General features: G+C 46.2%; 2 protein-coding genes across 2 annotated transcripts; one reads left to right on the top strand and one right to left on the bottom strand.

The window, feature by feature from the left end:
* The first annotated feature begins 41539 nt into the window (after nucleotides 1-41539).
* On the top strand, nucleotides 41540-89905 carry adgrd2 (adhesion G protein-coupled receptor D2). The gene is made up of 25 exons (XM_083912248.1): nucleotides 41540-41644; nucleotides 41739-41796; nucleotides 42912-43151; nucleotides 43234-43863; nucleotides 47497-47619; nucleotides 49108-49202; nucleotides 51260-51550; nucleotides 56729-56840; nucleotides 62774-62908; nucleotides 63244-63352; nucleotides 64432-64537; nucleotides 64625-64680; nucleotides 64886-65012; nucleotides 65145-65248; nucleotides 65486-65588; nucleotides 66907-67060; nucleotides 71085-71218; nucleotides 75179-75294; nucleotides 79649-79769; nucleotides 85032-85073; nucleotides 85186-85239; nucleotides 85419-85566; nucleotides 86549-86607; nucleotides 86697-86727; nucleotides 89768-89905. The coding sequence occupies exons 1-25, from the start codon at nucleotides 41600-41602 to the stop codon at nucleotides 89773-89775; spliced, it is 3201 nt and encodes a 1066-aa protein (XP_083768374.1). The 5' UTR covers nucleotides 41540-41599; the 3' UTR covers nucleotides 89776-89905.
* A 12815-nt stretch (nucleotides 89906-102720) lies between these two features.
* nr5a1a (nuclear receptor subfamily 5, group A, member 1a) lies at nucleotides 102721-139644 on the bottom strand (the record flags this gene model as incomplete). Its single annotated transcript, XM_083913139.1, has 7 exons — nucleotides 102721-102974; nucleotides 106894-107041; nucleotides 110887-111006; nucleotides 129730-130373; nucleotides 132723-132864; nucleotides 133805-133923; nucleotides 139623-139644. 7 exons carry the CDS (start codon nucleotides 139642-139644, stop codon nucleotides 102721-102723), a joined length of 1449 nt encoding a protein of 482 aa, XP_083769265.1.
* Nucleotides 139645-144179: the final 4535 nt, after the last annotated feature.

The raw sequence follows: 144179 nt of genomic DNA, 5'->3' as shown, positions 1-144179 counted from the left end.
CCAACAAGCGGCAACAAACTAACTGTAAACTACCTCCACTAGGTATGGGAATTAATGAGATTGTATTGGCACCAATGCTGATTTGAATTGTGCTAATTGGTCCAATTCTTCATCGGTTCCCTTATTGGTTCCTGATCAACTTTCTGTGTGGGGGAAATAAAAGGTTCACAGGTTTAACCCTCCTGTTCTCCTTGGGGTCAATTTGACCCAATTCAGTGTCTCACATCTCTAAAAACACGGTTGACATCTGTTTGTTTTGCTTCATATTTAAAGAATTTTCATAATTTTATGAGGAAAAGTGGGAAAAACCTAAAAGTGACATGATATTATTTTGTTGAATCGACCCCGAACACGCCCCCGTCCTCGATATTGGACATTTGCTTTCACTCCAAATATTATAAATAACAAAAAATAGTCCTTACAAATGATTTACTTACTTTAAAACACACAAACAAAAATCCTTTGATCCAGTTTCAGGTGCATCTGAACAATCATTCATTTAGTTTTCTGTTTATTTCCAAAGTCACGTTGTTGTTATTCTGGATGTGTAAGAAGGTGTTTGGTGCTTTGTGTTTAATTTAAAATGATATTTAGGTCGTCAACAAACACCCTCAGAGTACAAAAGGACATAAAGACTTAAGTAACAACTTTGATTAGGATCATTTTCAAGATGTTTAAATTCTTAGGGTCAAATTGACCTCAAGGATAAAAAGGGTTAGTCAAATTTGTGGGCAACAGGAGGGTTAAAGTTTTTTATTATCCCAGTCTGGAGACAGTGAAGCTGACGTGAGAGAGTATTTACACAGGTTTCTTTTTTATTCATGGTTAAAGCTTTGTCAAAGAAAAACCTGCTACGCCTGTTTAAAATGTTATTATATGTTATTATAAAATGTTAATATGACGCCTTCTTGTTTAAAGGTTCTGCTAGAATTTTTAGTGCAACTTAAAGGGCCTGGGCCGCGGGGGGAGAGGGAGGGACAGAATTATTGGTATGAAATGAGGACGTCTCGTTTAGATAATTCATCATTTCCGTTCTGAGGTCATTTTCTGTGCTCCGTTACCTGTTCTTAACTGAAACCAGTTTGATTCGCATCCTTGCACGGCACCAAACGGCACACCAACAAGGTCAGCGACTGGCCGGTGACCATGACAGGAGTTGGTGGGGACTGAATCAGAAGTAACAGTAAGTGAATACTAGACTGTACGCATCTGACCAGCCTGGTCCTGGTCCTGGTCCTGGTCCTGTCCCAGCCTGGTCAGATGCGTACATGAACTGATGAAGCCTCTTGGATGAGAGGTGAAACGTCTTCCTAGACAAAGAACCAAGTCCAGTTGCTTTTGACTGAAGTTGCTTTGAGGATAACGACGACCTGGACACATCAGAACATTCACAGGCTGATCCTGATGCTGATTTGTTACCTGTTCTTAACTGAGACCAGTTTGTGATTCACATCCCTGCACGGCACCAAACGGCACACCAACAAGGTAAAGCGACTGGCCGGTGACCATGACAGGAGTTGGTGGGTACTGAATCAGAAGTAACAGTAAGTGAATACTAGACTGTACGCATCTGACCAGCCTGGTCCTGGTCCTGGTCCTGGTCCAGTCCCAGCCTGGTCAGATGCGTACATGAACTGATGAAGCCTCTTGGATTAGAGGTGAAACGTCTTCCTAGACAAAGAACCAAGTCCAGTTGCTTTTGACTGAAGTGTCTTTGAGGATAACGACGACCTGGACACATGAGAACATTCACAGGCTCAATCCTAGACTGACATTCATCAGTGTTTAGCTGCAAATCAGTGCTAATTTTGCTCCAAATCTGCAAATGTTTGCTAAAAAAATGACTCTTACTGTGTTTTTCAGCTTGTTCCACTGCCCCCAAGTGGTCACAAATCAATGGATGTGGTTCTAAGAGGTACTATAAGTGTTAAAATCATGTAAAACAAGGTAAACTACACTGGATATAAGGACATCAACAGTGCACGAGATTGCTCCAGTCCGTTAGCATCTGCTCAAAATTAGGACCATTCTCTATTTTGTGCATTAAATGGTTTGTTCAGATGGGTTTGAGTCCTCATCGTCACGGCCTCATGTCTGTGGAATAGCATGGGCTCCCTCTGTTGGCCACCGACCCGCCTGTGCTGCACTGGTGATAGTGGACGGGGGGGCCAGTGTCATTGGAGATGAATGGGGATCCTGAAGTGTTCGGGCCACCGTTCTCGCTCTGTTCCAAAAACGACAAAAAAACACAAAACCCATCGTCGAAGATGAAGAAATGCACTTGATTTAACCTCCGCTGAGAACCAGCGGCTCCTGTTCTGAGGCCGTGTGCTTCCTTATATTGAGCTACTCGCTGCTGCTGCTGCTGTTTAAACCCTCGTCTTCCTGCTTTTCTTTGCCTTTTTCACCACACACACTTCGCTCTCCAGCTTTCAGTTCGTGTGTGTGCATGTGTGTGTATGTGTGTGTGTGTGTATATGTCTCTCTCCGTCTCTGAATACACTGGCGCTTGTGTCTCGGAGAGTTCACCGACTCTAAAGAATCGATGAAGGGAGGAGATTCAGAGCCAATTATTTTCAGCTTAATGGTCCCCAGGGTGCAGGGGTGAGCAACAACAAAACGCCTTCAAGAGACATCAATTCTGGACAAGCCAGCTCTTCCATCTCCGCGCTGCCACAGTGGGCATCAACTCCCAGCTCTCTGGAGGAGAATGAAGCGCACACTGCAACACTCAGACACACATGAAGTCATGAACACACACACACACACATACACACACATACAGTTACAGCAGCTGGAAAGTGTAGACTGTGGTGGAGCGTCACTACACCACAGTGACAGAGGATGCTTCATATAACTATCAGCAGTGATCCAGGAAAGCTGCTTGATGGGAAACAGATGCTGGAAAAAACATCTCCTCAAAGACTAGAAAAGGAAAATTAATACAGTTAGGGCGCCCTCCCACTGTGCCTCCGTCCCGTCGGCCCGTGCTTTAGGGTCCTTGTCCCCCCCTCCAGGCCCGTTTGTACTCACACTACCTGGGCCTCGGAGAATGCTTCTTGCTGCCTATACGTCATCACGCCGTAACACGTCACACGCATTGATGACGTCATGGCGATGCGTGGCTTTGTTTCCAGATCTTTCCGTAGACCTCGGAGTTTTTGTGCGTCTTGTCGACTGTTTTTGAATCTTTTCATCGACCAAATCTGCAGTAAACACTCCACCTCCCCATCACACCAACGTGAACCTTTCGCCGCCATTGTTTTAAATGTCCGCGCATGGTCCCTCCTTCTTTTTTCTATGTCCCAACAGGCGCACAGGAAACCATACCAAACATCTTCTATGAATAAACAGGTTATCATGTGCATATGGTAGGTGATAAGTAAATTATATAACAGACATTAAACCAAGTTTCACTTTAAACCTCCTTTAGCATCTGTCCATACATGTCTTTATATGTATGTACAGCAAAGAGAGACAATTGTTAAGAGTGCCCCTGTCTAAAGGTTTGAATCCACGTAGACCGTACGGCCTCAGACAGGGGCGCTCTTCATGAGGTAAAGGTTTGAATCCATGTAGACCGTACGGCCCTCAGACAGGGGCGCTCTCCATGAGGTAAAGGTTTGAATCCATGTAGACCGTACGGCCTCAGACAGGGGCGCTCTTCATGAGGTAAAGGTTTGAATCCCTGTAGACCGTACGGCCTCAGACAGGGGCGCTCTTCATGAGGTAAAGGTTTGAATCCACGTAGACCGTACGGCCTCAGACAGGGGCGCTCTTCATGAGGTAAAGGTTTGAATCCATGTAGACCGTACGGCCTCAGACGGGGGCGCTCTTCATGAGGTAAAGGTTTGTGTCGTTGCTGTTGGAGCAGCAGAGCATCTTCCCGACTTCCTCGGCATCGTTGTCAAAAGTAAAGCTGCATAAAAAGTACAGGTAACAGTAGGAAAGGTTCACTTCTGATGACAGCTCCCATTCAATCGTGCACATACTGGAGGGAGACGCCACCGCAGTAATGGAGGCTTGTTCACTTCCAACACTATTGTGCGTTTGAGTCGTACTGGTTGAGAGGAACTGAATTTAATGATAATTGTCAGTATTGGGTTTGCCCTGTAAAGCCCTTATCAGACTCTCCCTGGATACACCCTCCTCATCTGCGGGGGGGGGGGGGGGTATCTTTATTGTTTGAATGTCATAAAACGCAGATGTGTCTTCTGATAATTATCCTAAAAGAGTGCCGAGGTGAAGTACCTGCTGGGCTCGGAACCATCTCCTTCCCCAGGTTGCCGAGCAGCGGGATGCCAGGTTGTATAAAGCAATCCCGCTGGGTGTCTCAGAGGCGGCGTTCAATGAGGCGCCGCCGGCGACACTTTTCCCCAGCAGCTTAGCGCTCATCAACTATTTAGATATGCACTTAACGCTTCTGGGGGGAAGCTAACGTCTATCAACCGGCCGACGTGCACAGAGGAAACACTTGTCGACAGGATGGTGAGGAGATAAGGACGTCTTCTCAGGACTCTACGTGGTCAAAATCAAGCCGGATAGGAACTCATGTGGCGGTGGCGGCCAAGTTTCTTTTGCAGGAAGAGTGGAGAGGAGATGGGGGATTGTTTTGGTCCCATGGATGCCCTCCCCCCTCTCCCCTATTCTGCCTGTAAGTCAGTCCCCAGGCACACGAGGTTTCTTCCTCTTCTATTGCACAGTATCCTTTGCACTGCAGACACATCCCTCTCTGTCTGTCTCTCTCTCTCACCCAGGCTTTGAGACCCCCCCACCCTGATCTCCAACACCCTTAACACCCCCTCACCCCCACCAACACACCTCCCCCACCAACGCACCTCCTCAGCCCTTCCATCTCCATCGCATCCCCAGACTCCCACAAGCAACTCCATGAGGGGTCGCATGATGAATGAGCAGACAGCCAGCAGGACCTCGGTGTGTGTATGTAGGGGGAGTACGCACGCACATGCACACGCACGCACACATGCATCTGTGTGTGTGTGTGTGTGTGTGTGTGTTGGTCAGAGAGTGATGACCACAACTGCCAGAGTGATCACAGTGGGATTCATTACAGCGACAGACAGGGCCGCCTCTAAAACACTGACTGTGGTTGTGTGTGTGTTTGTGTGTGTGTGTGTGTGTGTGTGTGTGTGTGCATGTCTTGACAGGCCCTCCACTAAAATGGCGTCTAAGGATTACACACTGACTGGGATGGAATAAACAGCGCTGTGTGTGTGTGTGTGTGTGTGTGCAGGTTTGATAAATTATTTACATCATTGAGAAAGCAGCGTCGACACTGTTTACGCCCGCACCTGCTCTTCTCAGTGCTTAAAAGATGATTTATGTGTTATGGTCGCATCGGATTTCAGCATCTATTGGTCCGGTGTCTTTTGGGACATAAAGTGGTGGTTACAAAGTGCCGCGGGCTCGTTTGGGAGGCAGCGCAGGGAGAGCAGAGCAGCATCATATAACTGGACCGGGCAAACTCCTGTCCAGAGAGCTGTTACAGCAGTTTGTTTGCTCTTACACTCAAATGAGTTATGGACACACTAAGGGAGGGAAAGGCTGGCAATGCTCGCCATGAATCTTGCGGTATAAGAAGCTATCATCGGGATAGGTTTGACACTCCTGGAAGTAAAAGCCCCCTCTAATGCGCAACTTAGGAAAAGAGAAAAATCAGGCGACTCTGCGCGCAGCATCTGAAAACTTCTAAGGAGCGCACAGGGAGCGGAGAGAAACCACGCGTGTGCACACGTCTGCGGGGTTATTTTAAAGCAGTCCGTGCTGGTTTATTAGGAAGCGTGCAGATAAAAAGACGGTATTTATGGGTCACCTGCTCTCAGCGTTTGTTATGTAGGGTTGGCCTTTAGCTGAGTATTGGCAGGGTGCTGTAAAACACACACATAGAGTGCTTCTAATCACGATTTAGGTCACTGAACCACATAACTACGGCATGCGTCTTGCACACTTTCATACATGTAGTGAATCTATGAGCGGGATTGATAATCAATCTTTTCTATGAGGATTCTGCATTTTGCAACAGTATGACTACTAAGGGCGCACTCACACTGTCCTTCCGCACTGCACCCCGGACTTTAGGGTACTTGTCCCCCCTCCCTCTCCCCCCCGCGCCCCAGGCCCGTTTGTACTCACACTACCTGGGCCTCGCGCAAATGCTTCTCTTTCTTCAAATGCGTCCATCCGTACTGAGCTCACTTTAGTGTTTTTACCTTTACACGCAAACACAACGCTGGAGCAGATCAGAGCTCCTTTTCTAGCTTCCCTACCCATTTCTGTGGCGCTAAACCCGCAAAAAACCCATTGGTTCCTACTGACCAATGGACATCATGCCCCCCCCCCCCCCCCCAATTTATGAAAAGGACAAATAAACATGAAAGGTAAACACAGCAAATTATCCCATGTGCAGTACGTTTTGACTGATAAGGTGAGCCTGTACGAAGTTGTGATTTATGGTGGCATGGTATGAGTTGCGTAAAGAAAATCACTTTTGTGTAGTGCGACCACCAACCCCCCACCCCCCAATCGGATCAGCACCACTGCATTCATCAGCCTTTGATACACACACAATACATAATTATACATCCATTGTTGTTTGGGTGTCTGCACAAGGGATTTGTTGACTATACGAAAAATACAGAATATCAGACTTGGCCTCTTAACATGTGATCTTAAAAACATGGGATACACCATTTAAATGGCTGGGTCCTTTGGTTTGTGGGACTACTGCTCGTTTAGTTGCAGAAAGTACCAAAATCCCAGGATTCGCCTCCTGTTTGCCTCCTTTCCTCACGTATTTACATTCGTGACAATGATACAAAGGCCAGTTTTGCTCCTGACGACGCAGGAAAAGCAGAATATGCCTTCTCTGTCTATTTTCTCACAAGTTCATACACAATTTTTGCGTTACGTGCTTAAATACTTTGACCCACATCAGTGCTTATCCTGCCACAACGCTTGCATTTACATTAATTTCCTTCCAAAGTTGCACAGGCCTTGCTCTACTATACAGGCAGAGTGTGAGATGCAACTTGTCTGGTGCGTCTTAGCTTCAGATTGCATCATTTTCCGCGTAATATCTCCCAACATGTCCCAGATATCAGTCTCCCGCTGCAGACAGGGGTGTCACAGCCCGATTTACATACAGCCCCAACAACACAGACACCCGGGCGTACCGCAACGCCACACACCAGCTCAATATTTCATAGCCGTATGAAATATGCCTGAATGTGTGCACGGCATCTGCCATCTTTGGGGCTTTGCGGCCCCCAGGAGGCCTGTTTGATCTGTAATTGGGAAGTGTGCTGAATTAATCAGCAGTTTATCCGCTTTTTAATTGAAATAACAGTTTCAAAAAAAAAAAACAGTGATAACACAGGGAACAGCACCACTGATCCTTCCCATATTGTCTTTTGCCAATGTTCAATTTTCATCTGTGTGCTCACTAATGGCCTGCTGAGATTCAGGGGAAAGCACAACGGTGACAGGAAGAAGGAAGAGCGAGTAAATAGAGGAATAAATTCACGGTGCAGACGAAACACTGTCGAGATGCTCTACGGAGAATTCATCTGATGTTGTAATAAATGTCAATGTTCTATTGTTTCCTGGGGATTATTTATGGTAATCCGTAATGTCTATTCTGCACTTTTGGTTAGTGATGCCTGAAGCAGTAAACGCCAGTCAGCATTGTCAACCACTGTAGGCGCCCTTAAGCATCTGTGGGCACGGTTCAAGAGCTAAAGTAGGGCCCAATTTTAGGTACTACATATTTGAAGTTAACAGGTTTAACAGAGGTCAAGGGTCAAAGCGTCTGAAATGGGTTTCCTCAGGAGGGGGGCTGAGTCTCCCTTAGAGAGAGGGGGAGAAGTTCAGCATCCGTGAGGAACTCGGAGTAGAGCCGCTGCTCCTTTGCGTTGAAAGGAGCCAGTTGAGGTGGTTCAGGATCATCTGGTAAGGATGAACCCTGGGCGCCTCCCTAGGGAGGTGTTCCAGGCACGTCCAGCTGGGAGGAGGCCTCGGGGAAGACTCAGGACCAGGCGGAGAGATTAGATCTCCACACTGGCCTGGGAACGCATCAGGATCCCCCAGTTAGAGCTGGTTAATGTGGTCCGGGAAAGGGAAGTTTGGGGTCCCCTGCTAAAGCTTCTGCCCACAAGACCCAGAATATCCATTTTTTATGAAGGCATCTAATGGTGATGAAGATTCATTCATTCGTTCATCGTCAGCCTCTTGTCCCTGTCGGGGTCGCGGGGGCTGGAGCCGATCCCAGCTGACATTGGGTGTGAGGCGGGGTCCACCCTGGACAGGACGCCAGTCTATCACAGGACACATAGAGACAAACAGAGACACACAACCATTCACACCTACGGGTGATTTAGAGTCATCAATGAACCGAACACCTGCACGTCTTTGGACTGTGGGAGGAAACCGGAGAACCCGGAGAAAACCCACGCAGACACGGGGACAACATGCAGACCTCACACAGAAGGGCCCCAGCCGGGATTCAAACCTGGAACCCTCTCGCTGTGAGGCGACAGTGCTAACTAGTGACTAACTTCAATGGGGATAAGCCTGTGAATTTCTCATGTGTCCAGGGCGTCGTTATCCTCAAAGCAATTTCAGTCCAAACACGTCACACGCATTGATGACGTCATGGCGATGCGTGGCTTTGTTTCCAGATCTTTCCGTAGACCTCTGAGTTTTTGTGCGTCTTGTCGACTGTTTTTGAATCTTTTCATCGACCAAATCTGCAGTAAACACTCCACCTCCGCATCACACCAACGTGAACCTTTCTCCGCCATTGTTTTAAATGTCCGCGCATGGTCCCTCCTTCTTTTTTCTATGTCCCAACAGGCGCACAGGAAATGACCTCAGAACCGCCGTAGGCCTCGTGCTCATACACGTGTGCATGCTCGTGCTCGTACACGTGCAAACGTGCTTTACAAAAGCCCACCTCTCCCAAACGGGCCGTGGACGGCAAGCGTGCCGCTCCTAGGCGCGGTACGGTTGCACTCACACTGGTCAAAGGAACCAGACTTTACCCGTTAAACGCGTTTTGGTGCGGAAGGACAGTGTGAGTGCGCCCTAAAGATGTCTGCATGGGTTCGGCTAAAAGATAATGTTGGTTTCATCAATACTACTAGGTACTAAAAAGAGACTAATATACAATTTTCTTTGACTAAAACCAATAAAGACTAAAAGTAAAACAGCCAAAAACAACACTAGTTTATATAAGTGGTTGGTAAACTTAATCCCTGACTGTATGACGTACGTTACTCCAATATGTTTTCACTATTGCATTGCTGCATATTATCATTGCACACATGCAGTCAGGGCAGGACGTTGTCCTGATGCTGCACAGCCTCAGAAGTCTATTTAGAGAAAACAGAAAATATCTATACGCTGTCAACTCAACACAGAAAGGATGCCTCTCTGTTTCCTATGATGTTGCAATATTTATAGTGATTGCACTGACTGTTCAACAAAAGCATGGAGGTGTCTCTCACCGCAGCACAGTAGCCATAGCAGAGGTGATATAATAAATTGTTGCAGTGAAGATCAATGTCTGTGGGAAGAGGCGAGGGAGGAAGGGAGGGAGGGAGGGAAGGGTCTCATTGTTCCTGCTCTCCTTGTTTCCACTCTTTAAAGGCAGATCCCAGGCTGCCCGTATGACGAATGGCGACCATTCTGGAGTGGCCGTTTGGTACTTGGCATCACGGTAGACTGGGAGCCTTGAGCCGTCAGGTCCTAGATGGCGGCTGTCCCCGGCACTCTGCAGACGGGGCCCCTAGGGGCTTCCGCTCTACCTGGATTGGAAGGAGGTACCATAAATCAACCCGTCTGGGGGGCTTTGCTACGCCTCGCCATCCATCTCGGCTTCACCCTGATGGGGAAGACGGGGCAAGAGGGGTCGGGAAGCAGAGGGTAGAAAGGGTTCACGTACCTGGGGAGAGGAAGGAGGAGCTGCAGGGAGTCAGGGCAGGGGTCTCTACCAGCCCGATGATCCAGTAACCCAGGGGCCAGGAAACACGGTGAAGAGAGGAACCACCAGAGAGGCCACACCACGAGTTCAGCCACTGCAGGACGATATTACACCGCTGCACCCGGCGTCATATGGTCATAGTTTGGTGAATCAGCCCCATCATCATCATCAATGTCACTGTAAGCAGCATGTTATTTGCTGAGATCTGAAAACACGTCAATGGTGCTGCTGTTAATTAATCGTTATCCGCTAAAAAGTCAAATTCATCTTTAACCTTGTGCTCACTGTAACCCGGCGCACTGCAGGTAGTCCAGAGGTCGTTCATAACAGGGATCTAGATGGGTTGTTGTAAGGATTCATATCTCAGTATTTAATAAATGTATTCATTGTAAATTACCGTATTTTCCGCACTATAAGGCGCAAAGAACAGACGCTACAGTGGAGGCTGGGGTTACATTCTGCATCCATTAGATGGAGCTGCGCTAAAGGGAACGTCAACATAACAGTCAGGGGAGGTCGTCTTGTTGCTTCCTCCACTTCGGCACCATTGATTGGTTCATGTTCAACTCTCTGGCTGCTGTTCTATTCCCGTGTTCTGCTGCGTGACTAATGGCCTTGAGTGTAAACTCTGCGTCGTAAGCGTGTCTCTTAACAGGAGCCATTTTGGGCTCTTTACACAAACACACACATGGAAATGAAACGGCACGCTTCACGCAGTCGTATATCTCAACATGCAGCGCGCGTTACTTCTTCTACGGGGGAAAATAGAGTCGGCGGCTGCTCACCGTAGTTGTGAGACCTGTTGTTGCTCAATATCGGTCCATATATAAGGAGCACCGGATTATAAGGCGCACTGTCGGCTTTTGAGACATTGGAAGGTTTTTAGGTGCAACTTATAGTGCGGAAAATACGGTACCTACGGTATTTTTTTCTCGGTATAAGGGGCACCACCGTCTCTTTACACAGTCGATCGTTGTTAAATCCGACGGACGATTTGACAAACTGCAAGGGTCAAAGACAGACGCAAGAAGGTCCCTTTGATTCTACATCTCAAACTGAAGATCGCTCGCTCTGATAACACAGTGACCACAAACTTTGCAATTAGAATGAAGTAAACACAGACAACCACTTGGGTTTTGTCATTTTAATTGGCTAACTACGGATTATTTATATGTTCATCATATGACATGAGTAATATGCAACATGAAACTAACAAATGTCAGGCCCGGGCAGGAATGAGGACTGTGATGCGGAGGTTCACAGATCAAAACTAAAATGTATTTTTTCAGTCAGGAACGTGTGGCACAGAACCAAAAAGCCACATACAATAAAAGGACAGCAGACAACGGTGTGGACGGCCTTATGTGATTGCCTGATTGGCCGACTACGTTTATGCAGATTTCAGTGGGTGAATGTGTGCTGTTTATGGAAGGACAGTGTTATCCATGGAGTCCATCAGAGGGTGGAGCCTGTGCTAATAGATCCAGGGTTACAAGGTTATAGGGGAGCTCGTGACCGGAGGGTCGCCAGTTCAATCCTCGGGACCGGTAGTATAAATCTGGGTGGAGAAGTGAAGAAGCAGCACTTGCCCTTCCCTCAATACCACCACAGCGTTGAGTGTGATCAGTGTGAGCCTGAAAAAGAGTGCATTGTATATGACAATGGAGCGTGAGTTTTGCTGGAGCATCGGCCGTCGCTCTACCGCACCGTTGTGACGAAAAGAGAACTGAGCCGGAAGGCAAAGCTCTGGATCTACTGGTCAATCGTGGTTCCTATCCTCACCTGTGGTCATGAAAGCTGGGTCAGGACCCAAAGAACCAGGTCCAGGTCCAAGCATCTGAAATGTGTTTCCTCAAGAGGGGGGCTGGAGTCTCCCTTAGAGAGAGGGGGAGAAGTTCAGCATCCGTGAGGAACTCGGAGTAGAGCCGCTGCTCCTTTGCGTTGAAAGGAGCCAGTTGAGGTGGTTCAGGATCATCTGGTAAGGATGAACCCTGGGCGCCTCCCTAGGGAGGTGTTCCAGGCACGTCCAGCTGGGAGGAGGCCTCGGGGAAGACCCAGGACCAGGTGGAGAGATTAGATCTCCACACTGGCCTGGGAACGCCTCAGGATCCCCCAGTTAGAGCTGGTTAATGTGGCCCGGGAAAGGGAAGTTTGGGGTCACCTGCTAAAGCTGCTGCCCCCGCGACCCGACCCCGGATAAGAGGCTGAAGATGAGATGAGATGAGATATCCTTTTTACGTTAGCATGCATCCAGATATGTTGCTACTTAACTTAGCATAGTTAGAAATGTTATGGTATGTGTTACCACTGTCGCCCCCCTATGCTGCTTTTCACTGAGGTCTGAGAGGGTGGGAGTCAGAGCATGAGCACATTTCAAAGGGTAACAAGCTGAGACTGATTTTGATTGTATGAGTGAGAGTTGGTGTGTGACCATTCATGTGTATGTATCAATGCATGTGTGTGTGTGTGTGTGTGTGTGTGTGTGCCTGTGGCAGTAGCAGGGGTCGAGCAGAGAAGGCTTCACTTCATATCTTCAAACAGCAGCGCGGTTCTGTGCAGCAGGATCCTGCAGACGGTGGCAGTGCCGGGGGGCTGCAAGGGTGGCTGAGAGGAGTCACACTGCTTCAAAAAAACAAGACACAACTGCAGGGCAGAGCATCTGATCCAAGCACGCCTCTCTACCCTCTAACTACCGCGAGGAGGAGGAGGAGGGTGGGGTGACTTCTCTGTTCGCCGCTGCTTAACTCTCTCTCTCCGCAAACAAGAGAGAAGAACTGAAGAAGCTACCATTAGAGCCCGTCGTGCAGCTTAAACACCCTGCTCCATCTCCCTCCGTCTCTCCTCTTGGGAGTGAAGATCCAGAAAAGCTGCCAAAAGCTAAAAAGATACATTTTCTTTAAGAAAAAGTGTTCACACAGCATGAATAAGTTCACATGAACTGTAGTTTTGTCGAGTTCGAATCTTTCAAGAGTTGAATGAAAGCGTGAAGACACAACTAAACATGAGACAAGCTTTACACACTGGAGGTCGAGATTAGAGAACTAATTATAAATACTTGATTTAATCTGATTTTTTTTACTGATCAGAATTTACTGGAATATCCTCTGCGTCTACACCTCTGCTGTACTTCTCATCATTCATTCATTCATCTTCAGCCTCTTGTCCCTGTCAGGGTCGCAGGAGCTGGAGCCGATCCCCGCTGACATCGGGCGTGAGGCGGGGTCCACCCTGGACAGGACGCCAGTCTATCACAGGACACATAGAGACAAACAGAGACAGACAACCATTCACACCTACGGGTGATTTAGAGTCATCAATGAACCGAACACCTGCACGTCTTTGGACTGTGGGAGGAAACCGGAGAACCCGGAGAAAACCCACGCAGACACGGGGAGAACATGCAAACTCCACACAGAAGGGCCCCAGCCGGGATTCCAACCAGGAACCCTCTCGCTGTGAGGCGACAGTGCTAACCACCACACCAGGATTCAAACATGAACAGGAAGTGAAGAGGCCACAGCTTTGAATTACTTCAGCACATCTGCGCCCACAGGACATCACTAGTTTCTCACTCTGCTCTGCTTTGATCTGCGTCCGTTCTTCTTCAGTCTCTTCCACAGTTCACTAACTGGAGTGGGTTTCTTAGGGCGCCCTCCTTCTGTGTGCCCGTCCCGTGCCCCGTGCTTTAGGGTCCTTGTCCCCCCCTCCAGGCCCGTTTTTACTCACACTACCTGGGCCTCGGCGAATGCTTCTTGCTGCCTATACGTCATCACGCCGTAACACGTCACACGCATTGATGACGTCATGGCGATGCGTGGCTTTGTTTCCAGATCTTTCCGTAGACCTCGGAGTTTTTGTGCATCTTGTCCGACTGTTTTTGGCCTCGTGCTCGTACATTTGCAAATGGGCCGTGGACGGCAAGTTGGCCGCACCTAGGCGCGGTGCGGTTGCACTCACACTGGTCAAAGGAACTAGGCTTTACCCTTAAAACCTGTTTGGGCACGGTACGGAAGGACAGTGTGAGTGCGCCCTTAGACATTACGTTGTTGCCAAGGATTTTCCAGAGATTCTCTACGAGGTTATGACGACACGACGCAATCAAGAGGCAATAAAACTATGTGATAAGGTTTAGGAAATGAAATAACACTGTTAGGTCTAGGAAAAGATTCTGGTTTGGGTGACATGACTGAAGAACACATGTCACAAAGTGTTGCTAGGCGGTATTGTTTCTGCATGTTATTTTTTTTGGATAGTTTTGGGGGGGTGACACGGTTGTCTGGTGGTCAGCACTGTTGCCTCACAGCTAAAGGGTTCCTGGTTTGAATCCCGGCTGGGGCCCTTCTGTGTGGAGTTTGCATGTTCTCCCCATGTCTGCGTGGGTTTTCTCCGGGTTCTCCGGTTTCCTCCCACAGTCCAAAGACGTGCAGGTGTTAGGTTCATTGATGACTCTAAATCACCCGTAGGTGTGAATGGTTGTCTGTCTCTGTTCGTCTCTATGTGTCCTGTGATAGACTGGCGTCCTGTCCAGGGTGGACCCCGCCTCACGCCCGATGTCAGCTGGGATCGGCTCCAGCCCCCCGCGACCCCGACAGGGACAAGAGGAAGAAGATGAATGAGTGCGTGAACTGAGGAAGCCTCTTGGATGAGAGGTGGAACGTAACTAAGTCCAGTTGCTTTTGACTGAAATTGCGTTGGGGATACACTCTAAGTGAGAGATGGTGTTTTGAGGGTTAACTATGAAGTAGCCACAGTAGCAGTCGTGCTAATAGTCGCAGATAGTTCCACTGGCAAAGGGGTCACACTGCTTCAAAGAGAGACTGATGGGCGTAGCATCTGATTCAAGCATGCACCTCCGCCCTCCGACAAATGCAGCGAGGAGGAGAGGGTGACTTCTCTGACAAACTCCCTTCAGTGCAAACAAGAGAAGAAAACGTGCAAAAGTTACCATTACAGCCTGTCACACATTCCCACAGCTTAAGCACCCTGCTCCATCTCTCCTCCAGGAGCGGAGAGCCAAAAAATGTGCCAAAAGCTACAGAATAAATAATAGAAATGGAGAAGGGAGGGAGGGGTGGGGGGCGGGGCTCGCTTCAAATGAATGCTAATTCTAATAACATCACCACCACCACCACCACCACCACCACCGCTGCACCCCACCGCCAACAACTTTGTTCATATATTGATGCGTTCTGCAATCAACTTCAATGGCACGAGCCATCTTGTGGGAAGAGAGGACGATCAAGCCGGGGAATGGTGGAAGAAGGAGAGAGCAAAAAAGTCAGATAAAGAGGGGGAAAGTGAAACGGGGGTCCCAGATAATTTCTTCACTCGATCCCAACCCCTGCTTTCATTAGCCACCCCATTAATTAGCCTCCTTGAGCTCATTTGCAAGTCAATGGCTGTGGCTGTAGGACCGGCGGCTTTGAGCAGCAGCGCCCCTGTGATCTCTGGGTCCTCCAGCCCCTCCACCCCTCACACACTGGATGCAAGCCTTCCTGACAATTAGTACAAAAGAGATTCATGCTCCGTATAGCCGATACATTATTCATATTTTCTCCTCACTTAAATAAATCATAATGTTCTTGAGGGTTTTACTTAAACAACATGCTTTCTCTGCCTCTCTCCCAGCTAAAGCCCACTCTCTTCGCTCGCAGCCAAAGGAAGTTGGTTTGCACTGACCTTGCCCCATATTTGGGTCACTTCCTCTCCAGTGAGAGACAAGCTGATCACCGTGGATCTGAGAGAGAGAACAGCTTGTTCAGTAGTCTGTTATGTCTAAGGGCGCACTCACACTGTTCTGCACCGGGCCAAAACAGGTTGATCGGGTAAAGCCCAGTGCTTTTGACCAGTGTGAGTGCAACCGCATCTAGGAGCGGTACGCTTGCCGTCCACGGCCCGTTTGGGAGAGGTGGGCTTTTATAATGCATGTTTGCACATGTACGAGCACGAGCGTGCGCACGTGTACGAGCATGTGTACGAGCACGTGTACGAGCACGAGGCCTACGGCGGTTCTGAGGTCATTTCCTGTGCGCCTGTTGGGACATAGAAAAAAGAAGGAGGGACCATGCGCGGACATTTCAAACAATGGCGGTGAAAGGTTCACGTTGGTGTGATGCGGAGGTGGAGTGTTTACTGCAGATTTGGTCGATGAAGAGATTCAAAAACAGTCGACAAGACGCACAAAAACTCAGAGGTCTACGGAAAGATCTGGAAACAAAGCCACGCATCGCCATGACGTCATCAATGCGTGTGACGTGTTACGGCGTGATGACGTATAGGCAGCAAGAAGCATTCTCCGAGGCCCAGGTAGAGTGAGTACAAACGGGCCTGGAGGGGGGGACAAGGACCCTAAAGCACGGGGCACGGGACGGAGGCACAGTGGGAGGGCGCCCTAAAAGGACAGATCTGACCCCCTGCTTTCAACTTCTAAGAAGTCCACAGTTTCCGATGTATCGAAACAGCATCCCGCTTTTATTATGCACGCTCAGATTTGATGGTTCTGAATAAGCCTCACAGACTCTCGGGTTGAAAGTCTTCCCGAGTTCTGACTGCTCCCGAAGAAAGCGAGCCGAGGCTTCGTCTGGAGAATCGCAGACCTCAATGCCTCTCACATCCTCTGCACTGATCTGTTAGCAGTGTTGTGCTGGACTAGAGCAGTCTGGGCAAAGCCGAGCAGCTGTCTCAATGATTTAGCAGCCCTTTGTACTATTATTCATCTGATTGGAGGGAGTCAGTGTCCAGCTGAGGGCCTGCATCTTTTATGACCACTTGCAGTCCATTCAGACAAAGGTGCCTCTGTGGAATACCGTCAGGACCCACAGCACATGTATATTGATGCATATGGCTGCATATTGATTTTGAACATCTTTATTTCATTGTGAAAACGAAGGAGACTCGATGTGCTAAGATATGAATTCCTCGGGTTACCCTTTAAATTGTCTTTCTTGCTTTTCCCTTCTTGTTGACGTTGATATCGTCGGACAGGTGCTGTCACACTTCCTGCCGCACTCGTCACGTCACTCAATCCATCAATGCCCGTTCGACAGCCGTCGCTCTTGGCTGTAAACTCCACCGCTCATTTGGAAAGTTACACAGTGCGCTTCAAGGTACGTAATCCTCCACTTCCTCCCTTTAGAAGTTCCTCAGCTTCACTTTGGCTGTTGTATATTGGAGTGTTTTACTCCGGCATCGTGGGGTCCGGGAGATCTGAGGCCTCACGTAGACACAGCTAGCCTGTCACTAGAGACTGGATGGGAACAGGTAGAGCAATTAGCCGGCGGAGAATGTGTTTATCTGTCAGCCCAAAGACAGGATGCGATGGCTTTGAAGACAGGGAGGAAGGGGCTGGGTAGGGGGGGTATCGCAATGCCCCTTTTAACTGTGTACAGGCTATTAGACTATTTCACAGAACTCATTTTCAGATACAAAAAGGGGAATGCCGGTGCTTCCATGCCCCCCCACCTCACCCAATTAGGAGAAGAATCCCCCTTTTTCAGCATTTATTACACCTATTCAGTATTCTGGATGCTGCTATCAGTTCTCCATAACTAGGCTGCACAAAGAGCAAACGCTCCATTTGGTGTGATTTGTTGCCCCGCTTGACCACTTCCTTGTCTCGGCCGGGCTGGCTAAGCGCCGTGGAATGGGGCATCCCTGCTGTTTTATCAAGTCTGCTGAATCCGTAATGAAATAAGTGAGGGTGACAGTGACGGCGGAGGGAGGGGAAGTGGAGGTAAGAGCAACAGACCGCCTTATTTGAATCATTTAAGCAAGATGCAATTACGGCTGCGCCCAGCGCGGAGGAAACAGCCCATTTTAAAGGCAACACAAATCAATGAGCGCGGCGATGGTGATGTGTTTGACAGAAGTGCCTGTTAGTGGTGTACGGCTGCTCTGGAGGATCATTACACACCCTGTAGACAATACATTATCACCAAAAGAGAGGAATGAAAACAGAGCAGTGGGTGGTAAGGAGGGGCCAATGGGCCATCTGTATTATGGCGTTGGACGGCCATTCAGAGACAGAGAATGGCACTTGCTCTTCACAAGTACTCTTCTATGCTTTTAGCTTATGCTGCTTCTTTACAAAATATTTCTTCAAGGTTCTCAATGTATGATTCTTAGATTTCACCACCGCTGAATTATCCCGATATCCAAGATCATGCAAGAATAGTGCTCACATGTCCCGTCAGGCTCCAAGTTATGTTTGTGCTTCAGCTAGAAGTCTACCAACCAATCAGTGTGACGACCACTCATTCAACAACGACTGCTACTAAAGAGGTTAGCTAAGGGCGCACTCACACTGTCCATCCGTACCGTGCCCAAGCACGCTTCACAGGTAAAGTCTAGTTCGTTTGACCAGTGTGAGTGCAACCGTACCGCGTCTAGGAGCGGTACGGTGGCCGTCCACGGTCCGTTTGGGAGAGGTGGGCTTTAGTAAAGCACGTTTGCACATGTACGAGCACAAGCGTGCGCACGTGTACGAGCACGACGCCTACGGCGGTTCTGAGGTCATTTCCTGTGCGCCTGTTGGGACGTAGAAAAAAGAAGGAGGGACCATGCGCGGACATTTCAAACAATGGCGGTGAAAGGTTCACGTTGGTGTGATGCGGAGGTGGAGTGTTTACTGCAGATTTGGTCGATGAAAAGATTCAAAAACAGTCGACAAGACGCACAAAAACTCCGAGGTCTACGGAAAGATCTGGAAACAAAGCCACGCATCGCCATGACGTCATCAATGCGTGTGACGTGTTACGGCGTGATGGCGTATAGGCAGCAAGAAGCATTCTCCGAGGCCCAGGTAGTGTGAGTACAAACGGGCCTGGAGGGGGGGGACAAGGACCCTAAAGCACGGGGCACGGGACGGAGGAACAGTGGGAGGGCGCCCTTTGAGGCTGTTTTCAACATCCGATCCAATCGATCCGATCACACGTTGACGGCTCTCGGTCTGTGTTCCCACCAAGCAGCCGCCTGTGCCTATCCGCATGCGTCTTCAGTGACCACTCTGTATGTAAATCAACACTTACATAGTTCTGTTTTTGTTTAACGTTATGTTGTGTTTGAATTTCAGTTGTTACTCCTATCTCACTGATGTCACGGCAAAAGAACAGGAACATCTGTAGCACTGGGCGTGTTTCCATCAGGGTCAAATGTGAAAGTTTCAGGCCGCGCCCTCTCAAATGTCCGTTCACTCGTCGTGTTTCCATTACAAAAAAGGCCCCAGAGGGATTTAGGAGACTCTGGAGGTGACGTATCAGTCTGAACGGGTTTGGATCGCTGATGATCAGCTGATCAGAGACACAGCTGTGCTGCTCTTCCTCAAAGTGATGAATGCAGATAAATGCAGTTTGATTTAAGGCGGCCCGTATGATTCACAACGTCGACTTATGTTCAAGTAACATGAAAGAAAACACTCCACCTCTAAAATGCTGTGGTGTGTGTGTGTGTGTGTGTGTGTGTGTGTGTCCAATCAGCAACCGGGCTTCTCTCAGGGGAGAGAAACGTACCTGCTCTCCCACAGGGCCAGCAAGCGGCCGCTCGAGCGACTCACATGCAAATTAGGAGCTACATAGATAGACCCGCCTCATTCTGGGGAATCGACCATAATGGAAATGAACTTACTATATCGTACATATTTATGAATTGGGGAACATTTTATTAACCCTAAAATAAGGTTATTATCCACCGGAGGGCCCTGGGGCGGCCTTTGAAAGGCAACCGCAGAAACGCTCCAGAGAGCTGGGTAAGGAAGAGACGACCACATCACCAACAGACCGGTGATAACGTCCAGAACACACGAGGCACTCGGTGGTTTCTGTGACATGAGAAATAATGTTTAAAAATACAAAAACAGCCAAAATACACAGAGCTACAGGTTCAGATGTCGTGGACCCAGTGAATGAGGACGTACTTCCTCTCAGGCAGGCGGCTCTGGTGAGTAGGAGCTCCTGAGTATGAGTCACATACCCAGTCTCACTACTTCCTGAATGTGGACACACGCGGCCGGAACCACCTCCCAATGTGCTTTTTGACATCCCACCCCAGGTCCTCAATCCTGAGAGTGTTTTCACCTGTAGTTAGAGCTGTCCACTTGAGTTCGGATCACTGCGACCACATGCTGCTAAACGGAAACACGGTTTTAGGGCGCCCTCCCACTGTGCCTCCGTCCCGTGCCCCGTGCTTTAGGGTCATTGTCCCCCCCTCCAGGCCCATGTGTACTCACACTACCTGGGCCTCGGAGAATGCTTCTTGCTGCCTATACGTCATCACGCCGTAACACGTCACACGCATTGATGACGTCATGGCGATGCGTGGCTTTGTTTCCAGATCTTTCCGTAGACCTCAGAGTTTTTGTGCGTCTTGTCGACTGTTTTTGAATCTTTTCATCGACCAAATCTGCAGTAAACACTCCACCTCCGCATCACACCAACGTGAACCTTTCACCGCCATTGTTTTAAATGTCCGCGCATGGTCCCTCCTTCTATTTTCTATGTCCCAACAGGCGCACAGGAAATGACCTCAGAACCGCCGTAGGCCTCGTGCTCGTACACGTGCGCACGCTCGTGCTCGTACACGTGCAAACGTGCTTTACTAAAGCCCACCTCTCCCAAACGGTCCGTGGACGGCAAGCGTGCCCCTCCTAGATGCGGTACGGTTGCACTCACACTGGTCAAAGGAACCAGACTTTAGCCGTGAAACGTGCTTGGACACGGTACAGATGGACAGTGTGAGTGCGCCCTAAGGTTGAGTCCACATGACCTCAGCTCATAACGGCTTGTTATGTGACGCCGCGAGGTCGGAGGTGGGGTGATGACGCCATCGTTTAACAAAGTCTGAGGTTTCATCGTCCAGACCACAACGCCATGGGGGGTGTTTTCAAATCTTCACTCTGGGACCTGGTTTCTAAAGATCTTGTTTTTAGGCTTCGATAACGCCGGCTGCTGTGGATGGAGGACTGAACCAGACTGAACCAACTGAAGCTGAGCGGTTACAGGAAAACGTGTCATCGTGTGGACGCGCCATAAGAATTTTGAACATAAAGCCGACATTACAGACCAGGGGCTCGGAGTTTGAATGTGGGTGTTTGTGGGCGGGGACGGTCTAATGAAAGACGCTGTCAAGTTACAGTATGGGAAATGTAGGGCGCAGTGTTTCAGCCTGTGTGGAAGTGACTTGAACTACTCACACAGGCATATTGTATACGTATGGGAGTATCCCACCATGATGAGTGTTGAGTATTCTACACGTGATTCTGTGGCGAAATTAATGTTAAAGTTTAGTATTAATTGGTTGAATTCACACGGTTAAGTCCTTATATGTAACGAGATGAAAGGAGGAGAGGGGAAACAAAACAAGGTTGCTACTAGTGTCTGTTTGGTGGGATTTTCCAGTTAGTTAATCTGTACATTAGACCGGCTCCAGCAGCATCCAAGCCCAGTGTTGGATATCACTTTGAGCCTGGCACCTCTGGGACCTGTCAGGCACAAGCACTCTCTCTCTCTCTCTCTCTCTCTCTCTCTCTCTCACTCTGCCTGAGGACGAGGCCATCTGGTGTGTGTTGGTGGAGCCAGGCATTGCTGACTGGAGTTTGTGTGGACCAGACCAGTCTGCATACTGGAACACAACTCATTTTGTACGTTGCCTTGTTTTGGCCGCGGAGCCTCGTTGATCCCCCCTCGGCAGAACATTTTACATTTGGAGCACTCCTCATTCACGCTTGTACGGACGAGCCCCGCGGTGGCCGAGGAGGGGCATCATGAATAAAATTATCATATCAAAATATCAGCGGTGAAATAATCTGTTTCTCTGCGTGTGTGTGTGTGTGTGTATGTCTCTCTCTCTCTCGCGCGGAGGGGGAGGGCGGTGGTGGTAGACGCTGGGGATTGAGAAGCAACTCTGAGAACTTGTCAGAGGAAATTAGAGGCGGTTTCTGGACCGTGGACTCGCTGGCTGGAAAACAGGAAATCAGAGGAGAGACCCTGAGACTTCTATCCAGTCATGTGTAAAAGAAGAGAGTCTCTTTTTTCCCATCAGCCCCGGCTCCAGTGATCTCCAGTCCAGCTACCAAGACAGTAAAGCTGGAAACTGTCAAGTCAACACCGCTGTTACCTGCCTGTGGCATGGCCTCCTGAAGGTAGAGCGCACATTTTATGCATGCATGGATGCAGGTTAACCCCTCTATTCTCTCTATTTCCAGTGCAAGCCTTCTCTATACCCCCCCACCCCCCACCACCACCACCAACACCCCTATGACTCTCTATGGAGGACCGTCGCAGGCCATTGGAGCTCCATGCAGGTCCACCCCTCATCTATCAGTGACACTACTGGCTGACAGAGCACTTATTCATGCTCACTCATGAATATTCAATTTACTCTTTCTTCAAGGGTACAAAAGACATATCTATACACAGGAGAGAGGAGCGGCATCCCTCTCTCTCCGTCCGCTCTCTCCTCATATCTCTCTCTTCTCCCTCCTCCTCTTCCTCCCTCTTTATACGCGTACAAACCTAAACATCCACGGCAATATGCAGGCCTTAATTTCATGCGCATGTTTCATTAGAGGTGTCGACCGGGAGACCATTTTTTTCCCCGACACTTTGAGCAAGCCGACACAATCCTGCACCGTTTGCGCGAAAAAGAAAAATCCCATTTGTCCTTTGTCAGCACAAACACTTTAATTTGAGGCTTTCACTCCTGAGTAAGCAGCAGATCCCCTCAGAAGCCCGGAGAGACACAGGAAACGCATGTGGGTCCTTCAATCTCTCCCTCATCAGCAGAGGCACACTTCACTCCGGATGGCCTCCATGTTCTTTATCAGTCAGCGGGGGCATGCATAAGTCAAAGGGAGAGGGGAGGTGCAGGTGTGTCAGCACATATATCCGACACGACCGGCGGTCACACACCGTTGTTGTGAAGTCTTAAAGTGCTGCCTTATGCGGAAGAGTTCACTGGATGTTTTAGTGCGGGCACAGACGTGAGCACAACATGGCGTTCACACTGCGGGTAGAGCTTAAAACAGGTAGAGAGTGAGTTTTACTTTCTATAGACGCGGATGTTTCTTTGTGAAAAATCAGATGCTTAAAGTTTTACTCCACCGCAAAACCATCCCAGGGTCTTTTGCAGCACTTATATACATCGAATGAACCATTGAGACAGTTTAAGTGTAACAACTATTAACGGAGAAAGACAGTAAATCGCTAACAGTCGGACGTGGCTAACAGTGATTAGCTCGGGGCAGTACGGTGAAGGCATTCAAAGGTCTTTTTTAACCACTAATGCTGCTGAAAATAACAGCAAACCTCTGCAGCAGCATGAGAAGAGTCCCTACACACACAACAAAGCAGCAACAGCGCCCTGTCAGAATTAAGTGTAAATCTATGTGACTGGCGGCTGGTCTAAAAGGCTGGAGGGCTTTTAATTTGAAGGGCCAGATACAGGAAGTCGTCACACACACTCACTGTCAGTGTTTTTACTGTTTGAATGCCTTCACCGTGCTGCCCCGAGCTAATCACTGTTAGCCACGTCCGGCTGTTAGCCACTCCCCTGGATTTCTCCGTAAATAGTTGTTACAATAAAAAAACTGTCTCTGTGGCTTATTTGAAATATATAATTGCCAAAAAAGACCATGGGAGGATTTTACGCCGGAAATACACTTTAACCAGTTAAAGCTGTAATTAAAACAGCAGACCCTTAAATGCTGAAACTCCAGATGTGCTGCGTGTGGCGGAAGTGTTCAGTGAGTGTGACAACACGAATGCCTTAGTGACCGTATGAAAGTGTTCACAGTTAGCCCCATTTATGGGATTACTGTCATAGAGAGCGCACGATTTCCTGCAGAGGGAGATCAGGGTTGGACCACTTTTGTCTTTAGACATGGCTGCATGACTCGTCATTAAACCCAGGTCCTTTAAAACACACTGAAAACTTACATTTCTCTGGATTCTCTGGAAGTTCATGCATGTATACTCTTTTTTACTCTGTTCCCAATCAGTGACGGCTTGATATGGAGTCAATCCCAGCCAGCAATGAGTTAGGGCGCACTCCGCACCGTGCCCCGTGCTTTAGGGTCCTTGTCCCCCCCTCCAGGCCCGTTTGTACTCACACTACCTGGGCCTCGGCGAATGCTTCTTGCTGCCTATACGTCATCACGCCGTAACACGTCACACGCATTGATGACGTCATGGCGATGCGTGGCTTTGTTTCCAGATCTTTCCGTAGACCTCGGAGTTTTTGTGCGTCTTGTCGACTGTTTTTGAATCTTTTCATCGACCAAATCTGCAGTAAACACTCCACCTCCGCATCACACCAACGTGAACCTTTCACCGCCATTGTTTTAAATGTCCGCGCATGGTCCCTCCTTCTTTTTTCTACGTCCCAACAGGCGCACAGGAAATGACCTCAGAACCGCCGTAGGCGTCGTGCTCGTACACGTGCGCACGCTCGTGCTGGCCGCAGTTATGTGCGGAGAGGTTGCACTCACACTGGTCAAACGCACTAGGCTCGACCCGTAAAACCTGTTTTGGCCCGGTGCAGAAGGACAGTGTGAGTGCGCCCTTAGATCTCCACCATGGCAGCCAGGTGAAAGCATCTTTTGGTTTACGGTTCCCTCACACTCATCAGTAATGACAGGTGATGTGTGTGTGATGCTGAAGCGGCTGATGACGAGCAGAGACTCTGACTCTACCTTGTGTTGGGGACGATCACTGTGTGCAGATCTCTCGGTGTGCTGAGGACTTAATTAGCTGTTTGTGGGTTTGGCTGCTGCGGCTCGCATTGTGGATTGCAGCGACGAGGCCGGGGCGATGAGCGGGCTAAGTGCAAACCTCTGTTCTCATAATTGCACATCTGTTTCCCGTTGCTTGCTCCTGTAATTGCCTCCACCTCAGTCGTCTCCGTGGAGACCTTCTGCAGGTGACTGCAGGTAAAACGGGAGCAGGAAATCTGTCTGCTCCCCCATCAGTAGAGATATGCAGGGACAACTGGGACGGATGTTCTGACAGCACTCACGCACACACACACACACACACACACATACACACACACACACACACACACACACACACACACACACACACACACACACTATGATACATACACAGTCACGTCCTACACCAGAGCATCATCTAGTGGTTGAAGAGAGAATCGCAGGTGAAAATTATACAGATGAAATGAAATGAAGACAAGTACAGTAAACTCTTTCTATGGAGCACATGCACGTACACACACACACATGCACGTACGCACACACACACACACACACACACACACACACACGCACACATGCATGTACACACACACACACACACGTCTTTAAAGCATTGAGAAATTAGGAATAAAATCTGAGATCAGGGTTCAAAGTAAAGAAATAATGGAGCCACGAGACCAAATGAATGTGAACACGTGCACCCGAGTGAAACAAATGTTATACGAAAAAGTTCAAGATTCAGAATCAGAATCAGAAAAGCTTTAATGTCCCGCAGACGGGGAAAGTCGTTTGTCACAGCAGCAACAGAATATGACAAAATAAGGTAAAAAATGGCAAAAATAAGCAATAAAGTTAAATTTAAAAAGGGAAGAAATAGAAATAGACACATATACATGTTCACATGATATAGTGCAGGTGTTCTTGTTTTGTAACAATATAATAGTACGAAAGTACGAAATGCTGCTACACTCCACCTTGCCATACTGTCAGTTAGTTCTGTACGACCTACGCTTAACCACGACGTCTGTTGCACTCGGTCACACTTAGTTCATTGCTTGATTTATCTGACGTTAGCTTTATTTTGATGTGATTTATGTTTTTATGCTTATTGTTACTCTGATCCTTTTCCGCCTTTGTATCGAAACTGTTGCACAATAATTTCCCTCGGGATAAATAAAGCTTCTTGAATCTTGAATCTTGAATATGGAGTTAATAAATATGAGTAAATATGACCAAACAGTGCAAAAACAGAAGTGACCTTAGTACAGGCGTGCTGCACAGTGCAGGGTACAGGATGAGGTCAACAGTCTATGTGGAGCAGTGCTGATTGTAAAGTCTGACAGCAGCATTTAAGAAGCTTTATTTATTCCCAGGGAAATGATTATTGTGCAACAGTTTTAATACAAAGATGGGAAAAGATCAGAGTAACAATAAGCATAAAAACATCAATCACATATAAATAAAGCATAAAACATCAAATAAACAAACAGTAACTAAATGTGACTGAGTGCAACAGACATTGTGGTTAAACGCAGGTTTATACAATAAACAACAATACACAGCGTGCAGTTTAGGAGCGGCACGCTTGCCGTCCGAGCACGAGCCGTGACGTCATCAATGCGTGTGACGTGTTACGGCGTGATGACGTATAGGCAGCAAGATGCATGCGCCGAGGCCCAGGTAGTGTGAGTACAAACGGGCCTGGAGGGGTGGGACAAGGACCCTAAAGCACGGGACGGGACCACCGTAGGCCTCATGCTCGTGCTCGTACACGTGCGCACGCTCGTGCTCGTACATGTGCAAACGTGCTTTACAAAAGTCCACCTCTCCCAAACGAGCCGTGTCCTAATTTGATAATTACTAAACCACCAGTATGTGAGTTGAGTGCAGTACCTTTGTCCCACCACCTGGTGGCGCATCAGGCCCGTGCTCAGTGTCCATTGAATCACCGTTGAACGTGACCTCGGTCAGAGCCGAGCTGCTGACCACAGCACCGCCGGGAAACGAGCCGCCGACCCGGGGGAAAGTCGTGTGAGTGTGCGTGAGAGAGAGAGAGAGAGGGAGGAGCCGGTGTCACTCCGGTAAGAACCATGCTACATGCTAAGCGGCTAGGCCTCGGGGTTAGCTGTTGCTGTTAGCATGATGTGAGAACACTCCTGTCATTGAAGTGTGTTCATGAAAGCTCTCAGAGTCCCGACATGTTCCCTAATGGTTCAAACCCGCCGTGGTTCCCGCTGCGTCACTGCGAACTCTAATAAAGCAACTGTAGAAGAAGCTAATGCTAACCGCTGCTAGCGCCGCTAAGCTAACGTTACGGGAATGCTAACGGTGTAGCCGGTTAAGCTAGCTCGCCGCTGCTGCAGCTTATTACAGAGGAAGAGGTGAATATGATATTTGTGTTAAAATAAGACTTTTATGATTAAAACAAGTGATTTTTGATTAAAGTTAATGTGTTTTACTGAACTGAAGGTGTTTAAATGTTCATGTTGGTTAAAAAGAGGAATTTAATAAAGTTATTTAATGCTTAAAAGAGTTAAAAAGAGGAATTTAATAAAGTTATTTTACGGTTAAAAGAGTTAAAAAGAGATTAAATATGTTTAAAAGATGAATAATGATGTTTAAAAGGTAAATAATGATGTTTAAAAGATTAATAATGATGTTAAAAAGGTAAATAATGATGTTAAAAAGGTAAATATTGATGTTAAAAAGGTAAATATTGATGTTTAAAAGATAAATAATGATGTTTAAAAGATAAAAAGTGCTTTATTAAAATAATTATGTGCATTTATGTTCAGATATAAGTTGATGGTTAAAATACTGTACTGTAAACATAAACGGACTCATTTAAAATGCTTTGAATGCTGTTTATCCTGCATCCTGGTGTAAATATGGAAGATATAGAGTGAAAGTTAAAGATGTCATGGTGTGAATAGAGAGTAATGGTCATTTGTTCTGCTCTCTGTGTGGAACCTGGTTTTTCCTTTTGCCGGATCAGGATTTAACGGATCAGGATCGGTGGCGAGCCGGAAAGGACGAGGGACTCGAATGAGCGGAGCACGGTCGTGCCAACCGTGGGATCCACTCCGAGGACCTTCAGACTTCATCTCACTTCACTGTGACACAGATAAGAACATCACACAAACATCGACCCGGGTCCAAACCCAAACTGAACTCTGACCTTCTACAAGGAAGGAGGAACACTTTCTATTCAACTGTTTTATTTTATTAAGAGCTCTACTTTTTTATTCTGTATCATTCTTCTCCATAAGCTGCAAAATATTACCTAGCTGTGGCAATAAACTGTCAACTGTTTGAATAACTGTTACCTGGGGCCTAATTACTCAGGGCGCACTCCCACTGTGTCTCCGTCCCGTGCCCAAACACGTGTCACGGCTAAAGTCTGGTTCCTTTGACCAGTGAGAGTGCAACCGTACCACGTCTAGGAGCGGCACGCTTGCCGTCCACGGCCCGTTTGGGAGAGGTGGGCTTTTGTAAAGCACGTTTGCACGTGTACGTGTACGAGCTTGCGCACGTGTACGAGCACGAGGCCTACGGCGGTTCTGAGGTCATTTCCTGTGCGCCTGTTGGGACGTAGAAAAAAGGAGGGACCATGCGCGGACATTTCAAACAATGGCGGCGAAAGGTTCACGTTGGTGTGATGCGGAGGTGGAGTGTTTACTGCAGATTTGGTCGATGAAAAGATTCAAAAACAGTCGACAAGACGCACAAAAACTCCGAGGTCTACGGCAAGATCTGGAAACAAAGCCACGCATCGCCATGACATCATCAATGCGTGTGACGTGTTACGGCGTGATGATGTATAGGCAGCAAGAAGCATTCTCCGAGGCCCAGGTAGTGTGAGTACAAACGGGCCTGGAGGGGGGGACAAGGACCCTAAAGCATGGGGCACGGGGCGGACGCACACTTTCCGTCTGTACCGTGCCCCGTGCTTAAGGGTAATTGCCCCCCCCCCCCCCCCCCCCAAATCTGCACTCCACCTCCGCATCACACCAACGTGAACCTTTCGCCGCCATTGTTTTAAATGTCCGCGCATGGTCCCTTCTTCTTTTTTCTATGTCCCAACAGGCGCACAGGAAATGACATCAGAACCACCTCAGAATCGTGCATGTGCAGACACGCTAATACTACCACCTCTCCCAAACGGTCCGTGGACGGCAAGCGTGTCGCAGCTTGGTCCGGTACGGTTGCACTCACACTGGTCAAAGGAACCAGACATTAGCTGTGAAACGTGCTCGGACACGAGACGGAGGAACAGTGGGAGTGCGCCCATCGTGTGTTCTTCTGATCAGGCGAAAGCGCTGCATGTACCGTCGGTAACAACGACTGCAAAATCCCCATCACATTAATTCACTGTCGTCCCAAAGGGCCAATAGGTTCATGGTTTACGTTCTCCCTCGTTCCCTTTACAGCCGCTTCTTTTCATGTCCAGGTTTCTTCCTTCTTGGGATTTTCAGCCCTTTCCTTTGAGTATTCACTATAAAAAGGACTCGTATGAAACACACAGACACATAAAAGTCATCCCCTACAAACAGAAAGGTCACAAAAACAGAGGAAGATGAGTGAATCTGTTAGAGCTCCTCGTGTCCCACATTTTACCCATAAACACTGAAATCTGGGATACCTTTATATGTTAATGCAGAAGTGGATGGGTTTCTATTTACAGGAGATGACTGATTGCTCTGTTGGAGGTGGGTGGTTGTATAGATACACCTACTAAGCTGTTAAAGCTAAGTTAAATATGCTAAAATGTGCTTTTACAAGATTAGATAATTGTCCCTGTCTGAGAAAGACTGAGTGCGAGCTCGTCAGTTGTCTGATTTATAACAAAGTGTCTTGAATGGACAGATCGTCGTACACTTTGCTGAGAATATTTTAGCTCCTGTAACATGATGTTGCATAAATGTGAGCTTTGATCTCATGACTTCACACCTGTCAACAGACGTGTAATGCAAATGAGCAACTTTGATCAACCCCCCCCCCCGTGGGAACTTTCATAAAACAGAAGCAAAATGATTTTCGTTGCAAGCTCCAGCGATACAAACATTAACAACAACAATAATATACATACAATATACTTTATATTTTGAACAACAGAAATATAAAACAATATATGTATAAAATATCAAATTTACAATAGTAATACATATACAAAAGTACTGTAATGTGCAAATTACCGTAAAAATGTGGTTGAGTGTGAAAAAAAACATACAATCATTCAAAACGCAATATTTTCTTCATACAGTCCTGGACAAATTTTAAAGGGGGATTACAAATATCTGCATTTGGCAGCAGTGGATCATAACCAGGTTGTAAGTCTCATCTCATCTTCAGCCTCTGATCCTGGATCAGGTCGTGGGGGCAGCAGCTCCAGCAGGGGACCCCAAACTTCCCTTTCCTGGGCCACATTAACCAGCTCTAACTGGGGGATCCTGAGGCGTTCCCAGGCCAGTGTGGAGATCTAATCTCTCCACCTGGTCCTGGGTCTTCCCCGAGGCCTCCTCCCAGCTGGACGTGCCTGGAACACCTCCCTAGGGAGGCGCCCAGGGTTCATCCTTACCAGATGATCCTGAACCACCTCAACTGGCTCCTTTCAACGCAAAGGAGCAGCGGCTCTACTCCGAGTTCCTCACGGATGCTGAACTTCTCCCCTCTCTCTAAGGGAGACTCCAGACCCCCTCCTGAGGAAACACATTTCAGACGCTTGGACCCGCGACCGATGTTGTAAGTAGAGCTTCAAAATGCAAAAAGAAAACAGGAGCAAGAGACAAAAAACATAAACTTTAAGGCATTAAATTCCAAAAGTCAAACAAATTTCACCTGCGCTCAGTGGGGGGATCAGCCTGGCTGTCCGTGAAACCACAGGCAGGTCCTGGACCCAAATTAAGGGGGCGCACGCACACTGTGCATCCGTACCGTGCCCAAACACATTTCACGGCTAAAGTCTAGTTCCTTTGACCAGTGTGAGTGCAACCGTACCGTGTCTAGGAGCGGCCTTAGTGCGCCCTAAGGCCTTTACTGATGCTGACTGCAGCCCAATAGTTGCTCAAGTTAGTCAATACATGGCCGGGACAAACGCTGAACAATCAATGATCACATGCTATCTGCAGATAAAGGACCAGTTTGCATTTTCCTACAGTAATGATAAGACTGTGGCTGTAAGAACTGATCTCTGGTCAGAGCGTGCATGCCTCCAACGGCATCCTCAAACCTGTCACTGGACTCTGTACTCCGGTCATTGGGGCAATGAAAAGATAACATATATGCATTGAAAGTTGTTGTCTTAGATAAATCGAAAGTCCGTGCTGAGTGTGTGAAAACGTAACTTAGCACTTAGAATCAGTTAAATGTAGACAAAACACACATTACTAGCTTGCAAGCAAGATTGGAAACCTACCAGCAGTTAGCATTTGCTTTGCTACGTCCTGCAAACAAAAACATCTGATTCCAGTATAATTTCAAACACACTGTCTCATCTCATCTCATCTTCAGCCTCTTATCCGGGGTCAGGTCACGGGGGCAGCAGCTCCAGCAGGGGACCCCAAACTTCCCTTTCCCGGGCCACATTAACCAGCTCTAACTGGGGGATCCCCAGGCGTTCCCAGGCCAGTGTGGAGATCTAATCTCTCCACCTGGTCCTGGGTCTTCCCAGAGGCCTCCTCCCAGCTGGACGTGCCTGGAACACCTCCCTAGGGAGGCGCCCAGGGTTCATCCTTACCAGATGATCCTGAACCACCTCAACTGGCTCCTTTCAACGCAAAGGAGCAGCGGCTCTACTCCGAGTTCCTCACGGATGCTGAACTTCTCCCCCTCTCTCTAAGGGAGACTCCAGCCCCCCTCCTGAGGACAGAACACATTTCGGCCGCTTGTACCCGCGACCTGGTTCTTTGGGTCCTGCGGTGCTTTGTTATGCTGATGACACGCAGCTTTACATAAGGACACCCCCCCCCCCCCCCCATTTCATCTGCTTCCATACTGACCACCTGCCGGAGGAGAAAGGGGATGAAGCTAAAATTCCTTCAGCTGAACAGTTGCAAAACAGGAGCCATCATAGTCGGCCCACCACATCACCTATGCTAATCCACCATCACCGGTATCACCTTCTCCGGCCAAAACATCCCCCTTTCCACATCCGTCACTAACCTCGGTGTTTAAATGGATCCTCAACTCTCTTTTTCCAAACTCCGTCCATCGCTCACCCTGGCAGATGCAGAGAAGCTCGTCCATGCCTTTGTCTCCTCCAGGCTCGAAATACAGTAATGCACTACTCATCAGGATCTCTGGACAGAGCATCCAGTGCTGCCAGGATCCTGATGAGGGTCCGCAAACACAACCACAGCACCCCCATCCTGAAATCTCTTCACTGGCTCCCTGTCCCACTCAGAATCAAGTACAAGGTCTCTCTCCTCACCAACCAGTGTGTTCACAGACATGCCCCCCTGTACCTGAAGGAACCCCTCATCCCTCAGACCTCCTCACGCACCCTCCGCACCACGGTGACTGGGCCTTTTCCTCGGCTGCTCCGAGGTTATGTGGCGCCCTCCCTGACCACCTGAGGGCCCCGCAGACTACAGACGCTTTTATAAAAGACCTGAAAACCTTCCTGTTCACCAAAGCATTTTGCTAAGTGTCCTTTTAACTTATTACTTCTTTTTCATTTTACCTTTTATTTCTATGTTGTTTCTATTCTGCTCTGTAGCACGTTGAGATTGTTGGATGTAAAGTGCAATACAAATAAAATGTATTATTAATATATCAAGACATTCATTCAGGTTTGCTTTGTCATGGCCCACCCAACTCTTGGTGTGTCCCGTCTTTGCCAACTGAGTCAAAATGTCCTGGACACTGTGTGAATCATTAGGTGCGTTTCCATTTGGGTTGAAGCGCGGACGTTTGAGAGGCAGTTTCTTTACCCTGTGTGAGAGCAGGGCCTTTATTCTTCCCTGAGAGAAGCCCGGTTGCTGATTGGATGTAACTCTCAGCGGGATGTGACGTGTGGTAGAACAGATGCCACAACAACACGGTGAAGTAGAGTCGACACTTTTATCCAGTAGATGAAGAACAACACAGCGCAGAAAATGATCTGTGCGCAGAAAATGATCTGTGCACGCGCAACAATTCTGACCTGTGGTTGTTTGCTGCATGCTCTCGCTCTCTTTCCCATTTACACACACACACACATACAAACACACAGACACACCAAACTGCAAGCGCGGTGACAGCCTGTCTGTCAACACACGTTAACAGCGCCCAGAATCTTTAAGGTGGAGTGTTTTCTTCCATGTTACTTGTACATAAGTCGATGTTGTGAATCATACGGGCCACCTTAAATCAAACTGCAATATTCTGTATTTCTCACTTTGTGCGCCGCTGTATCACTGATCAGCTGATCACCGGCAATCCAAACCCATTCAAAGGGATACGTCACCTCCAGAGTCTCCTCAATCCCTCTGGGGCCTTTTTTGTAATGGAAACACGGCGAGTGAATGACCATTTGAGACGGCATGGCCTGAAACTTTCCACGCAGCCACATTTGACCCTATAATGGAAACGCACCTATTGAATTATGTTGCCAAGGCTATGACACACTATCAGCAGCATTCAAACCTCAAATACAGTCTACTGATAGTTAGAATAATACTAATAAGAATTCTGGTGCATTCTACAATTATGCAAATGTATTTTATCAATCAAAAGCTGCCCCTGGCAAAGCCACGTATGGGTGTGAGCCTTGTCGTGTTGCACTGGATGAACTCTTTGTGCAGAAAGGGCGGGTGACGCAGCTCAGTATTATCTCACTCAAGCTGGAGCCTGATTCTGGCCAAAGAGGACACAACTTTCACTGGACGGGCCCATCCCTCTCTCCCTCTGTCTTCCCCTTTGTCTTTGTTTCATGGCCTATATTGTTTTTTATGGCTGCTTTTAAAGGCGGTCTCCGTAGTGACGCCGTGACCCCTGCTGCTGTCGGCCAGGTCCTCAGTAGCGGCCCTGATTGATGGTTGCGGGGCGGCCGTAAAGGCTATCTGCTGTTGCCAGATTAGGCTAGACAAACATGGCCAGGAATGTTTGTTTACAAGGGAGCATTCTGCATCCACGTTCGGCTCTCAGATTTACAGACATGCGTCCTCTGAGCCTTACGTAAGGTACAGATCGTGTTTGTTTTACCAGCTACGGTTAAACTATTCCTACTTCATGACACAGAACTTGACATGTTTCTTCCCCACCGCTGCTCCATTTTCATATATCACGTTATATCACGTTACTGCTCTACTGCGGTGTATTTCCCATGAAACAGGTCTACATACTGGATGATTTAACTTCATTCCAAGTCTGTTCTGCAGCTGAGACACAAAATGGAGCGGGGGCCATTTCCACTGTGTTTCTGTCCCGTCCTCTAATGCTGCTGGGCTGGTCCTTCTGGGAAAAGCCTTCATTCTCGCTCCACATGTAGGTCACCGGCCTTTTGTGTGCGGCGATGTGAGCCCACCGAGTGTTTGACGTTTCCATACCGCTCTTACAATCCCCAGGTTGTCATGGAAATACACTGGTTGGCGGTGGCAGCGGAGTTACAGTGGAGGAAAACAGCAAAGCAAAGGGAGGAGGTCAATTAGCCCGGCCTCTTTTGTGAGCTGCTGCTTGCTGTGGCCACTGTTGATGAAGAGAGCTCTGACCAAAGGCGTTTGTTGACTTCAGGCAAAAGGCGGGACAGATCACTCAAATAACTGGGAACAACCAGAGCACTATTTATCACAGAGGATAAAGACCGCAACGCTTCAATGTGGGCAGAACACACGGGGTGAATGGTAGATTTATGTGGCTTCACTGTGACCGTGTTGAACCATCCCTGAAATATCTGAGTGGTCCTCTCCTGAATACTCAGTCAGTCGCTCATCTAGTAGCGTGTAGTGTTGACATGGAGCCAGTAAAAGAGCTCCGAACAGTGTTTGCACACTGAGCTCAGGGCTGGTAGTGTAGAGAAACACTCTGTATGCATAAACACACACACACACACACACACACACACACACACACACACACACACACACACACACACACACACACACACACACACACACACACACACACACACACACACACACACACACACACACACACACTTTGACACATCTTTATCATTGACATAATGCATTCCATAGCCCCTAACCCTGAACTGAACCTTATTTAGACCTGAACCAAATCTCAGGGCGCACTCACACTGCCCATCTACAGTGCAACCGTACTGAGCCTAGGTGTGGCACGCTTGGGAGAGGTGGGCTTTTGTAAAGCAAGTTTGCACATGTACGAGCACGAGCGTGCGCACGTGTACGATTATGTGCGCCTGTGAAACACTGACCTTACTGTCACTCCAGCCTCCAGATATGTTGCTGTTATGTTTGGACTTTGTAGCAGACCCAGGTCACTTTTAGGGCGCCCTCCCCCTGTGCGTCCGTCCCGTGCCCCGTGACTTAGGGTACTTCCCCCCCCCTCCAGGCCCGTTTGTACTCACACTACCTGGGCCTCGGAGAATGCTTCTTGCTGCCTATACGTCATCACGCCGTAACACGTCACACGCATTGATGACGTCATGGCGATGCGTGGCTTTGTTTCCAGATCTTTCCGTAGACCTCGGAGTTTTTGTGCGTCTTGTCGACTGTTTTTGAATCTTTTCATCGACCAAATCTGCAGTAAACACTCCACCTCCGCATCACACCAACGTGAACCTTTCACCGCCATTGTTTTAAATGTCCACGCATGGTCCCTCCTTCTTTTTTCTATGTCCCAACAGGCGCACAGGAAATGACCTCAGAACCGCCGTAGGCCTCGTGCTCGTACACGTGCGCACGCTCGTGCTCGTACATGTGCAAACGTGCTTTACTAAAGCCCACCTCTCCCAAACGGGCCGTGATCGGCAAGCGTGCCGCTCCTAGGCGCGGTACAGTTGCACTCACACTGGTCAAAGGAACCGGACTTTAGCCGTGAAACGTGCTTGGGCACGGCACGGATGGACAGTGTGAGTGCGCCCTAAGTAGGTCAGAGCTGTTTCACCATGTGGTCTGAATGTGTTGCTCTGGGATGCACAGGGAAATGTCTTAGCATCTCTGTTGACTGCCACTGTTTTTATGACCAATTTAACTGGATTGTAGTTGACTCACTCCAGCGCCTCCCTGTTTTCACCGGCTGTCAGGTTTACAAGGAGTTAACGGCACCACAACCAGTGTTTTGGGTTAAAGGAAAAGCTAGTTTCCTTCTTTCTTTCTTTTTTAACAACCTGAGTTGTGGAGATTCCTACGCCTTTTTCAGGAATCTAAATCTATCTGTTAATTTTTGCCAAAGGTGTCTGAATGAAACTTTGAGTGATTTTAACTCATTCCAATGTAGAAAAACAAAGATTTGTAATTCGTGATGATGCACATTCATTTGGGGGTGCTTAGATGGTATTTCAGGACGGTTTGGGCAGTAGAAGCTCAGTCGATAGGTGACTTGGCTGGGAACCGGAGGGTTGCCGGTTTGAGTCCCTGTGTGGACCATGACTGGAGTGTGGACTGGTGGCTGGAGATGTGCCAGTTCTCTCCTGGGCACTGCCGAGGTGCTGTTGAGCAAGGGACCGAACCCCCAACTGCTCGGGGCGCCGGTCACTGGCAGCCCCCTCGCTCTCACATCTCTCCATTGGTTGCATGTATATAAGTCCTGTTTGTGCATGTGTGTGTATTTCGGGCCAGTGTGTGTAAAATGAAGAATAATAGAGTGAAAATTGAATTTCCCCATTTGCGGGACTAATAAAGGAATTCTTCTTCTTCTTTCTTTGGCGTTCTATTGTGTCAATGTCCAACTCATGGACCTTCTACAACTAGTTGCCCTCAGTGTGTAAAAAACAGGTGGCAGCTATAAATGTGGTGTTTAGGTTCCATATATTAACCTTGAATGGCTTTTATTGCAGTGACACAGCCGTTTGGCATCTGGTTTCATGCTCTATTGTTTGCAGTCAGGCTGAGTTGGATCCTTATTCTGTCCAGAGACTTAGCCGAGTAACATCCTCTTACAGTGGAAACTCTTAGAAATGCATATGGAACATGGAGAATCTATCTTGTTATAGATGAGATCTGAATTCCAACAAGGCTTTTGCAATAGTTTTGATTAATATATTTATTATAATATACATTTAAGGGACTCGATCTGGGCGCCTCCCTAGGGAGGTGTTCCAGGCACATCCAGCTGGGAGGAGGCCTCGGGGAAGACCCAGGACCAGGTGGAGAGATTAGATCCCCACACTGGCCTGGGAACGCCTCAGGATCCCCCAGTTAGAGCTGGTTAATGTGTCCCGGGAAAGGGAAGTTTGGGGTCCCCTGCTAAAGGTTGAAGATCAGATTAGATGAGATGAGAGACTTGATCATCAGAAAAACGACAGCATCATTCAGCATCTTCAAATGCCCATAATGACCCATAATCTTGTTTTCCTTAAACGTGACCTCTGAACCACTTAAAACCGGCCATGTGAACAATGACGCTGGTCTGTCAGAAGCAAAGGAGGAAGTAGGGATACGTTCTTACATAACCTCCCCAGTGCCATGTGACGTCGGAGTGGCGTATTTTTTTATGTCATTTTTGGAATTCCAATTTCAGTTCACTGAAGGGATCGCGGGGGCAGCAGCTTTAGCAGGGGACCCCAAACTTCCCTTTCCCGGGCCACATTAACCAGCTCTAACTGGGGGATCCTGAGGCGTTCCCAGGCCAGTGTGGAGATCTAATCTCTCCACCTGGTCCTGGGTCTTCCCCGAGGCCTCCTCCCAGCTGGACGTGCCTGGAACACCTCCCTAGGGAGGCGCCCAGGGTTCATCCTTACCAGATGATCCTGAACCACCTCAACTGGCTCCTTTCAACGCAAAGGAGCTCTACTCCGAGTTCCTCACGGATGCTGAACTTCTCCCCCCCTCTCTAAGGGAGACTCCAGCCCCCCTCCTGAGGAAACACATTTCAGACGCTTGGACCTGGACCTGGTTCTTTGGGTCCTGACCCAGCTTTCATGACCACAGGTGAGGGTAATGTAAAATAACAAAAACAAACACACCATGTACATTCCCTGCACCTGTCATAGACGTCCATAAAATGTCCCCAGTTCAAAGGTCAAATGATAAACGTCAATATGACCAAGTGGGGTCACGATTGGACGTCCCAATAGTGGACCTAGTTTGTTCATGGGCCGACGGACCCAATATAGACCTGATCTGCACATCTATCCCAAGTCAGAAGTGTTTAGTGGGTCTGTATCGGCCGCGGTGGCTCACAGCTTTTTGGGTGTGTTTGCACCGCTCCTTCCACCTTCAGTCAAGGTTTGTTGCTTTTAACCATGACTTCGAAAGTAGAAAACACTCACATACTAACATACTCAACGTATTTCATCCATATCTGACACTCTTTAAGAACATAAATCCCTGATTGCACTTGCAGAAACCATCCAGGATCAGTCGTTCCCTTCCATTTTCTCTTCAACACAAACACAAGTAAAGGCTCACATTTGTTGAGTGCACGTGGGAGAGCGGTGTCCAGGAGTCTCAGTCTGCAGGAGCCTTTGTTCCTGTGGGCTCTCTTCCAGTTTTTCACACTCAGAGTGGATACTGGGTGGAATACCAATAGCCGGCTTTGTCTCAATCAGTCTTTGTCTGGATCATTGGATTGTGGGCTTTAGGGATGTTAAGGCTTTACTCCAGCAGTCTTACTCTCAAGTACACTGTAGTTGTCTCAGTTTATTGCAAAATATACTCAAAATAGTTCACAAACGTCAGGTTATTTCCAGCTACTGGGAGGTTTATAGTTATTTAAATTAGGAAATACAATAAATGGGAAAGGAGTATTTTTTTATGTATGTAATGTAATGTATACGTATTATATTATGAATATATATTGAAATGTATATATTCTTCCTTTAAACTAAAACCAAAAAAATACTAACACCCTTCACCATCTGTAATTGTAAAAGCCCTGAAAAGGGGAGTAATGAATGAGAGATGCACGGACACAACTTTCCTCAGACCATGCGTCTTAATGACTGAAATAATAAACAAGCATCAGTAAATTCTGCTGAAATATTACCAGAGAACATGTGTGCATCAACATCACAGTCAGCATAAGCACTTGCACTGATATTTTCAACTCTGAATGGCAAGTAACATATAGTAAAGCACAGTGAAGTAAAATGGCTGCTTACCAAAATGACCGCCGTGCAATGCAGCTATGATCGCGACAGGTTAGCTCATGAAAGTGCAGTGTAGCTAGCATCGCAACAGGTTAGCTCATGACAGTGCAGTGCAGCTATCATCGCGACAGGTTAGCTCATGACAGTGCAGTGCAGCTAGCATCGCAACAGGTTAGCTCTTGACAGTGCAGTGTAGCTAGCATCGCAACAGGTTAGCTCATGACAGTGCAGTGCAGCTAGCAGCGTGACAGGTTCGCTCATGACAGTGCAGTGTAGCTAGCATCGCAACAGGTTAGCTCATGACAGTGCAGTATAGCTAGCTTCGCGACAGGTTAGATCATGACAGTGCAGTGCAGCTAGCATCGCGACAGGTAAGCTCATGACAGTGCAGTGCAGCTAGCATCGTGACAGGTTAGCTCATGACAGTGCATTGTAGCTAGCATCGTGACAGGTAAGCTCATAACAGTGCAGTGTAGCTAGCATCGCAACATGTTAGCTCATGACAGTGCCGTGCAGCTAGCATCGCAACAGGTTAGCTCATGACAGTGCAGTGTAGCATAGTACATATTGTTCAGTCTGCTGGTAATACAGATAATTCAATCTGTCACATAATGCGCTCAACAGCTGCTGGTCTCCGGTTGTTGATGACGTCATCAGGCTTCTCTCACCTCACCTCTGCACTGATAGCATGTCTGTAACTACAGATATGTGGGTTTTATTCCTCACAGCAGTTCATTCATGCACCTCCACAGCAAAAAAGAGGGGCCACATTGAAGTCACTCCTAACGTCGATCAGATCTGTTTGGCATTCTGGGAAATCCCGTTGATGAACATGGATGTCTAGCCAGACTTTCATCTCTCTCAGCCGTCACATCCAGCAACTCAATATCCTCACCCTGATTAGAAGAGCCACCGCTTCATCATTACGGCAACAGGTAAGCTCCTGTTTAGTCAGGAAGCAGTTCACATTAATAACACCTTCCAGTACTTCTCGGTTTTCTATTAACCTTTATGTTTCTGTAGGTGATGTTCAGCCAACTTTGCTCCTCAAGTGCCAGATCCATCCCAGCTTTACCAAATGTTTGCAGCCTTATGTGACCGGTATTAAGCTGAAGACTCCTCATGCTCGGTCAAAGCTGCGGGCTGGTTGTTTGGGTCACAGTATCCTTGTCCAAGCTTGTTGAAAAGAGCAGGCAGGAATAGCAGTGCAATCGCTGACTGTTAGCACAACCACATAGCCAATCCTTACATTTGTAACAGTCAGTTTGAAGTAATTGCACAATTTTCGTCCCTTTTGCTGCTGTGGACCGTCCAACACCGGCGTAGGCTTCGTTCTGTCGATAGAAATATCGTCGCGTGTGAGTTTGCTGGCCGTCCACAATGAATGGACACTAAAAGATTTGCTTATTCCATCATCTTTTCATATTTAATCATGTGTAACTGCTACATTTCCCATCATAACCTCCTAACGATTGAAGTAATACGAAATATAGAAACAGTAATAAAGAAATACATTCATCATCAACCACTTGTCCCTGTCGGGGTCGCGGGGGGCTGGAGCTGATCCCAGCTGACATCGGGCGTGAGGCGGGGTCCACCCTGGACAGGACGCCAGTCTATCACAGGACACATAGAGACGAACAGAGACAGACAACCATTCACACCTACGGGTGATTTAGAGTCATCAATGAACCGAACACGTGCATGTCTTTGGACTGTGGGAGGAAACCGGAGAACCCGGAGAAAACCCACGCAGACACGGAGAGAACATGCAAACTCCACACAGAAGGACCCCAGCCGGGATTCAAACCAGGAACCCTCTCGCTTTGAGGAGACAGTGCTAACCACCAGACCACCGTGTATGAAATAACTAATAATAATAATAATAGACTCGTTTTCGTTCAAGTCCTAAAAACTGGTCCCCGTTTTAGTCCGTATCCCAACAAACGTGCTTTAAGCAGGAAAGACGTCGACTTGTCTATTATTAATTATTAACTACATTTCCTAGAAAGACCTTTAATAAAAAAACAACAAAAAAACGACTGATTACACGAGTAGAACTTATCTTTTATTGACCATTGAAGAACCGCCATAAAACAGATGTCCTAATGAACTTAAGAGAGTCCTACAGACGGGCTGTGCGGTACAAATGTTTGCCACCCTGCTGCTCTTGTTGAACCCTCTGTGCCAAATGCTTGACACTGCTTGCGTAAGTAAAAAATAACGCATTTGCATCACAAAGGCAGATGGCTTCAGGGTACTGAGGAGGGAGGAGTTGGGGGTCTGCATTGAGGCAGGAGACAGACTGGGACTCTTGGACAGACGCACTGGGATCTCGCTGGCTCTCTCCCAGTCAGGAGACCGGACTCACGGCTGGATATGCTGGATATTGGAGCTGGGGCACTGGGTGAGGAGTCTAGAGGACTAGATTTGGAGTTTGATAGCACCACAAATGGAGTTTTTCACCAGATTACTCAAAGAGACTCTGTGCTGCTTTAAAGGAATATGGAGAGAGTGCAACAATGAATCCGGACGTTCACTTCAGAGTTTTTGAAAACTACCTGCAGAAGAGCGACGAACTATCGGGGTCTTCTATTCACTTTGTGACTTATTCTAAATTAAACTACATCTGGATTCTCTGCAAGATCAGCAGTTCATTTCATCTGGAGACGACACTGGCTTAGAGATGACTGGAGCCCTGCATACTGTACTCGTACTCTTCTCATTTGTGGTAATAACCATTCTACGCTACACGATCTAACAATAACCATGCACATAACTGCAGAGCTACTGTTAAAATAACAGATTCAACTCCTCTCCTGCAGGTGGTATGTAAGAGTGAGCCAACACATGCTGGGCCAGACGAAGTGGGGTATTCACACGGTGAGACTGTTAATCACTTTTTTTACTTTTTACGCGATCGAAACGACCTTTCTTCCAATTTGTTCTGCATCATCATGGCGTCGTTGCAACGTTATCTTTGTAAACACGAAACCATTGAAACGACTCAAAACGCTGCAGTACCCATGCCAGGCCTACGTGTGGCGCTGTAACTGCCACAGAAATACACCAACAACAGAGAAGAAGAGACGGGGAGACGTTGCAGTGTTGCTAACTTGGCGACTTTCTAAATCTGGCAATTTTTTTTGTCAAAAGTGGCAAACGATTCCTATGCCGCTGAGAATCATCTCTTCCCCTATCTCCTATAACGCAACAGTACTGTGTGGCACTCAGTAGGGGTGGCACTTAATATGCGGTTAAGCTGTCTGGACGTTTTTTTTTTAAAAATCCACTCTGGAACTCAGACTCCCCTAATGTGTATGATCGGCTAAAACAATGCAAAACTTTTGCGGTTACGGCAAACCACGTCTTCGTGTGGATGGCCCCTTAGTGGCCCCTTAGGGCACACTCCCACTGTCCCTCCGTCCCGTGCCCCGTACACGTCACACGCATTGATGACGTCATGGCGATGCGTGGCTTTGTTTCCAGATCTTTCCATAGACCTCTGAGTTTTTGTGCGTCTTGTCGACTGTTTTTGAATCTTTTCATCGACCAAATCTGCAGTAAACACTCCACCTCCGCATCACACCAACGTGAACCTTTCACCGCCATTGTTTGAAATGTCCGCGCATGGTCCCTCCTTCTTTTTTCTACGTCCCAACAGGCGCACAGGAAATGACCTCAGAACAGCCGTAGGCCTCGTGCTTGTACATGTGCAAACGTGCTTTACCAAAGACCACCTCTCCCAAACGGGCCGTGGACGGCAAGCGTGCCGCTCCTAGACGCGGTATGGTTGCACTCACACTGGTCAAAGGAACTAGACTTTAGCGGTGGAACATGTTTGGGTACAGTACGGATGGACAGTGTGAGTGCGGCCTTAGTGACCAAAAGTTTAAATTCATAGTACTGGCCTCTTTTGTCCATCTACTCAGTCCATTGATTGTCTCGCTATTTCACATTAACCCTTTTGTGGTTGTTTTCTGTGTCTGATTCTCCAGGACAATCCAGACCGGTCCATCTAACCTCACACTGGGCCTACCAGCTGGTGAACGACTCCCTGTCCTTCTCCGGGGCCGACAGCTTCTGCAGAGGCCAGTTCAGCTCCCTTGCCAATGTGGAACAGTCGGAGGACCGGGAGGGAGTCTTGAAGCTGCTTCAGCAGAATGGACATTACACACCTATCTGGGTCAGGGATCCCAGCAAAGCAGCGTCCAAGCCTGTGGCCCTGTCCAAACAGTGTGAGTGCAGTCAGTGGACCTTCAGACTCATACAGTGTCAAGTACAATGTGATCATTGACCTCTTCCTCTGCTCTTGTTTAGATTCACAGTTTTCAGCTCTAAACTTCAAAAAGGAATCCCGCGAGGGCTTTGCCCGTATCAACATGTCATTTCCCAGCCTGTCGTCTGTCAGCGTGTGTGTTAGAGTCCAGTGGAATCCAGAGTGGAATGAGGTGTCCACTATATTCTCCTACGCTGCGCCTGTTTTCACAAACGAGTTCCAGCTGAGAGGCCAAGTGGACGCGCAGGGACGCATCCTCCTGGCTCTCATCATCCATGGTAAGCACCTGCCGTATAAGGCGTCCTTCCCCAATGACGGAGCTTGGCATCACATATGTGTAACGTGGCGCCGAAACAGCAGCCAGTGGGCTATCTATGTGGATGGAGACAGGAAGGACACGGGCTCAGGCACAGACACTACCAGGGATATCCATGAGGATGGGATACTCATCCTGGGCCAGGATCAGGATTCGTTTGGAGGGAATTTCACGGAGCCCTTTTTTGGAAATATCACCGACCTGAATGTTTGGAATATGTCTCTGGAAACGAGGCATGTACGTGCCTTCAACGCATGTTTACCTATGGACCAGGAAGTGCTTTTCAGTTGGAATCTTGACCACCTAAGTGTCCATCCAGTCGTCAAAGAGGTGCAGGTCCTTCTCTTTTGCCCAGGTAAGATTGCCTGTTGTATATATAACAGCCTTTTATCATGGTGCCTAGGACCGATTCTTGCCAAATGGCCCACTAAGGGTCTACTCACACTGTCCATCGGTACCGTGCCCAGTCATGCTTCATGGCTAAAGTCTAGTTCGTTTGACCAGTGTGAGTGCAACCATACCGCATCTAGAAGGGGCACGCTTGCCGGCCACGGCCCGTTTGGAAGAGCTGGGCTTTAGCACGTTTGACCATGTACGAGCAGTGTGAGTGCGCCCTAAGGGTCTACTCACACTCACCATCCGTACCGTGCCCAATCATGCTTCACGCCTAAAGTCTAGTTCCTTTGACCAGTGTGAGTGCAACCGTTCTGGGCCTAGGAGCAGCACGCTTGCCGTCCACAGCCCGTTTGGGAGAGGTGGGCTTTTGTAAAGCACGTTTGCACGTGTACTAGCAGTGTTAGTGCAACCCTACTGCACCTAGGAGCGGTCCGCTTCTGCGCCCTAAGGGTCTACTCACACTGACCATTTGTAATGTGCCCAAGCCAGAATCATGGCTGAAGTCTGTATTGTTTGACCAGTGTGAGTACAACTGTTCCGCGCCGGGCACGGCACGCTTCCAGTCTGTGGCCCGGTTGAGAGAGGAGAGGCTTTAAGTAAAGCACGATTGCTTGTGTATGAGCAGGAGCGTTGGCGGCGGTCCTGATGTCTATTTATATGCGACTCATCCCCACGACAGACATTTAAAAAAATGCAGCTGAAGGGTTCGGGGTGGTCTGAAGCTGAGGTGGAGTGTTTACTGCAGATTTGGTTATATGAAAATATTCAAAAACAGTTGGCCGAAACAAAAACTTCGAGGGGTGAAGACGTATGAGCAAGAAGCACTCGAGCCGAGGCCCGGATCAGTTTTATTATGTGAGTGCAGGCCGGGCCTGGGCCACGGGGGAGGAGATAGGGGGGACAATCAGGCTAAAGCAAGCTCGGATCATCTGGTCCAAGTGTGAGTAGACCCTAAATTCCTCTGTTACATTCAATCTCCCTGTGCCTGAATATGAAGGACACAACTAAAACCTCTGTAGGTGAGGAGCAGGACGTCCTCTAATGCCAAGTTCCCACTACAAGACTTTCAAAGGGGTCTTGGGTCCTACTTTTTTAGGTTTGCCAACATCTCTTTCAGTAATTATATCGTTGCACTAACCACGATATTTGTTGGGATCTCCGTCCAAAGTGGCAAGAAACGCAACCAGGATTCACAAAAAACACGGTGGTGTAGTGGTTAGCACTGTCGCCTCACAGCAAGAGGGTTCCTGGTTTGAATCCCGGCTGGGGCCCTTCTGTGTGGAGTTTGCATGTTGTCCCCGTGTCTGCGTGGGTTTTCTCCGGGTTCTCCGGTTTCCTCCCACAGTCCAAAGACGTGCAGGTGTTCGGTTCATTGATGACTCTAAATCACCCGTAGGTGTGAATGGTTGTCTGTCTCTGTTCGTCTCTATGTGTCCTGTGATAGACTGGCGTCCTGTCCAGGGTGGACCCCGCCTCACGCCCGCTGTCAGCTGGGATCGGCTCCAGCCCCTCCGCGACCCTGACCCCGGGATAAGCGGTTGAAGATGAATGAATGAACATTACGTTACCCAAACAGAAGAAGGGCTACCCTGGAAACCCTGCTTTGACCCAATGTATTTACCATAGTTATACATGAACGCTGTTTTCCAATGGAGGACTATTTCAAGTGTGCTCACTTTCAATTTGAGCCTTAAATAATCTGGATAAACTGTTGGTTTGTTTCCAACCGGTCAAATCATAATTCCAGTTAGAGGAGTGTTACTTTACCAGAACAGCCCAAAGCTTGATTTTGTCCATTCTTGTTACAGTATATTTTAATTTCAATTCTAAATCAAAACAATTATCAAAATAAGTGAAACGTTTTCCTGGACAAATAACCAAGTCCAGTTGCTTTTGACTTAGGGTGCACTCCCACTGTGCGTCCGTCCCGTGCCCCGTGCTTTAGGGTCCTTGTCCCCCCCCTCCAGGCCCGTTACTCACACTACCTGGGCCTCGGAGAATGCTTCTTGCTGCCTATACGTCATCACGGCGTAACACGTCACACGCATTGATGACGTCATGGCGATGCGTGGCTTTGTTTCCAGATCTTTCCGTAGACCTCGGAGTTTTTGTGCGTCTTGTCGACTGTTTTTGAATCTTTTCATCGACCAAATCTGCAGTAAACACTCCACCTCCGCATCACACCAACGTCAACCTTTCGCCGCCATTGTTTGAAATGTCCGCGCATGGTCCCTCCTTCTTTTTTCTACGTCCCAACAGGCGCACAGGAAATGACCTCAGAACCGCCGTAGGCCTCGTGCTCGTACGCACGCTCGTGCTCGTGCATGTGCATGTGCAAACAGGCTCTACAAAAGCCCACCTCTCTCAGACGGGCCCGCTGTCCGCAGTTATGTGCGGAGCGGGTGCACTCACACTGCTTAAATGCACTAGGGTTTAGCTGAAAAAACGGTTTTGGCCCGGTGCGGAAGGACAGTGTGAGTGCGCCCTTAGATTTCTTTGGGGGTATCAAAATAAGCTTTTATTTCTATTATCCAAATCAAAAGCAAGATTGGCAGGATTTAAATAAATGTGTGTAACAAGCTGTAAAATATGTCCCTAAAAAACAGGCAAATGCCCCGTGCACCAGCAGACCGCCAACGTGTTAAACAAGGAGCCAGCACGTCACTTCACAGAGGCTGCCGTCTCCCCAAAGCTGCCGCACACACACAGTCACGCACACATGCATCGACACCCCTGTGGACAGCTCTAACTACAGGTGGAAACGCTCTCAGGACGCATTGAAGTCTTGGGATCGGATGTCAAAAGCCACATTCAAGGTGGTTCAGGCCGCGTGTGTCAACTCTGTCCATATTAAGGACCCCCTGCTCTACTGACCCCCTCTGCCTGAGAGGAAGTACGTCCTCGTTCACGGGTCCACAGCATCTGAGCCTGTAGCTCTCTGTATTTTGGCTGTTACCTTTAAAAGGCCGCCCCAGGGTCCGCAGGTGGATAATAACCGTACTTTAAGGTTAATAAAATGTACCCCAATTCACAAATATGTAGGATATAGTGCTAAAGATATTCCTGTTCTCTCGTTGTAACATCAGCCGTTGATATTGAAAAGTTTGGGCGCACTCCCACTGTGCGTCAGTGCCGTGCCCCGTGCTTTAGGGTCCTTGTCCCCCCCTCCAGGCCCGTTTGTACTCACACTACCTGGGCCTCGGAGAATGCTTCTCACATCACAAGTGGACACTAAACCCAGAGAGAAGGGCAGTAAAAGCGAGTCAGAGAAGGAGGGTGAGAGGGACGAATGGAGGGGATTCCCACTGCTCCGGCAGCGTGGGGGCCGCTTAGGGAAGAAGAGAGCTGCATGCAGCAGTGAACAATGACTCCCCCACTGTTCCTCTTCCTCTCACAAGGTCCATCCAGTCAGACAATAGGGTTTTTTACATGTTGTTGATGTTCCTAAATGCAAACGCAGTTGTTCTTTTGAATGAATCTCCAATTTAAAATGTCCATTGTTCATGTTTTTCCTGTTCAAGCTGACTCTTGTCTTGTTGTGTGTCAATGTGTGTGTGTGTGTGTGTGTGTGATCATGTGGATGTGTGAGCAGGAATGCACCAGCAGATGGAGCTGCAGGGCTGCAGAACGTTGCAGGGCTGGTCAGATCAGCTCCCACTGTTGGGCCTGACGGACTGCTCTGATCCACTGTCGTTCATCTGCAGGAGCAGCAGAGGTGAGTCTCACAATCGCTGTCCACAAGAACATTGTTTTCACCTTGTGTGTGTGTGTGTGTCTGAGCTTCCGTTGTTATGATAGCGATGATGTGGCTGTTAAAAAACGTTGTCATGATGTGTCTAAATTAATAACTCATGATAAATACGTCACTGTCTCAATCAATCGTAGTGTTTGACACATGCTTGTCACACCTGAGCTTCTTTCACTTCTCTTTTTTCCAGTCATCAATCTGTTCATCTGCAAATGCCTGTGAGAAGCACGTGTCAGTTGTATCATTAATAAAGGTGCAGGTGCTGGCATCAGCAGCGGTAGCAGGCAAAGTGATAGAAGTACGGGCCAACAAGAGTCAGATCAAGACATAAACAACTGATTGACCCAGATACAGATCTGTGACTACTTGTTCTAGATGTTTCGTTTAACTTAGTTGTAAGTTGTTGCATCATAGACACAGTCAGTGTCCATCAACAGCCCAACACAAAAAGGGTTCTTTGTTTTCAGTGCGGCAAAACATTCACCACAAAAAATACCACTTATACCACAGCTTTAGAGCGCCCTCCCACTGTGCCTCCGTCCCGTGCCCCGTGCTTTAGGGTCCTTGTCCCCCCCTCCAGGCCCGTTTGTACTCACACTACCTGGGCCTCGGAGAATGCTTCTTGCTGCCTATACGTCATCACGCCGTAACACGTCACACGCATTGATGACGTCATGGCGATGCGTGGCTTTGTTTCCAGATCTTTCCGTAGACCTCGGAGTTTTTGTGCGTCTTGTCGACTGTTTTTGAATCTTTTCATCGACCAAATCTGCAGTAAACACTCCACCTCCGCATCACACCAACGTGAACCTTTCACCGCCATTGTTTTAAATGTCCGCGCATGGTCCCTCCTTCTTTTTTCTACGTCCCAACAGGCGCACAGGAAATGACCTCAGAACCGCCGTAGGCCTTGTGCTCGTGCGCACGCTCGTGCTCGTACACGTGCAAACGTGCTTTACTCAAGCCCACCTCTCCCAAACGGGCCGTGGGCGGCAAGCGTGCCGCTCCTAGACGTGGTACGGTTGCACTCACACTGGTCAAAGGAACCAGACTTTAGCCGTGAAACGTGTTTGGGCACGGTACGGAGGCACAGTGGGAGTGCGCCCTTAGTGACATAAGGTAAACTGGCCATCTGAAAACGTTGAATAATGAGTTCATAATGAGTTCATGTGGAGCATTAAATATTAATCTGGAGGTAAAGTGTTGACCTGTTCCTGACAGTGACCACTCAGAGATTACGATTACGATGCTGCGACTGAATGATCTGAACATGACGTGTTGGAAACCCCCCACACAGAGGTCAGAGGTCAGGCTCTGCTGGGAGTGGAGTGTTTTACTCTGGATGCTTCAGCAGGCTCAGCGTTGGGCTCTTCCAGCTGAAGGAGGAGTCCTTTGAGCAGCAGAGCGTCCGGCCATTACATCATCCGCACTGACGTTATGTTGTCTTTGGCACAGAGCGATACCTGAAGATGAAGCAGATGAGTGATGCCCAGAACTCTCAGCCCACCGCCTTCATGAACCATCTGATGAAGCTGTCCAACAAAACCCAGGTAGAAAGCTCCTACATCTTCATTTAACGTCATTTTCCCGTCCTCTCCCACTTCTTTTATATAATTCAGTACTTCAGTTCAATTCAGTTTTATTGACAGTGCCAATTCATAACAAAAGTTATCTCAGGACACTCAACATGCGGAGTAGGTAAAGACCACACAGTGGCGTTGAAAACCTTCACTATAACAGACAGGAACGTCAGACAGACCCAGCTCTGTGGAGGACGGACATCTGTCTGCACCGGAGAGAGGAAGAGAAGGAGAGAGAGAGAGAGAGAGAACAGACAGAGAGAGACAGTCCCAGAGATGAAGCAACCACAAAAGTAACAGTAACCATAATAATATCTACAGTAATGTGAATATGACTTATATGTTATAACAGTTAATACAGCAGATTAGCAAAAACAAGCACAGCTGAGGTGACAGAATATGATAGTTTATATGAGTAACAGTGATAACAGCAGCAGGAAGCGTCATGCAGGACCACAGCAGCAGGCACCACCACCATCAGCAGAGACCTGAGAGACGACAAAACACAAACAACTGCAGGGAAGAAGTTGAGATAGTAACGTGCACTGATGAGACATGAATGATACAGACAGAGAGGAGAGAAGATCAGAGGACCAGGAACAGGATGATCCCCCGACAGACGAGGACTACAGCAGCAGAATTAAGGAAGCAGAACAAAATCACTTTAGGCCCAGTTGATGCAGACTCTATCATCTTAGCGTTAAACAACCTGCGTTCCAAGACTTTTTGCTGTCAAATGACTTCTTAACCACACCTAAACACCATCAGTGGTGTGCTGTACCGTAGCTGCTGCTGCCACTACTCATCATTGATCATGTTTACCACCATAATTATCATCATTGTCATATTCTGTCACCGTAGCTGTGCTTGTTTCTACTGTTCTGCTGTATTAACTGTTATAACATATGAGTCATATTAACATTACTATACATATTATTATAATTACTGTTACTTTTGGGGTTGTTGCATCTATGGGTCTGTCTCTCCGTCTGTCTTTCCTCTCTCTCTCTCTCTCCTTCTCTTCCTCTCTCCGGTGCAGACAGATGTCCGTCCTCCACAGAGCTGGGTCTGTCTGACGTTCCTGTCTGTTACAGTGAAGGTTTTCAACGCCACCGTACTCTACGGGGGAATTGTTGGGTCTCTGTAAATCATAAATAAGTCATAGAGTGTGGTCTTTACCTACTCTGTAAAGTGTCCTGAGATCACTTTGGTCATGATTTGGCACTAAAAATAAAACTGAATTGAATTGAACCTAACATGGCATTGTCTTCAATTAAGCCAGAGAGTGTTTAAATGTGTATTTAGGTAAATTGCATTTGTATTTATGTATTTCCCTTTGGTTAGACTTACACCAGTCTGCATTGATAAATAACTTAATCGTAAGTGATGTAAGTTTCCTGGTGCTGGGACCAATGTTCTTTGCTGAATGTCAGAAATCCTCCTGAGAATGGTACAACGGAGTTTTACACAGGTGAATTAGAGATTCATAATGAAGAAAGTGATGTTTTCCCTTTGTTTGACACAGTTAATGCAGTGGTCTAAGGTACTTTTGTGAGATCTGTGTTAACTGTTGTGGAAAAGAGTGTGAAAAATGTCTGTAAACCAGTCCAAAGTGAACACACACATTTCTGCTGTGCTGAGAAAGTGATGAAGTTCATGTGGATCCAGTTTCATGAAGCGTTTCATTTCAACTTTCGTGTAAAAACAACGTGTGGTAGAAAGGACAGACAGGCAGACAACACAAACATCACAGGGTTAGGTTTGGGTAAGAAAACTAAACTTCTACAGGGTTAAGTTAATAGTTAATAGTTGTCATTTGAAGTTAACACCTCCCAAAAGTATTGACAAATTCTACAACAACTATTTAACAAAATAAGCTAATTTCAATCCATCCTGTAAGAAAGGTCTCACTCCATAATGTTGGTAATGAAATGACATAAAAACACAGGTTTTAGAATTGAAATGATGATCAAATGAAGAACTTCCTGTTGCTCTATTGATCCTAACTTGTCCGTCTCCTCCCCCAGGCGGTGCTGGGGCAGCAGCCGTCCGGGCTCAGCAGCCTGACCCAGGCCTCCGCCCTGCTGGATGTCTCCGTCCAGGCCTTGGACGACACACAGCAGGAGGGACTGCAGCCCACAGACATGGTGTCCCTCATCCAGCTGCTGTCTCTGGCAGCTGACGTCCCCACACAGCCGCTCACCGACGTCACCAACGGCAGTCAGGACGGCGTCCGGGAGCTGAGCCAGCACTTCATCAGTGTGGCCGACAGCATCATCAGTGAAGACAACGCCCTCAAGTGGCAGGCTATCAAAGAGGTAGCGCACGCGTAAAGCACTGCATATATTATTATAATGAAATACTATATATTCACCCTGTTCCTCACTGTGCTGTACACCTCACATGAGATGTCATGGATTTGTCCAAGTCTAACTTCTTACCATTGTAACCAAATACCGAGGCTAACCGGTGAATTAGCCGCGTGCTACCCTTAGCCCCGCTCGGACACCCTGATCTCTTTACCGTTAACACTGGGAGCTACTGGTCGTGCAACACATCCAGGACTCTACTTCAGTCCTTCACAATAAAAGCACGTGCTTTAACAGCTCCAAAGTATACCGTAAAATCTTCTACTTTCCATTTTAAATGTAAACCACCACCTGAGTCGCTCAGACCGAGCGTCGTCCACACGTCCTTACTGCTTTCTCTCACCAAAGTCACGTTCGTTTACTCATCAGACATGAAAATACTCATGTACACATGTGAAATCTCACTTGTAGATTCTGGGAAGTGTGTAAAGGAACTCTTCATGCACTGTGGTGGTGGTCGCCCAGGAAAAGCACCGCGGAAAGACCGGACACTGAGGTTGGGGACAACACCAGCTAACGTTGTCCAACTGGTGACACAGAGACGTTACGTAAAGAGCAACATACATTTAGGAGGAAGGAGCAACATGGTTCTAGTTCTTCCTCTATTCCATACTAATCTAATCATCATTACATCAGTTACATGAACCAATCTCCGCCCTAGTATCCATCCTACATCTAAACCACTCCGTTCATCCTCTTCTTACATAATCATCATCTACCCGAGAATGTGAAATAGGGAGAAAAGAAAACCATGGCAACAATATCAGCATCAGCATGCTTAGTATCTCTGTGTCACCAGTCAGACACCGTTCGCTGGAATTGTCCCTATTCACACACATACCTTTGAACAACAAGTAGCTCCCAGTGTAGGGGCTCCAGACAGAGAAGACGTACCATGAGGCCCACATTTTAAACCAAACATCATACGGGATTATATAACTTCAGACACTTCAGTAGCACATGGCTAATTCACCGGTGTTGGCATCCTTTTGACGACTCTTGTAAAACGACCTTTGTGACCAAATATCTAATATGGGCGGCTATGGCTTAGTGGTAGAGTGGGTCGTCCTCCGTTTGAGAGTTTTGCGGTTCGATCCCCACCTCCCCCGGTCCACATGTCAAAGTGTCCTTGGGCAAGACGCTGAACCCCGAATTGCTCCCCGTTAGATGGTCTGTAGATGTCCACTGCCATCAGTGTGAATGTGTGTGTGAACGGGTGAATGTGACACACACTGTGAAAGCGCCTTGAGTAGTCAGACGACAAGAAAGACGCTTTATAAGTACAAGTCCATTTACCAAATACCGTTTTAACGTCCCTATTTAGCCTTTGAGTTTACAACATTAAATGAACTCTAAAGATTACACCATCATTTATATTTGTAGGTTTAACAGAAAGTTTGATCAAATTTTGCCGAAATCGCTCCGACTGGGGACACTGATCATTTCTGAACCTCACAAACAAAAAATGTAGACAGCTTTCTCAGGTCGCCCTCCCACTGTGCCTCCGTCCCGTGCCCCGTGCTTTAGGGTCCTTGTCCCACCCCCCCCAGGCCCGTTTGTACTCACACTACCTGGGCCTCGGAGAATGCTTCTTGCTGCCTATACGTCATCACGCCGTAACACGTCACACGCATTGATGACGTCATGGCGATGCGTGGCTTTGTTTCCAGATCTTTCCGTAGACCTCGGAGTTTTTGTGCGTCTTGTCGACTGTTTTTGATTCTTTCTGAATCGACCAAATCTGCAGTAAACACTCCACCTCCGCATCACACCAGCGTGAACCTTTCACCGCCATTGTTTGAAATGTCCGCGCATGGTCCCTCCTTCTTTTTTCTATGTCCCAACAGGCGCACAGGAAATGACCTCAGAACCGCCGTAGGCCTCGTGCTCGTACACGTGCGCACGCTCGTGCTCGTACACGTGCAAACGTGCTTTACTAAAGCCCACCTCTCCCAAACGGGCCGTGGACGGCAAGCGTGCCGCTTCTAGGCGTGGTACGGTTGCACTCACACTGGTCAAAGGAACCAGACTTTAGCTGTGAAACGTCCTGGGGCACGGTACGGATGGACAGTGGGAGGGCGCCCTTAACTATCTAGAAATACTAGATCGTGGAGATGCTACAAGTTGTTACGCCATCTCTTAGTTTTGAACCTGCAGATAAATGTGAGAGGCAACTGATCACTGTGTGTCAAGTTGTTTTGTCATCTCTCTGTGATAAATAGTGTTTTGTGTAGGCGCCTATTCAGATGTTTAGAGGTATAAAGGTTTAGGACATCATGATGGAAGTATATGAAGCTCATTCTCATTAGTTGTTGCAGCAGGTTTGGGGTTTATGCCATTGGTCACACGGATTTGCTGCATCAATGAACGTCTTTCCACTGAATTGTGATTTGGGATCTATAACCTTTGACATTTGGAGATTTCGCATTTTTCAGCGACTGGATGTCGAGCACTTGTGTACACCGCTTTAGAAAGCCCTTTACTGTCAGTGCTAGTATGTCTGAATCTGAATGCTATAGGTGTTTAGTGTGCATCTGTAAAGATGCATGAGGCTGTGATTATCCTTGAGATCACAACAGCTCTGTTGATGCAGTGAGCACAAGTTTCAAAAACACGTTCTCACTACGATGAAAAGATTCCCACGAGGACTCGCATCATCGCACATGAATACACCCGGGCTCATCCAAGCCACGGAAGTCTCCGCTCTCCAGTCACACCTCATTTATGCAACTCAAGACTCGGCCGCCTATAACAGATGGTACGATTTGATTGGTGATTCAGGATCTTCTGACATAGTTAATGAGCGCCAGTGGTTCATGCCTGGGGGCAGCTGAGGAGAAGATTGAAAGTTGCTAGCGCTGCGTTTGCATTTCCAGGGTAATAGACTCCATTTTCATTCAGATATCTTGATGTCAGAGGAGCTCTTTGAAAACGGTCACGCCAGGTTTTGCCTTATAAAAACCTAGCTTAACTTTGGAGGCATTTAAGCTAGCATGACTTGGTTGCTACAAATGGATTTCTTACATTTAATTTAGCCTCATTTATCTTCACACTAGCTTTAAAACTAAGCCCACTGCACCCTCTGGAAGACAAAAGGTCCGCAGGCCCGTAGGAAGAAGTTAAGGGCGCCCTCCCACTGTGCCTGCGTCCTGTGCCGCGTGCTTTAGGGTCCTTGTCCCCCCCTCCAGGCCCGTTTGTACTCACACTACCCGGGCCTCGGAGAATGCTTCTTGCTGCCTATACGTCATCACGCCGTAACACGTCACACGCATTGATGACGTCATGGCGATGCGTGGCTTTGTTTCCAGATCTTTCCGTAGACCTCGGAGTTTTTGTGCGTCTTGTCGACTGTTTTTGAATCTTTTCATCGACCAAATCTGCAGTAAACACTCCACCTCCGCATCACACCAACGTGAACCTTTCACCGCCATTGTTTTAAATGTCCGCGCATGGTCCCTCCTTCTTTTTTCTATGTCCCAACAGGCGCACAGGAAATGACCTCAGAGCCGCCGTAGGCCTCGTGCTCGTACATGTGCAAACGTGCTTTACAAAAGCCCACCTCTCCCAAACGGGCCGTGGACGGCAAGCGTGCCCGTCCTAGACGCGGTACGGTTGCACTCACACTGGTCAAAGGAACCAGACTTTAGCTGTGAAACGTCCTGCGGCACGGTACGGATGGACAGTGTGAGTGCGACCTAAGAGGCTCAAAAACTATTTGTTCCTTCTGTACACTGAAATTACTCTTGGTCCCCATAATCTCACATCATCTCTCAGTTCCTATGTTTGATATTGGTGTTCGTCTGTGAGGAGTTTGCATGTTCCCCCTGTGTCAGCGTGGGTTTTCTCCACGTTCTCCAGCTTCCTCCCACAGTCCAAAGACATGCAGGTGAATTAGTGACGATAAATTGCCCAAAGGTGTGAACGTGAGCGTGAGTGGGTGTCTGTCTGTGTGTGTATGTGAGCCCTGTGATAGTCTGGCATCTAGTCCAGGGAGTTTCACGCTTCTCACCTAATGTCAGCTGGGATCACCAACAGACTGTTTGATTTCTTTCTATTTTGAATGCTTTCTTCTAAGCTTTTGGTTGTATAATGTATAATATATATATATTCATATGTATAATATTATATATACTATATCAGGGGTGTCCAAGTGATCCAGTAAAGAGTCGCTGTGGCTGCAGGTTTTCATTCCAACCAAGCAAAAACACACCTGACTCGACTCTTTCAATCACCTGAATTGTCTTCACACAGTTGATATGTTGGATCAGGTGTGTTTTTGATTGGTTGGATTGAAAACCTGCAGCCACAGCGCCCCTTTACTGCATCACTTGGACACCCCTGTACTATATACACACACACACACACACACACACACACAGACAGAAATACATAGATGCTATTTCTGCTCTGCTCTCTAGAGGGCAGTGTGCATCTGTAGATGACAGCTGACAAATGCTATAGCAGCCTCCATACATCTTGATTAAAACGTAGCTTAAGCTTCAATTCTTTTCACATTCTGAATGTCTGAATAACAGAATTCACAGAGGAAATCATGCTCTGACCAAGCCCACAGTGGGTACATCGCGTTCTCTCCAAACCCTATTACCAAGTCCTTTTTTTTGTCACTCCTGCCTCGGCGCTATTGATGTGTGCAACTTGATGAGGTTGCCTTATGACAAGTGTTTTCCTCAGCGCTTGGCTCCCTTCCCCCCAGGCCTCTCAGCGCTCCAAGGCCACCTCAGCTCCGACTCAATGGAACGGCAGCACTCTGAAAAACTGTGGCTGTACTCATCCATAAACCTCTCTCGCTCCGCGCCCAACTCTGTCTCCAAGGCTCATCTCTTGGATGGGCATATTGAACTCAGAAGGAGGGGTTTCAAAACACACAATGGCAGAAACATGATTGTACGCATCATTATAGGCCAGTCTATTGAGCGCTGTGTGCCCTCTTCAGCCGGTCTGCGTGTAGACTCTGGCTAACAGTTACCGGCGCTGAAAGCATTTTCTCATTGTGTGGCATTTAAATGGTTATTTTGAAATGTACCTCTTTAGTTTCGGCGACTGCTCAGCAGGGCAGAGTGGGTGAGTGTTGCTGTGGCTGAGTCGCCCGTGCTCCGTGTGTTTCAGGTTGTGAATGGCCCCATGGACGTGGTCAAGAGTATTGACCGAATGGTGACCAGCCTGAGCCCCCGCTTGATGGCAGAGACTGATCACCTGACCATTCACAGACCCAACATCAGTGAGTATCACACACACACACACAGACACACACACACACACAGTTGTAGAATGTCAAACAAATATAGCAAAGGCATTTTGGTACAAACAGATGACACATGAACCAGGTCTGGGTCCACCATGAAGATCCTTTAAAACGCTCTGCACTGAAAATGCCAGACGAACAGTTGACCTTTAAAGATATGCTCTATTCACCAATGCCCCTTTCACACATGAACTGCAAACCTTAGAGGTTGAATATGGAGGATCTTTATTGAAAGCTATATTTAAAAAAAAAAAAAAATACACCCACGTGGTGTTTTTGTTAGGGGAACAGAATGAAAGTTTTGCTTTTCCATTTAAAAAAAACAACATTTAAGTCTGATTTGAAAAAAATAATTTGACGGGTTTAACAATGAATTCCTGTCCCGTTGTGTTTCCATGGTAGCAGCCAATAGCGTTGGGTGTTGCTGGTTGCAAAGGTTGCCAGTTGTTGGGTGCAGCTACTGTAGGCTGGCACTGGGTGAAATGGAGTTAGCCAATCGTGCAGCTGCTTGGGAGCCTCAGTGAAGGGGGCGTTCTTTGTCCCAGCAGCTGAGTGAGCGGAGACGGGCAACAACCAGAGTCACTATAGGCCGAGCATTCACTCCATGGACTGAGAGAAAGGAGAGGAACGCCATTCAAACGCTAGCCCACATGGCTACGCTGCTCCTTGATGCTAACATCACTTTCATCTGCACTTAGCTGGAACGGCTAACGCTAACGGCTAACGCTAACGGCACAAAAATTTGTATAAATGATGGAAGTAAACAGTACATAAAGCTCATTCTCATTTGTGACAGCAGGTTTGGGGTTTATGCCATTTGTCAAACGGATTTGCTGCACAATCAATGAACTTCTTTCCACTGAATTGTAATTTAGGATCAAAAGCTTTTGACATTTAGCGAGATTTTTACAAGGTCAGTCGCCCTCTGCTTCAAAAGGACGCAAAGAAAGAGACCATCCACATGTGACTTCCAAGCCCCCACCACAGAGACTTCCTGTTTGATCCAATCAGGAAGCTCCAAAAGCGTCAGTTCTCTGAGTGTCCACTAGGGGCAGGTTTCATAGCAGAGTAGTTTCTCATTGAGCCCCATGTTAAACAGACCGTTTACACAGCATCATTAAACCTGTTTAAGGACAAAAGAACATTCTAGTCTGTGTGTTTAGCTCATATCTCCATGGCAACACTGAGTGGGAGGGGCTAGTTTTTATCTGATTGGAGGTTAAAGGTTATGAATTATTAGGGGCGTGGCCTCTTGAGTGACAGCTAGCCTCTGGCCCTCACTTCTCCTCGGAGGTAAACGTCAGCCAGATGGACGTACGCCCCTCCCCTCAACGTCACATACATGCCCTTTTTTGGTCAGAGGAAATGAGGCGGAGTCAAAGTCTGACAAGATGGCGACTCCCATAGCTGAGGACGATTGGATGAAGTTGAGAGAACGGACCTCGACGGAGACGCTACGTCCATTGTTTTTTTTTTTATACAGACTATGGTCTCATCGTACCGCGAGGCCCAGGTTATGAAGCCTACCGTTCTCGATGACCAATGATGTGGAGGTGGAGCTGGGGGGTCCAGAGGTGTCACTGGTCTCAGGACTGGAGGGGGCGAGTGAACTGACTCCCATAGGTGAGGACGATTTGATCAAGTTGAGAGAACGGACCTCGACGTAGAGGCTGCGTCCATTATTTATACATTCTATGGTGACTTCACACCCACGATATAAATACAAACTTGATTATCTATCTCATTTGTTGGTAACTTGTATGTATAATCACTCTAAAGCACCCCCTCGTATATTGCTTCAATAAATTTTGCATTCATGAATCTTCCACTGTTGAGTTCTGGTTGACACTCAAATCAAATGAATTCATTTCCAAGGTCATTTTTGAACCTATACTTGTTTTGTTGTTGTTTTGTATTGAGAAAGGCAGAATTTGAGTAAAACTTTATCAGATCCGACATACCATACCAATTGCCACTCACATTTGTTCAGGGAACTTCTAAAACCTCACTTTTTCTTGTAAGGAGTCCAGTTCTCCTTCCCTCTGCATTGTGAGGCTGAAGTGAGAATAATTTCAAGCAGATTCCTGAGATTATATAAAGTACTGACTTCTTAAAACCCAGCAGAAATATGCTAAAATTGCCATGGTGACAATTTTCCAGCACAGAATAATTGAAATTTAAATCGTGCTTAGAACACCTCCCTAGGCCACATTAACCAGCTCTAACTGGGGGATCCTGAGGCGTTCCTAGGCCAGTGTGGAGATCTAATCTCTCCACCTGGTCCTGGGTCTTCCCCGAGGCCTCCTCCCAGCTGGACGTGCCTGGAACACCTCCCTAGGGAGGCGCCCAGGGTTCATCCTTACTAGATGATCCTGACCCACCTCAACTGGCTCCTTTCAACGCAAAGGAGCAGCGGCTCTACTCCGAGTTCCTCACGGATGCTGAACTTCTCCCCCTCTCTCTAAGGGAGACTCCAGCCCCCCTCCTGAGGAAACACATTTCACACGCTTGTACCCGCGACCTGGTTCTTTGGGTCCTGACCCAGCTTTCATGACCACAGGTGAGGGTAGGAACCAGGACTGAGCGGTAGATCCAGAGCTTTGCCTTCCTCAGCTCTCTTTTCGTCACAACGGTGCGGTAGAGCGACTGCAGCTCCGCCCCCGCTGCTCCGATTCTCCGGCCAAACTCACGCTCCATCGTCCCCTCACTCGTGAACATGATCCTGAGGTCCTTAAACTCCTTCACTTGGGGTCAGGACTCATTCCCTACCTGGAGTAACAATCCACCGGTTTCCTGCTGAGAGCCACGGCCTCAGATTTAGAGGTGCTGATTCACACTGGGCTCCGAACCGATCCAGTAAGTGCCGAAGGTCACTGACCGATGATGCTATCAGGACAACATCACCTGCAAAGAGCAGAGCTGAGGTCCCAGCCCACCAAACTGCAACCCCTCCCCACAACGACTACACCACGATATCCTGCCCATGAAAACCAGGATTGGTGTAAAAGCGCAGCCCTGACGGAGGGTAGCCCCACCGGGAACGAATCCGACTTACTGATGAGGATCTGGGCACAGCTCTCGCTTTAAGTGTGCAGAGACTGGATGGCCCTGAGAAGTGACACCCTCACCCCATACTCCCGCAGCACATCCCACAGTATCTCCCGAGGAACACGGTCATGTGCCTTCTCCAGACCCACAAAGCACATGTAGACTGGATGGGCATACTCCCAGGCCCCCTCCAGGATCCTTGAGAGTGAAGAGCTGGTCGTGGTCCACGTCCAGGACTGAATCCACATTGTTCCTCTTCAATCTGAGGTTCAACTATAGGCAAACTCCTTTCCAGCACCTTGGAGTAGACTTTACCAGGGAGGCTGAGTTGTGTGATACCCCTGTAACTGGCTCACACCCTCTGGTCCCCCTTTTTAAACAGGGGAACCACCACCCCGGTCTGCCACTCCTTTGGCACTGTCCCAGACTCCTACGCAAGAATCTGAAGGCTTTAACTTCAGCTGTCATGAATTGCATTAAAAAATAATACAGTTTGCTTATAGGCAGGGGCGGGGTACTGCTGATGCAATCAATAGCATCACTCACCTTGCTCTTAAGCACCTCGAGGTCCCTGAAGCCTATGCACGTCTTTTGTTTATTGATTTAAGTTCTGCTTTTAATACATTACAGCCTCATCTGCTGATGGAAATGAATCAGATGAATGTAAATCCTTTTATCATGTAGTGTTTTGATTCCTTTATAACAAATAGAAGCCAGAATGTCAGGGTTAACAACACGCTCTCTGACTCCAAATCCAAATTATCGCTGCACCTCAGAGCTGTCGGCTCACCAGCCCTTTTTACTCCGTGCACAGATAATTGTACCAACAGCCACTTTGGAAATTGGATTTTCTTTTTTGTAAACTCTCTGATGACACACTGCCATCCTCAGCCTGTTAGGCATCAAAGACCGCTCATCCCTTTATTTCTAAGGTACACACTTTTGTTTAGTGGTATCATGCAAATAGCTTCATCATTAATGTCAGGTATATTGATGTGGTTTGTACTTTCTCTGCTCAGCTCAAATCTAAACGTACTCGTCTGGTACAGTCTGCAATGAAGGTAGAGGGGAGGACTGAGAACTTCTCCCTTCAACCAATTAATAGATAATAGATAAGATCCGAACCCCACCGTTCTGACGAAAAGAGAGCTGAGCCGGAAGGCAAAGCTCTCGATCTACCGCTCATTCCTGGTTCCTACCCTCACCTGTGGTCATGAAAGCTGGGTCAGGACCCAAAGAACCGGGTCCAGGTCCAAGCGTCTGAAATGTGTTTCCTCAGGAGGGGGGCTGGAGTCTCCCTTAGAGAGAGGGGGAGAAGTTCAGCATCCGTGAGGAACTCGGAGTAGAGCCGCTGCTCCTTTGCGTTGAAAGGGGCCAGTTGAGGTGGTTCAGGATCATCTGGTAAGGATGAACCCTGGGCGCCTCCCTAGGGAGGTGTTCCAGGCACGTCCAGCTGGGAGGAGGCCTCGGGGAAGACCCAGGACCAGGTGGAGAGATTAGATCTCCACACTGGCCTGGGAACGCCTCAGGATCCCCCAGTTAGAGCTGGTTAATGTGGCCCGGGAAAGGGAAGTTTGGGGTCCCCTGCTAAAGCTGCTGCCCCTGAGACCCGACCCCAGATAAGAGGCTGAAGATGAGATGAGATGATGAGATAAGATCCGAGTATGAGCTCTTACCATCCGGCAGACGATAGAGTCCCCAAAATGCAGACTGAACCATTTTAAAAACTAATTTGAGCCTACATTAATAAAAAAATTAAAATAACTAGACCTGCAGAAAGGTCTCAACGGGGTCCAAGTCCTTGGCGCAAGTCAGGCCGAGCAACCCGCAGTGGTGATGCAATGCGGACATGCAGGTCCATGGGCACAACGCAGGTCGCAGCTCGGGTGCAGCACAGAATAATAAATATAGAATTTTGCGTATAGGATAACAAAGTTAATCATCGTGTCCAGCCTGATGCCTTTAGTGTCTTCCACATGGTGAGGTGTACAGTTTGATAATTCAACAATGCTATCGGATCGGTATCAGGTATCGGCCGAGTTGGATAGGTGCATCCCTAATTTCAATGGATATGTATGGTTGTTTTTGTTTTGTTCATACGTCATCAAAATGGAAATGAACTGAAATTGAAATGTATAAATTCCTTAATGACATAACTTCAGGGGATATAGGGCGCACTCCCACTGTCCCTCCGTACCGTGCCCCAGCACGTTTCACTGCTAAAGTCTGGTTCCTTTGACCAGTGTGAGTGCAACCGTACCACGTCTAGGAGCGGCACGCTTGCCGTCCACGGCCCGTTTGGGAGAGGTGGGCTTTTGTAAAGCACGTTTGCACATGTACGAGCACGAGCGTGCGCACGTGTACGTGTACGAGCACGAGCGTGCGCACGTGTACGAGCACGAGCGTGCGCACGTGTACGAGCACGAGGCCTACGGTGGTTCTGAGGTCATTTCCTGTGCGCCTGTTGGGACGTAGAAAAAAGAAGGAGGGACCATGCGCGGACATTTAAAACAATGGCGGCGAAAGGTTCACGTTGGTGTGATGCGGAGGTGGAGTGTTTACTGCAGATTTGGTCGATGAAAAGATTCAAAAACAGTCGACAAGACGCACAAAAACTCAGAGGTCTACGGAAAGATCTGGAAACAAAGCCACGCATCGCCATGACGTCATCAATGCATGTGACGTGTTACGGCGTGATGACGTATAGGCAGCAAGAAGCATTCGCTGAGGCCCAGGTAGTGTGAGTACAAACGGGCCTGGAGGGGGGGACAAGGACCCTAAAGCACGGGGCACGGGGCGGACGCACAGTGGGGGGGCACCCACACACTCCCTTAAAGACATTGTTCTCCTGTCTGGTTCAGAGTTGGAGGTGCAGCAGCAGAAGCTTCAGGAAGGATCCAGAGGGTCCAGTTTCTGTGGACCTGAGACGGAGAAACACAGGAGCTCCGACTGCATTTCAGTCCCACATCAGAAGATAAAGGATCTCTATAACAACGGTAGGAAAACGCTGCGAGAACCAATCATCTTCCTCCTCTCGCACTTAACGGAGTCACTTTCAGAGTGTTTGCAAAGAGAAAAGACACATTTTATTAACCTAAGTCTTGCAAGTTAACGACTTTTGAATGTGCAGCATGCATTCACTTACTTACACTCCCAAGGTCTCGCAGTGAAGTGCAGATGGAGGCGCATTGTCGGGTTTTTGAAACAACCATTTATCTTGAACAATAAGTGGTCCTAAATAACCGAACCGCATTTTTGCTCAGTACTGTGTTTTTGTCTCTTGCGAGCTGAAAAAGAAAGAAAAAAGCCTCTTGTTGTGTTGAATCCGCAGGCTTCCATAAGCTCACGTTGGTGAACACGTGGTACGGCTCTCTGCGTCCTCTGTTCAATCCCGAGGAGAACATCACCATGGTTCCCACCGTCACCGACGGCAGCCACAGGTAACACACGAGCACAAGCGGAGCTGGAAATGAGCACTTTTTGTTTCCTTGTCATCTCCCTTTCCACTGCACAGTCACCGCGCCTCTCACCGTACGTGACACATGTTGACGGCTGCTGAAAACAAAATGTCGGCAGCTGACGAGTGGTTTTGTCACCGCGTTTGTGTTTTTGATGACTAATGTCAAACAGCTGATGCGTGTCTTTATTGTTTTTGTAAAACAGGAATAAAAGGAACCACGAACTGTTCAAAAATCATTAGAATTTAAGAATTAATACTTTATTAATCCCGCAATTCAATTTTTTCACTCTATTATTATTATACAGGTGACACACACACACACACACACACACACACACACAGACAGGGTGACTGTGGCTCATAGGAAGAGTGGGTCGTCCTCCATCCGAGAGATAGGTGGTTCGATCCCCACCTACCCACAATATACATGCAATTAATGGAGAGATGTCAGAGCGAGGGGGCTGCCAATGGATCGGCGCCCAGAGCAGTTGGGGGTTCGGTTCCTTGCTCAACAGCACCTCGGCAGTGCCCAGGAGATGAACTGGCACCTCTCCAGCCACCAGTGCACGGTCCATTTATGGTCCACACAGGGACTCGAACCTGCGACCCTGCGGTTCCCAGCCGAGTCACCTATGTCCAAATATGTGCACTGTTTGCAATAGTTGTACGGGGAATTTTAATTTTAAAGGTTATTATCGATATCTCATTGCGGATACAACGGTGTAATCCCAGCTGACATCGGGCGTGAGGCGGGGTCCACCCTGGACAGGACGCCAGTCTATCACAGGACACATAGAGACGAACAGAGACAGACAACCATTCACACCTACGGGTGATTTAGAGTCATCAATGAACCGAACACCTGCACGTCTTTGGACTGTGGGAGGAAACCGGAGAACCCGGAGAAAACCCACGCAGACACGGGGACAACATGCAAACTCCACACAGAAGGGCCCCAGCCGGGATTCAAACCAGGAACCCTCTCGCTGTGAGGCGACAGTGCTAACCAGTGCTCTCTGTGTCCATTGTTCTAATGTATGTATTTGTGTTCGTAACCAGGTATTTGGGTACCGTCCTCGGCTCTTCTGTCATTTCCACCACGGTGCTAGGAGACGACCAGCCCGTTAGCACAGCGGTTCGATTCCAGCTCCGGCACAGAGTACAGGTCGGCAAACTCTCTCACTTCCATCCAACGTTTTTCTCCTTTCTTAATTAAACATTATATTCACTTTATGTTCCGTTCCTATGACAGAATCCCACCGGTGCCGTGTACGATCCAGTGTGCGCCTTCTGGGATTTTGATCTCATGTGAGTACAGATGAATGTTTTCGCAAAAGCGTGGGCAATTTGGAGGTCTCATATTCCTCTGTGATACCGCACTTATCTCCCCCGTCTCATCAGAAGAATGTGATAAATGTTGCGAAAACCTTTAGATAGTAGAATATTGTCATTCTTGACATTCCTGTGTGTCTATGTGGATATGTAAAAATGTGCTGTGTGTGCGTCTAACTAGTCCAGAGGCCGGTGGGTGGTGGAATACCAAAGGCTGTGATGTGGTGTCCAAACAATACGGGTACACCGTGTGCCACTGCAACCACACCACCAACTTTGCATTGCTGCTGCAGATCTACGAAGCCCAGGTACCATTACTCCTCCAATCGTCGCTGTGGCTTTTTTGTGTAGACTTCCATAAAGTATGTGCTGCTATTTACAGCTCATGCTCTATGTTATGTCTGTGTGTTTGTGTGTTTGTGTGTGTGTGTGTGTGTCAGAGGAGCCCGGAGAACGAAAAAGCACTGCAGGTGCTGACGTTCATCGGCTGTGGAGTGTCTCTGTGTGGCCTCCTCTTCACCTTCATCCTCTTCATCGCTGTGGGGTGAGTCACAAACATCGCAGAGTGCACTCTGGAAAGCGCGGAGGGTGAAAAGCATTTCATAAAAAATCCTCCCAGACCCACATCAATAAACGCAGAGAGAGAGAGAGAAAGAAGCATTGGCACAGTGAAACACTTTTGAAAAATCCTGAGAACTACTGTGAGTTCTTCACGTAAATGCTGTGCGTGTGTGTGCGTGTGTGTGTGTGTGTGTGTGTGTGTGTGTGTGTACCTGTGTAGTGTCCCTAAATCAGACCGTACCACCGTCCATAAGAACCTGATCGTTGCTCTGGGCATCGCTGAGCTGCTGTTGATGTGCAGTGACTGGGCATCTGCCAATGAGGTGAGACTCCACTTGTGACATATGAAAGTTCCCAATATAATCAAATCAAAATCCTTTCCACACGACTCGCACTGTTCCGTACTTCAAATGCAGCGATTTCACTCGTACATTACTGCAAAACACAGTTCGGTTGGACGGTGATGTGTTCGCATCAGCAGCGAAATTCACTTTGACTCACATTTCTCCCACTGTGCCTCCGTCCCGTGCCCGAGCACGTTCCACGGCTAAAGTCTGGTTCCTTTGACCAGTGTGAGTGCAACCGTACCACGTCTAGGAGCGGCACGCTTGCCGTCCACGGCCCGTTTGGGAGAGGTGGGCTTTAGTAAAGCGTGTTTGCACATGTACGAGCACGAGCGTGCGCACATGTACGAGCACGAGCGTGCGCACGTGTACGAGCACGAGCACGACACCTACGGCGGTTCTGACGTAATTTATGTGCGCCTGTTGGGACGTAGAAAAAAAAGGAGGGACCATGCGCGGACATTTAAAACAATGCCGGTGAAAGGTTCACGTTGGTGTGATGCGGAGGTGGAGTGTTTACTGCAGATTTGGTCGATGAAAAGATTCAAAAACAGTCGACAAGACGCACAAAAACTCAGAGGTCTACGGAAAGATCAGGAAACAAAGCCACGCATCGCCATGACGTCATCAATGGGTGTGACGTGTTACGCCGTGATGACGTATAGGCAGCAAGAAGCATTCTCCGAGGCCCAGGTAGTGTGAGTACAAACGGGCCTGGAGGGGGGGACAAGGACCCTAAAGCACGGGGCACGGGACGGAGGAACAGTAGGAGGGCGCCCTTACAGTCGCCTATATTTGGGTGGAATAAGAAATAAAAGATACGGAGAACTCCATTCGCTGAACGGGGAATGTGTAGACTTAAAGTAGTCTAGAGGAAATAAAATAAACATAATTTTTGTGCTCGCAAAATATATTTTTCTGTGCTCAAAATCTCACAAATGTGGCACAAATATGACGCCAAACACTCTGAGGTGTCTCACAAACTAATAAGGGCTGGGTCTCCCTGAAATGTACAATGATCCAAGTCTCCGCAGGAGGAATCTGATGTTGTGTTGTGACTCAAAGCTCCTCCAGTGCAAACATTCAGGCACAAATTGAGGTTGTTCATAAGAAATATTAGCATTCGTGCGCCAGACCTCCGACTCTCCGCCCACGTCTGATTCGTCGATGTTGTCATGAAATCTTCCGTCTAACTCTTTGTGTCTTGGACGCTGATTCCTCAGGACCTACTGACTCAAACAAACATCTAAAACCACTTCTATCCTAATGATGTCTTTGTGCATTTTTAACCCTGTAGGCGGCGTGCTTTATGGTGACTGCGCTCCTCCACCTTTTCTTCATGGCGTCCTTCTCCTGGATGCTGGTGGAGGGCCTGCTGCTCTGGAGCAAAGTGGTGTCCGTCAACATCAGCGAGGACCGCAGGATGAAGCTCTACTACATCATCGGCTGGGGTAAACGCTCATCTCCCCTCAGTGTTTGGTCAGATTGGATGTATGACCTAGTTACCTGTACGATAGACGGAGGCTGCATGGATTTGATTTTCAAAGACATTAGAACGATGTGTTTGCTAATTAACTGATGATTTAAAAACTAGTAAATCACTGTTAGAACAATGTTTCCAAAAGCTGAATAATAGAGAGGGACTTAGCTTCCATGTCTGAAAAGCTAAGAAAAGAAATCCGGGAGAATGAATGAAAGCACTTGTTGTGTCTTTGCTGAGTATTCACATGTGTGTGTCTGTGGAGACATTCCCCTCCATAGACATAAATAAGTCTCCATGTTAGTGACGCCACTTACAGCCGTTGGTCTGCCGGCCCAGATCGCCACCAACGGTTATGCTGCATTCACTTGTAATTGGTAATCGGGAAGTTCCAGCTTCTGAGTCAGGCTCGTAGTAAGAGCAGAAGTGTAATAGGAACATGTGTGTGTGGGGATTTAAGAGGGGAACATATAGGGGATGGACGGACGGACGCTTGGATGCACGGAAGAGGGTGTCGATAAAGTTTACAAAAGACAAGAGACTGTGGATGTGACTGTGATGGAGGACTCTGAAACCTGCAGTTACATCTTAGTGCCAAGCAAACCAACCATGGAGCCAAGGGGTCCTGATGATGTTGCATTATAACCATTTCATGTGCTTGATGGAGGTTGGGTTGAATGCTCTTGGGTGCCACATTAGCACGCGCTGTTCATGGCCGAAAGAACGAGGTCCAGGTCCAAGCGTGTGAAATGTGTTTCCTCAGGAGGGGGGCTGGAGTCTCCCTTAGAGAGAGGGGGAGAAGTTCAGCATCCGTGAGGAACTCGGAGTAGAGCCGCTGCTCCTTTGCCTTGAAAGGAGCCAGTTGAGGTGGTTCAGGATCATCTAGTAATGATGAACCCTGGGCGCCTCTTTAGGGAGGTGTTCCAGGCACGTCCAGCTGGGAGGAGCCCTCGGGGAAGACCCAGGACCAGGTGGAGAGATTAGATCTCCACACTGGCCTGGGAACGCCTCAGGATCCCCCAGTTAGAGCTGGTTAATGTGGCCCGGGAAAGGGAAGTTTAGGATAAGAGGCTGAAGAGGAGATGTGATGAGATTTTGCATCAGATTTATGTGTTTAAAACGTACAAAATTTGCTTTCCCCAAGAGGATTTTTGGTCATTGTCGTGACATAAAAGGGAATAAAGGAATAAAATAAATAGATTTTCGTCCTGAAGCCACGCTTTCCGTCTTCAGGATGCTGCAAACTATGATCCTGCATCATCACAACAGCTCCTATGCCTCAGGATTTCCCCAGATTACCAAATTAAGCTCTAATTTAAGTTCTAGTTTAGAAACTAAACCAGAACCCTGAACCTGATACCTCCAAGATAATTATGTATCTAAAGGTCATGAGTAAGTGCAAACGTGAGCTATTATTTCACACATTCATTCACTCATCTACATCCGCTTATCCCGGGTCGGGGTCGCGGGGGGCTGGAGCCGATCCCAGCTGACATCGGGCGTGAGGCAGGGTCCACCCTGGACAGGACGCCAGTCTATCACAGGACACATAGAGACGAACAGAGACAGACAACCATTCACACCTACGGGTGATTTAGAGTCATCAATGAACCGAACACCTGCACGTCTTTGGACTGTGGGAGGAAACCGGAGAACCCGGAGAAAACCCACGCATGCACGGGGACAACATGCAAACTCCACACAGAAGGGCCCCAGCCGGGATTCAAACCAGGAACCCTCTGGACAGGACGCCAGTCTATCACAGGACACATAGAGACGAACAGAGACAGACGACCATTCACACCTAAGAATTATGAATCCTTCCCACTGCGTCTATATTTAGCGGCGTTGTTGTCGGGCTGACTGTGTCTTGACGCAGCTCCACCCTTTGACAGCTGTGATGCCGCATCCACGGACAAGAACTCCTGAACAAACCTACTCGACAAGTTCAGTCTGTCATCCCCTGCAAACATTCCTCCTGCAGTACTCTGTTATGTATTCTTGTCTGGCTCCATGTGCCTTGGGTCCCTGAAAGACGCTGTGAATGCAAACATTCATTCTTATTACAGGGGAATGTGGCTCTCACATTTTTCACTTTAATAGCAAATATGCACGTGTCCGCTCAACTCTTACGTCTTAACCTAACGTCTCGTGCTTTTTGTGCATCATTTAAATGAAATCACATAAACAAGTTCTCACATTTGCAATGTGTTTTAGTCAAATCAGCATTCTGAGCGACAGGAGACGGCAGTTAACGTGTGTTCAGCCGTCCCCGATGACCTGACAGGTGTAGAAATGTACAGAGAGTGGGATTTATTGTCCGTGGTTGAGCTGCTGGAGGAGTGGGCATGCGTGCGTTCCCTCTCTCAGACCTGATAGAGAGAGTTCATGCGGGGACACACAGGGAGAGGAGGGCACAGGCACACAGCTTCACCGAGCTGCAGCGGCTCCTCAAAGCAATTTCAGTCCAAAGCAACTGGACTTGGTTATTTGTCTAGGAAGACGTTTCACCTCTCATCCAAGGAGCTTCATCAGTTCATGTACACATCTGACCAGGCTGGGACTGGACCAGGACCATGCTGGGACTGGACCAGGACCAGGGCCAGGCTGGGACTGGACCAGGACCAGGCTGGGACTGGTCCAACTAGCTGGTGTGAGACCCAGGTATTTAACCTCTCACAAGGCCGATGATGTCACTGGAATCCTTTGTGCTCACTACTTCGGGTTGATTCCCTCTGGGGATTATTATCAATACCTGTTCACTGAAATGCTGAAATGACATCATTCACATCATGTAAAACGTACTATTTACCAAATGTTCAGGTATCAGATTTATGATTTATACCAAAACACAGGTTGTGCGCAAGCCCCCACCACAGCGACTTCCTGTTTGATCCAATCAGGAAGCTCCGTCAGCGTCAGTTCTCTGAGTGTCCACTAGGGGCAGGTTTCATAACAGAGCAGTTTCTCATTGAGCCCCATGTTAAACAGGCCGTTAACACAGCATCATTAAACCTGTTTAAGGACAAAAGAACATTCTAGTCTGTGTGTTTAGCTCACATCTCCATGACAACACTGAGGGGGGGGGGGGCTAGTTTTTATTTCACTGGAGGTTAAAGTTTATGAATAATTAGGGGCGTGGTTTCTTGAGGGACAGCTAGCCTCTGACCCTCACTTCTCCTCGGAGGCTAGTTGTCAGGGTTAGCATCATTAGCATGCTATCTCCGTCACCTGGACATGGACTGCGGTCATCGGTGTGGTGATGTTGCCATAGTGACAAGATGGTTTGCTCTTAGAACGACTGAACAAGCAGATGGTTTAGGAACACACCATGTTAGCGTTAGCTCATTTATGCTAATTCAATAGCCGCACTTGCACCATGACCACATGGCTACGCTGCTCCTTGATGCTAACATCACTTTTATCTGCACTTAGCTGGAACGGCTAACGCTAACGGCTAACGCTAACTGTCAGTCAAACTCCTCTAATCCTTGTTTTGATGCTGTGATTTTCTGGAGGGGACGGGTTCAAACAGGCTCAAACAGACTCCGGTCTCCTGGAGCTACTGGGCCGGGTCTGACCAACCTGGCAACCCCACTGCTGGACTTCTTTTTTGTTGTGACGACGATCTTGAGACACTAGATGGAGCTGTTCTGCTCGTTCTCCACAATCAACCTTTAACATTTCCTTCACAGTGACTGACCTGTTGTCACTTCAAACATTGTGTGGTGGACGTGTCGTCGTGTCGTGTCACGTTATCGGGAACCTTAACCCAGTTGTTTGTAAAAACATCCCGCAGCTGCTACTTTTCGTGTTTCGAGTGTTATGTCGCCAAGAACTGTGTGTGAACAAACAGATTCTCAACAGGAAGGTGTTCCTCTGTGCTCTCCGCGCCGAAGTGCCCGACGTTCCCCGTCAGACTAAATAGACCGTAGAGTAAATATGTATTCAAACCTGCTGATTCTTTTGTTTTCTCTTGTCGTATTGTTTTCCAGGACTGCCCGTTCTCATCGTCGGCGTAACACTGGCGGTATCAGTGGATAAGTACAAGGCAGATGATCACTGCTGGCTCAATGTGAAGACTGACACCATCTGGGCCTTTGTGGGACCTGTTATATTTGTCTTGGTGGTATGTAATCTGTGTGTATGTGTGTGTGTGTGTGTGTGTGTGTGTGTGTGTGTGTGTGTGCGCGTGTGTCGTCATTTTGTGGTGGTTTTGCATCTATTTACAGTCAAATTGCATCTTTTTGTGGTGGTTTTGCATCTATTTTTAGTCATTTTGCATCTTTTTGTGCTGGTTTTGCATCTTTTTTTAGTCATTTTGCATCTTTTTGTGATGGTTTTCATGTCGTGCGTTTGTGTGGGTGTGTGTGTGCGTGCGTGTGTGTGTGTGAAGTTTATTTGTGGACCTTTTTAAACCCTTTTCCTTTGAAAACTCTTTAAATCTAGAAAATTGTTTCATGTTGAATTTGAAAGTGTTTTTAATGACTTTAACATATTTTAAATGTGTTTAGTTTGCAGTGAAAGGGAGGAACAATAATGAGGATAAACTGTATTTAATTCATATTAAATGTAGGTTATACACACTCTGCACACTGGGCTCAAGGCTGAAGAGACCACATACAGTAGATATGCTTATTTATTTATTTATATTTGATTTGACAGGGACAGTGCATCTCTGTAAATATACCAGATTCAGTCAGAAGTCTGTGTCCAGATGTAACAACAGGCAAATAACAAGAAGGGTTAAAAAAACAACACATTAAATAAGATAAGAACAAAACTCTCTGATAAAACGTTAATCATAACCACTTATCCTGTAAATATGATAGAGTTCAAGGCATCAAATACAAAAAGCACGCAGGACAAACAAGAGTCAGCGTCAGACTAATGCAAGTAAAGGTAAAAATACATAAAGCGAGGCATGTGCAGCACGTCCAGGCGGCAGCACCGGAGCAGACGGGACACGCACACGACAGAGCAACACACAGCAACACACAGCAACACACAGCAGCACTGCAACACGCAGCAGCACTGCAACACACGGCAACAGGGCAACACACAGCAACAGGGCAACACACAGCAGCACTGCAACACACAGCAACACTGCAACACACAGCAACACGGCAACACACAGCAACACACAGCAGCACTGCAACACACAGCAGCACTGCAACACACAGCAGCACTGCAACACACAGCAGCACTGCAACACACGGCAACAGAGCAACACACAGCAACACGGCAACACACAGCAACACACAGCAGCACTGCAACACACAGCAGCACTGCAACACAGCAACACACAGCAACAGGGCAACACACAGCAACAGGGCAACACACAGCAACACGGCAACACACGGCAACACAGCAACACACGGCAACAGAGCAACACACAGCAACAGGGCAACACACAGCAGCACTGCAACACACAGCAGCACTGCAACACACAGCAGCACTGCAACACACAGCAGCACTGCAACACACGGCAACAGAGCAACACACAGCAACACGGCAACACACAGCAACACACAGCAGCACTGCAACACACAGCAGCACTGCAACACAGCAACACACAGCAACAGGGCAACACACAGCAACAGGGCAACACACAGCAACACGGCAACACAGCAACACACGGCAACAGAGCAACACACAGCAACAGGGCAACACACAGCAACACGGCACCACACAGCAACACGGCACCACACAGCAGCACTGCACCACACAGCAACAGAGCAACACACAGCAACACAGCACCACACGGCAGCACTGCAACACACGGCAGCACTGCAACACACGGCAGCACTGCAACACACAGCAGCAGAGCAACACACAGCAGCACTGCAACACACAGCAACACACAGCAGCACTGCAACACACAGCAGCACTGCAACACACAGCAACACGGCAACACACAGCAACACGGCACCACACAGCAACAGAGCAACACACAGCAACACGGCACCACACAGCAGCACTGCAACACACAGCAACACTGCAACAAACAGCAACACACAGCAACACTGCAACACACAGCAGCACTGCAACACACAGCAGCACTGCAACACAGCAACACACGGCAACACACAGCAACAGGGCAACACACAGCAACACTGCAACACACAGCAACAGGGCAACACACAGCAGCACTGCAACACACAGCAGCACTGCAACACAGCAACACACGGCAACACACAGCAACAGGGCAACACACAGCAACACAGCAACACACAGCAACACGGCAACAGAGCAACACACAGCAACACGGCACCAAGACAAAAGCAAAGAAGCAAACAAGAACATTTCTATCGTGTGTCAGTCACAAACGAACAATAGCAACAAAGAAAGAAACATTTCTCAACCCTTTTTTACTTTAGAACTATATTTCAGCAGAGGTCGACAGTTTACTGCAGATATGAAATGCCTTTTTTACAGGTTCTTGTTAATCAGTGTGTCGTCAACATCAGCCGAGCTCTGGAGGGAGCATTCTTCTAAATGCACGTGTTTAAAAACTACGTAGGCAACAGAACCACATGGTTGGGTTAAGAAAAGTCACGAGAGGCGACTTCTTGTTAAAAACAACAATGGCAACTCCTTAAGAGGTCAGCATAGGGCGCCCTCCCACTGTGCCTCCGTCCCGTGCCCCGTGCTTTAGGGTCCTTGTCCCCCCCTCCAGGCCCGTTTGTACTCACACTACCTGGGCCTCGAAGAATGCTTCTTGCTGCCTATACGTCATCACGCCGTAACACGTCACACGCATTGATGACGTCATGGCGATGCGTGGCTTTGTTTCCAGATCTTTCCGTAGACCTCTGAGTTTTTGTGCGTCTTGTCGACTGTTTTTGAATCTTTTCATCGACCAAATCTGCAGTAAACACTCCACCTTCGCATCACACCAACGTGAACCTTTCACCGCCATTGTTTTAAATGTCCGCGCATGGTCCCTCCTTCTTTTTTCTATGTCCCAACAGGCGCACAGGAAATGACCTCAGAACCGCCGTAGGCCTCATGCTCGTACACGTGCGCACGCTCGTGCTTGTACACGTGCAAACGTGCTTTACTAAAGCCCACCTCTCCCAAACGGGCCGTGGACGGCAAGCGTGCCGCTCCTAGACGCGGTACAGTTGCGCTCACACTGGTCAAAGGAACCAGACTTTAGCCGTGAAACGTGCTTGGGCACGGTACAGATTGACAGTGGGAGTGGGAATATATATATATATATACGTATACAGAACCACAGAACATTGCAGCTTTGTTTTGTCTTTAGCACTTTTTATTCAATTTCAGTGTATTTTTTGTTTGTTTCTACACCTGCATACATGTACATGCATGTCTGCTCTGAGTAGGAGCTGCTTTAATATCATTGTACTGTGTTTAGGGAGGGAGACACGGTGGTGTGGTGGTTAGCACTGTCGCCTCACAGCAAGAGGGTTCCTGGTTTGAATCCCGGCTGGGGTCCTTCTGTGTGGAGTGTGCATGTTCTCCCCGTGTCTGCGTGGGTTTTTTCCGGGTTCTCCGGTTTCCTCCCACAGTCCAAAGACGTGCAGGTGTTCGGTTCATTGATGACTCTAAATCACCCGTAGGTGTGAATGGTTGTCTGTCTCTGTTCGTCTCTATGTGTCCTGTGATAGACTGGCGTTCTGTCCAGGGTGGACCCCGCCTCTCACCCGTTGTCAGCAGGGATCGGCTCCAGCCCCCCGCAACCCCGACAGGGACAAGAGGCTGAAGATGAATGAATGAATGAATGTGTTTAGGGATAAAAAGGCATTCTTGTTCTAACTCTAATTCTGATTTACATCATACATGATCAATGATCGGATTCACTTCAAGTCTGAGTCTCTGCTGCCAACACAAGACTAAGCTCCTGCGTTCCCCCTCTATATATTGTCTCTATATTCTACGCTTCCACCTCAGACGCCAGGTGCAGGGAGTATTGTTTAGCGTGCTGTGATTTCCTGCGGCCTGCGGAGGAGGGTAAACGTGCCCTCCTCTGCATGCGGGCTTGAGGCCAAGTGGATCTGCAGCGACATGTCTCGTGTTTGCCGGAGGAGGCCGTGTTAATGCTGTTGTCCTCTCTTGCCTGCAGGTCAACGCGGTTGTGCTGTGTCGGGTTGTCATGGTGACCGTTTCCAGCGCTCGCCGTCGCGCTAAGATGCTCAGTCCAAGCTCGGCGTCAAAGATGCAGACCTTTGACCTCACCTGGTGAGATGCAATGCTCTCTCTCCCTCTCTCCCTCTCTCACTCTCTTTCTCTCCTCCTGCTTTTTGTGCGCCCGCTCACACATACACACACACACACACTCCCTCCTTCTCTCTCACACACACGTACTCACTGTTTCCTTTTTGGTCGAGCAAGGCGCAGTCAATAGAGACAGTGTGAGAGATTCTGGTTCTCATGTGGGGGCTGTACAGAGTTGTAGCTTATCAGCGTAACACCTGGTCCCAACACAACTGTGTGCAGCCTCGTCTGTCGTGTAACGGCGCTAACGCTGCTGCTGCTGCTGCTGCTGCTGCTGCTGCTGCTGCTGCCGCCGAGCACTGGCAGTGGTTATAACTACACTATTCAATTCAATTTTATTTACAGTGCCAAATCATAGCCAAAGTGATCTCAGGACACTTTACAGAGTAGGTAAAGACCACACTCTATGACTTATTTATGATTTACACAGACCCAACAATTCCCCCGTAGAGTACGGTGGCAACGAAAACCTTCACTATAACAGACAGGAACGTCAGACAGACCCAGCTCTGTGGAGGACGCACATCTGTCTGCACCGGAGAGAGGAAGAGAAGGAGAGAGAGAGAGAGAAAAGACGGACAGATGGACAGAGAGAGACAATATAATCATATGTATAGTAATGTGTAATACTGTACACGGTGGATAAGCACCTCGTACAACCAAATTTCTTTCTGAACTATCCCTTTAAGGTTTTTACCCTTAAAGGGATAGTCCTGCGTAAAATCATCCCAGGGTCTTTTTACGGCAAAAACACCCATCAAATAATCCGAGACAGTTTTTTTCGTGTAACAACTATTAACAGAGAAATCCAAGGGAGTCGCTAACAGTCGTTAACAGCCGAACGTGGCTAACAGTGATTAGCTCGGGGCAGCACGGTGAAGGCATTCAAAGGTCTTTTTTAACCACTAATGCTGCTGAAAATAACAGCAAACCTCTGCAGCAGCATGACAAGAGTCCCTACACACAAAACAAAGCAGCAACAGCGTAGTTAGTGAAGCCAGAGTTTATTAAAAGAGTGTTTTAAAGACTTACCTACTGGCCCCTGTACCAGCTCCTCTCATAGTAAAGTCCATTACAGTGGATTACCAAAGTCAATCCCAAAGGAAGGAGCCCATTGGTGCTTTGTTTTGTGTGTAGGGACTCTTCTCATGCTGCTGCAGAGGTTTGCTGTTATTTTCAGCAGCATTAGTGGTTAAAAAAGACCTTTGAATTCCTTCACCGTACTGCCCCGAGCTAATCACTGTTAGCCACTGTTAATTGTTGTTACACGAAAAGTTGTCTTGATGGCCAACAATGTGTCAGCACGACTCTTCTACATTCGTTAAAACACATTTGAAAGTCATCGGCGGCAGGTGTGTGTTTGATCGTGTCAGAATAAACTGCAGTGTGTGTGTGTGTTCATGGTAATAAAGGGACATGCCCCCCAGTACAGCAGGCTATGATACACACACATACACACACACACACACACACACACCTGTTAGTAGATTGTTCCAGTGATCGTCTGGCCTTCCTGGGGTTTGTTCACAATAACAAAAATATAGAATAACAGCAGACTCGCCCTTTAAAGGAGCCAGTTTGTCCTAAAATATATTTACAACATGTGTATTTCCTGTTACAGCCACTCCACGTCACCTTTGAATACACACGCTGCTGTGATGTTGGCGTGAGAGGCTGAGCAGCAAACACAATCCCCCCCTTTTCATTGTGTCAGCTCGGTCTATGTTGCTATGGTTACAGGTCGTTTTAGTTATGCATGCGAGCAGCATTTCTTGCACTTTAGCCACTTCTAACTACAGTGCAGACGACTTCCTCCCATAACATAATTATTTGATGCATTTCTGGCAAAACGTAGAAATGTTCATGACATTAAAGGGTCATTAAACATATTACCTTTGTCTTATAGGACCTTGTTTTTAGCAGTGTGCAAAACATGTGCTAAAGTGCCCTTTAAGAGCCAAAACGTGTGCTAAAGAGCCCTCTAGGAGCCAAAACATGAGCTAAAGACCACTCTAGGAGCCAAAACATGCGCTAAAGATCACTCTAGGAGCCAAAACATGAGCTAAAGACCACTCTAGGAGCCAAAACATGCGCTAAAGATCACTCTAGGAGCCAAAACATGCGCTAAAGTGTCCTCTAGGAGCCAAACGTGTGCTCAAGAGCTCTCTAGGAGCCAAACGTGTGCTAAAGTGTCCTCTAGGAGCCTAAACCTGTGCTAAAGAGCCCTCTAGGAGCCAAAACATGTGCTAAAGTGTCCTCTAGGAGCCAAAACATGTGCTAAAGAGCCCTCTAGGAGCCAAACGTGTGCTAAAGTGTCCTCTAGGAGCCAAACGTGTGCTAAAGAGCTCTCTAGGAGCCAAACGTGTGCTAAAGTGTCCTCTAGGAGCCTAAACATGTGCTAAAGAGCCCCTCTAGGAGCCAAACGTGTGCTAAAGAGCCCCTCTAGGAGCCAAAACATGTGCTAAAGTGTCCTCTAGGAGCCAAAACATGTGCTAAAGAGCCCTCTAGGAGCCAAACGTGTGCTAAAGTGTCCTCTAGGAGCCAAAACGTGTGCTAAAGAGCCCTCTAGGAGCCAAACGTGTGCTAAAGAGCCCTCTAGGTTGGTTTGGACGCTGCTTAGACTTTGCCAAATTTTCTCAGCTGCAAAATGGTCTCACGAGGATAATTTACTTTAGCATATTGCATGAATTGATAAGACATGTATGTGTGTTTTAGTATTTTGAGTATTAATGAGGTTATTATGGCTGAGGAGAGACTTGGATCTATTTTCATATTCATTTAAAAAGACCTTTAACTCAACATGCGGCAGACACGCACAAACCAACTGGTGGGCTTTGAATCTTCTTGCTGCAAACACACCAACACACACGCACATTCAACATTGATTGAATTCCTGCATTTCCCTTCTATATCTTTATTTCCTCTATATTCTATTTTTCTGTCTGAATGAAATGCGCCCCCCCCCCCCCTCGCAGTGCCTCCTTCATTCCCTCACGAACGCGCTGGAAGTAAATGCCTGTGCCGGCTCGAGAGCGTTCCGCGAATTAGAGGAAAAAAACGACTTTCAAAAATAGAAGAGGAGAAGCGAGGGAAGTGCCGGCTTTGTCCTTGCAGACACAGTGCAGTCTCCAAACTCAATCTTTCTACCCAGGTGCAGCGGCGTGACAACAATAGTGGTTCGAACAAAGGCAACCTTTACTGCCTTGCCCCGTGAAATGGTTATTGGCCGCATAAGCACCAGGATCACTAAAGGGAACAGAAGTGGGACCGTGGTGGGCGGGGGAATCTATTGCTGTGCGGAGATGTTTGATGAGGATTCAAGGAGGAGAGATTGTCATCGAAATACCTTGAAAACTTCACTTTGTACTCGTGTTTTATTCGATTGGTTACTACATAGTTTCTCTTTGTCAAACAAAATGTTGGAAGCAGCCGCAATAAGATGTGAAGTTTATTTCAGTGGTCTTTCAGGGTGCACTCACACTGTCCTTCCGCACCGGGCCAAGCCCTCTAGGAGCCAAACGTGTGCTAAAGTGCCCTCTAGGAGCCAAAACATGTGCTAAAGTGTCCTCTAGGAGCCAAACGTGTGCTAAAGTGCCCTCTAGGAGCCAAAACATGTGCTAAAGAGCCCTCTAGGAGGTGGTCTTTTAGGGCGCACCAGGCCAAAACAGGTTTTTCGGGTCAAGCCTAGTGCGTTTGACCAGTGTGAGTGCAACCGCTCCGCGGATAACTGCGGCACGCTCGCCCTCCACGGCCCGTTTGGGAAAGGTGGGCTTTAGTAAAGCACGTTTGCACATGTACGAGCACGAGCGTGCGCACGTGTACGAGCACGAGGCCTACGGCGGTTCTGAGGTCATTTCCTGTGCGCCTGTTGGGACATAGAAAAAAGAAGGAGGGACCATGCGCGGACATTTCAAACAATGGCGGTGAAAGGTTCACATTGGTGTGATGTGGAGGTGGAGTGTTTACTGCAGATTTGGTCGATGAAAAGATTCAAAAACAGTCGACAAGACGCACAAAAACTCCGAGGTCTACGGAAAGATCTGGAAACAAATCCACGCATCGCCGTGACGCATCAATGCGTGTGACGTGTTACGGCGTGATGACGTATAGGCAGCAAGAAGCATTCTCCAAGGCCCAGGTAGTGTGAGTACAAACGGGCCTGGAGGGGGGGACAAGGACCCTAAAGCACGGGGCACGGGACGGAAGGACAGTGTGAGTGCGCCCTTAGACTACACACGCATGGGAGCGCATGTGTAATTCATGCTCTTACTGCTTTGCATTGTGGATTCATGTATGTGCACTCTGTGTATGTTCGCAGGGCCGTGACCCGTCCGGTTCTCATCCTGCTGCCGGTGCTGGGTCTGACCTGGCTGTGCGGCGTGCTGGTCCACCTGTCGGTAGTGGTCGCCTACGTCTTCATCGCTCTCAACGCCGTCCAGGTAAACCACCCAACCCTCACTTCTCTCATCTCTGTGGTTTTCAATGAGAAAGCTCTAAAAGCCCACTGTACGTATCCCTGCTCAGCAGTGAAGCCGAGCCAAACCAGGCCACGCCGGTTTGCCTTTCCCTTACCTAGTTTAAGCACACGAAGCACCTTCGACAATAGGGCCAAGGCCATGGGCGTCGGGACAAGACCAACCCACTTCTCAAGACCAATGATGTTGGACCCATCCACTTTTACCGTCTCTAATTCAGCGTAGTTCCACTCCACACCGCATTTTAGCTACAGCCTTTACCTCCATGCTGCAGCTTCGTTACACACCTCAGATTCATTTGATTGAATGGTGTTTGACTTCGATGCCGATTCCGTGTTTTCACCACTCGCTCCGGCTGTGCTTCCGCGAAACACCGCAGCAGTGACACAGCCCACTTTCCCACTTAGACAGCAGAAAGGTTCACAGAGCATCTTAGCATATCTGCTGCTCAGGTGGGTCATAGCATCATAGGACATAAGACCCTTTTCTGTTATTTTTTCCACAATCAGTAAATAGGCCGATGTAGACCCTTAGGGCGCACTCCCACTGTCAATCCGTCCCGTGCGCCAGCACGTGTCACGGCTAAAGTCTGGTTCCTTTGACCAGTGTGAGTGCAACTGTACAGCGTCTAGGAGCGGCACGCTTGCCGTCCATGGCCCGTTTGGGAGAGGTGGGCTTTAGTAAAGCACGTTTGCACGTGTACGAGCACGAGCGTGCGCACGTGTACGAGCACAAGGCCTACAGCGGCTCTGAGGTCATTTCCTGTGCGCCTGTTGGGACATAGAAAAAAGAAGGAGGGACCATGCGCGGACATTTAAAACAATGGCTGTGAAAGGTTCACGTTGGTGTGATGCGGAGGTGGAGTGTTTACTGCAGATTTGGTCGATGAAAAGATTCATAAACAGGCGACAAGACGCACAAAAACTCCGAGGTCTACGGAAAGATCTGGAAACAAAGCCACGCATCGCCATGACGTCATCAATGCGTGTGACGTGTTACGGCGTGATGACGTATAGGCAGCAAGAAACATTCGCTCCAGCCCCCTTGTGACCCCACAGGGACAAGCGGTTGAAGATGAATGAATGTTATTGTTGTGACGCCGTGGTGAATTGTCGAATAGTGTGTTTACGTGTCGTTACTCTTAAGTGTTGTCTATGCACACGCAACGTATCACGCGTAATGTCTACGTCTCCATCTGCCATAACACTATAACTGACTGTATTCACACATCTGCGCCCGTGCGTGTGTCTGTGTGTGTGTGTGTGTGTGTGTGTGTGTGTGTGTGTGTAGGAGTACGCAGAGAGTCCTTTGAACGGCAGGTCATACCACATCTACCTCCAGCTCCCCTGATAACGCAGCAGTTACTTCCTCTCTCAGACACTTTTCCCTCACTCCAACTTCTTCCCGTACGCCGTCCCTGTTTTTCTCATACTTGGTTCTCTCCTCGTCTTGTCTCTGTTCTTACCCCACCTACCCCTCCGCGCTCGTCCCCCGGTCTTTTATTAATCAAAATGAGCCGGCCCCTGGGTGACCCTCACAGAGCTGCTAGTTAATTTAGATTTACTGCCAGTGTCCAGCCGAGGGCAGATAACGCTACAGTAGGAGTTCTTCCTCGTGTAGGTAGGAGGATAATGCCGGGCCAGCCCTCCTTCTTCTTCATCTTTCAAGAGAAGAGTTTTGTTTTTTTACAGGGCTGCTTCAAAAGTCTATAAAAGAAAATTATTACGCGGAGTCTCACGGCCGAGGAAACAGAGAATCAGAGCCGCTACGGCAAAGCAGGGCTGACTAATACTGCAACATCAGCAGGTTTTAAGGGACTAAACTGGTCACAGTGTCTTAAATCACTAAATCTTACATCTGCTTCTGTCCATCAGATACACACACACACATACACACACACACACACACATACACACACACTACATAAAAGCAACTCTATTTCTGTCATTTATAGTCACATAATTATAAGATTATACCAAATAATCAAAGTTAAAATAATACTTTAAATGGACTGGGGCGGCTGTGGCTCAGTGCCAGAGTGGGTCGTCCTCCATTTGAGAGATCAACGGTTTGACCCTCAGCTCCCCCGGTCTGTCTATATGTTGCAGCGGTGAATGTTTATCGCTCCTGATGAGCAGGTTGCAGCTTGTAGCCTCTGCCAGCGTTGTATGGATGGGTGAATAACACACAGAAACACGTACGCCACGTGAGCCAGCGTGAGCAGATCAGAGCTCACTTTAGTGTTTTTACCTTTACACGCAAACACAACGCTGGAGCAGATCAGAGCTCACTTTAGTGTTTTTACCTTTACACGCAAACACAACGCTGGAGCAGATCAGAGCTCACTTTAGTGTTTTTACCTTTACACGCAAACACAACGCTGGAGCAGATCAGAGCTCACTTTAGTGTTTTTACCTTTACACGCAAACACAACGCTGGAGCAGATCAGAGCTCACTTTAGTGTTTTTACCTTTACACGCAAACACAATAATGAATGGTGGGAATAGCATCATTAGAACAGTTAAACCTCACAGGAAGGATGGTTTGGTTTACAGAGCCTCACACAGGAGGTTGCAGGTTGTTTACACCCTGGGTCCTATACCATCAGCCATTGTTGGTTTATTTGAGCAATGACATCTATTTACTTCAATTTGCAATCGTTGCCTAAACTGGATCGAGCCTTAATCATAGAGGTGGCAGACAGAGGCACCAGTATACGCCAACAGACGTGCTTGTCAGTCTCTTAACTGAACTTTTCAGATGTTGGTCTGAGACCCTCAACTCGTTAGGAAAATGTTTACTGAGGTAACAAATCAAGAGGGAGCAAGAGGAGTCCCCCACTGATGGACATGAGAAGGAATGGAGGTTTGAGAAACTGCACAGCGGCTTGAATTTTTTAAAGCACAGAAGCATTTTTACAGACAATGGTTGGAGCTATAGAAGGTGATAGTTGCCCAGCGATTCTGTAACTTTCTGAAAGCAACAAGCTGACATTTACGCCCACTGAGAGAGTAAGCACGGTTAAATTGTAACACTATGAATGTCTTCCAGGAGAGACAGTGAATGTGCACTGTTATCTCAATATTTGTTATCCCATCTCACCCTGCTCTACGACGGCAGGCTCTTCACACACATGTCCATTGGGGCTAGTGTTGTTTTTGGCGGCCTGTTTTACTTTTAGTCTAGTTTTAGTCAATAAAGTCTGAGCATTTTAGTCTAGTTTTAGGTCGCACTCACACTGTCCTTCCGCACCAGGCCAAAACAGGATTTTCAGCTAAAGCCTAGTGCGTTTGACCAGTGTGAGTGCAACCGCTCCGCGCATAACTGCGACCAGCTGGCCGTCCACAGCCCGCCTGAGAGAGGTGGGCTTTAGTAAAGCACGTTTGCACGTGTACGAGCACGAGGCCTACGGCGGTTCTGAGGTCATTTCCTGTGCGCCTGTTGGGACATAGAAAAAAGAAGGAGGGACCATGCGCGGACATTTAAAACAATGGCGGCGAAAGGTTCACGTTGGTGTGATGCGGAGGTGGAGTGTTTACTGCAGATTTGGTCGATGAAAAGATTCAAAAACAGTCGACAAGACGCACAAAAACTCCGAGGTCTACGGAAAGATCTGGAAACAAAGCCACTCATCGCCATGACGTCACCAATGCGTGTGACGTGTTACGGCGTGATGACGTATAGGCAGCAGGAAGCATTCTCCGAGGCCCAGGTAGTGTGAGTACAAACGGGCCTGGAGGGGGGGACAAGGACCCTAAAGCACGGGGCACGGGACGGGAGGACAGTGTGAGTGCGCCCTTATAGGGTGAGTCAGTCAGGTAGGAACTAAAAACACACTTTACAATCTCACAAATAAATACACACACACACGTTCGCAGCTCTAGTGGCTAACGCCTAAAGCTAGCGTTCAAACCCGACACATTAACCGTAGCCTCATGTCGCATGAGCTTTCTAAAACAGAAAGTATCGTTACGTTATGACTCGACTTACCTAAGTTGGCGTTGTTGTTAGTTGTCGCTAACCCTAACGCTAACGTTAGCACTGACCCACAGCAGCGGCGTCTTCAGAATCTAAATAATGCGCGTGTGGGGATTGAGGAAGTGACGTCGCTCAGACGCGAGACTGGGAGAGAAACTTCAAAACAATAATAATAATAACGTGACGAAATAACGTTGTTTCGTCTCGTTTTTCGTCAACGAAATTGCATCATATATTTCGTCTTAGTCGTCGTCACATGCCCAGCATTTTAGGACGCACTCACACTGTCCTTCCGCACCGCGCCCCGTGCTTTAGGGTACTTTCCGTAGACCTCAGAGTTTTTGTGCGTCTTGTCGACTGTTTTTGAATATTTTCATCGACCAAATCTGCAGTAAACACTCCACCTCCGCATCACACCAACGTCAACCTTTCACCGCCATTGTTGTTGTTGTTAAATGTCCGCGCATGGTTTGCCTTCTATCTATTATGTCCGAACAGGCGCACATAACGCTACCGCCGTAGGGCTCGTGCTCGTACCTCTTTCAAGCGGACGGCGTGGACGGCCCGCTGTCCGCAGTTATGCGCGGAACGGGTGCACTCACACTGCTTAAAAGTACTAGGCTACGGTTACGGTAGGATACGGTTTTGGCCCGGTACAGAAGGACAGTGTGAGTGCGCCCTTAGTTTCATCTCGTCTAGTTTTCGTCACATGATAACGGTTCGTTGACCGAGATATTTCGTCGTTTTTTCGTTGACGAAAGCAACGCTAATTAGGGCGCTGGCCTTCTTTTCAAGCGAAACCCGGTCCGAAGAGGGTCGGGCTAGGTATAGTTGAGTAAAGGGGTCACACTTTAATAGTATCTCCTCTTCTTCTGTACATCTGTGGACATGGAGGAGACAACAAACCTCAATCTTTTCCAAATTACATTTCTGGCACTGATGGACGGATAGATTGGAGAGATCCAACTTGGATTCAGCTCAGCTAAGCGTTGAGCGCTGGATCCAACTGCACTCGTGCCAAAGGGGAGTGGGAAACCACACAGGCCGAGAGCACAAGGAGGGTTTTTGCAACCCACCGCTCTCTTTTTGTCGGTACGAAGTATAGCAGAGTTTGACTGGAGTATAAAACTGACTTGATGGAGGTGCTGTCAATAAAAAGCCGTGTGAATGGAAATGGAATTTATTCTTCTCCGCTTTCCACATTTCACATGCCTCACGTCCCTCTCTTCTTCTTCTTCTCCTCCACAGGGCCTGTATATCTTCTTAGTGTATGCTGTTTACAACAGTGAGGTAAGGAGGCATTCAGCCCATTGTCAGTGCTGCCGCCTGAATATCAGAATGTATCTTTGTGCGGTATGTGCGGCTGCCAAACCAGTGGGTGTAAACACTGCTTCTCATTTAGGTGAGGAATGCCATAAAGAGGATCAAAGAAAAGAGAAAGGCCTTATCTTTCACGGTGAGTGAGTAAAAAGCTCCATCAGCACAGCACACAGGATACATTTTAGAGGAACTCTGACGTTTTGTGTCTGCAATTATCATTTTTTAAGCAGTGAAATAGAAGAGTCCACATATTATACTTTATGATAAATTTATCACTTTAGCGCTTCTGATGCTGGTGCCGTCGTGTATTTTCAGAACTGTTCCCAGCCGACCAGCTTCCTCCCTTCCCAGAGGGCCCCGATAACCTCCTGGGGCCGCAGTCCGCCCACCCCCTCCAGTCCTGAGACCAGTGACACCTCTGGACCCCCCAGCTCCACCTCCACATCATTGGTCATCAAGAACGGTAGGCGTCATACCCTGGGGCTCGCGGTACGGTGAAACCATAGACTGGACGTAGCGTCTCCGTCAGGGTCCGGTCCCTCAACTTGATCCAATTTTCCACGCCTACAGGAGTCGCCATCTTGTCACTTTGACTCTGCCTCGTTTCCTCTTACCAAAAAAGGGCATGTATGTGACGTTGGGGGGAGGGGCGTACGTCCATCTGGCTGACGTTTACCTCCGAGGAGAAGTGAGGGCCAGAGGCTAGCTGTCACTCACGAGGCCACGCCCCTATTATTCATAAACTTTAACCTCCAATAAAATAAAAACTAGCCCCTCCCCCTCAGTGTTGTCATGGAGATCTGAGCTAAACACAAAGACTAGAATGTTCTTTTGTCCTTAAACAGGTTTAATGATGCTGTGTTAACGGCCTGTTTAACATGGGGCTCAATGAGAAACTGCTCTGTTATGAAACCTGCCCCTAGTGGACACTCAGAGAACTGACGCTGATGGAGCAAACAGGAAGTCGCTCTCTCTGTGGGCGGGGCTTGTTTACAACATATGCACAATTATTGCCTGTTTAAAGAAGGAACGGCACTCGCCTCTTGCTCTGAATGGGATCAGCTTTTTAGAAAGGTAACCCCCTCGAAAACGAGGTGGTCCATCTCACGGGGGAATCCTGTCCTAAAGAGATCTAAAGCTCAATCTTATCTGATTATTATATGAAGTTAGTTTAGTTTTTTAAATATTAACCTGCTTTCTATGACCGCTGAAGTCGTCTGTTTGTCGTCTTCTATGTTTGAAAAGCTACAACAAAACTCTGAAACCTAAAACAAAATAACAGAGATCTGCACTCTTTGATTCCTTTGTCATCCATGTTCATATTGTCTGTATGTCTTTGTGTTGCTCGTATGTCACAAACGTTTTCACCTTGCACACGAATGTGTGTTGGCCCTGGAGGAGAAATGCAAACTTTAAACCAACATAGGTGCGTTCTTGTCTTTCAGAGAGCTTCAGAAAGGAAAGCTTTGTCAGTTTCTCTTTAAAACCAGCGTCAGGAAACCAAGTGAGTAGCGTGTGGGTGCATTATCACTGCAGTATTGTTGTAGCATACTGTTTAAAGGTGGACTGAGTCTGTCTTTTTAATTCAAACAGGTGGTCCAGCTGACGGGGTTCAAGCCATCAGGTACGTCTCTATCGTCACTTCACGTGTTATTGACCCCACACAGCCTAGAACAGTATGTTCACTCTTTAAGGGCGCCCTCCCACTGTGCCTCCGTCCCGTGCCCCGTGCCCCGTGCTTTAGGGTCCTTGTCCCCCCCTCCAGGCCCGTTTGTACTCACACTACCTGGGCCTCGGCGAATGCTTCTTGCTGCCTATACGTCATCACGCCGTAACACGTCACACGCATTGATGACGTCATGGCGATGCGTGGCTTTGTTTCCAGATCTTTCCGTAGACCTCAGAGTTTTTGTGCGTCTTGTCGACTGTTTTTGAATCTTTTCATCGACCAAATCTGCAGTAAACACTCCAACTCCGCATCACACCAACGTGAACCTTTCACTGCCATTGTTTTAAATGTCCGCGCATGGTCCCTCCTTCTTTTTTCTACGTCCCAACAGGCGCACAGGAAATTACCTCAGAACCGCCGTAGGCCTCGTACACGTGCGCACACTCGTGCTCGTACATGTGCAAACGCGCTTTACAAAAGCCCACCTCTACCAAACGGGCCGTGGACGGCCACGGCACCAGACGTGGGTCACATCCGGCTCTTTATCCATTTGCGTTAACGAGGAGACGAGCCACAGCTGGGAGTGAACCACGCCGACCAGCTCCAACAGACATACAGACACACACACACAGGGAAAGACACAAGCAGGAGAAACAGACAGAGGGAGACAAACTCACACAAAAGGAAGAGGGAAGAGACGGACAGGACCTTGATCCTGACCGTTTTAGTTTAGATCTGTTTAACCAAACAAACTGAGTACTCGCTCCTGTTTTTCGTATCCTTTGATTTCACCGGCGACGGGGCGCGGCCTTTAACTTTGTGTTGTAGGGTTACTGTCGTATAAAGGGACGTTTCTATCAAATGAACCCAGGGATTAATGAATCTAATTCAATCCAGATATTATCAGTGTGACCTGAAAATTAGCGAGGAAGAAATCAACCGTCCAATTAAATCTCAATGAGTACTTTGAAGATTGTGCGTGTAGGTGTGGGTTGAACGGCGTGCGCTCCGTACTGCGGGTGTCTGACCCCGCGGTGAAGACAGAACCAGGGAAAATACATCTCTCAATAAATGTGTACAGCTTATCAATGCCATCACGTAAACATGTCTGAAAACAGCGAATACAATATATATATGTGTGAAATCCCAGCAGTCACCTGTGCCCTCCGTGCCTGCGTGGTAGGAATGCATTGAGCTCTACGTGCCGTCTCTTTGTCTGGTTTTAAATCACACTCCATAGGGAATAACTCAACACAGCCTTTAAAGTAAAAAGAAAACATGTTTCTGGATTTATTCTGCGCTTCCTTGAGTCCTGAACAGACACCAGCCATGGCGTAGACGCGTCCTCTAGCAATACTTCGGGCGCACTCACACTGTCCTTCTGTACCGGGCCAAAACCGGTTTTTCGGGTAAAGCCTAGTACGTTTGACCAGTGTGAGTGCAACCGCTCCACGCACAACTGCTGCCAGCTGGCCGTCCACGGCCCGTCTGAGAGAGGTGGGCGAGCGTGCGCACGTGTACGAGCAGGAGGCCTACGGCGGTTCTGAGGTCATTTCCTGTGCGCCTGTTGGGACATAGAAAAAAGAAGGAGGGACCATGAAAAAGTTCACCGTGGACTCAGGTCACAAAAACTCTGGTTTCAGCAGCAACAGCTGCCTCACACCCGATGTCAGCTGGGATCGGCTCCTGCGACCCCGACAGGGACAAGAGGCTGAAGATGAATGAATATTGGTTATTTTCACACTGACAGAGGGCGCTTGAGGCTCGTGTGCCAGCATCCGCTCCTCCTTTTACTCCTGTACCACTGAACATTTAAATTTAAACATCAACCTTTAAAGACAACTGAGAACACCTGAACACAAACGCCCCCAAAAATGAAACTCAGAGCAGCAGAGAGAAAGTCTGGAGTCAACAAGAAACTTGTGAGGGACCGGGGGAGAAGTGGAGGATTCTCTTATTGCAGTAAAGAAGGCAAAAACAGCTGATTACGGCTAAAAGCTTGATGGTTACAGCAGAGGAACAAGTTCACAAACGGGTGCTTGAACCACGAGCTGCAGGGAGAGGGAGTCCGCGGTGCAGTTGCGTCTCCACGCCCAGGTCGTTGCCAAGGCGATGGATATAAATGACTTTGCGGGGGGAGCTTCTTGGTGTTTGCGCTTCATGCATCTCCACAAACAACGCCACTTAACGTCCAGCGTGACTTAAACATGTTTGTTTCTTCATTAAGCATTTTTTAGCTGGTGCGACTTAAACTCCGAAACAACTTATAGTCCGTAAAATAATAAAAATATAAGTGTTCAGTGTGTAACGATGGTCTGAATGTTGTTTTCAGGGTGTTTTACCTTTGTTCTTAATTCGTTCTTAACACAGAAGACAATTTCCTTTCACGCAAATCGCTTTAAAAGCACTTAGTGTTGCAGAAAGCATTACCTAATAATGACTTGAGTCTTAACAATTGACAAGTGACCGGGGGAGAAAGAGCCAAAGGGGGTTTTATTGCCCCTAGATCGTCTCTGTTTACCTGCGCGGTGTAGCGCATGAGGCCTGTGTGAAAACTGCCCCGGTGCCTTTTGTTGATCTGAATGTGCGGGCGAACACAACAGATGGTCCCCGCACTTCCAAGTCACAGTCAATGGCTTTAAATTGCCTGGCAGTCGGGGGAAAAGCAAGTTTTTGGACTCATTAGACGTTCAGCCGTCTGCGAGCAGCGCCTGATGGATGACGTTTGAGTGCCGCTCGGCGCTCATTGTTGCCCGACGAGACAAAGGAGAAGTTCATTCCCTTAATCAGGAGCAGGCTGAGCTAGCTATTCACGCCGGCAGCCATTAAGCACTCCAACACCTGCTCTCTCTCTCACTCTACCTTTCATTCCCCCCCTTTCTCTTCTCTCTTTTGTACGCAAACACACTCGCACTCCTCAGATGCAACAACATTAAACACGGGATTGAACCGGGAGTCGTAGCTAACTCGTTTCTTTCACTTTGTTTCCCCTCAGGTTGTTGAGCCCCACATGGAGTGGATCCTGATACGCAATTTAGAGTAAGCACGCGCCACGCCGGAGAAGAATGGATGACTGGACACACACGGATCCCACCTGAGGAAGTGCAGTGCCAACACACACACACACACACACACACACACACACACACACACACACACACACACACACACACACACTGCTGCGAGGTAGAATAAAATAAATATGAAGAAGTGAGCATCACCGTCTCTCACACTGTCACGGTTCTGTTCTCAGATCAGTGTTCGCCAACAAAATGGACGCGTTTGAGGTGACGCCACGGACTCACTGCCAAAGTCTGTGAGTCCTCAGCTTTGGAACCAATACAGTGTTGACGTTTGTTTTTCATGGTAATGATCATTTAATGTAACGTCTACACGTCCATATCTGTGTCAGCTCACAGTCGGTTTAACACACTAAGGTTTTCGGTGCCGTGGAGCAGATTGGCAAATGAGTATTAGGCCTCGTCCACACGAACACGGGTTCATGTTTGAAACCGAACCTTTTATTGGCCCCGCAAAATCCTCCTCCGTCAGCTGGTCACGTCTAGAGCGCTCCACACGTCTCCATGGATGAAACTGACTGTTTACCGCCGCCCAGTGTGACGTCAGACACTGGTTTTCCCGTCCACACACGACCTTTTGAAACGGGACTTTGACAAAAAGTTCACCCTGGACTCCGCTCACAAAATACTCTGGTTTCAGGAGCAACAACTGAGGTTACGTGTGGATGAAAGGACGAACGCGGTTTCAAGAATACCCGTGTTCATGTGGACGGCCCCTTAGTCTTGAACCTCTCCGTTCATTTCCAATTTCCAAGATCCATTAAAAGAACAGACACAATTAGACCTAAAACCAATCAGAGCCACCAAATGATGATGATGCACTGAGCGACACGTGCAGGTTGAGGTTCTCCTGGTGGCCAGAGTCAAAGTCCTGCAGGTAAGCAGTGACTGAAATGTGTTTCTGAAAACAGTTGAGGAGAGAATTCAACAATACAGGAAGAGAATCGTGACTCATGTTCGATCAGCGCTGCCTAGTTTCACAGTTTGATCAGAGTGAGAACTTTCTCATTCAGCGGTTCAAAGCTGCCTTCACACCAAACACGATCGCCTGAGACGCTTGTATCACAGCGCTTGCTCACGTTGGTTACACTTTTAATCATCGCTTCAATCACAGGTAGCACCCGAGGTTGCTAGCTAACTGAAGCTAACCCCCGGCTCAGCCTACTCTAGTGCGTGCTAAATGGAAGTTATGCTAATGCTAACAGGGGTCTAAATGCTTCTAAAAGAACAGAAATGAGCTCTCAGATGAAGTGTGTGGCTCTTAAAAGAGGCGGTGTGTTGCAGTGAGATCAGGCCGTCAGTGATTTAACCTCCGGAGCCGTTCAGGTGCTGCCCGACCTCCTGTAGATCAGACCCGGAGACGCTTCACTCTGCGCTGACGACTTCTGGATTATATCCACAGGAACAGTCTGAGTCCCCCCAAGGACTGCAACAATGGCGGCTTTGGTGATCCTCAGTGACGCTTACAGCAATCTCAACACTGATTGGATGTTGCCGCGCGATGCCGCGCGATGCCGCTTCAAAAGTTAGATTTTTTCAACGTTATTCGCGTTGCTCCAGAGGCTTTATCTGTGCGGCGTCTTGCTTCTCAATTTGCGTCTTTCGCGTTTGGTGTGAACGCCCCTTAACAACTGCTGAATGGAGAACAGCAGTTACGTTAATGACCATGATGCTCCTCCATCAGTCGTCTTAAACCCGCCCCACACGAGATAAACTGTTGTGGTCAGTCAGACCTGACGGGTAGATACCAGTGTTAATAGCCTGCTAGACGTGAACACAGACTCAAACTCAGCACGAGGAGGAGGTCGGGGTGGCAGACGGGGTCGAACGAACACACGGCTTTCCAAGTCACCTGAGTTCGTGTCCAAGTTTTAGGTTGTTTCTAGTGAACCGACGCCTGACGTGACTTATTTTAAGCCAATCCAGGATCTTTCTGGAACCCTAACTACCATATGTTCCGCACTATAAGGCGCACCACATTATAAGGCGCATAGAACAGACGCTACAGTGGAGGCTGGGGTTACGTTCTGCATCCATTAGATGGAGCTGCGCTGAAGGGAACGTCAACATAACAGTCAGGGGAGGTCGTCTTGTTGCTTCCTCCACTTCGGTACCATTGATTGGTTCATGTTCAACTCTCTGGCTGCTGCTCTATTCCTGTGTTCTCCTGCGTGACTAATGGCCTTGAGTGTAAACTCTGCGTCGTAAGCGCGTCTCTTAACAGGAGCCATTTTGGGCTCTTTACACAAACACACATGGAAATGAAACGGCACGCTTCACGCAGTCGTATATCTCAACATGCACCGCGCTTTACTTCTTCTACGGGGAAAATAGAGTCGGCGGCTGCTCACCGTAGTTGGAGACCTGTTGTGGCTCAATATTGGTCCATATATAAGGAGGTAGGGAATGGTATGACCATGTTCACGAGTGAGGGGACGATGGAGTGCGAGTTTGGCCGGATAATCGGAGCAGTGGGGGCGGTGCTGCAGTCGCTCTACCGCACCGTTGTGACCAAAAGAGAGCTGAGGAAGGCAAAGCTCTGGATCTACCGGTCAGTCCTGGTTCCTACCCTCACCTGTGGTCATGAAAGCTGGGTCACGACCGAAAGAACGAGGTTGCGGGTACAAGTGTCTGAAATGTGTTTCCTCAGGAGGGGGTCTGGAGTCTCCCTTTGAGAGAGGGGGAGAAGTTCAGCATCCGTGAGGAACTCGGAGTAGAGCCGCTGCTCCTTTGCGTTGAAAGGAGCCAGTTGAGGTGGTTCAGGATCATCTGGTAAGGATGAACCCTGGGCGCCTCCCTAGGGAGGTGTTCCGGGCACGTCCAGCTGGGAGGAGGCCTCGGGGAAGACCCAGGACCAGGTGGAGAGATTAGATCTCCACACTGGCCTGGGAACGCCTCAGGATCCCCCAGTTAGAGCTGGTTAATGTGGCCTGGGAAAGGGAAGTTTGGGGTCCCCTGCTAAAGCTGCTGCCCTCGCGACCCGACCCCGGATAAGAGGCTGAAGATGAGATGAGATGAGATGAGATATAAGGAGCACCGTATTATAAGACGCACTGTCGGCTTTTGAGACATTTGAAGGTTTTTAGGTGCAACTTATAGTGCGGAAAATACGTTATTTCATTTCTTTTCTCACCAGATTTAGTCACTGTGAGGCCGTTTCACAGTGTTGACTTAAACACTCTCATCTGTTGGTTTTGGAGTCGCTGTAATTGACCTGTCCTGTTCTTTAGGTGTGAGGACGTGTTGATGAACACTGTAGACAGTTGTGTCTGTCTGATGTTTTGTATTGTCTCTGGAAAGACACACGCCGCTTTTGTTTTCAGCTGAATGACCTGGAAAAGTAATCGCCTTCGTTGTAGTGGCTGCAGAATCTCATCAGCACATCTGAACACGTCAGTTAATAGAAATATAATACTTATGACATACAGGGGACATACTTACTTGTTCTTGGCTTAGAGTCACCAGATGTGGGAATAAAGCCTTCCATCGACCTCCTACTTCAGCTGCCGTTGTCCTTCCTTCATTTTCCATTAAAACAAATACAAAAATGCTCTTATCACGTCATGTAAATAGCTTTACAGTACAGTAGTAACTCCATCTCACCGCTAACAGCAAAAGCCTTTGGCCCCAATACAGCAAGATAGTGTCGTTCATGTCTCAGATTTTCATTTTCAGCGCGGACAACCAAGTAGTAAAGTGTGTTTACGGTCTTACTGTTGTAAATAGATGAATACACACAGTTTTAAATGAGACTGTAGCTCCACAGTCACTGTCAAACAGCAGCAGGAGGAGGTGGTGAGTGTTAATCACAAATGTCTGCATCAGGCGTGTCGTTAGACCTCGGCGTTCGAGGCTGAACCCCCTGACCTCTGTGCCTATTGATAAAAAAAAGTTGAATATGATGATGAAAACAGCCAAGTACAGGAGACTTTTATGTGGTTGCGTTACAGCCACAGATGCAACACTGTAGCAGAGACAACCACAAAATTCTGACGTGTCCACACTGACTTGAACACGCCGGGTGTCTCCTTTAAATCCTCTCAGGAAGATGTTTACGGACGCACTCCCACTGTGCGTCCGTCCCGTGCCCCGTGCTTTAGGGTCCTTGTCCCCCCCTCCAGGCCCGTTTGTACTCACACTACCTGGGCCTCGGAGAATGCTTCTTGCTGCCTATACGTCATCACGCCGTAACACGTCACACGCATTGATGACGTCATGGCGATGCGTGGCTTTGTTTCCAGATCTTTCCGTAGACCTCAGAGTTTTTGTGCGTCTTGTCGACTGTTTTTGAATCTTTTCATCGACCAAATCTGCAGTAAACACTCCACCTCCGCATCACACCAACGTGAACCTTTCACCGCCATTGTTTGAAATGTCCACGCATGGTCCCTCCTTCTTTTTTCTACGTCCCAACAGGCGCACAGGAAATGACCTCAGAACCGCCGCAGGCCTCGTGCTCGTGCATGTGCGCATGCTCGTGCTCGTACATGTGCAAACGTGCTTTACTAAAGCCCACCTCTCCCAAACGGGCCGTGGACAGCAACCGTGCCGCTCCTAGACGTGGTACGGTTGCACTCACACTGGTCAAAGGAACCAGACTTTAGCCGTGAAACCTGTTTGGGCACGGGACGGAGGCACAGTGTGAGTGCGCCCTTAGATCCCGAAAGCCTGTTGTTGACCAGGTACCACCTCCCCTGAATAAAACGCAGGGGAAGCAAAGAAAGAGAGCATCTTCTCTGACCAGCTAGCAGATAAGGGGCCGTCACATGATCAGCTTTCTGCACTGGGCTCACCGCGAGGTCGGGCGCAGAGACCCAGTAAACGGCTAAATCAACGTTAGCATAAAAACAGCAGTTAGCTTGTCAACTGCCTCTTCACAAACCTGGTGTGACTAGAGATTGTGATACGACTTTTAATGTAACGTTAAATAGTTCGGGAAACTCTGACACACAATCCTCCATCTTCATAACCGGCTTGATGTCGCTCTCTGGTTGCCTAGGAAACCTAAACGTCACACTCAAAGCTTCTATCACATTGGTCGAGCTTTTGAAAGGTCAAAGTTTGACTGATTTGAACTTTGAGCGCAGCGGCAGAGAGGCTAATCTGAGCGGTGCGCGCCGCTTCCCCGGGCGCTAATGCCACCTCCATAGGAAATGAACGGCGCGGCCGGAGCAAAGCGTTTTCACCGCGGATCGTGCGAAGGGACCTTCAGCCATTTTAACCCATTTTCTTTTAGCAGCGTTCTGGTTTCTAATAATATTCCTGTTCTTTAAATGTTTGCGTAGATTTCTGAATATAAGCAACGGATCCATTTCCCTCTGAAGCCTTTTGTTCCACCGTGAAATATAATTACGCTTTAAAATATGAAAGAAATCACAATTAAAACACTTTAATGGTGAAATGACAGGTGTCACAGTGAGACTGATGCCCATTCACATACACTGAATGATGCTTTTCCTCTCCAGTAATGTTTAAAAGTGATGTTTTATGTTTTTGAATGTGACTGATGTGAATAATGTGTGTAAAGTGTTAAATAAGTGATAAATGAGACGAGGCTGAACAACAGCCGCACTGCGACCGCTGTAGTGAATCACGTCCGTGCGGAGTGTGTATCATCGGTGCACAGTTAATCCATGTTGTGACATAAAACACACAACACACACACACACACACACACACAAGGGGAGCTTTACTTCACTGAAATTTATTGATGGTTCGATGCTATTACAATAAAATATATTGAAAGAAAACAATGTTTTGGTCACATTCTTCTTTTTGTGAGGAAAGAAAAAACACTTCAGTTAAAGAAGGGACCGTCAACTCACAGGAGAATCCAAAACGTAAGAGCGGAAACAAAGGCAATACCAAGAGAATCACTTCCACGACAGTAGCGATTTGACCTCAACATAAAGCGGAGAACTTCATCGGTTGAAATGTATCTTCATCTTGCAGTAGATATTCACTTCACGACATAAATATACTGTACAGAGTGCTAACACAGCTAGCTCAACTGGAAAACCAAGATGTGTGTGTGCGCGTGTGTCTCTTTGTGTGTGTGTGTGTGTGTGTGTGTGTGTGTGTGTGTGTGTGTGTGTGTGTGTGTGTGTGTGTGTGTGTGTGTGTGTGTGTGTGTGTGTGTGTGTGTGTGTGTGTGTGTGTGTGTGTGTGTGTGTGTGTGTGTGTGTGTGTGTGTGTGTGTTCAGGCAGACATTGAGTTAAGGCAGGCGGAGTGATTGTCTACGATACCTTGAAACAGACAAACAAGGAATGATTCTTTTTAAAATGTCCACAGTGAGAAAAGTTGAGCTGCACAACATCGCAAACGCTGCTTTTTGACCCTGTCGTCGTTTTTCGGTCGTTCTTTGTGACGGAGAGGGTGAAAATGACTCCCATTGTCTTCACCGCTGAGAGTCATGTGCTCTCTGGAGAGTAGTTGTTGTTACATTTCGACATATAAGTGTCACGGACGCACTGACTGCTACAAACACGCAGAGCAGCGGTTCAGGCTTCTGATACTGTGTGTGTGGGGCCGATAAGGCCGGCAGGGCTGTCCTCCGGGCGTCTGATGAGATATTATGTTTCACGTAGATACAGGAATATTACAGATATTCCTATCAGTGGAGAGTTTTAGCGACCTGTGACGGTCACACTTCAACCCCAACAGATGTTTCTATTCACGTGGAATTCCTTTTTTCGACACTTGCACTCGTCAAATAAGACGTCAAGACAGTTTTTTCATGTAAAAACTATTAAAACTGCAGTGGGCAAGTCTTGCAGATGGACTTTCCGACTCTCACGCCCCTCCCCCTCTTCCACCGAGCTCCTCCCTCTCTCTCTCCAATCGAGTGCTCGTAAGTGCGCGTGCACCAGATTCCTGTGAATGCGCCCGTGTCTTCTCTTATCGATAAACTGCATGGAGTACACGCTACATCGAGGTAGGCTGGCTAACTTACTCATAGATAGCAACTGCTAACGTCATTTAGTGTATGCTAGCTTGAGGCGTGTGTCTGTGATATTGTAACATGATGGAGTGGGGTGGGGGGGGGGGGGGGGGGGGTCTGTGGCGTGTGCACGAACTATGACTGAGTCTGTGCTGAGTGGACAGGATGATACAGGCGCCGTGTATATTTGCAAAACCAAAAACAGGCTCTAGCATATTGTTAGCTTCAGCGAATATGATCAAACAATTGTTGCCTCCTGGGACTTTAGCGGAGAAATCCCGGAGAGATGCTAACAGCCGAATGCGGCTAACAGTGATTAGCTCAGGGCAGCATGGTGAAGGCATTCAAAGGTCTTTTTTAACCACTAATGCTGCTGAAAATAACAGCAAACCTCTGCAGCAGCATGAGAAGAGTCCCTACACACAAAACAAAGCAGCAACAGCGTAGTTAGTGAAGCCAGAGTTTATTAAAGAGTGTTTTAAAGACTTACCTACTGGCCCCTGTACCAGCTCCTCTCATAGTAAAGTCCATTACAGTGAAAGGAGCCCATTGGTGCTTTGTTGTGTGTGTAGGGACTCTTCTCATGCTGCTGCAGAGGTTTGCTGTTATTTTCAGCAGCATTAGTGGTTAAAAAAGACCTTTGAATGCCTTCACCGTGCTGCCCCGAGCTAATCACTGTTAGCCCCGTCCGGCTGTTAGCGACTCTACAGGATTTCTCCGTTAATAGTTGTTACATGAAAAAAAACTGTCTCGATGAAAGTGTCAAAAAAAAAGACCACGTGATGATTTTACGCTGGAATTTCACTCGTTATTTATTCATTACGACGTTACGTTGCATTTACGTTTGTCGAATAATGAAGACATCGTTTAATATTGTCTCTTCTAAACTGAAAATAAGAGCTGGATCTTCTAGAAACAGAATGACTCAAAAGACGTTCTGGTGTCGTCCTCATTAGAAAACAAAGAATAAAGAAACATGAATCAGAATAAAGCACTAATGACCTTTATGTTGCTGTCCAGTACGCCCACCTGACACTCTGTATACAAGCTCATTTTGTTAAATCACATACTTTTATCTGTATTTTGAGGATTAAGTGGAGACACTACAGTTAATTTTTAGATTTGGAAACATTTATTCTACTTCTGTGTGTAGATTTCTCCTCGTTAATCCTCAAAGCAAGTTCAGTCAAAAGCAACTGGACTCGGTTATTTGCCAGGAAGACGTTTCACTTCTGATCCAAGAGGCTTCATCAGTTCATGGACGCATCTGACCAGGACCAGGACCAGGCTGGGACTGGACCAGGACCAGGACCAGAACCAGGCTGGGACTGGACCAGGACCAGGACCAGGCTCTGACTGGGACTGGTCCAGGACCAGAACCAGGCTGGGACTGGACCAGGACGAGGCTGGGACTGGTCTAACTAACTGGTGTGGAGATCCAGGTATTTAACCTCTCACAAGGCCGATGATGTCACTGGAACCCTTTGTGATCCAAGTGCGTTGGTTGGGAAGTTGGTTTCGACTTCGTTAGTGCTCTATTGAGTCTGAACGACAGTCGTTGGGGTCACAGGAGGCCATTTGTGAACAGCCACTCTAACGACGTTTTTTTGCTACTTGGAGCACAAAGGGTTCCAGTGACATCATCGGCCTTGTGAGAGGTTAAATACCTGGATCTCCACATCAGTTAGTTGGACCAGTCCCAGCCTGGTCCTGGTCCTGGTCCTGGTTCTGGTCCTGGTCCTGGTCCAGTCCCAGCCTGGTCAGATGCGTACATGAACTGATGAAGCCTCTTGGATGAGAGGTGAAACGTCTTCCTGACAAACAACCAAGTCCAGTTGCTTTGGACTGAAGCTGCTTTGAGGAGAACGACGACCTGGACAAATGAGAACCTTCACAGGCTCCTTGTTAACATAGACATAAACATATAAAATGCCCTTTTCTAAAAATTTAGACTGCACTGCAGTTTCATTTACAGACACCGCCCTTTCCAGTGACGTCCCTCTCTATGTTCTGAATGTTTTTACTGAGGGGTTCGTTCAGATATTCACATTTTATTCCTAAAAACATGGAGAAACAGTTTTTTTTAACATCCAAAACCACTTCTGTAAGAACTTATGTCGACATAATCTAATGTTTATGATTCCTGTTCTGGAAATGTTTGCAAATCAGTGCATGTTTCTTAAGTTAATGGCGTATTTTATTCTCTTATATTCAAACTTAATGTTTCAGAAAACTTGGAATACAAAAATAACTGTGAACAATCAACTGGGGGAGTGTCATGGTGACGTCAATGAGGTTCTTTCACCTTTCACCTGTCGTGTCTCCCCTGAACTCTTTAACCCGCCGCTTCATGTCGGATGTACCTGTCGCACTTAAACACAGAGCACGCAGGGCAGAGTGGCGAGGACCGCGGGCCCACTCCAGCGCACGATTGTCAACCGCAAGCATGTGACTCTGTTTTGATAGTTCAGTGAAAGCCGGTTACGGCGGCAAACACCCGAGAACAGGTGTGTGACACACTGGATTGCATTTAAAGCTATGGTCTATTGGAATATGGAACATTGGTAATTGTTATTAACATCGTTCATACGGTGATTATGGTCCTGTAGTCCGATCTACACGACGTGAATAACAAAAAGAACCAAACAAATCCAGTCAGTCTATCAGTCGTAGGCCTGCATAGAAGTTGACCAATGGGAGCCTTCTGGGACGGATGGCTCCCATTGGCTCGTACGTTCGTCCAATCCCGTCGTCCCATCTGCCTCTCGTCATCCCGCCTCGTGCCCTCCCACTCCTCCCTCCCTCTCTGTAAACTCTGAGCAGCTAGTGATTAGCTTAGCAGCTCAGCTACCGGAGCGTCTGTTACCATGGAGACGGAAACAGATGCTGAGTCAGCAGATTTTTTGTTCAACAGGTCATCTTTGTGTTTTATTGTTGTAGATGTTCCATAAACAGCCTCCATTAGTCTGTTTCCAATACTGGTTTATGACTGTGAAAGTCCACGCTCTGATAAACGCACGTCAACACACGTTAGCATACGTAAGCCTTGTGTTTTTAGCATTGTAAGCTAAGGTAGAGACGCGGCAGAGGCGGGCGTGTGGTTTGGAGGCTAGGGAGGGCGATACGAGCTCACGGGGAGGGGTTTTATTGTGTGCATGTGTGTCGGGGGGGTCAGAATGTCGACCAGAGTTTTAACTTGTAAATGAAACAACAACAACGTGTAGCTGTCGTGGTCACGGCCGCTTGTCGACATGAACACCAACAGGAACCAGAGAGCAAACGTGTGAGTGGGTCTAACACACACACACACTACTGAGGGCTCGACATTTGATTGGCATTTGATGGCATTGATCATTCCTCACATACTGGGGGGGGGGGGTGCCCCTCGGTGTAAATACTCACTATAAAACCAAATATATAAAAAGAGCGAGAGCCGCAGGGTCGCAGGAGAGTCAGAGAGCGTCAGAGGTGGATGAACACGTTGATTTGGGGCTTTTTTAACAGGATTTGTTGACGATACAAAAGAAAGAAAGAAGCATTAACCGTATTTACAGCGAGTGTGAGCGTAACCACGTTCGTTACGGGCACTGGAAACCAGCTGTGCTCACTGCAAACATATCCGTGTCAGCACACACTCAGATCGGTCCTTCTCGGGTCCACGTACAGCACGGCGTGATGATGAGTGCGAGTGTGAACGCGGCACTGTCATTTTTGGAGGAGCCATTGTTTCTCGAGGCTCTTCAACAAAGAAGAAAGAAAAAAAACGTCAAACCAAATGTTGCAGATGCGTCTTTCTCCTCCCCGCGTCGTCTCCGTCAGGCGCCTCGGTGAAAACGCACAGATGCTTCCTTTTGTCTTTCACGTCTTTACTCCGAGACTCCTTTTGCACATTGTCTCCCCCCCCTCCTCTTCCTGTGTCTCTCTGTTCTAGCGTCGCTGTGTGGAGTTCTTCCTCCCTCTCTCCGTCCGTGTCCCTTCCTCTTACGCGTCTTTCTTTCTTCTTAAGAGTTCGATCAATAACTGAAGGATGTGTGTGTTTCTTAGCATGTCTGGCTTCTATATATCAATATATTAACATCTACGTAGATTAAAAGAAAACTATATTATATCGAACTCCATATTTCGCTCTTTTTTTAACATCGTTGGCAAAACAGTGAGCGCGGCTCGTCATCCCGAAGCCTGTCTCCGTCTAATAAAGATTAATAATCACGTAGAAACAGCGTCGGTCAGCTCAGAACCGCAACGTCGCATCGGACGTTTCGATCCAAAATAGCTAATTTGACGTTAATTTTTGGAAAGAAGCTAGAAAAAGTGTTGGATCGTTGCACGTCCGCTCACCTAGCAAGCGTTCAACAGACGTTTCCACGCGTGTCGTCTCGATTTGCGGTGCGACGGTTCAACGTGAGCCGACCAGCACCGTGTTTCACAACAGAATCCCTAAAGTAGCATCGGACACAGTGTTACAGTGACATCACGGTGATATTTGGGAGCGGCTGCTGCTTCGTGAGTGTTCAGCATGCATGCAAGCCGGAGTCTGAGGCTCCGTTCACACCGCAGCTCACAGTGACCTGATGTTTACCCTCGTGTGTGACGCGTATCTGATTCTTCTGACAGTGTGAGCAGAACAAGAACCATTGAATCTGACATTTGCCATCAGAATCAGTCCACGCGCTACTGAATCAGATACGTATCAGATCAGATTATCACATTTAATGTACCGTATTTTCCGCACTATAAGGCGCATAGTCAGTCAGGGCTGGGGTTACGAGTTGGAGTTTGTCCTCCAGCTGCAGCCGTCTCGCTCTGTTCCCTCTAAACTCTGTTTAGTCTTCTTTACTTGGCGCAGGTCGTCTTGTTGCTTCCTCCACTTCGGCACCATTGATTGGTTCATGTTCAACTCTCTGGCTGCTGCTCTATTCCCGTGTTCTACTGCGTGACTAATGGCCTTGAGTTGAAACTCTGCGTCGTAAGCGTGTCTCTTAACAGGAGCCATTTTGGGCTCTTTACACAAACACACACATGGAAATGAAACGGCACGCTTCACACAGTCGTATATCTCAACATGCACCGCGCGTTACTTCTTCTACGGGGGAATTAGAGTCGGCGGCTGCTCACCGTAGTTGGAGACCTGTTGTGGCTCAATATTGGTCCATATATAAGGAGCACCGCACTGTCGGCCTCATAGTGCGGAAAATACGGTACTTTGACCTCATTCTGACCCACGCTGCACTGTTTTGTAAATGAATGAACAATAAAGTTGATTGCAAAGAAAGAAGTGTGTCACAGGAACAGAATCAGAACAAACATGGAGGACAGCAGTGAAGCAGGCGACCAGTGGAGGGAGAGGGAACCTTTAGACCTCATTAGTATTTGGGGGGGGGGACACTTAAAACCATGAAGTCCTACAGTGCCGGGTTGCTGTTGACGTGTTCTCGTCCGTAAACACCGTTGTGTTGTGATGTCATCAACGATCGACTGTTCATGCGGGTCACTTCAGGAGCGTGAGAATCCGTAGACAACAACAAAAAATCAGATTTAAGCAATAAATCAGAGTTGCATTGGGACCTGCAGTGTGAACGGAGCCCTGGCGTTTGCCGGGCCGCTCCGTGGGCCGTAGAAAATCTCGTTGGGGATGTCGTGTTTAGATTTTTGAGAGCAGGGTAGAAAATCCAGTCTATAAAGGTCATATTAACGCAGCTCTGCAGGATATGAAAACACTGAAAAACGTAAAACTACATTGAGTACAGATGGAGCTTTTATAATTCCAAAGTCTAGAGAACATTTCCTCCCGTCCAACTCAAACAGACGCCCTCGCGCGGACGACCCAGTGGGAACCCGTCTATCTTCGTTTGATGTTTTCACACTTTCCCTCCCGTACGCACACAGTCTCACCTAGGGAAACCACACGTGAAGGTGGGGCGTACCCCTCACACGCACGCTCGTTTGGCGTGCAGCATCTCGATGAGCAGGTTGTTGCAGGGCACCTCTCCGCTCAGGTGCATGTAGCACAGGTAGTCCTCGGCCTGTGTGCTGAGGGAGCGCAGCTCCGGCAGCCGCACCACCAGCTGGCTGAACTTCTCCTGGAACTGAGGGTAGGTGGACAGGGTGTACTCCAGCAGAGCCCCGTTCACCTGCTCCTGGACGCCCTCCACGAACGCCTGGTCCTCGAGCAGCTTCACATCTGCACGAACGCACAGAGGACAAACATGGATTATGACTCAGCGAGGGGAACATGTCTCTCTGGGCTGCACAGTCTGGTACTGTTTGTTTAATCAGGACCTGAAATTGAAATGTTCTCATGAGGACCCGAGCAACGACTTCTGTGGCTCAGTGGTAGAGTGGGTCGTCCTCCAATTGAGAGATCGGCCGTTCGATCCCCAGCTTCCTCTGTCAACATGTCAAAGTGTCCTTGGGTAAGACACTGAACCCTGGGCTGCACATGGGTGTGTGAATGTGGTGTGAATGGTCAGACTAGATGGTCTGTAGACGTCCACTGCCATCAGCAATGTGGTTGGCCGGCCAGGAGGTCAGTGCCACCGTTACCTTGGTAACCGAAGACTACTGCATTACACCTCACCTGGACTACAAACTGGACAACTTCACAGAGAAGGTACCTGCCTGCGATGTCAATTTACCATTTACCAACTGAAAGTCAGGCCAGCGGAGGTTCAATTGAAATTGCTCTGTTTATTTTTATTTTTATTTTCCAAAATAATTTGCCTTTTTGGAGACTTTATCATTTTCCAAAAACTAGATTTAGAACTAGAACTTCCAAATGCACAAAAAAGCCTCTTGGAGCAATATCCTAAATTCAACAGGAAGTCGGCCATTTTAAATTTTATGGCCATTTTCTGGCGTTTTCACGCGTCGCACTTTAACAAACTCCTCCAAAATTGTTTTTATCGGATCAAACCATCGTGAAAACTTTTTACTGCACAGTGCGATCGTGACATGGCGCCAACGTGACGCCTTTTTTTTCACCATTAAAACAGGAAGTTGTCCATATATGGTCGGATCACCGTCCCTCCCTATAACCCTAAGGTGTTAGGGAGTTAACCCTCCTGTTCTCCTAAAGGTCAATTTGACCCCATTTAATGTTTAACATCTCTAAATAACGACGTCTTTTTGTGTTTTTTTGCTTTATATTTATGACTTTTCCTCATTTTATGGGGACGACTCATAAAAAACCTAAAATTATCATGATTATATATATTTTTATTGTTCTTATCGTACATGTACTTGTCTCATCGGTGTTCCTTTGGGTCAGTTTGATCATCTGGATGATTTAAAACATTATTATTATTGTTTATTTTACATTTCAAATATTATATGAGGTCAAATTCATGCTGCTGTCCTTGATAACGGACGTTACTTTCATTCCAGATGTTACAAATAACACAAAATAGCACTTAAAATAACAGACTTTCTGTAAAACACACACACAGAAATCCCTCCATGCAGTTTAACATCAGTGATATTTTTCATTCTGTTAAATAAAAACATAAAGTACCCGACTTCACTTGAGTCACACAGGGATTATGATCATTTTACACATGTTTAACGGTCAAATTGACCCCAAGAATAAATGGTGTTAGTCAAATTTGAGGGCAACAGGAGGGTTCAGATGCGTTTGTAGAAAGTCTTTTTTTGCAGATTCTTTAAAAAGGTGCAAAAAAAGACGTATTTGGATAAAAACTGCACCGTTTCTTGGCAGAATTGATTTTTGAAGGCTCATATATTTGCATTGAAGCTGCTCAAAGCCACTGAATACAACATTTAAACGCTTTCATTCAGAGACTGTTTACAAGTAATTAAATATCCAATATAAATATAATTAATTTTAGTTTTACATCAGTGTGTTTTATAACATCCTGCTGCACGAGAAGCATCCATTTATGTTATAAACCGCAGCTACTGGGGTTTTGTGCGCTGTGTCTATACTTAAGTATGAAATAAGGTGGTCGCATATGTGTGTGCGCGTGTGTTCACGTGTGTGTGTGTGTGCGCGTGTGTTTGCATGTGTGTGTGTGCGCGTGTGTTCACGTGTGTTCGCATATGTGTGTGCGCGTGTGTTTGCATGTGTGTGTGTGCGCGCGTGTTTGCATGTGTGTGTGTGTGTGTGTGTGCGCGCGTGTGTTTGCATGTGTGTGTGTGCGCGCGTGTTTGCATGTGTGTGTGTGTGTGTGTGCGCGTGTGTTTGCATGTGTGTGTGTGCGCGTGTGTTCGCATGTGTGTGTGTGTGTGTGTGTGTGTGCGCGTGTGTTCGCATATATGTGTGCGCGCGTGTGTTCGCATTAATGTGTGTGCGCGTGTGTTCGCGCGCGCACGTGTGTGTGTGTTCGCGTGTGTGTGTATGTGTGTGTGTAGCTAGGTGACAATAGCCGAGTCTTCCGGTGGACGGGCATTCAGCATCAGCTGAGCCTATCTCCGAGAATCCATTCACGCAGTAATTAAATGTTTTGAATCAATGTTCTGAATCATCTTTTCAAACTGCTTAAGGGCAATTAAATTACCCTGACGAGCGTGACTCCGGAGGCGAGCGAGAGCGAAGAAGCCGCAGCCAAAGGCAGCAAATATTTTCTGTCTGTGACAAGTGCTCTCCGCGTTCTAAAGCTCTTTGTTCCGCGCTCGCCGGGACTAAACAGCAAACACTTCTGGGAATCCGACATCTACGCTCTCTCCATCTGCACACGCCGCCGCATGAATGTCGGACCCATCGAGTGATAGACCCATCCATTACGGTTTCTTTTGAATGCCATTAGTGGACAATGGCGGAGCATGTCTTTGTTAATGTTGGCTTTTGTCAACCCTGGAAATTTAATTAAGTGAATTTATTGGAGGGAAAAAGGCCAGTTTGGAAAACACTTGTACGCGTACGGGGAAAATAGGCATTGCGGATAATCTTCCATTGTGGCATTTTATCATTAAAGTGTTGGTGTTGCTGAACGCATTCCGCCAAAGCACTGCATCAGTATGGCGCCGCGGTGCAGCCGTTCTCCTGGAGACGAATGGTCTGCAAACCGCACGCCAAGTTCAAGAGCACGGTTATTTTTAACGGAGGTCAGTCGAGGATCGGTCCCTCTGAACCGTCCTGTGGCCCTCAAATTTCCCTAACTTCGGTCGACCCTTCAAAATAAAATGACAATAAATGGTTTTAAAACGTTGAATCGAACTCGTAAAGCACCATAAAAAGGAAGATAGTGGAATTAATTTATCTATTTCCCTGAGTGTTTAATGCATAAGTTGATATAGTGAAGGAAATATTTAATGTGCAGCGTAAATATGTATATATTATATAATATAATCATCTTAATCCACCCGTCCTGTGCTGAAACATGATCATTTAAGGGTCTTCACCCTCCTGTTGCCCTCAAATTACACAAACACCATTTATTCTTGGGCTCAATTTGACCGTTAAACATCTGGAAAATGATCATAATCAATGTGTGACTCAGGTTAAGTCGGGTACTTTATGTTTTTATTTAACAGAATGAAAAATATCACTGATGTTAAACTGCATGGAGGGATTTCTGTGTGTGTGTTTTAAAGTAACTCTGTTATTTTAAGTGCTATTTTGTGTTATTTGTAACATCTGGAATGAAAGTAACGTCCGTTATCAAGGACAGCAGCATGAATTTGACCTCATATAATATTTGAATTGTAAAATAAACAATAATAATAATGATTAAATCATCCAGATGATCAAACTGACCCAAAGGAACACCGATGCCACAAGTACATGTACGATAAGAACAATAAAAAATATATATAATCATGATAATTTTAGGTTTTTTATGAGTCGTCCCCATAAAATGAGGAAAAGTCATAAATATAAAGCAAAAAAACACAAAAAGACGTCGTTATTTAGAGATGTTAGACATTAAATGGGGTCAAATTGACCCTTAGGAGAACAGGAGGGTTAATACTTACTTTATACTGTATATAAAAATGTGAATTTCCTCCTTTTAAAGTGTTTTAACCGGACAAACCTGGAATCAGCTTAAGGTAAATATCACAATATCACATTTCTGACAGATGATGATCAACACCACGCGTACACTCATCTCCGCGCTGACACGTGACCATGAACGCTGACTCACTGGGGTTGAACAGGAGCAGGAACTTCAGACAGGCGATCTCCCTGCGGTCCAGCTGCAGCGCCCGCAGCCTCGCCGCCAGCTCCTGGCCCCTCTGGACCAGACTCGACAGAGTCGCCTCGGATTGGGTCAGAATGAACGACAGCTCCACCTGAAAATATGTGTTTGGTTATTTTCAAAGTCTCTTATTTTCAGAAGCACTTTACGATTCAATCTCCAAACTCCAGCCAGGCCCCGTTTAGATGAGGACGATCTAGAAAGTGGCGTTGCGGTGACGCAAAAGTGTGTAAATTGGATGTAGTGTGCACGTCAGGTGTGTCGGTGGAGCTGTGAGGCACTGCCACACAACAGCACCCAGAGCTGGTGCATGCTGGGAAACGTCCTTCTCCTTCTCTCCCTAACAGCGGAGAAGCAGGACGCCGTACAGCGTGACGGGGATCTGCAGCACGGTCTGCAGCCTCCCACAGTCTCGGCTCCACTCAGGACACTTGAACGTCCCACTGATGGAAACAGTCCCACGTGTTTGTTGTTGTTTACCTGAACTCTGCACACGGATGTTACGGAAACACGCACGCCACGTGAGCCAGCCTTTTACCTTTACACGCAAACACAACGCTGGAGCAGATCAGAGCTCACTTTAGTGTTTTTACCTTTACACGCAAACACAACGCTGGAGCAGATCAGAGCTCACTTTAGTGTTTCTACCTTTACACGCAAACACAACGCTGGAGCAGATCAGAGCTCACTTTAGTGTTTTTACCTTTACACGCAAACACAACGCTGGAGCAGATCAGAGCTCACTTTAGAGTTTTTACCTTTACACGCAAACACAACGCCAGAGCAGATCAGAGCTCACTTTAGTGTTTTTACCTTTACACGCAAACACAACGCAGGAGCAGATCAGAGCTCACTTTAGTGTTTTTACCTTTACACGCAAACACAACGCCAGAGCAGATCAGAGCTCACTTTAGTGTTTCTACCTTTACACGCAAACACAACGCCGGAGCAGATCAGAGCTCACTTTAGTGTTTTTACCTTTACACGCAAACACAGCTGTTTTAAGGCCCGAAAACGCCATCGTTGTCTAAACGAAAGGCATTTCAACCGCGAGCGTTGTCATGTAAACGGGGCCTAAGGTTATTACTCAATGTCAGTTGAAGCGTAGAGGATGCAGTGTGTTAAGGTAAGTCCACCGTCAGTTCTCTGAGTGTCCACTAGGGGCAGGTTTAATAACAGAGCAGTTTCTCATTGAGCCCCATGTTAAACAGGCCGTTTACACAGCATCATTAAACCTGTTTAAGGACAAAAGAACATTCTAGTCTGTGTGTTTAGCTCAGATCTCCATGACAACACTAAGGGGGAGGGGCTAGTTTTTATTTGATTGGAGGTTAAAGTTTATGAATAATTAGGGGCGTGGCCTCTTGAGTGACAGCTAGCCTCTGTCCCTCACTTCTCCTCGGAGGTAAACGTCAGCCAGATGGACGTACGCCCCTCCCCCCAACGTCACATACATCTTGAGACGCTAGATGGCGCTGTTCTGCTCATTCTCCAGATTCAACCTTTGAGTGAGGTAGGTACGTAAGTGGTCAACATAAAATAGTAATTGATGGGGGAAAGTTTACGTGTAAGTCAGGGGTGTGAAAAAAGTTGTGATAACATTTGAAATGACTTCACCTTCCTGTTCACCTTGGGGGCAGTTTGACCCCGTTCAATGTTTCACATCTGTAAAAACACGGTTGACACTTTTTTTGCTTCATCTAAGGGCGCATCGCCATGACGTCATCAATGCGTGTGACGTGTTACGGCGTGATGACGTATAGGCAGCAAGAAGCATTCTCCGAGGCCCAGGTAGTGTGAGTACAAACGGGCCTGGAGGGGGGGACAAGGACCCTAAAGCACGGGGCACGGCACGGAGGAACAGTGGGAGTGCGCCCTATGTGTGATAGACTGGCGTCCTGTCCAGGGTGGATCCCGCCTCACGCCTGATGTCAGCTGGGACACCCCCCACCCCCACCCCCCCGCGCAACCCAGCGACCCCGACAGGGACAAGAGGCTGAAGATGAATGAATGCTATTTAGGTCGTCAACAAACACACGCGGAGTCCCCGACATTAAAACTTGAGTAACAGCCATGATTACGATCTTTTCCTGGATCTTTAAATTATTGCGGTCAAATTGCCGCAATGATAAATGGTGTTATTCAAATTTGAGGGTAACAGGAGGGTTAAGATATTAGCGTGTTATTCATTTGGTGAATGGTTTTAACGCATTCGAGGGTTCTGTAGTAATAATATAACAGTGTGTCACAACGTCTGAGCTCCTAACTCTTAAACTAATGTCACTTTCATCCATTTCAGAGGCTTTCAGAGAGTTTGGGCTTTAAATCAACTCAGATATTGAGAAATATTATGAGTTTTAGTGCAAAACATGGACTATTCAGTATAAAGATACCTGCATTGTTGTTTAACCTTTAAGACTCCATTTATGTCTTTACAGTTTGATGGATCGAGCAAACGCAGTTGGATCCACAGTCCGGACTCACGGAGGGGCCGGACTTTAGGCCCAGTTTGTCTGAGGTGCAGGCGGAGCTGTAAACGAGCCTCCACTCGCCAAATGGGACTAAAATATTCCCTGGTGACTTAAGTTTGGAGGCTCGGCGCCACGAGGCGGGTAAATAATAATAATCAATATTTGCTGATACAGCAAAACGTTGTAGTAGCAAAAAATTATGAATTATGACGGTTGCATACGTTAGCGTAATATATTATTATATTATTATATTATTATTATTATTATTATATTATTATTATATATGGATGGAAAAAGTAGATTTAGTACCGTGACTTAATTAATTTAACAAAAAATAAAAAGTAGTTTTATTTATTTAAAAATAAATAAAAAGCAGATTTAGTAAATTTACTAAATTAATTTATAAATAAAAAGCAGATTTAGTACATTGATTCAATTCATTTAAAATAAATAAATAAAAAGTAGATTTAGTACATTGACTAAATTAATTTAAAAATAAATAAAAAGCAGATTTAAATAAATAAATAAAAAGCAGATTTAGTAAATTTACTAAATTAATTTAAAAATAAATAAAAAGCAGATTTAAATAAATAAATAAAAAGCAGATTTAGTAAATTTACTAAATTAATTTATAAATAAAAAGCATTTTTAGTACATTGATTAAATTCATTTAAAATAAATAAATAAAAAGTAGATTTTGTAAATTGACTAAATTAATTTAAAAATAAATAAAAAGCAGATTTAGTAAATTTACTAAATTAATTTATAAATAAAAAGCAGATTTAGTATATTGATTAAATTCATTTAAAATAAATAAATAAAAAGTAGATTTAGTACATTGACTAAATTAATTTAAAAATAAATAAAAAGCAGATTTAAATAAATAAATAAAAAGCAGATTTAGTAAATTTACTAAATTAATTTAAAAATAAATAAAAAGCAGATTTAAATAAATAAATAAAAAGCAGATTTAGTAAATTTACTAAATTAATTTATAAATAAAAAGCAGTTTTAGTACATTGATTAAATTCATTTAAAATAAATAAATAAAAAGTAGATTTAGTACATTGACTAAATTAATTTAAAAATAAATAAAAAGCAGATTTAAATAAATAAAAAGTAGATTTAGTACATTGACTAAATTAATTTGAAATAAAAAAGTAGATTCATTTATTTAAAAATAAATAAATAAAAAGCAGATTTAGTACATTGACCAAAATAAGTAATACTTTGGCCTCTTTCCTAAGCGTGTATTTATTTATAATAATGTTCTCTCAATGAAAAGGACGGAAACAGATGTTTATGCAAGGAAAGTTTTTACCGGTAAAAAAAACACTCGGCCGGTGGCGTCTTTGACCTCGCGGCCCCCCTGGGCAGGTAAGAAGTTAGTTTACGGCTCTGGGTGCAGTGCGGGTGAATGGAGTGTGTGCATTGTGCTGAGGAGGGGGGTGTGTGAGGGAGTCCTTACCTCCTGGCCGGTCACCAACAGGATGCTGTCGTCCTGTCCGTGCTGCACTTGTCTGAAGATGTGATCCAGGACCAGGAGCTCAGACCAGCAGTTATGGAGCAGCTTCATTTGATCCCCCACCTCCAGGAGACACGCGGAGACACGCGGAGCGGCAGATGCACAGGGAGACAAAGACACAGACAGGCAGACGTTGAGCACCACAGTCTTCACACACACACTGAACATCACGATCGATCATCATCACTCTGAAGAGTCTTGATCATTCCTCTCCGTCTGCACAGACTCTACGGAGGTTTCACCGCATGAGAGGAGGAAATCCATGTCTGTGTTTGATGAGTTAAACATGTTTCTGTTGCATTTCTGTTGTTGCTTTTCACATGACTCATGGAAACATGTCACAGGTCTGACACCACTTGTGGATCACAGACACTGGACCGCCTCCTGGTACCCCTCGACCCGACCCGGATCTCTGACTCTGATTTGGAGAACCGACGGAGAAAAGAGGGCAACAGAGCTGATCGACCGACCGATGTGTGAGGAAGAACTTTAATAAAGTGCAGAGAGGATGAAGGAATCCAGAAACACATTAAAGAGATTTAAAAAGTCATTTTGCATCTTTTTGTGCTGGTTTTGCATCTATTTTTATTCATTTTGCATCTATTTTTAATCATTTTGCATCTATTTTAAGTCATTTTGCATCTATTTTTAAGTCATTTTGCATCTTTTTTTAGTCATTTTGCATCTATTTTTAGTCATTTTGCATCTATTTTAAGTCATTTTGCATCTATTTTAAGTTGTTTTGCATCTGTTTTTAGTCATTTTGCATCTATTTTAGTCATTTTGCATCTGTTTTTAGTCATTTTGCATCTGTTTTTAGTCATTTTGCATCTATTTTTAGTGATTTTGCATCTATTTTTAGTCATTTTGCATGTATTTTAGTCATTTTGCATCTGTTTTTAGTCATTTTGCATCTGTTTTTATTCATTTTGCATCTGTTTTTAGTCATTTTGCATCTATTTTAGTCATTTTGCATCTGTTTTTAGTCATTTTGCATCTGTTTTTATTCATTTTGCATCTATTTTTAGTCATTTTGCATCTATTTTTAGTCATTTTGCATCTGTTTTTAGTCATTTTGCATCTATTTTAAGTCATTTTGCAACTATTTTTAATCATTTTGCATCTATTTTTAGTCATTTTGCATCTATTTTTAGTCATTTTGCATCTATTTTTAGTTGTTTTGCATCTGTTTTTAGTCCTTTTGCATCTATTTTTAGTCATTTTGCATCTTTTTGTGGTGGTTTTGCATCTATTTTTAGTCATTTTGCATCTTTTTGCGGTGGTTTTGCATCAATTTTTAGTCATTTTGCATCAATTTTTAGTCATTTTGCATCCTTTTTTAGTCATTTTGCATCTTTTTGTGCTGGTTTTGCATCTCTTTTTAGTAATTTTGCATCTTTTTTTAGTCATTTTGCATCTTTTTGTGGTGGTTTTGCATCTATTTTTAGTCATTTTGCATCTATTTTTAGTCATTTTGCATCTTTTTGTGCTGGTTTTGCATCTATTTTTATTCATTTTGCATCTATTTTTAATCATTTTGCATCTATTTTAAGTCATTTTGCATCTATTTTTAAGTCATTTTGCATCTTTTTTTAGTCATTTTGCATCTATTTTTAGTCATTTTGCATCTATTTTAAGTCATTTTGCATCTATTTTAAGTTGTTTTGCATCTGTTTTTAGTCATTTTGCATCTATTTTAGTCATTTTGCATCTGTTTTTAGTCATTTTGCATCTGTTTTTAGTCATTTTGCATCTATTTTTAGTGATTTTGCATCTATTTTTAGTCATTTTGCATGTATTTTAGTCATTTTGCATCTGTTTTTAGTCATTTTGCATCTGTTTTTATTCATTTTGCATCTGTTTTTAGTCATTTTGCATCTATTTTAGTCATTTTGCATCTGTTTTTAGTCATTTTGCATCTGTTTTTATTCATTTTGCATCTATTTTTAGTCATTTTGCATCTATTTTTAGTCATTTTGCATGTATTTTTAGTCATTTTGCATCTATTTTAAGTCATTTTGCAACTATTTTTAATCATTTTGCATCTATTTTTAGTCATTTTGCATCTATTTTTAGTCATTTTGCATCTATTTTTAGTTGTTTTGCATCTGTTTTTAGTCCTTTTGCATCTATTTTTAGTCATTTTGCATCCTTTTTTAGTCATTTTGCATCTTTTTGTGCTGGTTTTGCATCTCTTTTTAGTAATTTTGCATCTTTTTTTAGTCATTTTGCATCTGTTTTTAGTCATTTTGCATCTGTTTTAAGTCATTTTGCATCTATTTTAAGTTGTTTTGCATCTGTTTTTAGTCATTTTGCATCTATTTTAAGTCATTTTGCATCTATTTTAAGTTGTTTTGCATCTGTTTTTAGTCATTTTGCATCTATTTTAGTCATTTTGCATCTGTTTTTAGTCATTTTGCATCTGTTTTTAGTCATTTTGCATCTATTTTTAGTCATTTTGCATCTATTTTTAGTCATTTTGCATGTATTTTAGTCATTTTGCATCTTTTTGCGGTGGTTTTGCATCAATTTTTAGTCATTTTGCATCAATTTTTAGTCATTTTGCATCCTTTTTTAGTCATTTTGCATCTTTTTGTGCTGGTTTTGCATCTCTTTTTAGTAATTTTGCATCTTTTTTTAGTCATTTTGCATCTATTTTTAGTCATTTTGCATCTATTTTAAGTCATTTTGCATCTATTTTAAGTTGTTTTGCATCTGTTTTTAGTCATTTTGCATCTGTTTTTAGTCATTTTGCATCTGTTTTAAGTCATTTTGCATCTATTTTAAGTTGTTTTGCATCTGTTTTTAGTCATTTTGCATCTATTTTAAGTCATTTTGCATCTATTTTAAGTTGTTTTGCATCTGTTTTTAGTCATTTTGCATCTATTTTAGTCATTTTGCATCTGTTTTTAGTCATTTTGCATCTGTTTTTAGTCATTTTGCATCTATTTTTAGTCATTTTGCATCTATTTTTAGTCATTTTGCATGTATTTTAGTCATTTTGCATCTGTTTTTAGTCATTTTGCATCTGTTTTTATTCATTTTGCATCTGTTTTTAGTCATTTTGCATCTATTTTAGTCATTTTGCATCTGTTTTTAGTCATTTTGCATCTGTTTTTATTCATTTTGCATCTATTTTTAGTCATTTTGCAACTATTTTTAATCATTTTGCATCTATTTTTAGTCATTTTGCATCTATTTTTAGTCATTTTGCATCTATTTTTAGTTGTTTTGCATCTGTTTTTAGTCCTTTTGCATCTATTTTTAGTCATTTTGCATCTTTTTGTGGTGGTTTTGCATCTATTTTTAGTCATTTTGCATCTTTTTGCGGTGGTTTTGCATCAATTTTTAGTCATTTTGCATCAATTTTTAGTCATTTTGCATCCTTTTTTAGTCATTTTGCATCTTTTTGTGCTGGTTTTGCATCTCTTTTTAGTAATTTTGCATCTTTTTTTAGTCATTTTGCATCTTTTTGTGGTGGTTTTGCATCTATTTTTAGTCATTTTGTATCTATTTTTAGTCATTTTGCATCTATTTTTAGTCATTTTGCATCTTTTTGTGGTGGTTTTGAATCTATTTTTAGTCATTTTGCATATTTTTTCAGTCATTTTGCATCTATTTTAAGTCATTTTGCATCTATTTTTAGTTGTTTTGCATCTGTTTTTAGTCATTTTGCATCTGTTTTTAGTCATTTTGCATCTATTTTAAGTCATTTTGCATCTGTTTTAAGTCATTTTGCATCTATTTTAAGTCATTTTTCATCTGTTTTTAATCATTTTGCATCTGTTTTTAGTCATTTTGCATGTATTTTTAGTCATTTTGCATCTTTTTGTGGTGGTTTTGCATCTATTTTTAATCATTTTGCATCTATTTTTATTCATTTTGCATCATTTAAAGTCATTTTGCATCTGTTTTAGTCCTTTTGCATCTATTTTTAGTCCTTTTGCATCTATTTTTAGTCATTTTGCATCTATTTTTAGTCATTTTGCATGTATTTTCAGTCATTTTGCATCTATTTTTAGTCATTTTGCATCTATTTTAAGTCATTTTGAATCTGTTTTTAGTCCTTTTGCATCTATTTTTAGTCCTTTTGCATCTATTTTTAGTCATTTTGCATCTATTTTCAGTCATTTTGCATCTATTTTTTGTCATTTTGCATCTATTTTTAGTCATTTTGCAACTATTTTTAGTCCTTTTGCATCTATTTTAAGTCATTTTACATCTTTTTGTGATGATTTTGCATCTATTTTCAGTCATTTTGCATCTTTTTGTGATGATTTTGCATCTATTTTAAGTCATTTTGCATCTTTTTGTGATGATTTTGCATCTATTTTTAGTCATTTTGCATCTTTTTGTGGTGGTTTTGCATCTATTTTTAGTCATTTTCCATCTTTTTGTGGTGGTTTTGCATCTTTTTTTAATCATTTTGCATCTTTTTGTGGTGGTTTTGCATCTATTTTTATTCATTTTGCATCATTTTAAGTCCTTTTGCATCTATTTTTAGTCCTTTTGCATCTGTTTTTAGTCATTTTGCATCTATTTTCAGTCATTTTGCATCTATTTTTAGTCATTTTGCATCTATTTTAAGTCATTTTGAATCTGTTTTTAGTCCTTTTGCATCTATTTTTAGTCCTTTTGCATCTATTTTTAGTCATTTTGCATCTATTTTTAGTCATTTTGCATCTATTTGTGATGATTTTGCATCTATTTTTAGTCATTTTGCATCTTTTTGTGATGATTTTGCATCTATTTTTAGTCATTTTGCATCTTTTTGTGGTGGTTTTGCATCTATTTTTAGTCATTTTCCATCTTTTTGTGGTGGTTTTGCATCTTTTTTTAATCATTTTGCATCTATTTTTATTCATTTTGCATCATTTTAAGTCCTTTTGCATCTATTTTTAGTCCTTTTGCATCTGTTTTTAGTCATTTTGCATCTATTTTCAGTCATTTTGCATCTATTTTTAGTCATTTTGCATCTATTTTAAGTCATTTTGCATCTATTTTTAGTAATTTTGCATCTATTTTAAGTCATTTTGCATCTATTTTCAGTCATTTTGCATCTTTTTGTGGTGGTTTTGCATCTTTTTTTAGTCATTTTGCATCTGTTTTTAGTTATTTTGCATCTTTTTGTGCTGGTTTTGCATCTATTTTTAGTCATTTTGCATCTTTTTGTGCTGGTTTTGCATCTTTTTTTAGTCATTTTGCATCTTTTTGTGGTGGTTTTGCATCTATTTTTAGTCATTTTCCATCTTTTTGTGGTGGTTTTGCATCTATTTTAAGTCATTTTGCATCTATTTTCAGTCATTTTGCATCTTTTTGTGGTGGTTTTGCATCTTTTTTTAGTCATTTTGCATCTGTTTTTAGTTATTTTCCATCTTTTTGTGGTGGTTTTGCATCTATTTTTAGTCATTTTGCATCTTTTTGTGGTGGTTTTACATCTATTTTTAGTCATTTTGCATCTTTTTGTGGTGGTTTTGCATCTGTTTTGCGGCCGCGTATGTATGGTAACCTAGCAACATACTTTACACATATATATCTATTATTATTGCTGTTTTAATGCATGAATTAAAGGAATTGAAAGGATTAAATTGTCTATAATTGTAATAATTATAATTTTATGTGACAAATAAATGAATGGATTGATGTTTAATTCATATTTGTTGTGTGTGATTATTTGTGCGCTGTATTTGTTGTTTAAACGACCAATAAAATGAAATAATTAAATAAAACAACGCAACAGTCTGAGGAAATGATCCCATGGACATGAACACGTCGACGCTGCTCATGAGAAACCATGAAGACAGTGTGTGTGTGTGTGTGTGTGTGTGTGTGCGTGTGTGCGTGTGTGTGTGTGTGTGTGCGTGTGTGTGTGATTGCCGTGTCACACGTGTATTTACGAGCATCGTCTGAGACCTCTTCAACCCTCTCACCTCTACCGACCCCCCTCTCCTTTGACGCATCCACACACTCCTTCCAGTCTGCTCTGCCGTGGGGGATGGGTGTGTTTTCAGATAACCCCCCCCCCCCAAACACACACACACACACACACACACACCCCAATATTGTCTGCAAACTGAAGGACACGGCCGTCAGTAATTTTGCGGCCGCAGCTGCTCGTGGGCCCAGAAACACATCCATCTGACAGCGAGCTGACAGAGTTACTGTCCGACTGAAGGAAACTATATATCAGGGGCGGAGGAGAGGGTCCAATCTCCTTGGCCACACCTGGACCAGTGTGTGTGTGTGTGTGTGTGTGTGTGTGTGTGTGTGTGTGTGTGTGTGTGTGTGAGGGGGGGGGGGGGGGGGGTCTGGGTATACAGTGATGAAGGAAGGGGTTAAAGGAAGCAAGAGGTCTCGGCGACCTCCTGCGTTTCCTCTGGACGCCCTGCTGCAGCTGAAAACCCCCTCCAACACGCTGGACGTGAGGAGAAGGGCTCGATCTGATCCAGAGTGTTTCTGTGTGTCCGTGTTAGAGAGTGGAACTGGGTTACACAGGTTCTATCAGGGCGCACTCCCACTGTGCCTCCGTACCGTGCCCTAATAGGTGTTGAGGGTAAAGTCTGGTTCCTTTGACCAGTGTGAGTGCAACCGTACCGCGTCTAGGAGCGGTACGGTTGCCTTCCACGGCCCGTTTGGGAGAGGTGGGCTTTTGTAAAGCACGTTTGCACATGTACAGGCACGAGCGTGCGCACGTGTACGAGCACGAGGCCTACGGCGGTTCTGAGGTCATTTCCTGTGCGCCTGTTGGGACGTAGAATAAAGAAGGAGGGACCATGCGCGGACATTTAAAACAATGGCGGTGAAAGGTTCACGTTGGTGTGATGCGGAGGTGGAGTGTTTACTGCAGATTTGGTCGATGAAAAGATTCAAAAACAGTCGACAAGACGCACAAAAACTCTGAGGTCTACGGAAAGATCTGGAAACAAAGCCACGCATCGCCATGACGTCATCAATGCGTGTGACGTGTTACGGCGTGATGACGTATAGGCAGCAAGAAGCATTCTCCGAGGCCCAGGTAGAGTGAGTACAAACGGGCCTGGAGGGGGGGACAAGGACCCTAAAGCACGGGGCACGGTACGGAGGAACAGTGGGAGGGCGCCCTGAGATGTGTTTTTCATCCATAAGAAAGAGGTCAAATGACAATTCGGACCAGGAAGTCTTATTTTGAAAGGGTGTTACATCACGTCTGAGCAGCATCTAGTTAGCACCCTAACCCTAACCCCAACCCTAACCCTAACCCCAGCCCTAACCCCAACCCTAACCCTAACCCCAGCCCTAACCCCAGCCCTAACCCTAACCCTAACCCCAACCCTAACCCTAACCCCAGCCCTAACCCCAACCCTAACCCCAACCCTAACCCCAACCCTAACCCTAACCCCAGCCCTAACCCCAACCCTAACCCCAACCCTAACCCCAACCCTAACCCTAACCCCAGCCCTAACCCCAACCCTAACCCCAACCCTAACCCTAACCCTAACCCTAACCCCAGCCCTAACCCCAGCCCTAACCCTAACCCTAACCCCAACCCTAACCCTAACCCCAGCCCTAACCCTAACCCTAACCCCAACCCTAACCCTAACCCCAGCCCTAACCCCAACCCTAACCCCAACCCTAACCCTAACCCCAGCCCTAACCCTAACCCCAGCCCTAACCCCAACCCTAACCCTAACCCTAGCCCTAACCCCAGCCCTAACCCTAACCCTAACCCTAACCCCAACCCTAACCCTAACCCCAACCCTAACCCTAACCCCAGCCCTAACCCTAACCCTAACCCCAACCCTAACCCTAACCCCAGCCCTAACCCCAACCCTAACCCCAACCCTAACCCTAACCCCAGCCCTAACCCTAACCCCAGCCCTAACCCCAACCCTAACCCTAACCCCAGCCCTAACCCCAGCCCTAACCCTAACCCTAACCCTAACCCCAACCCTAACCCTAACCCCAGCCCTAACCCTAACCCTAACCCCAACCCTAACCCTAACCCCAGCCCTAACCCTAACCCCAACCCTAACCCTAACCCCAGCCCTAACCCCAACCCTAACCCTAACCCTAACCCCAACCCTAACCCTAACCCCAACCCTAACCCCAGCCCTAACCCCAGCCCTAACCCCAGCCCTAACCCTAACCCTAACCCCAACCCTAACCCTAACCCCAGCCCTAACCCTAACCCTAACCCCAACCCTAACCCTAACCCCAACCCTAACCCTAACCCCAGCCCTAACCCTAACCCCAACCCTAACCCTAACCCCAGCCCTAACCCCAACCCTAACCCTAACCCCAACCCTAACCCTAACCCCAACCCTAACCCTAACCCCAGCCCTAACCCTAACCCTAACCCTAACCCCAACCCTAACCCTAACCCCTAACCCCAGCCCTAACCCTAACCCTAACCCTAACCCTAACCCCAGCCCTAACCCCAACCCTAACCCTAACCCCAGCCCTAACCCCAGCCCTAACCCTAACCCCAACCCTAACCCTAACCCCAGCCCTAACCCCAACCCTAACCCCAACCCTAACCCCAACCCTAACCCTAACCCCAGCCCTAACCCCAACCCTAACCCCAACCCTAACCCCAACCCTAACCCTAACCCCAGCCCTAACCCCAACCCTAACCCCAACCCTAACCCTAACCCTAACCCTAACCCCAACCCTAACCCTAACCCTAACCCCAACCCTAACCCTAACCCCAGCCCTAACCCCAGCCCTAACCCTAACCCTAACCCCAACCCTAACCCTAACCCCAGCCCTAACCCTAACCCTAACCCCAACCCTAACCCTAACCCCAGCCCTAACCCCAACCCTAACCCCAACCCTAACCCTAACCCCAGCCCTAACCCTAACCCCAGCCCTAACCCCAACCCTAACCCTAACCCTAGCCCTAACCCCAGCCCTAACCCTAACCCTAACCCTAACCCTAACCCTAACCCTAACCCTAACCCTAACCCCAGCCCTAACCCTAACCCTAACCCTAACCCTAACCCCAACCCTAACCCTAACCCCAGCCCTAACCCCAACCCTAACCCCAACCCTAACCCTAACCCCAGCCCTAACCCTAACCCCAGCCCTAACCCCAACCCTAACCCTAACCCCAGCCCTAACCCCAGCCCTAACCCTAACCCTAACCCTAACCCCAACCCTAACCCTAACCCCAGCCCTAACCCTAACCCTAACCCTAACCCCAACCCTAACCCTAACCCCAGCCCTAACCCTAACCCCAACCCTAACCCTAACCCCAGCCCTAACCCCAACCCTAACCCTAACCCTAACCCCAACCCTAACCCTAACCCCAACCCTAACCCCAGCCCTAACCCCAGCCCTAACCCCAGCCCTAACCCTAACCCTAACCCCAACCCTAACCCTAACCCCAGCCCTAACCCTAACCCTAACCCCAACCCTAACCCTAACCCTAACCCCAACCCTAACCCTAACCCCAGCCCTAACCCTAACCCCAACCCTAACCCTAACCCCAGCCCTAACCCCAACCCTAACCCTAACCCTAACCCCAACCCTAACCCCAACCCTAACCCTAACCCCAGCCCTAACCCTAACCCTAACCCTAACCCCAACCCTAACCCTAACCCCTAACCCCAGCCCTAACCCTAACCCCAACCCTAACCCTAACCCCAGCCCTAACCCTAACCCTAACCCTAACCCTAACCCTAACCCCAACCCTAACCCTAACCCCAGCCCTAACCCCAACCCTAACCCCAACCCTAACCCTAACCCTAACCCCAACCCCAACCCTAACCCTAACCCCAACCCTAACCCTAACCCCAGCCCTAACCCTAACCCCAGCCCTAACCCCAACCCTAACCCTAACCCCAACCCTAACCCTAACCCCTAACCCCAGCCCTAACCCTAACCCTAACCCCAACCCTAACCCTAACCCCAGCCCTAACCCTAACCCTAACCCTAACCCTAACCCCAACCCTAACCCCAGCCCTAACCCCAACCCTAACCCTAACCCCAACCCTAACCCTAACCCTAACCCCAACCCTAACCCCAACCCTAACCCCAACCCTAACCCTAACCCCAACCCTAACCCTAACCCCAGCCCTAACCCCAACCCTAACCCTAACCCCAGCCCTAACCCCAACCCTAACCCTAACCCTAACCCCAACCCTAACCCCAGCCCTAACCCTAACCCTAACCCCAACCCTAACCCCAACCCTAACCCTAACCCTAACCCCAACCCTAACCCCAACCCTAACCCTAACCCCAGCCCTAACCCTAACCCTAACCCCAGCCCTAACCCCAACCCTAACCCTAACCCTAACCCCAGCCCCAACCCTAACCCTAACCCTAACCCCAACCCTAACCCCAGCCCTAACCCCAACCCTAACCCCAACCCTAACCCTAACCCCAGCCCTAACCCCAACCCTAACCCTAACCCCAACCCTAACCCTAAGCCCAGCCCCAACCCCAACCCTAACCCTAACCCTAACCCCAACCCTAACCCCAACCCTAACCCCAACCCTAACCCTAACCCCAGCCGTAACCCCAACCCTAACCCCAACCCTAACCCCAACCCTAACCCTAACCCCAACCCTAACCCTAACCCTAACCCTAGCCCCAACCCTAACCCTAACCCTAACCCCAGCCCTAACCCCAACCCTAACCCCAACCCTAACCCCAACCCTAACCCTAACCCCAACCCTAACCCTAACCCTTTTTCCTTAAGTTTTAGTAATTTCTGCTTAAATTTTAGTCATTTTTGCTTAAATTTTAGTCATTTTCCTTAAGTTTTAGTCATTTTTGCTTAAATTTTAGTCATTTTGCTTCAGTTTTAGTCATTTTTGCTTATGTTTTAGTCATTTTTGCTTAAATTTTAGTTATTTTTCTTAAATTTTAGTCATTTTTGCTCAAGTTTTAGTCATTTTGCTTTAGTTTTAGTCATTTTTTGCTTAAGTTTCTTGTCATTTTGCTTAAGTTTTAGTAATTTTTGCTTAAATTTTAGTAATTTTTGCTTAAGTTTTAGTCATTTTTGCTTAAATTTTAGTCATTTTTGCTAAAATTTTAGTCATTTTTGCTCAAGTTTTAGTCATTTTGCTTAAATTTTAGTCATTTTGCTTAAGTTTTAGTCATTTTTGCTTAAATTTTAGTCATTTTTGCTTAAATTTTAGTCATTTTTGCTTCAGTTTTAGTCATTTTTGCTTAATTTTTAGTCATTTTTGCTTAAATTTTAGTCATTTTTGCTAAAACTTTAGTCATTTTTGCTCAAGTTTTAGTCATTTTGCTTAAATTTTAGTCATTTTGCTTAAGTTTTAGTCATTTTTGCTTAAATTTTAGTCATTTTGCTCATGTTTTAGTCATTTTTGCTTAAATTTTAGTCATTTTTGCTTAATTTTAGTCATTTCTGCTTAAATTTTAGTCATTTTGCTTAATTTTCTAGTCATTTTGCTTAAGTTTTTTGTCATTTTGCTTAAATTTGAGTCATTTTTGCTTAAATTTGAGTCATTTTTGCTTAAGTTTTAGTCATTTTAGTTAAGTTTTAGTCATTTTTGCTTAAATTTTAGTCATTTTTGCTTAAGTTTTCGTCATTTTTGCTTAAGTTTTAGTCATTTTTTCTTAAGTTTCTTGTCATTTTGCTTAAGTTTTAGTCATTTTTGCTTAAGTTTTAGTCATTTTGCTCAAGTTTTAGTCATTTTGCTTAAATTTTTTGTCATTTTGCTCATGTTTTAGTCATTTTTGCTTAAATTTTAGTCATTTTTGCTTAATTTTAGTCATTTCTGCTTAAATTTTAGTCATTTTGCTTAAGTTTTAGTCATTTTGCTTAATTTTCTAGTCATTTTGCTTAAGTTTTTTGTCATTTTGCTTAAATTTGAGTCATTTTTGCTTAAGTTTTAGTCATTTTAGTTAAGTTTTAGTCATTTTGCTTAAGTTTCTTGTTATTTTTGCTTAAATTTGAGTCATTTTTGCTTAATTTTTAGTCATTTTGCTTAAGTTTAAGTCATTTTGCTTAAATTGGAGTCATTTTTGCTTAAGTTTCTTGTCAATTTGCTTAAGTTTTAGTCATTTTGCTTAAGTTTTAGTAATTTTTGCTTAAGTTTTAGTAATTTTTGCTTAAATTTCTTGTCATTTTGCTTAAGTTTCCACTCCTAACGGGGAAAACGAAACTGAAACTGTGAAACTGTGAAACTGTGTTAACGCTGATTCATCATTAAAGTCAATTAAACACCGACTGGCACAACAAGAAAAGAACATTCAGGCGATTCACTTCAGTGGAAACACATAAAAACCCTGATTCCTTTAACTTTCTTTTGTCAAACCATGTTAAACTAGAGGAAACTCTGATGTGCCACATGTCAGTGTGGTGCTCACAGTAGATCTGGGACGTGCTGTGCAGCTTTACACATACTTTAAAACGCCACTCTGCAGCTTTGTACGAGGACACATCTGCTTCACTATGTTGCCAGTTTGGTGCAAACAGAGAATCCAAACAGTCACCAGACAACGCCCTACAAGAATTTCAAACATGGACAAGTGATCCAGCTCTCTGTGGATCAGGCTCTGCTCAACAGACACCCCAGGTGTGAAGAGTCCTGATGAAACACGGTGTTAAACAGATTATGAGCATGTAGCAGCAGTAGAGCCGCACATACCCAAGCCTGAGGCGGTCCCAGGACTGACACAAGTGAGCAGCCCTGCTCCGACTGAAGCTGAGTAAATAAACCCGATTTGATCAACAGACAGGAAGGAATCCCACCAAATCTCGCCAAGGCCAGAACCAGCCTCTCGTCACACGTTGAACTCGGTGGAATCGGTTTGACCGTGGATTGACAGATGTTTGCTTGTCAGCACATTGTATCATGACTTGCACAGGAAGGTAATATCCTTTCATTGTTGTGTAACCAAGTCCGCACAGGTTTGTCTCGGAGCTGTGGATGAATTCAGCCGTACAACGACAGTATTGATTCCTCCGGCGTGTTGCTAAATCATCTGAACCGTCCAATACCCCAGTGTGTCCGTGGCACAATCACAGGGCAGGAGATGATGGAGATGATGGAGTGGGACACTGATGGATGTCAAATCATTATCCCAACGTGTGTTTGAGTGCGGACAGCTGAGGAAAAGACGGCCGCCCACGATGAGTGCCCTCACAAGGCTCAGAGTGAGGCTTATTCCACCGCACTACTCCTCATTCCTCATTAGTGTAACTGTATTTGAAGAGCTGTGGCATCGTCACATCCAAGAGTATACTGTCTTATCTGCCCCAGTTGCCACAATGCAAACATCTGTTTTTGTAGGCTACACTTCCATTGAACATCTCATCTCATCTTCAGCCTCTGATCCTGGATCAAGTCTCAGGGGCAGCAGCTTTAGCAGGGGACCCCAAACTTCCCTTTCCCGGGCCACATTAACCAGCTCTAACTGGGGGATCCCGAGGCGTTCCCAGGCCAGTGTGGAGATCTAATCTCTCCACCTGGTCCTGGGTCTTCCCCGAGGCCTCCTCCCAGCTGGACGTGCCTGGAACACCTCCCTAGGGAGGCGCCCAGGGTTCATCCTTACCAGATGATCCTGAACCACCTCAACTGGCTCCTTTCAAGGCAAAGGAGCAGCGGCTCTACTCCGAGTTCCTCACGGATGACTGAACTTCTCACCCTCCTGCGTAAAATTATGCACAAAAATTCATAGAAATTCCTTTGAAAAGAAACAAGCTGACGGACCGAAAGTCAAAATAAGCTAGACCGGAAGTGCTACAACACACAAAAAACAACGTAACATGACTGGCAGCCAAAAGGTGACGGAGAGTGACAAACACTCGGTTAGGATCAGAAAAGAGGCCGTGGGTTGGTTCACTATGGACGGGAGCTGAGCCACCCCCCCCCCCCCCCCCCCTGGCTTAAAGTACTGTGTTTTACGTGACACCCACCCTCGCTACACAGCGCCTCACGCCTCTACGTCACATGCTTTCACTGTGGGGAATCACACAATAAATACAAATTTTCGTTGTTAAACGTACGAAAAAAGCACAAGAACACCCTGTTTCATAAGTGGGTCATATGATACACCACCATTGTTTTCATTAAAGTACAACTTTAAGTAAAATATACTGTAAATGAGTTTGTTATGTAACTCACCCACGTGACATTAACAGGGCTGGGTCTGGTTTAAAATGGTTAGATACCACAACCTTTACAGACTTTAGTGATCTTGTACTATGTCACCGGAGTTCCTTCTTTGTTTCAGATGTAATTTCTACATTAATAACAAATTACAGCGCATTACTTTTCGTATGAATATGTAGGAACAGTGAATGAGGACGGTCTGGTTAAGTACATAACCTAAGGGCGCTCTCACACCAAGCATGAATGACGGCTAAAGTCTAGATTGTTTGACCAGTGTGACTACAACTGATCCGTGCCAAGGCCCGACACACTTCCCGGCCGCTGCCCGGTGGAGAGAGGTGGGCTTCAGGAAAGCACAGATGCACATGTACAGGCACGAGCACCGATGACGCTCCTAAGGGCGCACTCACACTGTCCTTCCGCACCGGGCCAAAACAGGTTTTTCGGGTAAAGCCTAGTGCGTTTGACCAGTGTGAGTGTAACCGCTCCGCGCATAACTGCGGACAGCGGGTGCACGGCCCGTTTGGGAGAGGTGGGCTTTTGTAAAGCACGTTTGCACGTGTACGAGCACGAGCGTGCGCACGTGTACGAGCACGAGGCCTTCGGCGGCTCTGAGGTCATTTCCTGTGCGCCTGTTGGGACGTAGAAAAAAGAAGGAGGGACCATGCGCGGACATTTCAAACAATGGCGGTGAAAGGTTCACGTTGGTGTGATGCGGAGGTGGAGTGTTTACTGCAGATTTGGTCGATGAAAAGATTCAAAAACAGTCGACAAGACGCACAAAAACTCTGAGGTCTACGGAAAGATCTGGAAACAAAGCCACGCATCGCCATGACGTCATCAATGCGTGTGACGTGTTACGGCGTGATGACGTATAGGCAGCAAGAAGCATTCTCCGAGGCCCAGGTAGTGTGAGTACAAACGGGCCTGGAGGGGGGGACAAGGACCCTAAAGCACGGGGCACGGGACGGAGGCACAGTGGGAGTGCGCCCTGAGACTATTAATTCACGACCGCTCCCCCCTTGGGAAAATGTTACGTAACCACGTTTCTGTTATTGACAAAAAGTAACATTTAAAACAGGGAGAAAGGAAGAACGAGGTGACGAGTCCTCGCTGAAGCGGGTGATTATTAATGTTACGGGACACAATGACACACAGAACCTCCCTTTCAAACCATTTTAATGTCATTAACGACCTTCACGGATAAACTCAGCTATTCAAAAGTAGCCCGGTGTTAATGGTTATCCTGCCAGTGTTGGTGTTAGATTTGACTTGAGACGGGTAATCACCACAACAAAGGCCTATTTTTTCTATTCAGGAGCTTATTTTTTGATTTGCAGCATGTTTGATGGAGAAGCTATTTAAAAAGGTACAGCCAGTGTTAATAAGTCCGGCTTTCACCGCCGTTTGAGAGGAGACGTGACGGCGTTTTGGTCTTTTTAAATAGAAATTTCCACTTTTGATTCAGTAATTCCCAAACACACGCACGATGACACAGATGTGACACGGACATCAAGACCAACACACCGAAGCAGGAAAACAGGAGCGTTCGAATCTTTTCGCCTCCTTAAACAGCTGATTTATTGAACAACATGATGCTAAATCAGGACCTTAGGGCGCACTCACACGGCCCTTCTGCACCGGGCCAAAACAGGTTTTTTCAGGTCAAGCCTAGTGCGTTTGACCAGTGTGAGTGCAACCGCTCGGCGCATAACTGCGGCCAGCTGGCCGTCCACGGCCCGCTTGGGAGAGGTGGGCTTTAGTAAAGCACGTTTGCACATGTACGAGCACGAGCATGCGCACATGTACGAGCACGAGGCCTACGGCGGTTCTGAGGTCATTTCCTGTGCGCCTGTTGGGACGTAGAAAAAAGAAGGAGGGACCATGCGCGGACATTTAAAACAATGGCGGTGAAAGGTTCACGTTGGTGTGATGCGGAGGTGGAGTGTTTACTGCAGATTTGGTCGATGAAAAGATTCAAAAACAGTCGACAAGACGCACAAAAACTCCGAGGTCTGTGGAAAGATCTGGAAACAAAGCCACGCATCGCCATGACGTCATCAATGCGTGTGACGTGTTACGGCGTGATGACGTATAGGCAGCAAGAAGCATTCTCCGAGGCCCAGGTAGTGTGAGTACAAACGGGCCTGGAGGGGGGGACAAGGACCCTAAAGCACGGGGCAGGGGACGGAGGCACAGTGGGAGGGCGCCCTCAGATGTCTCGAGGTGAGAAGGGGAAGTAGTGATTAAAAGAAAGGGAGAGAAAGTAACAAACGGAGCGAAACAAAAAATACGCGTCGCAAACGAGAGAGGATTATTTTAGACCTGGTGTGGTGCCGTATTCAGCAGCCCTGCCGTATTAAAGGTGATATTCTGGATCAGGAGGCTGTTGTTTCCACCTATAGCAGCAGCTCATACACAGGTAACCCACGGTAACGGTCAGGACATTGGTTCCTTACAGTCTTTAAACTGTTTTAAAGAGTTTAAAATCACAAACTCTGATAACAGCGAACACAAAACACCTTTTTCTGTGTTCTGTGGAAATAAACTGCAGCCAGAATTAAATAAATGAGTTAAATGGATCTTTGGAGCAGGTTGAATGTGTCTGACTCAGTGTTTCCTGAATATAACCCCAGCTTTTCCTGCACTTCAAAGGTTCAAAAGTGTGTTTTTAATGTGGGTACCTGTGTATGAGCTGCTCCTACAGGTGGACAGGTCACCTGAGACCCAGCAGGTCATGTTTGTCCTCTGTAGTGCGCATTTGTTTTTGTTAAATATCTCTAAAGCTGTACATGTGACTCTATTGAGCCCCGGTGTGCCTTAAAGAGGACAACCGTAGCTTTCCAATGATGTATTGCAAAGGGGGGGGCATTTACCGGCAGGGGGGCTGAATACGCCACAACACCGGTGCAGAGCCACAGCTGAGGTGCAGCGTAACTGAGTAAAGGGGCCGTCACATGATCAACTTTACGCGCTGGGCTCACCGCGTGGTCGGGCGCAGAGACCCGGTAAACGGCGAAATCAATGTTAGCATAAAAACAACGGTTAGCTCGTAAACTGCCTCTTCACAAACCTGGTGCGACTGTTTCTAAACCTCCCAGGGAAACTCTGACACACACACAATACGTTTATCCTCCGTCTTCCTAAACCTGACTCAGCAGATCCATCTGAACTCGGGTTTAAAGATCTTTTGGGGAAGGGGCGAAAATCCTGGTTTCTGATTGGATAAACCATCTGTCCGTCACCAACATACGGGCCAAACCAACCAATCAGATGACTGAAGCGTGTGACGTGCTAACAGCGTGGAGGCAAAGCTCAGAAACAACATGTGGGTAAAGGATATTTTCCCTTTGTGTAACATGAATTTACTCGTCCAAAACGTGTGCTAAAGAGCGCTCTAGGTGCCAAAACGTGCGCTAAAGTGTCCTCTAAGAGCCAAAACATGCGCTAAAGTGTCCTCTAAGAGCCAAAACATGTGCCAAAGAGCCCTCTAGGTGCCAAAACGTGTGCTAAAGAGCCCTCTAGGAGCTAAAACATGCGCTAAAGTGTCCTCTAAGAGCCAAAACATGTGCCAAAGAGCCCTCTAGGAGCCAAAACGTGTACTAAAGTGCCCTCTAGGAGCCAAAACGTGTGCTAAAGTGCCCTCTAAGAGCCAAAACATGTGCCAAAGAGCCCTCTAGGAGCCAAAACGTGTACTAAAGAGCCCTCTAGGAGCCAAAACGTGGTCTAAAGAGCCCTCTAGGAGCCAAAACGTGTGCTAAAGAGCCCTCTAGGAGCCAAAACATGTGCTAAAGTGTCCTCTAGGAGCCAAAACGTGGTCTAAAGTGCCCTCTAAGAGCCAAAACGTGTGCTAAAGAGCCCTCCAGGAGCCAAAACATGTGCTAAAGAGCCCTCTAGGAGCCAAAACATGTACTAAAGAGCCCTCTAGGAGCCAAAACATGTGCTAAAGTGTCCTCTAGGAGCCAAAACGTGTGCTAAAGAGCCCTCTAGGAGCCAAAACATGTGCTAAAGAGCCCTCTAGGAGCTTGTTGACACTCAACAGTCACTTCTGTTTCACTTCAATCCACCAAAGAAACCAACTCTGATCGGTTCAAACTGCTCAAACTTCTCCAGATTTTCTCCGTCTCACGTCTCCAAACTGATCTGAGAGTGAAACACAGAGGCTACATTTTTCTAACCGGCTTGATGTCGCTCTTTGGTTGCCTAGGAAACATAAACGTCACACTCAAAGCTTCTATCTCATTGGTCGAGCTTTTGAAAGGTCAAAGTTCGACTGATTTGAGCTTTGAGCGCAGCGGCAGAGAGGCTAATCTGAGCGGTGCGCGCCGCTACACAGGGCGCTAACGCCTCCTCCATAGGAAATGAATGGGACGGCTGGAGGAAAGCGTTTTAACAGTGTATCGTGTCTCGTGACTTAACATGTCTGTGGTCCAAACACATGAGGATGCAGGTTTGGGGGGTTGGCAGCAATTTCACTCTTTGACAGAAGTAACAACACATAAATATCACTATTTGTAGGATGTCAAACAAACAGTTATGGATAGTTTAGGAGTGTAAAAGAGCGTTGATGTGTGACACGCCTCATAGTCCAGACAGTTCTGCAGTTTTGTATGAAACACATGTGAAAATGTGACCTTATCCTCCGAATCGTGTGGTGTGTGTGTGTGCATGTGTCCCAGTGTGAGCGTGAGGACGGGACAAAGGGCCTGAGACTCACCCTGAGCTCCTTGAAGAAGATGCAGCTCCGAGCCCACTCCACTATGGAGAAGAGAGTCTGGTCCGCCATGCGACACATGAGGCTGAAGGTGCTGGGCTTGTCCAGCCGGCCCCGGCCGCTCTGCTCCTGCTGCAGGTGGGCCACGATCTTATTCTGCACCACCAGCTCGTCCGGGTCGCAGCGCAGCAGCTCCAGCACGAGCGGCGGCAGGCTGGGCGGCTGCGGAGAGGCCGAGGGGTACATTTCTGGGTAGGGGTATCCTGTCAGAGACTCGGGGGAGCTGGTGTAGTCGGGACACTCCGCTTTGATCACCCTCCCGGGGAAGGCTGTATACTGGTACTGAGCGGTGAGGGGCATGGCCATGCCCAGGGACGGGGGTCCGTAGAGGTTGGCCTCGTAGTCCGTAGGGGTGATGGAGCTCGGGGTGGAGGGGAGCAGGCTTTTCGAGATGGTGGGCAGGTTGTGCAAGGTGCCGGTGAAGCTGTAGTCAGTCTGCAGAGGGGAGGCCGGCAGGGGCGCCGCGCTCTCCAGCTTGAACCCGTTGGATCGTATCAAAGCCTTCTTCTGCTGCTTCAAGGCCCTGTCTCTCTTGTACATGGGGCCAAATTTATTCCTCCCCCCACGCATGCGGTCCGCGCGCACCGCTGTCACACAAAGAGACAAGAGGTGGAAAACAGATTGATTGAACACATGAAACGCAGACTCGACTCTCGTCTCCTGCATTAAGATCACTTTAGAGAAACCTCCTTAATGAGCGTTATGGATGAAACCAGAGTTTGCGTGTCCCCCGCGCCCCCGACTCTCCCCGCAGAGTGAATACCACGTGTTGATCGTGCACGCTTCCCTTTTTAGGGCTGAAAGAATCCCCAGAGCCCGTGCAGCTCCACTCCTTCGCGTAGTCTAAATAGAGCTTTTGATTTAAAACAGGGGGTTTTATCAGTCGGTCAAGAATGTGTCCTTTTCTGCTACGGAAGCAGGTGCTTTCCTGCACCGCCGTCTGGGAATCAACCCCAGCCCACGTGTGTGAGCGGCGGGCGAAGGAGGTTTCTACTGCTCACTTTATGGTTCAAGTGGAAAACGAGTTTGAAACAAAAACACGCAGAAAAAGAGCGTCGAGTTACAGCGTGGGGGTTAAAGCAGAGCTCGCTCTCGCTCTCACGATCCCCACTTCCTGTTTCCTGTTCGTGGATAAAAAATGCACAACGAGAAATGTGCAACGATGCAAAAGAACGACATGAAATATGATTTATTTTTATTATTATTTATTATTACGACATTCATTAAGCTGACGTCAGTATCTGAATATTATTATTATTATTATTATTATTTTTATAGCTGAAGGTGAGATTCCCTACCTTCTATTATTATTATTAATATTATTATTATTATTATAATAACAACATTCATTAAGCTGATGTCATTATCTGAATATTATTGTTATATTATAACATGTATTCATGTGTATATATATATAATTATTATTATTTATTTTGTTATTGTTGCACTGGGGAAAGTAAATAAGAAAAACTTTAAGATGAAATATATTATTATTATTATTATAATTACAACATTATTACAAAATGCACAATGAGAAAAAAGAAATACATGAAATATAAAATATAAATATATAATATTTAGATCCATACTTAGCTGCTTTTGCTTTTCTCCCAAATAACATCATGAATATTGTGACAACATTATTATGATTATTATTTATTTTTATTATTATTACAACATTAATTTAGCTGACGTCATTATCCGAATATTATTATTTATTTTATTTTTATTTTTTTATTATTACAACAATTATTTAGCTGACGTCATTATCCGAATATTATTATTTATTATTATTTTTTATTTTTATTATTACAACATTAATTTAGCTGACGTCATTATCCGAATATTATTAATTAAAAAAATAATAAAAAATAAAAAAATAATATCATGAATATTGTGACAACATTATTATTATTATTATTTATTTTTATTATTATTACAACATTAATTTACCTGACGTCATTATCCGAATATTATGATTTATTATTATTATTATTTTTATTATTACAACAATTATTTAGCTGACGTCATTATCCGAATATTATTATTAATTATTTTTTTTTTAGTATTATTACAACATTAATTTAGCTAACGTCATTATCTGAATATTATTATTATTTATTTTTATTTTTTATTTTTATTATTACAACAATTATTTAGCTGATGTCATTATCTGAATATTATTATTTATTATTATTTTTTATTTTTATTATTACAACAATTATTTAGCTGATGTCATTATCTGAATATAATTAATTAAAAAAATAATAATAAAAAATAAAAAAATAATATCATGAATATTGTGATAACATTATTATTATTATTATTACAACAATTATTTAGCTGATGTTATTATCCAAATATTATTATTTTATTATAACATTTATTTATGTGTATATATATAATTATTTTTTTTTTATTTTAATTATTTTTTTTTTTTATTATTATTATAAACATATTTTTATTTAGCTGACGTCATTATCTGAATATTATTATTTATTATTATTTTTTATTTTTATTATTACAACAATTATTTAGCTGACGTCATTATCTGAATATTATTATTATTATATTTATTCATGTGCATATATATAATTATTATTATTTATTTTATTTTGTTATTTTTGCAGGTGGGAAATAAAATAAGAAAAACTACGTTTGTTGAATATTTGTGACCAAATTCTCATTTTCTCCAATAAAATCATGTTAAAATATTTTATTAATATTATTATTATTATTATTATTATTAATATTATTATGACAGGTGCAGGTTCGATTCCCTACCTTCTATCATTATTATTATTATTACAGCTGAAGGTGAACGTCCCGTGTGTAACAGCAGCAGCCTACCTTCTATTAATATTATTATAATAATTATTATTATTAGTAGTATTATTAGTAGTAGTATTATAACAGGTGCAGGTTCGATTCCCTACCTTCCAGCCTCATGCCGACGTTGAGGCACTTCTGGAAGCGGCAGAAGGGACACCGCTTCCTCTGGGTTTTGTCGATCTTGCACTCCTGGTTCTCCGCACACGTGTACCGCTTGTTGTTCTGCACCGTCCTCTTAAAGAAGCCCTGCACACACACACACACACACACACACACACGCACACACACACACACACACACAGACACACACGCACACACACACACACACACACACACACACACACACACACACACACACACACACACACACACACACACACACACACAGTGAGTGAACCCTCGTGTGTTTATGAGACGCCATCACATGATTCATAAACGTCCAGATTATTATTTACAGCTCCGTCTTTGGACAAAACGCTCCTTTTACCGAGAGTTTGTGACTAAAAAGGTCCTTTTTTTAAAGCAAAAATGACTAAAACTTGGGCAAAAATGACTAAAACTTAATAAAAATACCATTTTTTATATGAATCTAATAAAAAGAGAGAAATTAGCATCAATGGAAGATATTTAAAGTAAGAAATACATTTTTAAAATCACCATCAACTGGGAAATAACACATCTAGACACACACACACACACACACACACACACACACACACACACACACACACACACACACACACACACACACACACACGCACGCACGCACACGCACACACACACACACACACACACACAGGACCTATATCCATGCAATTAATGGAGAGATGTCAGAGCGAGGGGGCTGCCGATGGATCAACACCCAGAGCAGTTGGGGGTTCGGTGCCTTGCTCAACAGCACCTCGGCAGTGCCCAGGAGATGAACTGGCACCTCTCCAGCCACCAGTCCAAGCTCCATTCATGGTCCACACAGGGACTCGAACCGGCAACCCTCCGGTTCCCAGCCAAGTCACCTCAGTCGACTGAGCTACTGCCTCCCAATCTTACCCGCATAAATCATAGATAATAAGAGGTGTGTGTGTGTCTGTGAGTGTGTGTGTGTGTGTGTGTGTGTGTGTGCTAGTCCGTGTGTGTGTGTGTGTGTGTGTGTGTGTGTGTGTGTGTGTGTGTGTGTGTGTGTGTGTACCTTGCAGCTCTCGCAGGTGAGCAGGCCGTAGTGGTACCCGGACACTTTGTCTCCGCACACAGGACACAGCTCTTCCAGGTCATCGTCGTACGTGTATTCCATAACCTTCAACGTCACACCTGGTGCACACACACACACACACACACACACACACACACACACACACACACACACACACACACACACACACTGTGTAATGCAAATACAGCAGGCTAACGACCTCAGTTGCCCCAAAGCGCTGCAATAAAGAGATAAACAGCACGAATCCTCGACATTAACAATCAGACAGAGCGATAATAAGTATAATTATTAGTTAATAAGTATAATTAATAGTTATTAATAAGTATAATTAATAGTTATTAATAAGTATAATAATAATAAAAAGTATTAATAAGATGAGGTAGAACACATCAAAGTTATATTTAAATATAAAAAGAACAGGTCCGGGGTCAGAACAACCCTGAAACACGGTCAAACACATTTATGTGAAGGAGAATCAGAATATTAATAATAATAATAATATTAATAATAATAATAAGTGAAGCCACAGTTAATGTGAGTTAGAGACGTATTTAATATTTAATATCTAATATTCTGGACGTCACAATGAGCAGGAATATGAACGTGTCGGCTCTAAGGCTTCATTCAAACACGTTTAACGCATCATAATTATAATAATGTTTAATAATTAATAATAATAATAATAATATAATGGATAAAGTTAATAAGAAATGAAAACCTGTCAGTTATGTGTCTGGGCTATTTATTGATTTAATTGAAATTATGATAACAACAGCAATAATGAGATTAATATGTATCGAAATAGGAATAATATTAATATTAATATTAATATTATTATGAATATTAATATTCATAATAATATTAATAATAGGATGAAGAGAGTGATTTATAACGAGGCCTAATGAAAGTTCTGTTCATGACATAATGTTTCCAAACATGAACCCTTTAAAATATGTGACTCTAAATAATAATAATAATAATAATAATAATAATAATAGTTGAGCTCAGCTCATAAGAAATTTAAATAATAGAACAAATGTTTGCGCATCAAAGTGAACGCGTCCGACCCTGCGGAGCAGCACCGGGCTGTGTGCGTGTGTGTGTGTGTGTGTGTGTGTGTTTGTGTGTGTGTGTGCACCGGGCTGTGTGCGGGGGTGTGTGTGTGTGTGTGTGTGTGTGTGTGTGTGTGTGCACCGGGCTGTGTGTGTGTGAGCTGCACCGGGCTGTGTGCGGGTGTGTGTGTGTGTGTTTGTGTGTATGTGTGTGTGTGTGAGCAGCACCGGGCTGTGTGTGTGTGTGTGTGTGTGTGTGTGTGTGTGTGTGTGTGTGTGCACCGGGCTGTGTGTGCGGGAGCTGCACCGGGAGGTTATTTAACGGTTATATTAATAAATCATCAGTTTACTTTATGCAGGATTCATTGATTGATGATAAATAAAAAAAATAAAAACGAAAATATAAAAAAATATAAAGATATATATAAAACTATAAGAATAAATATAAACAATTAAAATATAAAAGTATAAAAATATAAAAATATGAAAAGCCTTTTTCTATTAAAGCCTGTTGATCCAGTCCCGTTCAGTTCCACTGGAGTGAACTCAGAAATGTTTTATTTATTATAGAAAAACAATATTTTTGATCTTTTCTGTTCTGATGTGAATCTGAAAACACGTTTGTTTGATTATGAATCATTTATTATTATTATTATTATTATTATTATTATTATTATTATTATTATTATTATTATTAATAATAAATCACAGAGTCTTTTGACTGTGGGTCAAAATGTCTCCGGAGTCAAAAGACTCTGCATAGTTCACTAACGGGCGGACCGCGGTTCGAGTCCGGACCCGGAGGCGACCCTGCACGGACCCAGAGGGGGACCCTGCACGGACCCAGAGGCGACCCTGCACGGACCCAGAGGAGACCCTGCACGGACCCGGAGGAGACCCTGCACGGACCCGGAGGAGACCCTGCACGGACCCGGAGGAGACCCTGCACGGACCCCGGAGGGGGACCCTGCACGGACCCAGAGGGGGACCCTGCACGGACCCGGAGGCGACCCTGCACGGACCCGGAGGCGACCCTGCACGGACCCGGAGGCGACCCTGCACGGACCCGGAGGAGACCCTGCACGGACCCAGAGGGGGACCCTGCACGGACCCGGAGGAGACCCTGCACGGACCCGGAGGCGACCCTGCACGGACCCAGAGGCGACCCTGCACGGACCCGGAGGCGACCCTGCACGGACCCAGAGGAGACCCTGCACGGACCCGGAGGCGACCCTGCACGGACCCAGAGGAGACCCTGCACGGACCCGGAGGCGACCCTGCACGGACCCCGAGGAGATCCTGCACGGATCCCGAGGAGACCCTGCACGGACCCAGAGGAGACCCTGCACGGACCCCGAGGAGATCCTGCACGGATCCCGAGGAGACCCTGCACGGACCCAGAGGAGACCCTGCACGGACCCGGAGGCGACCCTGCACGGACCCAGAGGAGACCCTGCACGGACCCGGAGGAGACCCTGCACGGACCCGGAGGAGACCCTGCACGGACCCAGAGGAGACCCTGCACGGACCCGGACCCAGATCCTTCAAGGAGCTTTTTTAATTATTTTATCTTTTTAAAGAAATGCAGCACTTCATGAGAGGGAGTGTGTGTGTGTGTGTGTGTGCGTGTGTGTGTGTGTGTGTGTGTGTGTGTGTGTGTGTGTGTGTGTGTGTGTGTGTGTGTGTGTGTGTGTCTGTGAACTGCAACACTCAAAATGTGAATGTTTTATAATATGTTTATGTTTCTGTTATTTACATATAACAGCATGTGACACACTAACGCACGCGGGACCTGGTGTTCCGGGCCCTTCTGTGACCGGACCTCTCTGTGTGTATATAGATATAAATATATATTTATATATATTTATATATATATATGATATATATGTATCTGATAGTCCTGGTTCAGAGTCTCTGATCTGCAGTCGGGCCCAAACTTCATCCTCCAAACTCAAACTGCGCGAGACTGACAAATAAAAACTGTCTGAATCTGCAGCACGCGCCATGAGTCTCCTTTAAAACACCTGATTTATTGACTCCAGCGCGTGGAAGTGGACAGGTGACACGTGAGGCCTTTATGAGCGCGCGTGGAAAAGTGACATGTGATGGGAAAAGCAAAGATGGAGCCCGTGGAGCTGAGCGCGTGCCCGTGGGTCGGTGATGTGTCGGCGGAGCGGGGACGCAGCGTCACACACACATACACACTACTCTGTTAGATTATGATATATTATACTGTATTCTATTTAATTATAGTATATTATAATATATGACGTTATATTATATTCTATATTTGACTTTTTCATATTCTATTATGTTATAAATGAGGAGCTCTTGTATTAATACATTTTATAATATAATATAATATCATTTATAACATTATTTACTATAATATGGTAGAATAGAGGAGGCAGCAGCGTAGACTCATATAATATAATATGATATAATAACATTAATAACATAATAGAGTAGATTATGATAGAAAAGAATAAGATATAATATTACACAATAGAACAGAATATGATAAAGTAGAATATAGAATAGAATAGAGTAGAATAGAACATCTAAATTATGTTATAATGGTATATTATTCTATATGAGTCCACGCTGCTGCCTCCTCTATTCTATCATATTCTATTACATTATGTTCTACTCTATCATATTCTATTACATTATGTTCTATTCTATCTTATTCTTTTCTGTTATATTATATCATATTATGTGTTATTAAATTATATTATATGAGTCCACGCTGCTGCCTCCTCTACTCTATCATATTCTATTACATTATGTTCTATTCTATCATATTCTATTACATTATGTTCTATTCTATCATATTCTATTACATTATGTTCTATTCTATCTTATTCTTTTCTGTTATATTATGTCATATTATGTTATATTAAATTATATTATATGAGTCCACGCTGCTGCCTCCTCTACTCTATTCCACTCTATTATAATATAATATAACATATTATATTATAATATATGATGTTATGTTATATTCTATCTTATTATGTTATTTTCTATTACATTATCTTATAAATGTTATGATATTGTAATGAGTCCACGCTGCTTCCTCCTCTATTCTATCATGTTATATTTTATTATATATCACACCCTGCACATCACCTCTCTGAACTTCTCCCCTCTGGCAGGCGTTACAGAACTCTGTACACAAAAACAGTTTCTACCCCCAGGCCGTCACACTGCTGAACAACTGACCCCACCCGACACATCACACACACATGCCAAAGACACATGCACCTAATGCACCTACAGTATATCACTGTAAATAACATAACAAAGATATTTATAACAGCCTGGTCACTTTACTTTACACAATTATTTTATCTTTCAATTTTAAATTTCTCATATTTACTTGTTAACCTATTTTTAACATTACCTCTATTTTTTATCTTAAATTATTGTTCTGTGTTGTTCTGTTATTGTTCTGCTATTGTTATGTAAATGTTATTGTTATTGTTATGTTTAGGTTTGTCCTGTTAAATGTTTGGAAACTGTGAGAAAAGTATAAGCCGGAGTCAAATTCTCTGTATGTCCAACATACTTAGCAATAAACCTGATTCTGATTCTGATTCTGATTCTGATTATGTTATATTATGTTATAATATTCTATTCTGTTCTATTGTATCATATCATATTATATTATGTTATGTTATATTATTATATTATATATTAAATCATAATAAATGAGTCCACGCTGCTGCCTCCTCTCTTCTACTCTATTCTGTTATATCATATCTTATTAAATGATGTTATAAATTATATTAAATCATATTAAATGATGTTTTAAATTATATTAAATCATATTAAATGATGTTATTAATTATATTAAATCATATTAAATGATGTTATAAATTATATTAAATCATATTAAATGATGTTATAAATTATATTAAATCATATTGTATTATAATAAATGAGTCCACGCTGTTGCCGCCTCCTCTCTTCTATCATGTTATATTATATTATATTATATTATATTATATATTAAATCATATTAAATGAGCCCACACTTCCGCCTCCTCTCTTTAAAAACACGGAGTTCAGTTAAATTGAAGAACAGAGAGAGCGCGAGCGAGCAGCGGCGCGAGAGCAGGCCGCGAGACCGACATCACCCGCGAGACAAGAACCATAATTACTACTACTATTATTATTATAACTATCATTATCATTATAATAATCATCATTATTATTATAATAATTATTATTATGAGTTTTTTTTTTTTACATGATTCTATTTTATTATTATTCACAAAGTCAGTTTTTAATTATCATTAAAGTCCCGGTGTCACATTATTACATTATTACATTATTACATTATTACATTATTACATGTTTCTATTCTATTCTATTATTTCACTTTATATTTAAGAACTTTTTATAATCAACGGCGTCATTTTAAAACGTTTTACAGGCTAAAATTAAAAACGCGCCTCAGCTGAGAGCCGCTCGCGCACGGGGTCAAACTTCATCTGCCTCTTTAAAGTAATATAAGCACGCGCTCATTTTAATAATGAAACACCAGGTGAGTTAATCTGGAGTTAATCTGGAGTTAATCTGGAGATAATCTGGAGTTATTCCGCCTTTGTTTGGACCTCTTTCTGGATCTACTGGGTTTAAATTCCCTGACAGGAGAAAGGCAGATGTACCGGGACACGCGCGGGCCCTGAACGCACCACGCGGACGGCAGAGCGGCACCGGACAGCAGAGGCACTTACCGTGAGCCTTGTCTCCCAACATTGGACCCGCAGCCGGACGCCGGGCACTGGTGAGTGTGTGATGGTTCAGAGCTGAGCGCAGGTGAAGCTGCAGCCTCTCATGCGCTGCGGAGGGCGACGGGAGCGCGAGGACCAGGGCAAATCCGCACGCGCACTGGCTTTAATATTAATAACAATATTAATATTAATATTAATAATGATGGTGGTGATAAGGCTGCTGCGGGGCGGAGGTGCGGCGCGCGTGTGTGATGCTGACCATTGAAGATCTCACAGTGAAACTCCCTCAGTGCGCGCGCTCTTTACTGCGCTTCCCTTATCGCCAAAGTTGCGCCGCCGCGAGGCAATTGGTGGAGGCCGGGTCACGTGCAAATGCCTGGACAGGAGAGGAGGAGAGGAGCTGTGGTGATGGAGGAGTCACACACACACACACACACACACGCACACACACACACACACACACACACACACACACACACACAAGAACCGCCCAACTCATTCAAATGCGCTTTAAGTTGATTTGCAGAGAGTAAAGCGCAGAGATGTGCATCCATGACTGACAGAAGTCCTCCCAACGACACCTCTCACTGATTTATGATAATATGATATTTAACAGATGCTTCATTTCCCTCTGAGAGACGTTTGAACGCGTGACACCGTGAATACAAGGTGCTCAAATTCCCTTCACGCCCTCGATCGAAGCGGGGACGTTGGAAAGAATGCAGTGGTTTTCAAATCCTCTTCGACCTAAACTCCATTAAACACAATAAAAAGGAAGATATTTAATGTTCAAACTGATCAACTTTAGTGCTTTTATGCAAATATTCACTCGTTTTGAATTTGCAACAGGTGCTAAAACATCTGAGACTGGGAAACGTTTACCTCTGTGTTACAGCACCTTTCATTTTAACGCTCAGTAAGAGTTTGGGAACTGAGGACACTTAGAGCGCCCTCCCACTGTGCCTCCGTCCCGTGCCCCGTGCTTTAGGGTCCTTGTCCCCCCCTCCAGGCCCGTTTGTACTCACACTACCTGGGCCTCGGAGAATGCTTCTTGCTGCCTATACGTCATCACGCCGTAACACGTCACACGCATTGATGACGTCATGGCGATGCGTGGCTTTGTTTCCAGATCTTTCCGTAGATCTCAGAGTTTTTGTGCGTCTTGTCGACTGTTTTTGAATCTTTTCATCGACCAAATCTGCAGTAAACACTCCACCTCCGCATCACACCAACGTGAACCTTTCACCGCCATTGTTTTAAATGTCCGCGCATGGTCCCTCCTTCTTTTTTCTATGTCCCAACAGGCGCACAGGAAATGACCTCAGAACCACCGTAGGCCTCGTGCTCGTACACGTGTGCACGCTCGTGCTTGTACAAGCCCACCTCTCCCAAACGGGCCGTTTAAAACTTGTGATGTACGACTTCAGTTGCTCAACAGGTCTGGACCGCAGCAGGCCCGTCTAGTACCTTCCCTTTGAGGGGAACAGAATGAAAGTATTGCTTTTCCATAAAAAAATTCTGAATTGATATTTCAATTTGGTTTTGACAGGTTTGACACTGACTTTCTGTCCCGTTCTGTTTCCATGGTAGCAGCCAATAGCGTTGGGCGTTGCTGGTTGCCAGGGTTGACTGTTGTTACAGAAACAAGGAATCATTTTGATTCCACAGCACTAAAGGAAAAGTTTGTGTCGTGTTCTCCCCCTGTCAGACTTAACAGCTGGATATCAACATGAAGGGTGGTTAGCACTGTCGCCTCACAGCGAGAGGGTTCCTGGTTTGAATCCCGGCTGGGGCCCTTCTGTGTGGAGTCTGCATGTTGTCCCCGTGTCTGCGTGGGTTTTCTCCGGGTTCTCCGGTTTCCTCCCACAGTCCAAAGACGTGCAGGTGTTCGGTTCATTGATGACTCTAAATCACCCGTAGGTGTGAATGGTTGTCTGTCTCTGTTCGTCTCTGTGTGTCCTGTGATAGACTGGCGTCCTGTCCAGGGTGGACCCCGCCTCACGCCCCATGTCAGCTGGGATCGGCTCCAGCCCCCCCACGACCCCGACAGGGACAAGAGGATGAAGATGAATGAATAAATGTTTTGATTTGCACTTCAGGGCCACCGTAGAGAGGGGCTCACAGCAGCACCTGATGCTTGTTGAGGACAGTAACTGCAGAGTGATACGTGCTTTCATGTCAGTCTCCAAAACAGTTGTTGAAGATGAATGAATGAATGAATGTTCTCAAACTGACGTCCGTTCAGACACAGCCGAGCAATGGAATCACAATCACACACGTCACCAAACAATCCCCCTGGTGTTTGAACGCGTTCACGTTCAATAGCTGCTCTCAGTTCAGCGTCTTTTTTAGCTCTCATAGCGTAAGTGTATAAACGTGCATATATATATTAATATAAGTGAGTCATCAGCTGCTGAAGTGTGTATACATGTTTTGGGGCACCCTGTATATCTTAAGTACTGTAACACCGGGTATTGAACAGTGTCACTGTGTTGGTTTCTATCTTTATCCGTGCCGGTCGGCCGTTCACATGTATCAGCAGAATCGAACCCATTAGCATTAATACTCATTGACTGTGACAGGGCCTTTTGCTTGGTAAGCGCTCTGGAGAGTCAAGCTGTCTATTGTTAGCGGAGGCAGGAAGCAGCGGGCGGCTGCTGGGGGTCAGTGTGTGCAGACACGAACAAAGCTGCGTGAGGGTCCTCAGTTTCTGGAGCCCGCACCGTTTTAAAGACAGGAAACGGAAGTGAACACACGACGTTTGCATCCAGTCGCAGTCACGGCCTTTGATTCCTGCACAGTGAAGGTTTCACTCACTCTGGATCTTAGAGGGACACTTACACGTTCATTTCTTTCATTACATTTAATTTGATTTAAATAAATACTTAAATGTACCTTTAACTCTCATGTTGATCTTCTTAAATCACCTGAAGTCAACAGCAGTCTGCTACAGTATGAACACACACACACACCTCCTGTGTAACAGCCCGGTCCTGACGCATCAGCTGGGACGGACAAATGATGTCCAGGTGTGGACTTCACCTGCCAGATACACATGTGCAGGCGTCGTGATCATGTCATCCACTGATATATGAATATTATATATATAATACTGAATATTAAGTTACCATCATGTGGAAGACACGGACTCTTCATCAGAACTTAGGAGGAAATTGTTTCCAGCTATAAAAACAACATATTTAACAACAATAAACAGAAATATAAAACAGTCTATATTGTGATGACCCTGGCGTTGGTCCTGCTCGGTCCTCTTGTTGGCTGTTTGTTTGCTTTGTTTCAGGAGGTTGGTGGGAGGAGCTACGCCATCAGAGACGCAGCACACCTGAGCAGGCCGGGCTCAGGGGGCTATAAAGCACACCTGCAGGATCCTCTTAGGGCGGACTCACACTGTCCTCCCGGACCGAGACCCGGACTTTAGGGTACTTGTCCCCCCTCCCTCTCCCCCCCGCGCCCCAGCCCCGTTTGTACTCACACTACCTGGGCCTTGGCCAATGCTTCTTGCTGTCCATACGCCATCACGCCGTAACACGTCACACGCATTGATCGCGTGTGTGTGGCTTTGTTTACAAATCTTTCCATAGACCTCAGAGTTTTTGTGCGTCTTGTCGACTGTTTTTGAATCTTTTCATCCGACCAAATCTGCAGTAAACACTCCACCTCCGCATCACACCAACGTGAACCTTTCACCACCATTGTTGTTGTTGTTAAATGTCCGCGCATGGTCCCTCCTTCTATTTACATGTCCGAACAGGCGGACATAACGCTACTGCCGTAGGGCTCGTGCTCGTGCTCGTACACGTGCGCACGCTCGTGCTCGTACATGTGCAAACGGCTCCGCTAAAGCCCACCTCTTTCAAGCGGGCCGTGGCGGCCCAGCTGGCCCCAGTTGAGCGCGGAGCGGGTGCGCTCACACTACTTAAAGGTACTAGACTTTAGCTGAAAAACCGGTTTTAGCCGCGGCCAAAAGGACAGTGTGATCACGCTCTTACTCCCTCTCCTGACTGACATTATTATTATTTGTTTTTTTATTGTTTCCACATACATACACTTAAACTCTCACACACACAGACACACACTGCACACATACGGACAACTGATACTGAATTATATTACTTATTTCCTTTGGTTAATTAAAACATTTTGAATTATTTACAGACTATGTGTGGTCTCCCTCTTCTGTCAAATACTGTTGAGCCAGGTTGTGACAATATATAACTATATAAATAAAATACCAAATTTACAGTAGTAATAAATATATATCAAAAGTACTGTAATAATGTGCAAAGAACAGATTACTTATGGTTGAGTCCATATAATATCTTTTTTTTTTTTTTAGATCATATTCATAGAGCATCATGTGAACAGGAAGCTCTCCCGTGGTGTTACAGGGTTACTGCTCTGGCACCACAGGGTGCAAATAACGTGACGACAGCGTACAATACAACAAAATCATCGGAAAGATCTTAGGGCGCACTCGCACTGTCCTTCCGTACCGCGCCAAACAGGTTTTACGGTTAAAGCCTAGTTCCTTTGACCAGT

Source organism: Echiichthys vipera (assembly GCF_963691815.1).
Source record: "Echiichthys vipera genome assembly, chromosome: 4".
NCBI lineage: Eukaryota > Metazoa > Chordata > Actinopteri > Perciformes > Trachinidae > Echiichthys > Echiichthys vipera.
Note: the sequence above shows the minus strand (reverse complement) of the source record. Positions and strands in the feature narration are given on the sequence as shown.

What these genes read in the sequence shown, in the direction of transcription:
- adgrd2 (XM_083912248.1), top strand. Translation starts at nt 41,600, where the DNA reads ATGACTGGAGCCCTGCATACTGTACTCGTACTCTTCTCATTTGTG. An exon ending in AGCTGTCCAACAAAACCCAG is followed by an intron (nt 49,203 to 51,259) that starts GTAGAAAGCTCC and finishes CTCCTCCCCCAG; the next exon opens with GCGGTGCTGGGGCAGCAGCC. An exon ending in ATGCTGTTTACAACAGTGAG is followed by an intron (nt 85,074 to 85,185) that starts GTAAGGAGGCAT and finishes CTTCTCATTTAG; the next exon opens with GTGAGGAATGCCATAAAGAG.